The 125,002-nt window shown below is 41.9% G+C and overlaps 1 protein-coding gene and 3 long non-coding RNA genes across 4 annotated transcripts; 2 read left to right on the top strand and 2 right to left on the bottom strand.

Moving 5' to 3' along the window:
• Window positions 1-13,693: 13,693 nt before the first annotated feature.
• Window positions 13,694-52,785, bottom strand: tmem91 (transmembrane protein 91). The gene is made up of 3 exons (XM_060922858.1): window positions 51,824-52,785; window positions 41,178-41,324; window positions 13,694-14,907 (listed from the first exon to the last, which is right to left on the bottom strand). Exons 1-3 carry the CDS (start codon window positions 52,232-52,234, stop codon window positions 14,752-14,754), a joined length of 714 nt encoding a protein of 237 aa, XP_060778841.1. The 5' UTR covers window positions 52,235-52,785; the 3' UTR covers window positions 13,694-14,751.
• Window positions 29,365-31,040, top strand: LOC132887388 (uncharacterized). Its single transcript, XR_009654817.1, has 3 exons — window positions 29,365-29,448; window positions 29,949-30,129; window positions 30,760-31,040. It is a non-coding gene; the product is annotated as an uncharacterized LOC132887388 (long non-coding RNA).
• Window positions 52,786-53,035: 250 nt separating the features above from the next.
• Window positions 53,036-99,345, bottom strand: LOC132887386 (uncharacterized). The gene is made up of 3 exons (XR_009654816.1): window positions 99,111-99,345; window positions 98,972-99,008; window positions 53,036-53,154 (listed from the first exon to the last, which is right to left on the bottom strand). It is a non-coding gene; the product is annotated as an uncharacterized LOC132887386 (long non-coding RNA).
• Window positions 99,346-111,037: 11,692 nt separating this feature from the next.
• Window positions 111,038-113,685, top strand: LOC132887385 (uncharacterized). Its single transcript, XR_009654815.1, has 4 exons — window positions 111,038-111,175; window positions 111,267-111,362; window positions 111,444-111,524; window positions 111,619-113,685. It is a non-coding gene; the product is annotated as an uncharacterized LOC132887385 (long non-coding RNA).
• Window positions 113,686-125,002: the final 11,317 nt, after the last annotated feature.

Here is a 125,002-nt window from a genome sequence, read left to right as displayed (position 1 = left end):
ACACTAGTACATGTATATTTATTGGTTTTGACCCAGGATCGGTTACTGTGTAAATATTTATTTACAGGATATGGGAGTTTGACATAATGCACATCTCGGATGTCAAACCAAAACAGTACCAAAGCATGAAGCACCTTGACCTGTTTACTGGATCTTTGAATGTTAATATGTAGCTGTTTGCTTTCACCATGAACACAGCGGAGTCCGTGTTATTTCTCATCTCCAGTCTGAGGTTGGTCTGGTAGCTAGAGATGTAATTCACTGCTCCATACTGTGATTTGGCCCAGTTCCTGAACGCTCAGCAGGAACACGGGTCTGAATATATCTGCCGGGACAGGTTTGCATGGCCGCTGCTTTATGGCCTTAATCTCTCTCAACAGTTGACATTTTGCCCTTTGAGTCAGGAGATGATGTGTGTACCATGCCAATGGAGGAGAAATTATTTTGTACTTTGGTTTGCCTCATTTGCAAGTCGATTTTAAGTAGCAAATGAGTGTCTGATGTTGAGCACTTTATTCTGTCTTGAATATGTATTCCAAATGAATTTTGTAGTGTTACAATGTACCTAAACAAATGGACAGCTTTATAAAGACTAAGCTATCAAAAGAAGTCTTTGACAAAGTTCTGGAAAAGAAAGTTTGGTTATTTAAAAAATCCCAAACGCTTGAGCACTTTGATGATCATTAAATCAATTATTATAAATGGAAATAATGTGTAAATGTGTCAATTCATGACCTGTAGATGACTTGCAACCACGTGATCAAAATGTGCTACGTCATGAGCATCCACCATGCAAGCAACTAGGATGGCAGCCACTGAAAGCGTGTCTGTAAACAATGCTGAATTTTCTCAGTATTACTACGATTTGAACAGTTGAGCGAAGATTCGATACAAAGAGAAGATAGATTATGTGTGGTTTTGACCCATATTATTTAAAAAAGTCAGACTTTTCTGAGTGGTTAGTGCTGTCGCCTCACAGCAAGAAGGTCCGGGTTCGAGCCCCATGGCCGGCGAGGGCCTTTCTGTGCGGAGTTTGCATGTTCTCCCTGTGTCTGCGTGGGTTTCCTCCGGGTGCTCCGGTTTCCCCCACAGTCCAAAGACATGCAGGTTAGGTTAACTGGTGACTCTAAATTGACCGTAGGTGTGAATGAGAGTGTGAATGGTTGTCTGTGTCTATGTGTCGGCCCTGTGATGACCTGGCGACTTGTCCAGGGTGTACCCCGCCTTTCGCCCGTAGTCAGCTGGGATAGGCTCCAGCTTGCCTGCAACCCTGTCGAACAGGATAAAGCGGCTAGAGATAATGAGATGAGAATGAGACTTTTCTGAAGATAAGACGCTTCTACTGACCATCGAGTACCCAGATATTGCATTCTATCTGGTTTGGCTGCTGAAGAATGAAGTCCAACCTTGGACAAAACATAGCCCATTTTCTGAGTGGGTGCCCAGTCTGGATCGTTTCTATCGTATAATTTTGCTGGCGCTCCTGGAAGTGAAATAGTATTACACCAGTGGCGGCTGGTAGTCTTTCAAACAGGGGAGGCTGGTCGGTTACGATATTTCCAGATTTTAAAAGAAAAAACACATCAGTTTTGCCCATACTCTTGCCTCTGATCTGGCTGATTGTTGGCAGGGTCACAAACTGTGAAATAACAGGTTCTTTTGGCCCATTAGCCTACTGTCCAATATACATGATGGTGGTGTTGTGTGTGGGGGGGAAATTTTAACATTTTATATTTTAAAATTGTGGCATGTTGTTTAAAAATTGACCTCGGCTGTGTCTTTGTTTAAAAATCTTTTCCAAATTGTAGCTGTGTTTAATTCATATCCAGAAAAATATATATTCCAATATAATATACTCAGCATAAACATTTTAAATAGATTCTATATTTTTGGTCCATCCATGACATATTACTAAAGTAGCCTATTTACTGTTGTTGATGTGGGTCACTTGCTGTTAGCCAATTCACTTTCTCGTACCAGGAGAGCTGAAAGGAACGAGTATTATTCCCTACCTTTTCACCAAGTCAATTTGAAGCGTTGGTCTGCCCTGTTCTTTAATTTAAATTTTTTCCTCGAAAGGAAGACTGGCAAATGGCTTCGCCAAAATTAAATCAGCAATGCTTGGCATCCGTGCGCAGCTTTCTTGCTAGCTGACTAGCTCCCTCAAGTTCAAGTTCAGTCACTCAAATAAATGAAATTTCTGGAACTAAGATAGCAAACTTGACAACACTATATTTACACTTTATTTACAATGAAAATATATACAAACTAAAAAAGCTGGTAGAAACCGTATGTAATGAATTAAATCGAAATGTAAGCCGATCTCTTACAATACACCACAGCACTTGCGAATCCGCATGGGACTGAACTGATGTTGCCAGATACTGCTGATGTTATCCAGCCCAAAATATGTCCAAAACCCGCCAAAATGCACTTAAAACTGCCCAGTCTGGCAACACTGTACCGCTGCCTGTCTATAGTTGAAACGAGCTGTCAATCAAAGAAAATATCCGGCCGCTTTCACCAATCACCAGTCTCCTCGCGGAAACTGCCATGTCCCTCCCATGTGAGGCTCGGAGTCCGTGGGCGGGCATTTTCGCAGTATTTGTCCAATAACCGTCTTGCATTTTGAGATTGAAAAGCGCATAGCTCCCAAATGCCATTGAAGTCCACTGAGGCTGGGAGTCCATGAGACTCCGTGGGCGGGCATTTTCCCAGTATTTGTCCAATAATCGTCTTGCATTTTGAGATTGACAAGCACATAGCTCCCAATCCACTGAGGCTGGGCTGCATCGCGCTGTCACGAGGGGGAAAAACTCACGCACACGTTAGGCGAACTAGGGAAAGTTATAACGAAATGATTTTGCACTGTAGTTGGGTTGAGCACATATTTCTATGATTCTGGATCTGAAATAGCAATGTTATAAGGTCGGCTATAACATAAGCCTAGCGCAATTCATCCTATACGATGTTTGTAATTTTTAGAGGAGGCTGAGCCTCCCTCGTTGTCTTAGAGCAATCGCCTGTGTATTACACGTGTTAAAATTATAACAACGATCGAGTGAACCACGACAAGAGCACACTCATAACAAAATTCTAGCAACACGAAATAAAATTCTTCCATGATATTATCAAGAAAGCTTTTGAATCTCACCTGAGATAAAATGATTACTGCAAACATGAACTGTTTTGGTTTTAGCCTCTGTTAGATCAGCCCTGCTGATGTTGTTTAGCCGTACTCATCTCTTCTCCATACTAAGCCTCAGAGTTTCCTCGCCCTTTTTCCGAATCACAGACGGAATTCTAAAAAATTGGAACGTGCCACAGTCACGAGTAGTGTTGTGACCACAACCATATACAGCACAAAGATATGGCATAGCTAAAAGAATGCTTAAAGCAGTGGAAAAACAAAGAGTTTTGTGCACGCATGATGTTTTGTATGGAATGTTGCTTGACCCTGCATTTGTATATCCACCAACATGGCCAACATCCAGGTTTCTATTTTGCTTTGACGTCACTTGCAAGTCAAGGATATTATAATCCCAGATAAGCAGTGCAGCAGATTAGTGTAAGAATCGTTCACTTTGTGATACAAGCATGAAATTTGGCACAAATCTTCTTCTAGACCTACTTTACCCAAAAAGCCTGTTAGCCACGCAAAAAAAAAAAACAATATGGCCGCCATTTTCCAAGATTTGTCTCTATTATGATTGGATAACCCATTTTTAATGATCTTGGTGTCTAAAAATAGGTTTTTGAGTATGGGAAATTCAGTTCTGCATTTAGAAATTCTAAATTGTGGTATATTATGAAGATAAAAAACAAATGAATTGCATAAATAGTGTATTTTGGCACTGAATTTGACACGATATCGGGCTAGGTGGTAGAGTCTTGTCTTGGAATGGCAAATTGCATAGATTGCAACTAAAATGAATCATCACATTTGCAGGCACACAGCTGTGTACATCTAAGGCCAAAGCGGTAGCATTTGCACCTTCCAAAGCATTCAGTCTTGCACCTGCATTTTGTCAACTGTTGACAGCTCTGGGCTATTGGTGGGAATGTTGTCCAAACTATTTTCCAAATTTCACCTTCTTTTCGCCAACCCCAGTTGGCTGGGCTCTCTGTATGCATTTGACATAAAGTTGCTTGGGCCCAGATGCAAGTGGCACGCTTCGCATGCTGTACAAGGGATGCCCTTGTGGGTGTAATGGCATCATAAGACCATTGCTTCTGGGCAAACATGTCAAGTCTTGCATCATCAACCCCATCAGCAGTGATGTTCTTGTTGTACATAGTGATGACAAATTTCTCAAGCATGCTGAGATCTGCGTCATCTGTTACTGGTGGGTACTGGCTGAGTTTCTGAAAGATATGAGCCACTTCAGGGCATACCTCCCAGGTTTGCCATGCAGTCTTTTTACCTTTGCCATGAAAGGCTGACACAACATCACATCCTGTGAAAGCATGAAAGAAAAGGATTCTTCTCGATTTTTCAGGGCCTAGATTCTTCACCATGTCATGAACTGGTAACCACCTGATGGACTGACCTTGACCAAATTCAATCCACAACTCATCTAAGCCTGCTTCCTGTAAAGTCACAAAAACACTGATTGCAACAACAAGAATATCTGTGTCGCAGGCCTTAATCAACACATGCAAGGCATGCAGGAAGATTCTAGAATCTGCCTCTTCATGGTTGCAAGGACTCAAGCCTTCCAGATTGTTGGGTTGGTTGCAAAATACATGTTCTCCTATGGTCACCATTACTACGTTGTTCAGACAAAACGTCACAATTTTGTAACCTAGAAACCCAAAAAGCTCAGTCTTGTTCTCATTGTCCCTCCGGAAGCTTTTCCAGTTCGGTGGTATTTTGGTTTTGTCTGTCACTCTGTGTCTACTCCCTTTGCCTCTTTTTGATCGTGGTTCAGCTTTCAGACTAGAATTCCTGTAGACATCAAATACTATGTCTGTCCTGCTATATTTTGCTGAGTAAGCTTGTATCTTTGGAACAACATCTTGGACAGCATACTCTTCAAATGTCCTTGATGCCTTTGGAGACAATGAATAAACAAGAGAAGATCCATCAATTATTATAGCATCACATTTTGGTTCTTTTTCTGGGAGAGAAGTAACAGTCTCCAGAATGTTGACAAGCTGAGACTTCTGACCAACATGCAGTTTGAGATACACCACTCAGCAGATTGGAAGTGGACATTTTGTGTGGTGGTTTAGGCCAAGGGGCTATCCTTTTACCACCCAACCGTAAAAAAATGTGAAAATACCTAAGCACATTGAAGTATGGGATACAACTAGGTTCAAACATCAGTGCTCTACACCAAGCCCGATCGTTTATCCAGTGCCATTTAAGTCCCATGCGATCTGTACACCATCTGGGTAATTAAAGCCCCATCACCCTTGGCTCGGCTATCCCGCGATGGCACATCCTGTCAATTCAGGTGCGGCTATCTAACTACAATACTACAACTATCTAGACTAGGCCTACTAGTTGGTGTATATACAGGGCTGATTAGATAGCATTTGGGACACTAAACTATACTGTAACTACAGTGAGTCCTACAGTTAGTACACTACAACTAGTGAGTATAGCTGACACCGAACCCCATGCTGAGTCTCACAGCAATGATGTCACCAGTGTGCCCTGGTTGTGCTTTGACATCAATCTCTTATAAAAAGAACATCAATTGAGATTGATTACAATATTTTTACATGGATAAAGATCATTTGGACCTTGGACTGTTACTACTTTTTAAAATTGCATTTCTAATCAACTTATGATGGAAACTGAGAATTTGAATCTAAAATACCTGTTGTCTTGAATTTGCTTTGGCACTAATGAATGTGTCATGCCAAATTGTATATAATGTGATGCCCAGAACATCACAATATGTCCATACACTCAAGTTCTACACTGAAAACCTTTACTTTCCATTTAATATGCCAGCCAGCTTTAAAAATGGCCGCCATCTTGGATTTTCAGGCGGCTAATGGGCTTTTCTAAAAAAAGTGGGTCCTAATCATTGTTCATGCCAAATTTAGTGCTTGTATCACAAAGTGAACGATTCTTCAAGTTGTAACACTACAAAATGTAGAATGGTTCAAGAGGGGCAAATACTTATGCAAGGCACTGTATTTGACATTCAGAACTAGACCATTTTTTGGCCAAGATTAGAAAAGCTTAAAAGTTAATTGTTATGGAATGATTTGTGGATTCCTAGACGCCACCTCACATCCATGCCTGTGTACATGAAGCCCCACCTGCCCCGCCTTTCTCAGTTGTTAGCCTGTGCTCCCTGCTCTCGATAGCACTGGCTTGACTGCTTTATTAGCATTCGCTAACACTACTGATGAACACTACACCGGCTAGAGGGTGAATTCACTACTGTACTGACGACGCTGACTTGCAGTTAAGCTAGCGTTGGCCTTTGAGAAGACCTAGGGCAATAAATTTTTGGTCCCTCCCACTACAAATCAAAATCTGATTGGTTAATACATCTGTCACTTCCAACATAAACATACACTGCCATGGCCTTCTGTCCCGGCAATGAAGTCCTAACCAATGAGTGAGCCAGCTCAAAATTCTTCTCAGCCTAGAGACAACGAACAAAAAAAATCTCATTGGATAACTCGATTTTAATGTTTTCAGGACAGCAACCCTTTCATTTCTGAAGCAAATTTGATAGAAAATGAGGCCAAATTAAATTCGAAGAGAATAATTATAATCATGAAAGAATGAAAGAAATTATCTCATATTTGAAATGTTGGAATGTTTGGGCCTTCTCTGAAAGCCTAGAAGGCCCTGACGGTTCCCCTCTGGTATATCAGTGCTCCTCGACATTTTTTTGAGCATTGGTGCACTGCCACGAAAAAACCCACCATGTCCTGCATTAATGACGTTTTCCTGTTATGTCCTTATCAGGGATGCACCAGGAAGCATTAGCATTTACAAACCCGATTCCAAAAAAGTTGGGACAAAGTACAAATTGGAAATAAAAATGGAATGCACTAATTTACAAATCTCAAAAACTGATATTGTATTCACAATAGAACATAGACAACATATCAAATGTCGAAAGTGAGACATTTTGAAATTTCATGCCAAATATTGGCTCATTTGAAATTTTATGACAGTAACACATCTCAAAAAAGTTGGGACAGGGGCAATAAGAGGCTGGAAAAGATAAGGGTACAAAAAAGGAACAGCTGGAGGACCAAATTGCAATTCTCTCATTCTCTCTAGCCACTTTATCCTTCTACAGGGTCGCAGGCAAGCTGGAGCCTATCCCAGCTGACTACGGGCGAAAGGCGGGGTACACCCTGGACAAGTCGCCAGGTCATCACAGGGCTGACACATAGACACAGACAACCATTCACACCTAGGGTCAATTTAGAGTCACCAGTTAACCTAACCTGCATGTCTTTGGACTGTGGGGGAAACCGGAGCACCCGGAGGAAATCCGCGCGGACACGGGGAGAACATGCAAACTCCACACAGAAAGGCCCTCGCCAGCCACGGGGCTCGAACCCAGAACCTTCTTGCTGTGAGGCGACAGCGCTAACCACTACACCACCGTGCCGCCCCCAAATTGCAACTCATTAGGTCAATTGGCAATAGGTCATTAACATGACTGGGTATAAAAAGAGCATCTTGGAGTGGCAGCGGCTCTCAGAAGTAAAGATGGGAAGAGGATCACCAATCCCCCTAATTCTGCGCTGACAAATAGTGGAGCAATATCAGAAAGGAGTTCGACAGTGTAATATTGCAAAGAGTTTGAACATATCATCATCTGCAGTGCATAATATCATCAAAAGATTCAGAGAATCTGGAAGAATCTCTGTGCGTAAGGGTCAAGGCTGGAACACCATACTGGGTGCCCGTGATCTTCGGGCCCTTAGACGGCACTGCATCACATACAGGCATGCTTCTGTATTGGAAATAACAAAATGGGCTCAGGAATATTTCCAGAGAACATTATCTGTGAACACAATTCACCGTGCCATCCGCCGTTGCCAGCTAAAACTCTATAGTTCAAAGAAGAAGCCGTATCTAAACATGATCCAGAAGCGCAGACATCTTCTCTGGGCCAAGGCTCATTTAAAATGGCCTGTGGCAAAGTGGAAAACTGTTCTGTGGTCAGACGAATCAAAATTTGAAGTTCTTTATGGAAATCAGGGACGCCGTGTCATTCGGACTAAAGAGGAGAAGGACGACCCAAGTTGTTATCAGCGCTCAGTTCAGAAGCCTGCATCTCTGATGGTATGGGGTTGCATTAGTGCATGTGGCATGGGCAGCTTACACATCTGGAAAGACACCATCAATGCTGAAAGGTATATCCAGGTTCTAGAGCAACATATGCTCCCATCCAGACGACGTCTCTTTCAGGGAAGACCTTGCATTTTCCAACATGACAATGCCAAACCACATACTGCATCAATTACAGCATCATGGCTGCATAGAAGAAGGGTCCGGGTACTGAACTGGCCAGCCTGCAGTCCAGATCTTTCACCCATAGAAAACATTTGGCGCATCATAAAACAGAAGATACGACAAAAAAGACCTAAGACAGTTGAGCAAGTAGAATCCTACATTAGACAAGAATGGGTTAACATTCCTATCCCTAAACTTGAGCAACTTGTCTCCTCAGTCCCCAGACGTTTACAGACTGTTGTAAAGAGAAAAGGGGATGTCTCACAGTAGTAAACATGGCCTTGTCCCAACTTTTATGAGATGTGTTGTTGTCATGAAATTTAAAATCACCTAATTTTTCTCTTTAAATGATACATTTTCTCAGTTTAAACATTTGATATGTCATCTATGTTCTATTCTGAATAAAATATGAAATTTTGAAACTTCCACATCATTGCATTCCGTTTTTATTTACAATTTGTACTTTGTCCCAACTTTTTTGGAATCGGGGTTGTACACTACAAAATATATGTCGGCAAACGGGTAGAGCGAATGCATCAAGAATGCGTCTTTGGTGGTTGTTTAGACTTGTATTTATATTTAGTGCTGCCCACTTGTGATCTGATCACCCAAGATGCATTTTAAAACCAAGTCTAGACAGGGTCCAGCCCTGCGATAACCTGGCGACTTGTCCAGGGTGTACCCCGCCTCTCGCCCATAGTCAGCTGGGAAAGGCTCCAGTTTGCCTGCAACCCTGTAGAACAGGATAAGCAGCTACAGATAATGGATGGACAGATAGACAGGGTCTATGTTAGTTTGCTAGCTAGGGAGTGTTATTCTGTTTGGCCAGTAAACACACTCAGTACTGGTATGGCTTACTGGTAACCTGATTTGACAATGCAAGAACTAATCAGAATGCCGAAGAAAATAGTGAAGTTGGAAGTTTACCGTGGTGGTGTAGTGGTTAGTGCTGTCGCCTCACAGCAAGAAGGTCCTGGGTTCGAGTCCAGCAGCTGACGAGGGCCTTTCTTTGTGGAGTTTGCATGTTCTCACCGTGTCTGCATGGGTTTGCTCTGGTTTCCCCCAAAGACATGTAGGTTAGGCTAATTGGTGGCTCTAAATTGACCATAGATGTGAATGGTTGTTTGTATCTATGTGTCAACCCTGCAATGACCTGGTGACTTGTCCAATGTGTACCCTGCTTCTTGCCCACAGTCAGCTGGGATAGGCTCCAGCTTGCCTGCAACCCTGCATGGGATAAGTGGCTATGGATGGATGGAAGTTTACTGCTTGCTTATTTTAGACACCTGGACCAACGATCCAAGAACTTCCAGGAATCTGAGACTTCTCCGGTTTTGCCCCATGATGACCATGCTACAGCTCATCCTTATTGCCCCTTGTTGCCAGTTAAGACTACAAGTTAAGACACGCCAAATAACTGACTTGTTGCAACAGTCATTGATACAATATCTGACTGCTAGCTGATTAGCATGCAATTCCACCATGTTTGCATTGAGAAGTAAGGATGAGGGTGTGTCAATTACAAGAAGGATTTGAGAAGGGTTTACCAAAGTGTCTAACATGGACCTGTAATTTTTTTTAGCTGTTCTCAAGCCTACAGTTCACTTGCTTTTGACAATCACATTGTTTAAACAATAACTATATACTGACTAGTAGTGTTGTAGTACTTGAGACCAGTCTTGGTCTCAAGATCAGTCTCAAGACCACTTTTTGAAGGTTTCAGTCGTGGAATTGACTGCATTTTTACTCGGTCTTGTCTTGGTCTCGATACACTCAGGTCTTGGTTATGACTTGGTCTCAGTTTAGGTGGCCTTGACTACAATACTACTGACTAGTGTAGTGAGTGTTACAATGGTGCAGTATGTAGCATTGATGTCTCACAGCTCAAGGGTCCTCAGTTCAATTCTGAGCTCAGGTTACTGCTTATGCAGGGTTTTGCATGTTCACCCTGTGTCTCATGGGTATCTTTTGGGTTCCACCAAAAACAACAAGTAGATGGATTGGCTATGATAAATTGCCTCTAGGAGTAAATGAGTGCATGGATGGTGCCATGCGTTGGACTGGCATCCCATCCAGAGTGAATTCTTGTGCCTTGCATCCAGAATTCTCAGGCTCCGGATCCCCCACTACCCTGACCAGGATAAAGCGCTTTGATGAGTCATGCATGAAAGAATGATCAGTGCAGCTTTTCAATTGCAGTTTCTAATGTGTCTTGTTACTTTTAACTCCTTATTTATGCATATATAATTATATTACGTAATTAACAGTTATTCCACGAAATTGAGTCATATGTGAGCTGATAGCCGATGAGGCACGTTGTATCGAGTTGGCTGTAAGCCATGTACAATGAGATTGAGTGGAATAACTGTTTTATTCTATCCAAATTCACTGGGTTTTGAGAAACGGAGCATTTTTATTTTTCGCAAATTCAATAAATAAAACTTTATACAAAACTTCTGACAAAATAATTTTTCGGTCAGAATGTAAACAAACCGGCGAAATGACAGTAGCAATTTGTGAAAAATGCGATAATAATAATAATAATAATAATAATTCTTGAAAAATAAAAAAAGATAAGTTCTTACCATGAAATACTTTCATTCCATATTTTGTTGCTTTTTTTGTGTATTTTTGGGGGTTTTGTTTTTGAGTAGAGGTTTTATTTCGTCCTTGGTTGGTTCAGCAACATGGTCCGCCATTTTCTTCTTCTTCTTCTTCTTGAGGGTTTTTTTGGCAGTTGGCAAACCAACTTAAAGGTGCATTATTGCCACCGACTGGACTGGAGTGTCGAACGGGAGATACTGAGGGGGGAAAAAACTATATTCTTTTAGCTATTTCTGTTTGTTTTAAATACTTGATAAAGCCACCATTTTGTTTTTCACTACTCATGGTATATGAGCTGATATCCTATTAGTAGAGTAGCCAATCAGAGCATGCGATTGCTCATATCCAGTGAATTTGGATAGAATAATACCCAATTATTTGTATAGTGTTAGATTTGACACTTTGCTGTAAGCCTATTTATTATACTTTGTTTTTGGACATTTTATTTAATTTAATACTTTCATTTTATATTTTGTTGCTTTGTTTTTTTTTTTTGGAGTTTTGTTTTCGAGTAGAGTTTTTATTTCGTCCTCGGTCGGTTCAACAAGATGGTCCGCCATTTGCTTCTTCTTCTCCTTCTTGAGGGTTTTTTGGCAATTGCCAAACCAACTTAAACTTAAAAAAGGGTGGTACAGTGGTGTAGTGGTTAGCACTGTCACCTCACAGCAAGAAGGTTCTGGGTTCGAGCCCAGTGGCCGACAGGGGCCTTTCTGTGTGGAGTTTGCATGTTCTCCCTGTGTCTGTGTGGGTTTCCTCCGGGTGCTCCGGTTTCCCCCACAGTCCAAAGACATGCGATTAGGTTAACATGGGGTGGCCTTGGGCTGAAGTACCCTTGAGCAAGGAACCTAACCCCCAACTGCTCCCCGGGTGCTGTAGTATGGCTGCTCACTCCTCTGGGTGCGTGTGTTCACTGCTTCAGATGGGTTAAATGCAGAGGATGAATTTCACTGTGTGCTTGAATGTGCATGTGACAAATAAAGTCTTCTTCTTTTATTTCACATAAAGAAAGCGCACACAAAAAATTACCTGGACAGAAAGCAAGGGCACTGCATCATCACATCTTTCAAGCAGGAAAATTAGAGTGAAGTCTAGACAAGAGCAAAAAATGACTAATGTGAGATGGGAAGAAAGGGGCGGGGCTTCCACGGGTGTCAGTTATTATTGGAGTTTTCAAAACACCTGCACGATTGTCCATCATTCGAGATTCATATGCATTTTGGCTTTTTATTAATAGCTCATCCTAACATACTCTGATATTAAAAGACATGAATTCCTGCAAAGTGAATGCCATAATTGACCCTCGTATCAGCTAAATTCGACCCGTCTGTTATTTTCTAGCTTTAAATGATTAAAAGTAAATGTTTTAGTTGGGTTATAATAGTATGACTCAGGTGTACCGCCTTCCTGTATTAGTGAAATGCCTCTGATGTTTTATATACGGTGTATTTCATGACAGTGCAGAGAATTACACCTCCACAGATACGCTGGAAATAATAAGCCCTGGCTTCCTGGTAATTATATAACCAAACACATGAGGATGAATCATTGTTTCTATGAGGTGTAGAGAATTGTAGAACACAAACACATGACAAGCAAACAACTGAGCAATATGACAGTAGGGTGTGTTGCATAAAACTATAACGAACAATATGTTTGCACTCAGCGCTTCTTTTATTAGTGGCTTCACCCAAACCCCTTCTGCTTGGCTCACTTCAAGCAGGGCCATTTTCTGGAACCTGACAGAGCTTATTGAAGCGAAAGCAAACGCCCACACACGCCAAGGGTTTTTTTTTTTTTTAGAGGTACAGTTATATATATAAAATGGTCTCTGTGCACAATCAATCCTCATGCAGATACAGTAATTGTAGTTGTCTTAAGGTTGGAAGGACAAACTTGGTGTAAAGTCTCAGACCCAAAACTTTCACTTTCACACACGTTAAGTTCATAATCTCACTGCATGCCTGTAAATCAAATGGATGGAGCCTATCATTTTTTTTCCACCCAAGCAGGAAAAATACACTGTAATGTTATGGAGATCAGATGACAAGCAAAGAAACACTGATGATAAAGTGAGGAAAAAGTTCAGGTCTGTATTTGAACTGAGGCAGGACTTGCTCACGGGTTAGTTCAAATCCATCCGAGTCCTTGACCAACATCAATAACCTTCAACTAATCAGTAAGTCACAAGTTAGTGAAGTGGCACTAACTTCAGAAAATGGTCCTGTTGTTATTATTAGACAGCAACGTGGAGAGGCATCTCATAATGGCGTTGTGAAAGTGGGTCATATTTCTGTGGCGGTCTCGGAAAACCCATTGGGTGTCACTAGAAATGACAAAAAAAAAAGGGCTTTGTGTCAGTATAAATATATTTTGACCAAAATAATGTGGAAATGTTTTTATTTAGGCTATTTTCCAACCTTGTCTTGGCTTTCTGCCTGTAAAAAAAAAAAAAATTGGGGGGTAAGGAACCAGTTTAACAAACGCAGCATTAATGCAGTTAGTCTATCGAAAACCTTACTAGCTAAGTGTAAGCGTTGATCAGGTTGCTATGATACTGTCAAAATGTTGTCTTTTATTAAAAATGCTAGTGTTCTATTCAAAATGCATGAAAAAAAAGAAAATATATTTCAGTTCAGGAAAACATGCACTATTCAGGGGTATTTAGGAGAAAATTTGATCATGTGAAGTGTTTTCCCAGGCTGTTACATGAGCACCTTTATGCATCTGCTGCATAAAGTCTGGTTACTGGTTCGTTTGTTGTTCTTTTATAGTCCTTTTTAGGAGAAAAATGTTATTATTATTATTATTATTATTATTATTTGGCACACATTGAATCTGAGAAAGTATGGCATGGTGTTACAGTGGGTAGCATTGCTACCTCACAGCACCAGGGTCCCATGTTCGATCCTGAGCTTGGCTTACTGTCTGTGTGGAGTTTCCCATGTTCTCCATGTGACTGCATGATATTCTTCTCAGTACCTCCCAAAAACATTCCGGTAGATAGACTACTCTAAACGACCCCTCAGTGTGAGTATGTATGTGTGTACTGGCGTCTCATTCCTGCCTTTTGCTCAGGGTTCATGGGACAGGATCTGTTACAACCCTGACCAGGATAAAGCACTGACTAAAGATGAATGATTAAATGCATTTCAGACAGGAGACAATTATTGTCACAAATTGTGTGTGTGTGTGTGTATGTATGGTGTTGTTTTGAATAGCCATATCCCATAAATTGTATCCAGGTGTTACTGGATATATTAATTCAAAAACCAGTGCCTTTGTTCTCCATAAGCAGGAAGAAAACAACCTGCAGGAACTTCTGTTCTTTTAGTCCTTGTCAAGTCCTTCAAAAAAACCCTCAGGTTTCAAAAATCATTTGGGAGGAACCAGGTCTCTTATCTACGCAAGCTGTTTTTACTCCATGGCATTGGGCCATTGCTGCACTGCTGTAAGGGTTCCAACAAAATCGGGACGTGTTTCTTCTGTTAGATTTGTCCTGAGATCCATTTCCCATCTGTCATATTTGTGTCCATCCTTTTACAAGCCCAGATGGTTTCAATCCGGGCAGGTTAATTAGAATAAGATCCCATTGTTAATACATGGTACAGATTTGTGTGAGTGTATGCGCAGAATTTCATTGTCTTCAGGAGGCAGGGACAGCATTGTAAAAGGGGAGGGGCCTGACACAGAGTATGTTTTTAAGGCGGCTTCCCGGACAGGTAGGAGATGAGCGCAGCGACAGCACAGATGTAAGTGATGATGCCGAAGATGATGGAGATGATGGAGAGCCACAGAGTGTGACGAGACGCCTTGCTCGCTGTCTGGAAGTCACCCTGTGCCCATGCTTTGTTCGTCTGGCCATAGCAAAAAAGATAAGAACAAGATAAGGACAAACATTAGTGCAAGTGTTAGACATCTCAAAATATGGACAATATACAGTACAGTTGTGGTCAGAAGTTTACATACAGTGACATGAATGTCATCTTGGATATGAATGTCATGGCAATATTTGGACTTTCAATGATTTCTTCGAACTGTTCTTTTTCTGTGGCAGAATGATTGTACAGCATACATTGTTAATTTAAAAAAAACTAGAATTTGGTGCACAAGTTTTAATTTTGTTTGGGTTTTCTGAAATCAACACAGGGTCAAAATGATACATACAGGGTCAAACATTTGCATACGGTCACTTAGATTATTAATTCAGAGGTGCTGAAACTTCCAAAATGTCTCTTATCTTGCCAAGGCCGAGGTCTCTTAACGATTGACTACAACTGGTAGCTTCCCTGTGCCTTCATAAAAAGGGTTTGTTTACAGCACTCATTGGATTGACCAACACACAGTAAAATGGGAAAGTCCGAGGAGCTCAGTGCAAATCTGAGAAAGAGGATCGCCGATATACACAACTCAGGAATGTCTCTTGGAGCCATTTCTAAACAACTACAAATTCCAAGATCAGTTCAAACAATTGTATGCAAGTTATTGTGAGGTGTAGTCACTTTGCCAAGCCACTTTGCTTCAAGAAAACCCAAACTGTCACCCTCAGCTGAAAGGAAATTGGTTTGGATGGTCAGGAATAACCTGGGAACCACCATGGCACAGCCCTGCCATGAACTGGAAGCTGATGGATCACTGTCTACAGTTCAGATCACCATGGACTAAGAGGCTGCTATCCAATTAAATAACCCCCTGCTCCAAAATTGACACCTTCAAGCTTAACTAAAGTTTGAAGCTGACCACATGGACAAAGGAAAAGCCTTCTGGAGGATAGCTGTATGATCAGATGAAACAAAGATTGAGTTGTTTGGCCACAATGACCACCATGTACAGAGGGACACTGTACCAGCTGGTGGTGGTGGTAGGATCATCATGCTCTGGGGCTGTTTTGCTGCCAGTGGAACTGGTTCATTGCACAAAGTGGATGGAATAATGAAGGAGGAGGACTACCTCAGAATTCTTCAGCATAAACCATCAGAAACTTGAACACAACTTGGGACTTGGGAGTTACAACAGGACAATGAACCCAAACACGCATCAGAGCTGGTTGTGGAGGGTAAAGCAGGCTAATATTAAGCTTAAAACAAGTCCTGACTTCAACCCTATTGAAAATATATGGACCGCGCTTATAAGTTGAGTCCATGCCAAGAAAAAAAATTAATTGAACTCTACCAATTCTACCATGAAGAGTCGTGAAATATCCAACCAGAATTCTGCCAGAAGCTTGTTCATGGTAAACAAAAATGTTTAGTCAAGGTGAATCTTGCGAAGAGACATTTTACCCAAATATTAGGTGGGCTGTATGTATATTTTTGAGCCCAAATGTATACTTTTGACCCTGTGTTGATTTCAGAAAACCCAAAGAAAATTAAAACTTGTGCACCAAATTCAAGTGTTTTTTTTTATTAAAGATGTATGCTGTACAATCATTCTGCCACAGAAAAAGAACAGTTCAAAGAAATTAATGAAAGCCCAAATATTGCCATGATATTCATTTCCAAGACGACATTCACGTCACTGTATGTAAACTTCTGACCCCAACTGTACATATAGTATATATATAATCAAGTAAGATTTTGACACATTATCTATACTTTCATTTAAGTAAGGACAACTACCAATATCATAGCGGCCTTCATCACTTTAATAACTGCAAAATGTAACTAATAATTCCTGTTTGAAAGTGCTGCTGTGAGAAAAGCCTGTCTGCTGTAATTCTTTCAACTAATGATGTGTCTGAGATGGAAATAATGATTCTGTCTGAGATAATGGGTTTTGCATAAAGTGAAGAGAATTTTCAGGCATCGCACGCGTTCGTAGCACGCATACAAAAATGAGCGAAAAACTGTTGCAGCAGAAAAATAGGAAAAATCGGATCCGATACCAGTGCTAGCATTTCAAGGTCAGTGTTGGCTCAAGGCTTCAAAAACTGTGATGATGTACGTTTTGTAAGATCTGTATGTTTTTAAACTTGTAGGCTCATGTTTGTTTTGGTCATACCAAAGACCATCATAGAAATGGTACCTATAATCTCAGAAAACAAAGTACATTACTGTACCTATAGGGGTACAATGGCTTGTCACTGGGACAAGACCCTCTAAGGTACTTATTTGTACCATTTCTATACTTTTTGGGAACATATATGCACCTTTTTGATGCTAAAAAGGTACACATAGTTACGTTGAAGTCCAATCCTTGACTTACAAGTGATGTCAAAGCAAAATAGAAACCCAGATGTCGGCCATGTTGGTGGATATACAAATGCGGGGTCAAGCGACATTCCATACAAAACATAGTTACACGTGCGCAACTCTCTTTGTTTTTCCACTGCTTTAAGCGTTCTTTTAGCTATGCCATATCTTTGTGCTGTATATGGTTGGGGTCACAACAGTACTCGTGACCATGACACATTCTGATTTTTTAGAATTCCGTCCATGATTCGGAAAGAGGGCGAGGAAACTCTGAGGCTTAGTATGGAGAGGAGACAAGCACGGCTGAACAACATCAGTAGGGCTGATCTAACAGAGGCTAAAACCCAAACAGCTCGTGTTTGCAGTAATCATTTTATCTCAGGTGAGATTCAAAAGCTTTCTCAAGAATATCGTGGAAGAATTTTATTTCTTGTTGCTAGAATTTTGCTATAAAATGAGCATTCTCTTGTCGTGGTTCACTCGGTTGTTGTTATAATTTTAACACGTGTATTACCATTTCACTTCCAGGAGTGCCAGCAAAATTATATGATAGAAACAATCCAGACTGGGCACCCACTCAGAACATGTGCTACGTTTCGTCCAAGTTCAGACTTGATTCTTTGGCAGCCGAACCAGATAGAACGTGATATCTGGGTACTCGATGGTCAGTAGAAGCGTCTTATCTTCAGAAAAGTCTGACTTTTTAAACAATATGTTTCAAAACCACACATATCTATCTTCTCTTTGTATTGACTCTTCGCTTGACTGTTCAAATCGTGGTAATACTGAGAAAATTCAGCATTGTTTACAGACACGCTTTCAGCAGCTGCCATCCTAGTTGCTTTGTATATCCACCATCATGACGGATGCACATGACGTAGTGCGTTTTGATCACGTGGTTGCAAGTCATCTATAATGAGCCCTAAGGGGTACATTTGTGTAGATTGTATCTGGGGGGACAGAAATAGACTCCTAATGTACCCCTATTTCTGACAGTGCAGAGTGAAGCTTCTCCTTGATGGTCCAAATGTCAGAATTACAGCAATTACAAGTCGGCATATCAGGTGAAAATTCAAATTCAGCCCAAATTGCTTAAAACTGGTCTCACTGAATTCAGAACTGAATGCAGAACAACATACTTTTTACAGAATTAAAATATGTTTATCCATTCTTGAGATATTACAAATCAAATTTGAAAAATGGCTTAATTTTTAGAAAGCTGATGTAATATTATGTATGACGATCACATGGTCCAAAATGGGCCTCATTAACGCATGAGATCAAAAGTTTTTTCTTAATAACTTTTTTATTTTCCAAGATATATACATGGAAATTGGCAGGCACATGGATGGTTGTATACTGAACAAAGTTTAAAAAATTAGTAAAAACGAATTATGCAAATTAGCATTTCATTAGTATTAATTATGCTAATTAGGTTAACATGTTAACTCGGTACACTCTCTTCTTCAGAGTTTCACCAAATGGCTTTATTTGTGCAATATAAAGCTGATCTTAACTCTCTTTTATACATCACAAAGAAGAAGAAATCAATGTTAATTACAAATTACAAATACAATTATAAAATATGTGTAAATAAACACTGAATGCTATTCACATCTATCAAACTAAAAAAGTAATGAAAGATTATTTCTAATACCCTCTTTGTGCTCTGTAGGCATTTGTATTTCTAAGTAGGGCCTACTAGTGTTTATATAAAAGAACATAAATGATTATTTTGATTAATATTCACAGCTTTCAAGGCTAACCTGGAAAAAACTGTGAACCACATCCAATAAACAATTCCAATTAATTGAACTGAAATTGAGACTCACGTTTCTGACTTCCGGGTTTTTAAAAATACCATTCCAACCACTAAGATCTCAATATTTTTCATCAAAACAACTACAGTTATATTCTAAAATAGTTATTTTTTTACATGACTCATTTTTTTAAAGAAAAAAAGTAGGTAAAGCTATGAAAAGTCATTTCAAAGTCTGACGTGAAGCATAACATCAAAACTAGCAGATGGAAAATTTTGCTGAATACGTCATCAGAAAAAGTGAGAGGGAGAGAACATCCCTATAAAAGTTATCTGATTGATATTCACGAGTAATCCAGCCAGAAACCAATCAGAAGAGAGAGCCTGACCACTTTCCCGTGACTCCAAAATCACCGGCAGTTTTCCCAAGCGAGCAGTTTTTACTCTGTTGTACCAACTTCAACCAGCCGTTTCTCCCAAAGTACTGAACAGATCTTAACGAGATAAATTTCTTTGGAAAGTAGAGACTATAAGCTTTTTAATGATAGTATTCACAATAGAAAATATTAAGGAGTTCAGCAATGACATATTTGGAAACTTAGATGAGCGTCTGCATGCACAGTTTTCATAGCACGGCCAGCGAGCGTCTGATATGCCTATTACAAGTTTCAGAATAGTAAAAACTGTCTCATCTTTGTGAAACTTGTAATTACCAGTTAGTAATTTTAATAAAAAGATACCAGCTTCCATGGTTAATGACTATAAAGTACAGGATTTTTTTTTTTTTGTGATGACAATCAGCTATTGGTAACCATTCCAACTTCCAACTAAAGCTATAAAAATCAAGCACATCCGTTAGCAGTGATCCAAAATGAAAGTGCTGATACAGTGTCTTGCAAAAGTATTCATCCCGCTTGGTGTTTGTCCTGTTTTGTTGCATTACAAAATGGACTCAAAATGGATTTTTGGAGGGTTAGCACCATTTGATTTACACAACATGCCTACAGCTTTAAAGGTGCAAATTGTTGTTTTATTGTGACACAAACAATAATTAAGATGAAAAAACAGAAATCTGGAATGTGCATAGGTATTTACTCCCTTTCATATGAAACCCCTAAATAAGAGCTGGTTCAACCAATTCACTTCATAAGTCACATAATTAGTTGATTAAGATTCACCTGTGTGCAATCAAAACGTCACATGATCTGTCACATGATGTCTGTATAAATCAACCTGTTCTGGAAGGACCCTGACTCTGCAACACTACTAAGCAAGCAACATGAAAACCAAGGAGCCTCCAAACAGGTCAGAGACAAAGTTGTGGAGAAGTATAGATCAGGGTTGGGTTATAAAAAATATCCCAAACTTTGAATATCCAAGTTTGAATATCCACTATTAAATCCATTATAGCAAAATGGAAAGAATATGGCACCACTACAAACCTGACAAGAGAAGATCACCCACCAAAACTCACAGACCAGGCAAGGAGGGCATTAATCAGAGATGCAACAAAGACATCAGAGATAACACTGAAGGAGCTACAAAGATCCACAGCAGAGATGGGAATATCTGTCCATAGGACCACTTTAAGCCGTATACTCCACAGAGTGGGGCTTTATGGAAGAGTGGCCAGAAAAAAAGTAATTCCTAAAAAAAACCCCACATCTGAAGTTTGCCCAACAGCATGTGGTAGACTCCCCAAACACATGGAAGAAGATTCTCTGGCCAAATGAGACTAAAATTGATCTTTTTGGCCATAATGGGGAATACCATGTGTGGCGCAAACCCAACACCCTGAGAACACCATTCCTACAGTGAAGCATGGTGGTGGCAGCATCATGCTGTGGGAATATTTTTCATCTGCAGGGACAGGAAAGTTGGTCAGGATTGAAGAAAAAATGGATGTCACTATACACCGGGCAATTCTGGAGGAAAACCTGTTTGAGTCGGCCAGAGGTTTGAGACTGGGATGAAAGTTCACATTCCAGCAGGACAATGACCCTAAACATTTAAATGTCTTGGAATGGCCTAATCAAAGCCCAGACCTCAATCCCGTTGAGAATCTGTGGCATAACTTGAAGATTGCTGTACACCAACGCAACCCATCTAACTTGAAGGAGTTGGAGCAGTTTTGTCTTGAGGAACGGGCAAAAATCTCAGTGGCTAGATGTGCTAAGCTAATAGAGACATACCCCAAGAGACTTGCAGCTGTAATTGCAGCAAAAGGTGGCTCTACAAAGTATTGACTTTGGGGGGTGAATACCTTTGCACACTCCAGATTTTTTTTTTCAATCTTCACTATTGTTTGTGTCAAAATAAAAGAACAATTTTCACCTTTAAAGTTGTAGGCATGTTGTGTAAATCAAATTGTGCTAACCCCCCAAAAATCCATTTTAATGCCAGCTTGTAATGCAACAAAACAGGACAAACACTAAGGGGGATGAATACTTTTGCAAGACACTGTATCTTCCCAATTAGCCAACAAACTACAGGTAACATTGTTGAGATGTTATTTGTATGTTCACTGTGCCTATTGTGGCTGGATGTGCATGTGTGTGTGCTTTCTGGGAAGTAAACTATGTTACAGTGGTTTGTGCATTTCCACAGAAAAGGCTCATTTCCAAGTCTGATGAGATTAATGGCTTGGAGTAGAATCTCCGAGGTGTGATGTCGTAATTACTGTAATTCTGGCACGACGTGAATGCACTGATACTCGGGTAGTGTTTGTGTGCATGATTATTTCAAGACAGAACTTGTAGGAAAAGGAGGCAGAAGGCCCAAACACACCTTAGGCAAATTAAATGCAGATAAAAGATATAAAAGATATGAAAGATAAAAGCATTACCATCGTTGTTGTTAGATTCTGAGCCAGTTCTGATGTTGTTTTGAAGCAGGCTGTATATTCTCATTCCCTGTCAATCAGAATGATCCTAAGGTATCATGGCTGTCTGTGGGCGAATGTATGTGGAAGAGGGTAGATAGCGCTTTCCACTGTGATGCTGCATGATCAGCAGTTAGAAAAGATGTGGGTAGTTGGTTTTATGTGTCTCAGAGGAAGCAAGTGTTAGCCTTCGATCTTTTTGTGTGGTAGTTATTGTGTGATACGAGAGGCAAATTAGGGAGAAAATGTGGAAAAAATGTCCAAAAAACCCCAAATAGGATAGTTTTTACATTAGAACTCGCATAGGCTTCAATGATTCCATCTAGAAATGTTCATTTCATACCCTGTGATAATGAGTAGGCAAAAAAAAAGATTATGCTTTCCTTTTTCAGGCATTACCTCTCTCAGCAATCTCTTCTCAATTTTCCATGTGCTTTTATTATTGCATTGGTTTCATTTACTCCTTTGCTCTTATTTCATTGGGTTTCATTAGTTTGGTTTATTATCTATGTCACCTGAGTCTTGTTGTTAGTTAATGATACTGTGTACATGTATATATTTCCAGATTATGTTCCTGGTCTTGGCTTGTACTTGTTTCTGGCTTCTTGTTTCATGCTTTTTGTCCATCTACTTCTTATTTCTTTTCTCATTTCTGTATTTCTATTGTATTCTTTTATCAAACTCTTCTTGCACTCGTATCCTGGTATTTCGGGTATACAGTATTTCCTTGTTTCCTGACTATTTCTTTGTTTCTGAGATCCGTTTTCCAGCTTAATTATGTTCTGTCATCTCTAAGACTCTAACCACATTGTCTTTATTAATTAAAAACCCTTAGAGCTTTAAAGTATAAAAGGAAGTATGAAGTGTGAAAAGCTTGAGCTGGAATACATGCTTAACTGAACTTGATTTCAAGAATATCCAAATGTAGATGAACAGTTCCAACCTTGCAATAAAAATCAGGACAAACGTACATAGCTGTTAGAACGACCATAGTTTCTAATCCTCATTCTGTTCCTGTAAAGTCAAAGCCAGAAAATGTATTGCTTTCCAGATCGTGTAACACTGAGGGGCCTATAATATGCCCCCACTGACAACTCTTAGAATCCTTGACTTGCAAGGGGCGTCAAAGCAAAATAGAAACCCGGATGTCGGCCATGTTGGTGGATATACAAATACGGGGTCAAGTGACATTCCATACAAAACATAAGCATTCTTTTAGCTATACCATATCTTTCTGCTGTATATGGTTGTGGTCACAACAGTACTCATGACCATGGAACATTCCAATTTTTTAGAATTCCGTCCGTGATTCGGAAAGAGGGCGAGGAAACTCTGAGGCTTAGTATGGAGAGGAGACGAGCACGGCTGAACAACATCGGTAGGGCTGATCTAACAGAGGATAAAACCAAAACAGCTCATGTTTGCAGTCATCATTTTATCCCAGGTGAGATTCAAAAGCTTTCTCAATAATATAATGGAAGAATTTTATTTCGTGTTGCTAGAATTTTGCTATAAAATAAGCATTCTCTTGTTGTGGTTCACTTGGTCGTTGTTATAATTTTAACACGTGTATTACCATTTCGCTTCTAGGAGCAGCAGCAAAATTGTACTTGAAATAAATTGAAATGTGATTGTTGAGCCATAAAGATAGAGACTTGTGAAAATTTCACACTTCGTCTGTTGTTTACACATAGAATTAAACTAAAGAAGCCCTAACTTACCCTTGCAAGTACAATTGCTTTGTCATTGTTGACTGGTTTAATTAAAAAGGCATTTAGCCATCCAGAGACAAAGAAGTTATCAGTTTCCATGGACTTATAAGCCTTCATTTGAGATTAGTTGACCCATGAAGTCTGCCAAACCAGATAGAACGCAATATCTGGGTACTCGATGGTTGGTAGAAGCGTCTTATCCTCAGAAAAATAAGACTTTTTTTAAATAATATGGGTCAAAACCACACATATCTATCTTCTCTTTGTATCGAATCTTCGCTCAACTGTTTAAATCGTGGTAATACTGAGAAAATTAAGCATTGTTTGCAGACACACTTTCAGCAGCTGCCATCCTAGTTCCTTTGTATATCCACCATCATGGCGGATGCTCACGACGTAGCACATTTTGATCACGTGGTTGCAAGTCACCTATACTACGCTGGCTACAAACATGGCTGCTGAGGACTACAATAACCATCCATCACAAACTCTTTCATATGTTCACCATCATTCTGATTGCACACAGCTGGATTGAAATAGACAAGTATGTGACACTGAGCACATACTTGCAATGAGCTGTTGGAAAATGAACTCTTATATACTGTGTATATTGTCTATTCCAATGACTGTAAAAAACATGGACAGAGTAATGGCTCTAAAAAAGTGGGGAAGCCATGGCCTAATGGTTAGAGAAGCAGCTTTAGGACCAAAAGGTTGCTGGTTTGATTCTCTGGACCAGTAGGATTGGTGGAAGTGCCCAGTATGTCGCTCTGGATGAGAGTGTCTGCTAAATTTCATTAATGTAATGTAAAAAGTGAAGCAGCCACAGGTCTAGCGCCCCTGCTGGCTGGCTACAGTATAATGTGTAGTCCATCACCATGTATTTCAATGACAAAATAGCCTATTTTCCATATCACTTTTCTTGTCGAAACTGTCTTTCCAGCTACAGTGACTAATTCGAATGGTTATTCCCCCCCCCCCCCCCCCCCCCCCGAAATTAGTTTTTAAAACATTATTCTACTCTATCCTAAGAAGACATGGATACACTTGGGAATGAAGTGATTGCATTGGCTGGAAGAGATTGGCTCCAGCACCTGCAGTGCACTCTCTGTTCATAACATGGAGTAGCTGAGTTTGTAGTTGAATTTGTCAGGCATTCTAGTCTGCTATCATATTAATTAGGCATGTAAATATTCACACAATTCATGATTTGATTCGATTCATGATATTGGGTTCATGATTTGATGTTCTCACGATACATTAAAAAAAATTAAACGAAGAAAATTTTATTACCAAAAAAGGCAGCATTTATTTTCCTATTCTTTATCAACTTAAATATTCATCTCATCTCATCTCATTATCTGTAGCCGCTTTATCCTGTTCTACAGGGTCGCAGGCAAGCTGGAGCCTATCCCAGCTGACTACAGGCGAAAGGCGGGGTACACCCTGGACAAGTCGCCAGGTCATCACAGGGCTGACACATAGACACAGACAACCATTCACACTCACATTCACACCTACGGTCAATTTAGGCCAAGTTTACATTAGACCGTATCTGTCTCGTTTTCTTCACGGATGCACTGTCCGTTTACATTAAACCGCCTGGAAACGCCGGGAAACGGGAATCCGCCAGGGTCCACGTATTCAATCCAGATCGTGTCAGCTCCGGTGCTGTGTAAACATTGAGAATACGCGGATACGCTGTGCTGAGCTCTAGCTGGCGTCGTCCTTGGACAACGTCACTGTGACATCCACCTTCCTGATTCGCTGGCGTTGGTCATGTGACTGCTGAAAAACGGCGCGGACTTCCGCCTTGTATCACCTTTCATTAAAGAGTATAAAAGTATGAAAATACTGCAAATACTGATGCAAATACTGCCCATTGTGTAGTTATGATTGTCTTTAGGCTTGCCATCATTCCACTTGCAAGTGGTAAGTGATATGCGCTGGGATCACACACACAGCGGCTCAGTCCCGAATCACAGCTTGTGCACTTCACTCGCGTGCTCTGTGAGCTGCGCAAAGCCGGAGTGCGCACCCTCCAGAGGGCACTCGCTGTTCAGGGCGGAGTGATTTGGAGCGCAGGATGCCTGCGGAGCCAAGCGTATCCGTGTATTGGTGTTGCTGTGTGCACGCAAATCGTGTATTGGTGTTGCTGTGTGCACACTAATCGTTTTAAAAACGTTAATCTGATGATCCGCTGATACGATCTAATGTAAACATGGGCTTAGAGTCACCAGTTAACCTACTCTGCATGTCTTTGGACTGTGGGGGAAACCGGAGCACCCGGAGGAAACCCATGCCGACACGGGGAGAACATGCAAACTCCGCACAGAAAGGCCCTCGCCGGCCAAGGGGAGAACATGCAAACTCCGCACAGAAAGGCCCTCACCGGCCACGGGGCTCGAACCTGGACCTTCTTGCTGTGAGGTGACAGCGCTAACAACTACACCACCGCGCCGCCACACTTAAATATTCCTTTTGTTTATTTAAAAAAACATTAGGGGTCACCACAGCAGATCATCATGATCCACATATTTGATTTGGCATAGGTATAACACTGGATGCCCTTCTTGATGCAACCCTCCCCAATCTATTCGGGCTTGGGGCCAGCACTAAGTATGCACTGGCTTGTGCAACCCCTGTGACTGGGTATTTTTACCGACCGTAATCTGCATGTATTTGAACTATGGAAAGAAACCAGACCACCTGGTGGAAATCTCCACAGACACAGGGAGAACATGCAAACTCCACACAGAAAGGCCTCCGTCAGCCGTGAGGTTTGAACCCAAAACCTTCTTGCTGTGAGGCAACAGTGCTAACCACTGCACTACTATGCTGCCTGATTCAGTTCCTTAACAACCAGCAATAATTATTTATCCACATTTGTAAAAATTGGAGTAAAATATAATAGCCCTTTAATTAAAATATACCCTTTATTAAAAATGAAAAAGTAATAACAAACAGGCCTTTTCTTAATAAAGTTTTATAAACCTTCCCTAGTAACAGAGGACATAAAGGGAACGTTAGAATTTGGTTCTCTAAAGGTTAGGTTATAACCAAACCAAAAACTACCATTTAAAGAACGTTCCCTTTGGTTACAGCAAAAACCAGACAAAGGCTAACGTTCCTTGAACTTTTAGGGAACCACTCATATGAAACGTTAGCCAGTAGTTGCACTGCTACCACCACACAACGTTATGCTTGGCTGTTTTTTGGTTGTTCTGAGAACCAGTGCTGACAGTTTTTGTTTCCTTGATAGTTTACACTAGGCCAGCCTAGTGTGACATTATTCATTAATTTCTCCTGTTCATTTTTATGGTAGGTCTAAATTGGACCAAAGTGCAAATAGAGTAAAATACAAAAAGGTATGATATTTGTTTTAAATTCAGTGAAATGGAGACATACACAAAAGTAGGTCTAACTTACAAAGAGTGCAAAGAGTACCATACAAAGTGAATTATATTGCAAGTTGGCGGCACGGTGGTGTAGTGGTTAGCGCTGTCGCCTCACAGCAAGAAGGTCCTGGGTTCGAGCCCCGGGGCCGGCGAGGGCCTTTCTGTGTGGAGTTTGCATGTTCTCCCCGTGTCCGCGTGGGTTTCCTCCGGGTGCTCCGGTTTCCCCCACAGTCCAAAGACATGCAGGTTAGGTTAACTGGTGACTCTAAATTGACCGTAGGTGTGAATGTGAGTGTGAATGGTTGTCTGTGTCTATGTGTCAGCCCTGTGATGACCTGGCGACTTGTCCAGGGTGTACACCGCCTTTCGCCCATAGTCAGCTGGGATAGGCTCCAGCTTGCCTGCGACCCTGTAGAAGGATAAAGCGGCTAGAGATAATGAGATGAGATATTGCAAGTTGCATTCCAAACGGGGTTCCCCATTCATTGTGTGTGTGGTAGGCAAGAGCCTAATTACCTGATAATGCAAGCCATTGATAGGCTGCTATTAAGATTCCACATATTAAATGGCTGATTAGCTGGCCATTGCATTTTATCTTTTGCAAACTTGTTTAAAGACAACATTATTGGTGCTGGATTTGGTGGACCCCTTGCATTTGTGGCCTTAAGAAACAATATTTCAAATTATATCCCGCAGTACAACAGTTTTTTCCCCCTAATGATTTGGTATGTTCTCTCCTTTTTCTCTTGGCTATGAAAAACTGTGTGCATATCACTGTATTAGTGCAGCCTTCATTCATTGACTACGTTTACATGCACGTCCAAATCGAGCTGCTGTTGGTAATCGAGCAAAGGGTCCCAGCAGGGGTGCCAGAGAAATCCAATCCTACATGCACAAGTGAAATCGGGCTATTGTGCAAGGTGCATTGTGCACCCGAGCCACACGTGGCGCTACACGCCCCATCGTGTTGGTACACTTCCGGTTGTCGTCATGAAGAAGAGCTATAGTGTTGCCAGATACTGCTGACGTTTTCCAGCCCAAAACATGTTCAAATCCGCTAAAATGAACTTAAAACCCCCAATCTGGCAACACTAGCGTGTTCAAGCTGTTAGGCTTGCTCTAACAGACTATGGCTACAAACTGTCTGGCGCAGACCACTGTTTTGTAAGACAACTTATTTTGCACAATAATATTTTTCTAAAGTCCATTTTTTGCTTACAAAATTTTTTTTTTTTTTGCTTACAATTTAACTTATGTCTTAATAAACACAAAAAGTTCAATTGTTTTGTTTTTATTGACATTCTTCAGATGTTGGACATATATATATATATATATATATATATATATATATATATATATATATATATATATACACACACACACAAATACAATGAGTTGTTTATGTACACAATTCACAGCTATGCAACAGCTGTACAGATGTATTTGGTGATACAGTAAGTGAGCTAAATTTTAACAGTGCAAACAATGCCACAAAAAGAAAAGATTCATGCCGTTGTCATGATTCGTTGTCATGCCGACCGAGGCTGTTGTGTTTCCCGCTTGTGGTCTCGTCACTTCCGGAAGTAGCTCGACAACTAGCTCGATAGAGTATACATGCACAATGTAGCTCGGCAGAAATCGCATAAACTAGGTCGTGTAGCTCGATTCCGAGAAATCAAGTTCGGTTCAATTTCAGCCGAATTAAGGTGTATACATGGCATTTTGAACTTCGATTTCAGTCGAGCAACGGCAGAAATTCGATTCTCTCTATGTGCATGTAAACGTAGTGATTGTTTCTCCATTCATTGTTTTTAGAGCACATTAATTGAACCAAAGCTGAAATAGAAAGAGTAAAGTAGGCTACAATAAAATAAGTATATATGTCGCAAGTTGTATTAAGTCAAGCAGACTACAATAAAAAATAAAATGTAGATGTCTCAAGTATTCCAAACTGAGTTTTAAATTCACACAAAAAACTAGACCAAGAGCAATTAAGCTTAGCCTACTTGCTAATGACAGCCATTCAGAGGCACATGAAATGGCTGGGCTATTAAAGCCATTGTGTGTGCATTCTGGCTTTTGGAAATTGGTTCAACCAGTTTTTGTTTTTGTAACTGACAAAGCTGCTACAGCAACACTTTGCGAATTCAATAGATTGCCATATAACTCATGAGTTAACGTACACAACGGCATATTATTGTAGCAGTGGACTGAAATTATTAATCTACAAAATATGCAGTATGCCTTTAAGACTGCCTCGCGTGTGTGTGATGTCACGTCCTGTAATAGCTATGGTTAGAGAGCTCATTGGAAATGAGAGGACAACTGGATGTTTACGTTTTTGCAGAGGTTTTTTTTTTCCCCTGTACACTAAACGAAAAGTCTAATGGCACAGCAATTCAGCATGCATCTATTTGAAAACGTTTCACCTTACGCCTACAGCAAGATCAACTGAAGGTATGTCGATAGTACAGCCGTTTATTTAGCATGTTAGCTACCATGATGCCATCCTTTATGGAAAGAATCAAACTCTGCACTACAGTGAATTGTTATTACTAGAGTAATGCTGTAGTGCAGAACAGAATTACTGCAGTGTTAGTGCAGTAAATGCTATAGTTTGGATAAAAATAAACGGCATACTGCAACGGCTCTGTACTTTAATGCAGAGGGCAATTTCGTGGACAGGAAACACTGCCGTCCTGCCGCAAGAAAAAAATGTATTGTTTTCGCATAAGGGATATCTGCCTCTATATTTACTAGAATAAATGGTTGTTGTTGCAAACTTTATGCGGTAGGCTATATGGGTAGAAAATAGAAATGTATTTTTAGAATGTGGTAGTTTTATATCATGAGAGGGTTCTATGGAAGTCATTTGTTAACATTTTACTATCTAAACGTTTGTATCGCAACGACCGCCCTCAGTTTGAAATGAACATAGACTGCTGATTGGCCACCAGGTTGCCTGACGTGGTGGGGGTGTGGCTGTGAAGACATGGATAATTGGGTTGATCGCAATGAACAGAATCAATTGCTGCTATCTTCGGACGCAGAGAGCACCTTTTGCTTCAACAGCTTCTACTTTGACAACAAAGCTTTGGATTCTACTTGACTACACGACTGGGATTCACTCTTGAAAAGGTAAGATTCATTTTATTGTGGTTAAAGGCTAGTTTATATACACTGTCTCAGGCTGGAGCTTCACTGGATGTGGTGCGCTACGCTTAGTCAAGTTGAGTCAAAATACATGAAGTTGAAAAATAATGGGCTATTTTTAGAATGTTCTCTGTGCTGCCTTTTCTGGTGTAGCTAATTCCATTGATTATAGTTAAGACTTTAATATTATAGTAATAATACTATAATAGCTACTATAAAAGCTAATTCCATTGATTATAGTTAAGTCGTTGACTTAATGCATCCATTGTAGTCCCAGCCGCAGACACAAGTTGCCAACAAGTAATTGCAGAATATTATATATATATATATATATATATATATATATATATATATATATATATATATATATATATATATATATATAATATTCTGCAACAGACCATTCTTTTGTTACACATTTGTTTTGCTTTCCTGCTCAATTGAATGCAATGCTACTGTCATGTTTGTCTCACACATTCTTACCTCATCCCCAGTTTTAATCCTGTGTGTATTTTTGTCAAGTGCAAGTATGGTTGTAAACTGAAACACTGTGCTTAAATTTATGTTGTTGTTGTAATGTTGTATTTAAATTTTCCCCGCTTTTCATTGCAACAGGTACACATTGTTTGCATGGTATTGCATTGCAGCCAATGAGTTCAAAGAGGTTGGCCAGACAGATCTACACATAGGAATGGAAGAGGGCGCGGCGAGAGGTGTTGAATGTGCGAGCACTGGTGCGAGCACTGGTGCGTGCCCAGCTGGATGCAGGAGATGCAGCAAACAGGGCAGAGGAGTCTGCACGAGATGCAGCAAGCAGGGAAGAGCAGGCTGCGCGAGATGCAGCAAGGACAGGCCAGGCTCTGCAAGAAGCAGAGCAACAACATAATGGACCTCAACACATGCCAGAGATACAACTGGCGGAGATTGAAGAACAGCCTGAGTCCATGGCAGAGCCAACAAGTTCGGTCAGCAGCTCGGAGCAGGACAGCAGCAGTCCCTCAACCCGTGTCAGTCCAGCACCCAGCCGTCGGACATTGGAAGAGTCGTACATTGAGGAACAAACATCATCCGACCCAGTTGAGGGTACATTTGCTTTGAATTTTATATTTACTATCTGATTACAAGTTCTTAACCAAGAAAGCAAACACTAACAATTTTCTTTTCAAGAACTTCAGGAATGACCCATGGCGAAGAGGAGGGGGCTTCAGGCATGGCTGCCGTAATAAGGCATAAGTACTTCATACACACTTGTTGATGTTCACACAGGAAAAGTGTATTGGGTATAAAACTAAAATGAATTTCATCTCAATTCTACCTGTAGTCCTGGAGGAACGAAAGAGGCTCCTATTGAGGACGACGGATGACACAAAAAGAAGTAAGTACTATATACACACATTTTCACATATGACAAGTATATTATGTTCAAAAACTAAAATGAATTCTATCACAAATGTACCTAGCCATGGAAGAGCACATGGGGCGAATGACTAGGAGAATGGAGGCTATGGAGAAGAGGATGGAGGCTATGGAAAGGAGGATGGAGGGTATGGAGAGGAAGTCAGAGACATTGGAGGCTGCTGTGGTCTCGAACCCGCCTCAGCCTCCTCTGCAGGAAGATGTGCTGTTGGGCCTATGCAGCACGCTGGAGGAGCTAGACAGGAGTCTGGCTCAACCAGAAAGAAGGAACCAAATGGTAATTAATTGGACATAATTATATATGAAATAAATTGTCATTGGTAATGTATTGATTTGGCTAATGAAAGTAGACCACATAAGCTCTCCAAATTCATTTTCATTGTATACTTATGTTTTTCTTGTTTTTTTTTTTTTTTTTGTAGAAACATTTCCTTGAACGCCTGGGAGGGGCGAATCCGGGGGCAGCCATTCGTCGCATTCTACGCCAGGTGGCTACCAACAATGTCCTGGCGCAGTACAGCCTGAGGGGGAGGAGAGCAAAAAAGCCTTTCCAGAACTTAACCCTTTGCAAAATTATAACGGGTAAGTGTTCATACATTTTTCAAATCAGTGTTATGCCAAGTTTGACTGAGATTTAAATGTGTAACTTTTTTTTTTTTAAACTTCCCTGGCAAGAAGGTAGCTGATATTGAGGAGTGCATTGGGCATGCACTGAAGTTTGCACCACACAGACGGTAAATTAAACTTAAGTCTTTTATCAATCGCTGAATATTCACAATAATTAAATGAAACGTTGGCACTAAGTTGGTGTTAAACGTTTTGTTTCTTATTCTTTTTAGGTCAGCTGGTCCTCAAGATTGAAGACGTACACCAACTTCTATGCACACGCACCAGTTTTTGGCATTTCTAAAATTTTTCTTATTTTTTGCCTTTATTGTATTTTATTAAGAAATAGTTTTCATAATTGTCTATAGTTGTCAGATGTTTTATAATGTATAATAATGTTGCACTGTGTTGCTGATGTCCTTACCAATGTTGTATTCTTGATATTTTTTTCTATTAAACTTTCTAGTCCTGCAACATTTTCCTGGTCATTCATCACTGCTTATATGTTCTGAAGTAAGTAGTTGTCATGCAACCAAAACTTTTACAATGAATTACATACTACAGAAATATGACAACATTATGGTGAGGGAAAGAACATTGGGGGAACACTGAGGGAACCAAACATGTAACCAACGAGGTTACTAGAATGTTGTAGGGGAACCTTGTGGGAACCAACACATAATAAACAAGGTTGGGGGAACATCAGGAGCACGTCTAGGGAACCAAACATGTAACCAACAAGGTTATGGGAACGATATGGAAACGTTGAGGGAACAAACATGACATGAACAAGGATAAAGGAACGGTGTGAGAACAGTGAGGGAACCAAATGGGAACCACATGAGTAACGTTCTGGGAACCAAAATTAAACTTTCCTGCCAACCAAGTGACAACCTAAACAGAACCAAAAATGACTTTCAGGGAACGTAGCCGGAACCAAACTGGAACCAAAGGCTCGTGTTCCAGGAACGTTCTGGGAACCAAAAATTGTTAGTAGGGTTTCTACTCCCTCCATTTACTTCTTTTTTTCTTGAGCTTTCAGCAGACTGTAAAAAGAGAGCCTCGAGTTCTTGTTAAATCTATTTGGACAGTCAATCACACAACAGCTCTTTCAACTTTTACATTATTATTATTATTATTATTATTATTATTATTGTTGTTGGTGTTGATGTTGTCGTCTGTGTTTCTGTGGCATTCGAGCTGTGTTACTTCTACCTCTGGTGAAGTAATATGCATTCCCGCTATTTTCTGTTGCCCTGTGCTCTCTGCACAATGCAATTACAGCTAGGAAAAGCTAAGAGATTATGCAGCCTGATAAGAATCACAATTCATTTTTCTATTTCATTGATTCAAATTGTCATAAATTTGTATTCTGATTTAACATCACACGATATATCATTACATGCCTTTGTCTCTTGTTTAAGTATCACTGTATTCACATCACCTGATTTCAGCCTTTAATATGTTGACCTGGAACCCTGCTTCGCATTTTGGATTGACCTGCCATTGTAAAAATAAAGAAACTTGCAAATGTCACCACCTCCACTGGCTGACAGTTACAAGTAAACCATAAAACAGTTTGTTTGGTGGAGCATTAATCACCTTTCTAAAATGTTCAAGTCAGGAGAATTTTCTCTTTACCTGGTTTTAATTTAGAAAAAAAAACCTGTTCAGTAAGATAATGTTGAAACAACACCACCACCAACAATAACTGATTATTGTTATCATTATTGTTGTTCAAAATTCAAGCATGTCTGGACCAAATCTTTAACTACTACTACTGCTGCTCCTGCTGCTATTACTACTATTTCTACTACTACTACTACTACTACTATTGCTACTACTTCTACTACTACCACCATTATTATTACTACTACTGCTGCTGCTACTACTACTACCACTACTACTACTGCTACTACTACTATTACCATTAATACTATGACACTATGACTACTACTACTACTGCCACCATTATAATTACTACTGCTGCTACTACTACAACTATTGCTACAACTTCTACTACTACTGCTGCTGCTTCTGCTGCTTCTACTACTATTTCTACTACCATTACTACTACTACCACTACTACTACTATAATTACTACTACTACTACTACTACTATAATTACTACTACCACCACCACCACCATGACCATTATTATACTCCTACTACTACTATTACCATTACTAGTACTACTACTACTACTACTACTACTACTGTTACTACAACTACTTCTATTACTCCTACTACTACTTCTACTACTGCTGCTGCTACTACTACTACTACTATTGCTACTACTACGACTACTACTATTACCATTCATCTCATCTTTCATCTCATCTCATTATCTCTAGCCGCTTTATCCTGTTCTACAGGGTCGCAGGAAAGCTGGAGCCTATCCCAGCTGACTACGGGCGAAAGGCGGGGTACACCCTGGACAAGTCGCCAGGTCATCACAGGGCTGACACATACGGTAGACACAGACAACCATTCACACTCACATTCACACCTACAGTCAATTTAGAGTCACCAGTTAACCTAACCTGCATGTCTTTGGACTGTGGGGGAAACCGGAGCACCCGGAGGAAACCCACGCGGACACGGGGAGAACATGCAAACTCTGCACAGAAAGGCCCTCGCCGGCCACAGGGCTCGAACCCAAACCTTCTTGCTGTGAGATGACAGTGCTAACCACTACACCACCGTGCCACCCACTATTACCATTACTACTACTATTACCACCATTATTATTACTACTGCTGCTACTACTACTACTACTACTACTACTACTGCTACTACTACTATTACTACTAGTAGTATTACTGCTACTACTACTATCACTACTACTACTACAACTACTACTATTATTACTACTATTTCCACTACTACTACTGCTGCTGCTGCTACTACTACTACTACTACCACCACCACTATTATTATTACTACTGCTGCTGCTGCTACTACTACTACTACTACGACCATTACCATTACTACTGCGACTATTACTATTACCATTGCTAGTACTACTACTATTACTACAATTTCTCCTCCACCTACTACTACTACTATTGCTACTACTTCTACTACTACTACTACTACTACTATGACTACTACTACTGCTACTACTATTGCTACTACTTCTACTACTACTGCTGCTGCCACTACTACTACTGTTACTATTACTACTTCTATTAACACAATTTCTACTACATTTACTACTATGACTACTACTGCTGCTACTACTTCTACTACTATTGCTGCTGCTGTTGCTACTACAACTACTATTACTACCATTGCTACTGCTAATATTACCATTACTAGTACTACTACCACTATTGCTACTACTTCTATTACTACTACTACTGCTACTACTACTACTACTACTACTATTACCATTACTAGTACTTCTACTATTGCTACTACTTCTACTACGACTACTACTGCTGCTACTACTATTGCTACTACTACTACTACTACTACTACTACTACCATTACTAGTACTACTACCACTATTGTTACTACTTTTACTACTACTATTACTACTGCTACTATTACCATTACTAGTACTTCTACTAATGCTACTACTTCTACTACTACTACTACTGCTGCTGCTGCTACTACTACTACTACTACTACCATTACTACTGTTAATATTACCATTTCTAGTACTACTACCACTATTGCTACTACTTCTACTACTACTATTACTACTGCTACTATTACCATTACTAGTACTACTACCACTATTGCTACTACTTCTATTACTACTACTACTACTACCATTACTACTGCTACTATTACCATTACTAGTCTCATCTCATTATCTCTAGCTGCTTTATCCTTCTACAGGGTCGTAGGCAAGCTGGAGCCTATCCCAGCTGACTACGGGCGAAAGGCGGGCTACACCCTGGACAAGTCGCCAGGTCATCACAGGGCTGGCACATAGACACAGACAACCATTCACACTCACATTCACACCTACGGTCAATTTAGAGTCACCAGTTAACCTAACCTGCATGTCTTTGGACTGTGGGGGAAACCGGAGCACCCGGAGGAAACCCACGCGGACACGGGGAGAACATGCAAACTCCGCACAGAAAGGCCCTCGCCGGCCACGGGGCTCGAAACCGGACCTTCTTGCTGTGAGGCGACAGCGCTAACCACTACACCACCGTGCCGCCCCTTTTACGTAATCGGTTTCAATAAAATTTTTGAGCTCAGTGACCTTATCGGGTTTTGCAGTGTACTACTACTACTACTACTACTACTACTATTACTACTACTGCTAATATTACCATTACTAGTACTACTACCACTATTGCTACTATTTCTACTACTACTATTACTACTGCTACTACTACTACTACTACCATTACTACTGCTACTATTACCATTACTAGTACTACTACCACTATTGCTACTACTACTACTACTACTACTACTATTACTACTGCTACTACTACTACCATTACTACTGCTACTATTACCATTACTAGTACTTCTACTAATGGTACTACTTCTACTACTACTACTGCTGCTGCTGCTGCCACTACTACTACTGTTACTACTACTACCTACTACTACCTACTACTTCTATTAATACAATTTCTACTACTACTACTACTACTACTACTACTACCATGACTACTACTGCTACTACTATTGCTACTACTTCTACTACTACCATTACTACTGCTAATATTACCATTACTAGTACTACTACCACTATTGCTACTACTTCTACTGCTGCTGCTGCTACTACTACTACTGCTACTACTACTACTACCACCATTACTACTGCTAATATTACCATTACTAGTACTACTACCACTATTGCTACTACTTCTATTACTACTACTACCACCATTACTACTGCTAATATTACCATTACTAATACTACTACCACTATTGCTACTACTTCTACTGCTACTACTACTCCTACCATTACTACTGCTACTATTACCATTACTAGTACTTCTACTAATGCTACTACTTCTACTACTACTGCTGCTGCTGCTACTACTACTGTTGCTACTACTACTACTATTACTACAATTTCTACTGCTGCTATTACTACTACTATTACTATTACCATTACTACTACTACTACCACCATTATTATTACTACTGCTGCTACTACTTCTACTACTATTAATACTACTACTATTACTGCTACTACTACTAATAATAATAATAATAATGATGTGGGCACTAGGACCCCACGCAGTGAGGGAATAAAGGCAAGTCCAACAATTTCTGCATTTTTAGAGAGTTAATGTGTATAATGCTTATATATTTTAATTAATTTTTATATTTGTGGGTGTGTCATTAATTAAAAATGTCTCTAAAATGGAAACACACCAACCACTGTATCCCAGGCTTTCGGTTCTCTGATGGTAAAGCAGCTATAGTAAATGAACAGTAGGTGCTGTTTCTGTACTTTTATTTCCATAAAACTAAGTGGAGCATTAGACATTCATCATGCAACACAGCAAGACCACTGGTGTAATATTTGCCATCTCTAGTCATAAAATGCTGTATATCTAGCTGTAGTGCTACAGAAATAAAACTGTGACGTCTGTGCTTGGATCCAAAAGTTGCAAATCTCTGCCAAATGCCATGCTGCCTTTCTGACAGCACCATAATAAATCCTGTCTCAGGCACCCTAACTTCATTATTAGTGTGCCAGTAGAAAAGAGCAAATTTTAGATTTTCAATCATTCATTTTGAAGAAGTGTAAAAAGTTATAGCCGAGAATTTTGTGGCTGTCATTACAAGGAAAGTAAAACATTTAGAGAACTTTTCATATAAATAAACCATGGAGGATGTTCTGGGATTACTTGCAGTTTGATAAAGAACTGTCGAAAGTTCTCCAAGATTTTTGAAACTACCTGCTGATTTGCTAATAAAATTGTACTACAGTGAACCTGAGATAATCAATGCAGTTTCACAAGGAAATACAGTCTGGATTTATTTGTATATATTGATAGCTGCTATTCACAGTAACACTTTAAGATTCTGAAACTTTCAATTAGACAGTATTTCTTACCATGTGCAAAAAATTTGGCATACTAATGTATAGTTCCAAGAGTGCTTATATTTCCTATAAGCGCTCATGGATGTTTCACTGTGTATCACTCTGCTCGTGTGTTCGCCATGTAAAATTCCACTTCCTAGTTTGAAACATAACTGCGATGGTGTTAGTGACATCAGCGAACATGGCAAGCGATACTTTTCAGGAATATAACTTTTAACTTTAAATACAAAGGCTTGTCGGATGATGACGAAAACGAAGAAGGGATGTCAATTTTACCAGCAGCACCTGTACCAATTAATGTGAGCTAACTAGCTAGTTCGCCGGTATGCTATAAAGGGTGTGTGGTTTCTTTGGAACCTATTTCCACTAGCAGAGCAAAAATAAACAGAATATTTGTCCACATTGTGTCTGAAATGTCACTTATACTATATTTAATTTCTTGCTTGCAGAGCTGTTGTCTAAAAGCAATATTGTACTTTATTATTGAAATCACAAAACTTCATTTGTCGTGAAGGAAAATGAGAAAATGTACAAGGATAACTGGTGCCATATACCATGATTTATGACTCCTGTTCCATTTCTACCTCTTGTTGATTATTCAGCATTTCAATCTTATTTCTCATGTCTAGCATCTCCCAGTGTTTTATATTTCATTACAGAACAGAAATAGAAGCTTGGAGTTGACTTGTTACTGGAACATTTTACTTTGGGATTTAATATACTGTAATTGTAGCTTTCTTTTTGCAATAAACTCCGTCATTTGATTCTGACTTGAAATACTACTTCTTATTGTTTTTGGTTTTTTTTTACAACCACAAAGATAATCTGTCCTTTAAATGTGTTCCTATAGAAAGTGGAGTTAAATAGCTAGTTCAGTTCTTCAACATTAAGCATTGAATCTCATACTGATGTAATGACTGTTAAAGGAACAGTTCAACTTTATTCTTTTCAGAGCAATGTCTGGTTATTTAAATACATACAGTATATAGCACTGAAGGTGTGGACTCATTTCTATAAAAGCAGCTCTGGTAATAGTTTTAGCTGTAACTTTAAATAGGCTTAATTTGATAGGTTTAAAAACTTTAAATAATATCATTTATTTTTTTCGTGGTCCGGTTTCCATCAAATCCTGCGCTCTGATTGGCTGGCGAGCAGGTCCGTATCCTACGATACGGACCCCAGTTATGGACCCCGGTTATGGACCTCTGGCGACTCGCTCGTTCACAACAACAATAAACACAGAAGCATTTTTTTGTCAACATTTATCTTTTTTTTTATAAGATTTATTTATAAGATTATCAAAAATCTTATAAATTTGTGCCAGTATTTCTCAGTATAATAGCATTAATTTTACAGCATGGATAGCGATAATGACAGTCTTCACAGTGAAAGTGAGTTTTACTACCCTGAGGAAGAAGAAATAAAAGAAAACATTTTAGGAGAAAGCTAAAAACCTGTAACTGTTGCTAATGCTGAGCAAAAACATGGCTGAATCCTGAATGACTCAATTTTGTATAAATAGGGGACTACATTGGTGGCAAAATGCAGTTTTTTTTCCTGCCATGGAAGCGCACTTGTATACCGAGGAGGAAGCCATTTGCATTACAGCTGTAAATGAGGATTCAAAATGGCGGCTCGCCTCGGTTTTCCCTTTTGGGCGCTCTCGTTTGCTGTTAGAATTTGGTAAAGAAAAAAAAAATATATTATTTACCAGCTTAAGGTCGGTCCGTATGGTGAAATACTGTAACCTCGGCCTTGAATACTGACCTCGGGCCAGAGGGCCTCGGTCAGTACTTTCAAGACCTCGGTCACGGTATTTCACGATACGGACCTCCCAGCTGGTAAATAATACACACACACACACACACATATATATATATATATATATATATATATATATATATATATATATATATATATATATATATATATATATGAAATCGATTAATTGTTTGGATGAATTTGGTACTTTTTGTTTGTGAATGTGTCAATATAATAAAAAGAAAATCACGTTAGCTTGAAGATATGACATTTATCTTCTCGTGTTGAAAAACTCACATTTTTAGACGAAATACATCATGGATCGGCGTGACATTTAACAGTTATTCCACAAAATCGAGTTGTACATGAGCTGATAGCCAATGAGGTGCGTAGCACCGAGTCGTCTATAAGCCATGTACAACGAGATTGAGTGGAATAACTGTTTTATTCTATCCACATTCACTGGATTTTGAGAAACAGAGCATTTTTATTGTTATTTTTTGCAAATTTGATAAATAAAAACTTTATACAAAACATCAGACAAAATAATTTCTGCTTAGAATGTAAACAAACTGACAAAATGACAGTTGCAATTTGTGAAAAATGCTATAATAATAATAATAATTCTTGAAAAATAAAAAAGATATGTTCTTACTATCAAATACTTTTATTCCATATTTTGTTGCTTTTTAAAAATAGTTCTTGGGGTTTTGTTTTCGAGTAGAGTTTTCATTTCATCCTCAGTTGGTTCAGCAGCACGCTCCACCATTTTGTTTTTCTCTACTCACAGTATATGAGCTGATACCCTAGTAGTAGAGTAGCCAATCAGAGTGCATGATTGCTCATATCCAGTGAATGTGGAAAGAATAATTCCTGATATTTTACTCTGATGATGTCACTCCCAGCGTTTTCCCGCTGACTTGACATGCGTTGTCAAAATGACGAACCGGTTCAACGTTAAAATTCTTTTAATTAACTTGTGGGGTTTTTTTTTGTGGATGTGTCACTCCACTTGCATTTTTCCTATGAACTACATCCGGGACATGTATATTTCGCTTCACTCACTCATGAAATATACATTCACCACTCGAAGATAAACTTCATATCTTCGCGCCACCATGCAATATCTTCTATAGATTAGCAGCTTGTTCACATGGATCTTTATGTATCATAGTATTTTTCGAGTATTTACTTGGTAGAGGAATTTTTGTACCTTCTGAGACAGATAGAAGGCAGCAATGCCTAAAGGCCAGAAGCAGCAGAGCATGGAGAAGAAGGCCAGGCCGAGGTGATCCTGCGGGATCATAAGAGGGAAGTTGCTTTCACTTTCCGTGTCAGTGAAGTCATCACTGGAGGAATCCTGGGAAAGAGAGCAAGAGTTATGACTTGACATAGCGGAGATAATATCACAGCCAAGGATGTGCTTAGAACAATCAGGAAGAAAAGGGTGGAATAAAATATTAAAGATATGTTTAAAATGTTTTAATAAATCATAGTTTTATATTAATGTCCTTGTTCTAATATGTTATCGCGGACGAATTTATAAACGCAGATATTCATATAACTTAACAATAAACTGATTTTTTCAGAAGTTGTTATTTAAGAAATATGTACAGTATGCGTTTTATAATGATGCTTTCTCTAGGGAGAAAGTTTATTTTAACCTTTAATGGAGGAGACTAAATTGGGTCCTTTAGGTTTTCCACCATGAGAAAGTCTTCAGGACAGAGGAATTTGCGCTTTCTGATTTCTTGACAATGTGACAAGCTGCTATTTTTCTCTAATTAACTTAAAGAGAGAGAGAGAGCAAGAAAAACAGGCTGGTGAGGGAGCATTTCTTTATAATCGTTCTTTAATTCATTAAAAAAAAAACGAATTAAAGTCAGGCTTCGTCACACTGCCCTGCTGTTGGGTGTTTTATTTGATATGTAGCAAACGTAGATTAAGGGGAGTACTCGATTATCATCATAATTACATAATATCCAAACAGAAAATCTAAACTATTACATTTTTTTCCAATAAAACTATTTAGTTGTCAGTCACTTCCACTGGATATACCCAATACCTAACCTGACATATGGAAAGCCATGGCCTAATGGTTAGAGAAGCAGGTTTGGGACAAAAAGGTTGCTGGTTTGATTCCCTGGACCAACAGGAATAGCTGAAGTGCCCTTGAGCAAGGCACCTAACCACCAACTGCTCCCTAGGCTGCACTGGGTATGTTGTACGTTGCTCTGGATAAGAGTATCTGCTAAATGACATTAATGTAATGTAATATGGGTTTGTATAAGATGTACGTATTCACACAGCTTTTCCTCACTGATTCAATCTGGGCTAAAGAAATCATCATCACGATTGAGAAGTTCATATTCAGTAGTGGAGAATGCAGCGTTCAAAAGCACATCTATTGCTAGCTGAGAGCTATGTGAATGACATCATAACTAGCTAACAGCAGAATGGGAAAAGCCCTGCACTATCATACATGTCAACCTATACGGAATGTCCGTATTTTATACGGATTTGATTCAATAAACGTAGTATACGGGCGTATAAATAAAGTTATACGGATTCTTTAAAAAAACTTCAATATTTATTTAGAGCTATAATCAATTCCCATGATGATAAACGTACTGTACACCACAGACAGCCAGTAAAGAGTCTTATGAAATCGCGCGTTATTTTGTGGTAGCGAGACTTCGTTCCACTTTTGATCATGCGCACACCGCATTGCGAGAATCCCGCCAACCGTGAAGTCATAGACATATAAACATAGACGCCGCCTTCTGTGTAGAATCATACGTCATCCTCGCCGCCATATTGGATGGGGCAAAGTGGAGATTCTTCAGCCGTCTCTGGTATACAGTAGCCGAGAATAAAGATGCCTCATTCATGTGCTGCGTTTAACTGTACCAACAGGTTTACCGTCCAAACGAGATCACATGGGATTACCTTTCACAGGTGAGACTGGAAAAATACTTTGTATTCATTCTGAAGGTTTATTGTTATTAATATTGAATAAAAAGTAACTGGGATATATCATTGCTAATTATCATTCAAATTTTAGGTAAATTATTTTAATTTGCATCTTATACGGATTTTATAAGGGAAATACGGATTTTGGAGGTTGGTTATACAGGTTTGATTGACCAAAGGTTGACATGTATGCACTATAGACACGCCCCCAAGCTTAGCCATGGTTCATTCTGTTATATTCGAATGCACAGCTTTAGTATCATTAGGCTATAAGCTGCTAAGTGTATGAATGAATTACACAAACAGTGTCAATAATTATTTTGAATTGTACTTTCATAATGTTGAATGTATTGAGTTAATTGAACATTGAAAGCTAAGGCACATATTCAGGCAATTCATATTGCATTGAAAATGTATCATATTGACACATGGCTGAAATGTATTGAATTTTTACCTCTACCAACTTTGCTGGAAGAGGTTATGTTTTTGCCTCCCTTTGTTTGTTTGTTTGTTTCCAACATAACTCAAAAAGTAGTGAACAGATTTTGATGAAATTTGAGCCATGGAAGATCCATCATCTGTAGCCGCTTATCCTGTACAGGGTCGCAGGCAAGCTGGAGCCTATCCCAGCTGACTATGGGCAAGAGGCAGGGTACACCCTGGACAAGTCGCCAGGTCATCATAGGGCTGACACATAGAGACAAACAACCATTCACACTCACATTCAATTTAGAGCCACCAATTAGCCTAACCTGGACTGAGGGGGAAACTCACACAGACACAGGGAGAACATGCAAACTCCACACAGAAAGGCCCTCGTCAGCTGCTGGGCTCAAACCCAGGACCTTCTTGCTGTGAAGCAACAGTGCTAACCACTACACCATTGTGCCACCCGAGACAAGGAAGAATTGATTAGAATTTGATGCAAATCCAGATATGTATGTGGATCCAGGATTTTTTTTTTTAATCTGTTTCCATTGCAAGGGGAAGCCATGGCCAAATGGTTAGAGAAACAGTTTTGGGACCAAAAGGTTGCTGGTTTGATTCCCTGAACTAGCAGGATTGGCTAAAGTGCCCTTGAACAAGGCACCAACTGCTCCGGCAAGTGTGGTGGCATATATTGTGTCTGATTAGCCAAAGAAAAACTGATGATGCTATTTTCAGTTCAGGCAAGAACCTGGCCCAACGTAACTCAAAAAGTAGTGACTGGGTTTTGATGACATTTGGTGTACAGCTTTAGTATTATCCTAGGTTCAAGTGATTTAATTTTGATGTTGATATGTTTCTTGGCAGAGGTATGCGCTATACCGAGTGCCCTTCTATTGCCACTTTGCACCTGTCTTTGTCTCGTCATTTATGTTGTTTATTTTACTTAGATATCTAGATGTTCGGGTGGTGTAGTTGTTAGCACTGTTGCCTCACAGCATGAAGGTTCTGGGTTCAAGCCCATTGGCCAATGGAGGTCTTTCTGTGTGGAGTTTGGATGTTCTCCTCGTGTCTGCATGGGTTTCCTCTGGCTGCTCTGGTTTCTTCCACAGTCCAGACACATGCAGTTAGGTTAACTGGCTACTCTAAATTGCCCACAGGTGTGAATGCGTGTGAGTGCACAGAAAAGAACTGTCCATCCTACTGCTGCAGTTCTGGCCAAGTCAACCAAACATGGTTTGCCTTAAGCCTGGATTGGATTTGGCAGTGATGACAATCTAGATGTTTAGGCAAGCTAAATGTCTACTTAGATAGTTATTCCATCCATCCATTACCCGTAACCGCTTATCCTGGAGCCTATCCCAGCTGACTATGGGCAAGAGACAGGGTACACCCTGGACAAGTCACCAAATCATTAAAGGGCTGACCAATAGAGACAAACAACCATTCACACCTACAGTCAATTTAAAGCCACCAATTAACCTAACCTGCATGCCTTTGGACTGTGAGGGAAACCAGAGCACCTGGAGGAAACCCACAGGGAGAACATGCAAACTCCTCACAGAAAGACCCTCATCAGCCACTGGGCTCGAACCCAGAACCTTCTTGCTGTGAGGCAACAGTGCTAACCACTACACCACTGTGCCACCCTAGATAGTTATTGATATACCTTATTTTGTAAACTTTTATTTTCTCTATAAATGCACCCTGGGGAACCTGAAGGAAATGATATTTCATTGGATTGTATACTGTATATGGACATATTGACAATAAAGCTCTCTTGAATCTCTCTTCTAGTTATTTTGTGTATCATTACATCCCTAAATAGGGCATAGGTAAGTCCATAGAAGAGCCTTAACACCTCATGAATGTTGATTAAATAACTTGCAGCATAAGAACACAACATTCACAGTTATAACGGTCTCAAACCGTCCATTCGTCATAACTGTGTCCTCATGTCAAGTTTGAATTATCTTATGGGAAAATGCATGTGAATGAATGTGTTATGGAGGCCCAGTATAGATACCCTTCAGTATATCAAGTATTGCAATAATTTTAAAATCTTCATTCGACTCATTCCAAAGCATCATATTTTCTGCATACATTGTCGCTGCATCCTGTTTCGTAAGGCCTCGTCTGGAGCCTCTTAGCTAATGTGACTGAATGAGGTTATGCCAAAAACATGGCAGCAGAGCTTCCCTTCAGGCGAATAGTGACTTGTTCTTTTAAAAAATAGCTGCAATTTCCATCTCTCTACTCCTTTCTGACCTTGGCTGAATGTTCCTCCTGTCTCAGTGTCTCCAAAAACTTTATTTCCTCCAGACATACATCATGAATAATGTATCTCATACTAAGCCTAATAATGAAAAAAGTGCTGTTGTTTAACCAAAAATGGGAGAGACTTGTGTTTTTGTTTTGTTTTTTGTCTTAAAGTCAATTCAAGACAGAAAAAATAGAAGCTGGCAAAAGAACAGCCATTTATAGCTTTTACAATGTAAGTGATAAGGGTACTTGTTTAGTAGACATTCTACATCATTATCTGTAACTACATGGTTATAAAGCATAATGTCTTATTCTTTAATAAGTCAAAAAATATTGGTTAATTTAATTATTGTTAAATTATTGCTGTATATAAAAAATGAAGCAGTTCAGGATGTGCTGTTATAGGAAAATGATCAACTTTTGGGTGGTAACTGACATTCATCGACTGTCCATCGCTAGCGATGATGACTGCTTCATTAGGATGCACAGAAACGCAGATGGGCTGCGAGGCCCGCACCAAACGACAGAGTCATCCGCAGCGGTGGCATGAATGGCCTGGTTGAGCTGCTGTGGAATGTCTGGTTTCGTGAGCTCTCGCATACTATTCTCTTCTCCTAACGAAGCGCCTTGCACAGTAAGGTAAGAAAAATTACATCATGCCCTCATCGTGTTGTCTCTCTGGACCTCCAAACTGATGCCAAGTTATGCAAAAAAGTGCCACAGACCTGACGGGTATGGAAGTTGCCCCGCAGTGACAACTGACTTGCCGAGTGATGCCATCCATTGGCCATTTAAGTGGCTCTTCCGCATGCCATCTAGTGGTATGTCATTGACCCTGTTGGGTTCATCTGCCACATTGCACCAAAAAGCACCCTACTGCCAGTGCCTTATCAGTGATGTACTATTTAACCCATAGCTGGAACGCAGGCAGGTGCTACCACTCCGGGTCGGAGCGGTAATCAATGGTGATTAAAGGTCCTATGGCATGGTGGTTTGTTGATGCTTTAAACGGGCTCGTGGAGGTTTCCGGATGTTATATCTGCAGCCTTTCTCGAAATGAACCCTCGGCACGTAGATATAGCCTCCTGGGAGAAAGCCCCATTTCAGCGCTTTTCCCAGTGCGTCGTTTTGCTAATGAGAAGCAGGAGGCAGGGAAGGATAGAGGGTGGGGGCGGGTCTTATCATTAATATTCATTACATGTAAACGTGTTACCTCTGATTGGCTAACAGCACTGTGACGCTACCTCCAGTGGGTCAGAACAAGCAGATGTGGGTGTCTTACTATGGCGAGAGAGAAGGAACAAACCGCAAAGGGAAAAATACCGCGCGCTGACGTCATTAAGGTGCAACGCGAGGAAATAAAATAAATTCAACAAATGTTTGGGTTTTTACTGAACAAACAAACAAATAAAATGAACGAGTGACTTAAAAAAAGAATGTGGGTGTCTTTGTAAAAACTGTTTTGATTGGCTATTATAACAGAGCATGCTGCATGCTTTTTGTTTTTGTAGCGCAGAGTACCTGGCTAACTGCAGGAAGCGGTTAGCTGCACAGCTAATGTAGCCATTGCAAGGCTAACGTGGCACTGATTTTAAAACACGGCAAAACATAAGCTCATAAGTTACAGTCAATTTCCAGACTAAACTCAGTTTAACAGAGCATGCTGCATGCTTTTTGGTTTTGTAGCGCAGAGTACCTGGCTAACTGCAGGAAGCGGTTAGCTGCACAGCTAATGTAGCCATTGCAAGGCTAACATGGCACCGATTTTAAAACACGGCAAAACATAAGCTCATAAGTTACAGTCAATTTCCAGACTAAACTCAGTTTAACAGAGCATGCTGCATGCTTTTTGGTTTTGTAGCGCAGAGTACCTGGCTAACTGCAGGAAGCAGTTAGCTGCACAGCTAATGTAGCCATTGCAAGGCTAACATGGCACCGATTTTAAAACACGGCTAAACGACTTAACAGTTATACACTTACTTGTTCGGTGTTTGTGGCTGATGCGGCAGGGATGCTTGGTACGGACCCAGGCTTCAGTGACAGTTGATGTGCAAAACCTGCCCTGTACTGTCCCAAGTTGTGGAAACATTCATCAGGAAAATGCTTCCGACAAACATATACCGTCTTAGGTAGACTCGACGGCGTATTATTGGAGTAAATAAAATTAAGTCACTGCGTCTTCAGGGGCTCTCCCGTCGGCAGTAAAAACAGACTCTTTTCTGTGTTGTCACATCCATGTACAGCGCAACTTCCATGTTTGGTGGCAACTTTTGAGCTGGGCGGGCAATCCATACAGTGGGTGGGAATCCAGAGGGGGGGGCGTGGGGATCATCTCCCTTGCTGACGTAGGCAAGGGAAGAGTTTATCAACGCGCCGTTTTGACGCGCCATTCTCAAATGTTGGGCATAGTTTGGTTTACACATTATGAAATTTCTAGCCACTGGGGTGACTTAAGAAGGTCAGAGGAACTCATTTTAACGTTAAAAAACCTCAGAAAGTGAAAATTTAAAGGGTAACTCCTTTAAAGGGTAACTCCACTTTTCCCAATATTCAAGTCCTCCCGGACCTGAGACTCACTACCGGTTGCAGTTTAAAGTCATACCCAGGACTTAACTAGTAACTGACATTATACAATGCAATGGCCTATTGAAGGTGTACTGGCAAAAGTAAGGGATGTAAAAGTTTCAGGGATTGTTTTTGCAAAAACCTGCATAAAATATAGTTTAAAGGATTCATAAGCCTAGCCACCCTAGTTACTGGCTACATTTTGTGTAGCCATTGTTCAAGCCAAGTTTTGACAGACTGCAATTAGAACCATATTATATTGGACCTCTGGAGGCAAATCAGCACTGGCATGTGTAATGAACAGAGACAGCTAGAGCTGCCCGGCTTCAGAAGAAGCCAAGGACTTGGGTCTGGTCTTATGCCATTTTCTATATTAACCTGGACTTTGTTTTAGATCATTGCCATTTGATCCGAGGCAATCAAATTGGATCACTGGCTTGACCTCGAAAAAGATTTGATGTTTTTCAGTCTCGATCTTGACACAGCCTTGCTCTCATTTGGAAAAAGTCTTGACCTTCTCATAAGACTTTGTCTTGACTAGTTCTGGTATTGGCCTTGACAATGGAGTTAAACTATATGGCTAAAAGCATATGGACACTTGACCATCACACCCATATTTGGGCCTTCCTCAAACTCTTGTCACAAAATTGCAAGCACAGAATTATCTAGAATGTCTTTGTATGCTGTAGCATTAAGATTTTCCTTTACTGGAGACATGTTCCCCCCAGTGCACAGGCTCATAAAGACATGATTTGCCAAGGTTGGAGTGGAAGTACTCGAGTGTCCTGAGCCCTGACCTCAACCCCACTGAACACCTTTAGGATGAACTGGAAATGCCACCACAGTGCCTGACCTCAGTAATGCGCTTGTCACAGAATGAGCACAAATCCCCACAGCCATGCTCCAGAATCTAGTGGTAAGTCATCCTAGAAGAGTGGAGGTTATTATAACAGCAAACAGGGGACTAAAACTGGAATGGCATGTTCAAAAAGAACATGGGGGTGTGATGGTCAGGTGTCTCCAAACTTTTGGCCATATTGTGTAGCCATGATTACCATGACAAGGCTGGAGATGTTTATCTGCTGAATAAACTGTTTCACTTTGTACCACCACATTCTGACACATCAGGATTTTAAGCAGATAAACATCTCCAGCCTTGTCATGGTAATCATGGCTACACAATATGGCCAAAAGTTTGGAGACACCTGACCATCACACCCCCATGTTCTTTTTGAACATGCCATTCCAGGTTTAGTCCCCTGTTTGCTGTTATAATACAATATGATGTGTCAGATGTTGTCTGACACATCAAGATTGTCACATCTTCATGACAATTTTACCCCCATCTTCTAGCAAATTTGGTCTGGGTCAATTCCCATTCACCAGCCAGCTCTCCTGCTACCATCCAGGGAGGGTGAAATCTAAAACATGCTCCCTTCAAGACATGTGAAGCCAGCCAATTGCGACTTTTTAAACTGCTCCGTCACAGGGCAATATATCACACTCTGATGAAAGCGCTATCTACTGTCTTCTGCATACATGAGCTCATAGATAGCCATGATTGGCTAGTGTCTCTGTGATTGACAGGAGAGATAGTACACCATCTCTCCCACCCAGAGAGCATGGGCAATTTTACTCTCTTGGCTTCCAGCTACAGATTTGAAGATTTGAAATTTTTTTGATGATAGAGCGAATGCTTTTCTGTTGTGAATGATGAGAAGTTTTGTTGGTTTGTTTTCCTGTGAAATACTTATTTCTTGCTTGAGCTCCTATTTTTAACACATTTATCGATCACAAATTGTAATTTCTTGCACACTTAGATTTTATGTTTCCTTATTCAGTTGTTGATGCCATGGACACTGTTCATCACTGAGGCAGTGTATTGCTGTTTCCATAGTGACAGCACTGTGTGTTTTGGTTTTTAGTTCCTGTTTAGATTCTTTTCTCCTCCTACATTTCTTTTTTGGTTCATCACTTATTGCTTTCACCTGCATCTAGTTTGCCTTATTACATGGGTAAGAGCAAGTTCTCCAAGTGCGTCCTCCAATAATAAACAAAAAGAAAATATCCTGATATTTTACAATTCACGTATTTCCAAAATGCGATATTCCAAGCTGGTAAAAGCTGTTATATTCTACAACAAGACAAAATGACAAAATCAACAGAAAAGCGGTTTAAAGAGACATTTTGCTTTGACTCTATGATCGTCCAGACCTAATTTGCAGAAGGACATGCTTATGATGGGGCAGCACAGTGTAATCATCACACTACCCAGTTCACTCAGTAAGAGAAGTTGCCTGCGCTTATTGGTTAGTCTGAGCTTTAACTAGTTAGTGCGTCAAGAAATGAACTATTTAATTCATGTTAGCAAACAATAGTTAGCTAAATGGTGATGTTAAGCTAGCATCGACAAGCTGTTTAATCCACTTGGCCGGCCACCTGAGTGAGGGGCTGAACCTTCTCTGGCCATGGGTGACACAGCTGGAGCTTTCCCCTTCCCATCTGGAGGAGCTTCAGAAGATTCTGTCGGCCCCATCCACCTTCACTACCTCATCTCTCTCCCTGCCCTCCTTGCCATCCTCTGGCCCACGGCCTTTGACCAGCTCCAGTTCTAGTGCCAGCGAAGGCTTGCCTGCTTCAAGTCCTCTGCTGGATGTCATATCAGAGGGTGTTGGTGAATTGAGTCTGGTTATTGATACTGAAGTAGCTAAGAAGGCCTGCCAGGAGGTGCTGCAGAAGGTCAAGCTCCTCAAAGGTGATGGAGATACAGCTTTGAACACCACTGAGCCTCACCTGATGAATGGAACTGAACACATTGAGCCCTTGAACAGGGATGGTACTGGATCTGACTATATAACAGTAATAAGGTTCTGGGTTCGAACCTCGCAGCTAAATGGGGCTTTTCTTTGTGGAGTTTGCATGTCCTTCCTGTGCCTGTATGAGGATGCTCTAGTTTCCTCCCACAGTCCAAGGACATGAGGATTAGGTCAACTGACTACTCTAAATTGCCCATAAGTGTGAACGTAATAGATTGGCGACCTGCTCAGAGTGACCTCGCCTCTTGCTGTTTTATATCCTGAATTACAGTGTTTGGTGACAGCTAAGGCTGGGCAGTATAACCATATCCAGTCATAATATAGAAATTGTGATTTCATATCACATGTCACAATCAAATAGTTTGATATTTCAGATGATATGTATGAAATTTGTATGAATTTAATATCATTTTTATTTTACATTAACATCAATGTATCATCAAACTCTTTCTGTTTTTTTTTTAAATTGGTAGTATTGTTTTGATGGCAGTTTGTAAGAAAACCTATATCATCACACATTGTGTATTGTGATATGATATTTTTGTCATATTTTGTCATTTATAGTGGGAACATGGGGAAGGTTTTACTGCTTAGTCCATCTGCTCATTTTTAATTAAGAAAAAAATAATTATATACAATTTTAGATTTGAAAAATGATGCTGGAGTGCATTCCAATCTGCTGTTGCTTTCCCTGCTTATAGCCTTCAGATGGTGTTGGGTATAGTTGGGTATAGTAATGATCCCATTCATTAGAATAAAATGATAGAAACAGAGAGGTATATAAACACAAAGAGAGAATGATGCACTTAAATCTCACCTCAAAGTCAGGCAGCAGGTCATCTTCATCCTCCATGCTGTAGGACACGCTGTGGACGTCTCTGCTTACTGCCAACAACTTCCGCTCCAGAGGAGATCCAGGCCCGATGTCCATGAATGTGGTTTCCAGATACTCCTTGCTGTGGAGGCCCAGGGAGTCTGCAGGGCCCCATATAGGAGCAGAAGAAGTGTAGAAGGACTCGAGTGTGCTGGGGAGCGAACATGGATCCAGCAGCTGCTGCTGAGATATGTCTTTAGGACCAGAATAGCTCCTCCATGCTAGAGAAGGGGGTCTTTTTTCATCTTCGCATCTCACAAAAATGCCCTTGAAGAGGCTGCTGTTGCCCGTTCTGGATGAATGTGTAGGGCTGTCATCCAAAAGCGGGTGCTCCAATTCATCCAGACTCTCCATCCTGATTTGAGGGACGTGACTGTCGAGGAGATTTCAGACGGAGTTCAGTGCAGCTCTTGGGTTTATTTTACAGCCTAGAGCAAGTAATCCATCTTTATAAATATATATAATTTTTAATTGTTGCTTCATCCAGGCATGAATCATCTTGTGGGTGGGGAATAAAGACGTGTGTCTGAAGTCTTCTCTCCCCTCCTTTCCTCTCACAAGCTTGTGTCAGGTTCTATTATGCTTATAAGTTCATCAAGCTCCCTTACACGTTTTACTTTCTGCACATGTCAGAAGCTACCTGTTCCAGGCCACGAGGGCCAACATGTGGTCAATGTCACATTTTGCATTTCACATGATAGGGTGAGTCCCTGGATTATAAATATGCTAATGAGCTTTGCAGTACGTGGAAAGAAAGCTAGGAGTCAGTTTCAGTAACGGAATGCTTTGATTAGCATGGCATTGCAATTAGGGTGGGAAAGTGAAAAAGAGCTGCAATTCATAACGTTCCTGAAGGTTTGTGGGTTCTCACTGCTGATCTAATCTTACTACAAAATACTAATGAGGTCAGAGTACTTGTCTGATTTAAATGCAAAGGAGAGTAAAAATAGGTCCTAAAACTGGCAGACTATTAAAAAAAATATGAATACTACAAACATTTCTGCAGTCTGGACAGTGTTTCAGTGCTGCAGAAATAGGATCTGGTCAAGCCGGTCTTTTTGCTGCCCACTCGGTGTGTTTCTGGATGGAAAAGTGATGAAGAAATCACAGTTTGGGGGTATTGATTTAGTTCTGTGTGAGGGTGAGTGATGCCAGAGTCGTCCTTTGGGAAATGTATTTTTAATGCTGTCCTGGCCGGAGCTACAGTCAAAGCAGGAGGGAAGATATCCAAAGCCGTACCCGATGTACTTCGGCTCCTGTCTCAGCGCACCACTCTGCACCAACAAAAAGAGAACAAGGTCAGTGTTTATCCTGTCCTCATGCTCAATGCACAACAATCACTGATACTCAAGTACGCTGACATCTAAAGGCCAGGCATAGAGCTCGTACGCCTGGAGAAATGGCACCAGAGGTTCAACACTGAATCACACGACATTGGCCCTTGAGCAACAGTGTGTGTGTGTGTGTGTGTGTGTGTGTGTGTGTGGTCTATTCCAAGCACGTGGATCGCTCAAAGGAATGTAGTGGCAGAGAAAGGGCAGAGGGCGTCTTGTCGAGGCTCTTTAAAAGGGTTGGATGACTTCCAATGGTTGCTAAAGCACTGAAACATTAATCATTGCAACCCCATTCTGGGCTTTCAGCCTGACTTCAAGCACATGATGTGACTTCATGCTCTCAGCATACAAATCTCTAAAGCCAAAAGAGCTGAAACCTAGCCAAGTCAATATGACTGGCAAAGAGGAAGAAAGCAAGAGAGAAAATTCCCAGAATCCTTTAGCATCAAGCCTTCTATTTTTGACAAACAAATGCCAGCTGTCTGAAGGGAAAGTGATAGTGATAGTTTATATATCCACGTTTTTCTTCCAAGACCTTGATGTTAAGGACACTGGGTATTCTCTCAGTTGCTCTGCCATTCCACTGAGTTGGCAGGGCAGTAAAGCATCCAATCAATACTCTCACCCCCACAATCTGATGTCATCAGGAGTTGAATTCTTCTTGTCAAAGGCCCTGTAGATTCTGTATATGTTTACTCTGTGAGCTGGACACATTTGTCATTGGGACATGAGTGAAGTTGATGGATGCACCACTTTACAATATGGATGTAACCTAATTTGCACACATTATTCAGACTGAACAGATGATGTGTTCTACAGTGTCTTGCAAAAGTATTCATGCCCGTTGGTGTTTGTCCTGCTTTGTCGCATTACAAGCTGGAATTCAAATGGATTTTTTGGGGGGCAATTTGATTTACACAAGGTGCCTACCACTTTAAAGGTGCAATTTTTTTTTTTTTTAAATTGTGACACAAACAATAATTAAGATAAAAAAACAGATATCTGGAGTGTGTATAGGTATTCACCCCCTTTCGTATGAAATCCTTAAATAAGAGCTGGTCCAACCAATTCACTTCATAAGTCACATAATTAGTTGTTTAAGATCCACTTGTGTGCAGTCAAAGTGTCACATGATCTCTCACATGATGTCTGTATAAATCAACCTGTTCTGGAAGGACCCTGACTCTGCAACACTACTAAGCAAGCAACATGAAAACCAAGGAGCACTCCAAACAGGTCAGAGACAAAGTTATGGAGAAGTATAGATCAGGGTTGGGTTATAAAAAATATCCCAAACTTTGAATATCCCGCAGAGCACCATTAAATCCATTATAGCAAAATGGAAAAAATGTGGCCCCATTACAAACCTGACAAGAGAAGGCCACCCACCAAAACTCACAGACCAGGCAAGGAGGGCATTAATCAGAGATGTGACAAAGACATCAGAGATAACACTGAAGGAGCTGCAAAGATCCACAGCAGAGATGGGAGTATCTGTCCATAGGACCACTTTAAGCCGTACACTCCACAGAGTGGGGCTTTATGGAAGAGTGGCCAGAAAAAAGCCATTGCTTAAAGAAAAAAAAAAAAGAAAACATGTTTGGAGTTTGCCTAGCAGCATGTGGCAGACTCCCCAAACACATGGAAGAAGATTCTCTGGTCAAATGAGACTAAAATTGAACTTTTTGGCCATCATGGAAAAATGCCATATGTGGCAAAAACTCAACACCCTGAGAACACCATTCCTACAGTGAAGCATGGTGGTGGCAGCATCATGCTGGGGGGATGTTTTTCATCTGCAGGGACAGGAAAGCTGGTCAGGACTGAAGGAAAGATGGATGGCACTAAATACAGGGCAAATCTAGAAGAAAACCTGTTTGAGTCGGCCAGAGGTTTGAGACTGGGATGAAGGTTCACGTTCCAGCAGGACAATGACCCAAAACATACTGGTAAAGCTACACTGGAGTGGTTTACAGGGAAACATTTAAATATCTTGGAATGGCCTAATCAAAGCCCAGACCTCAATCCAATTGAGAATCTGTGGCATAACTTGAAGATTGCTGTACACAAACGCAACTCATCTAACTTGAAGGAGTTGGAGCAGTTTTCCCTTGAGGAATGGGCAAAAATCCCAGTGGCTAGATGTGCTAAGCTAATAGAGACATACCCCAAGAGACTTGCAGTTGTAATTGTAGCAAATGGTGGCTCTATAAAGTATTGACTTTGGGGCATGAATACCTATGCACACTCCAGATTTCTGTTTTTTTTCTTCTTAATTATTGTTCATATCACAAAAAGTTACACCTTTAAAGTGGTAGGCATGTTGTGTAAATCAAATGGTGCTAACCATCCAAAAATCCATTTTAATTCCAGCTTGTCATGCGACAAAACAGGACAAACACCAAGGGGGATGAATACTTTTGCAAGACACTGTAAATGGATACAAATACAGATATTAATAGGAAGGAGGTGCACTAATTTAACTATATGCACAGCAACAACAACAACAAAAAACAAAGCAGGAAGGTTTTATGCTCAGATATAAAGCTCGCAGGATAAACAAAGACCATTTTCATTAACAGAAATGTGTGGCATGATATGGCCAAAAGTTTGTGGACACCTGACCATCAGACCCTTATATGAGCTTTCCCTAAACTGTTGTGAAGCACACAATTGTATCCAATGTCTTTACTTGCTGCAGCGTTACGATTTCCGTTCACTGGAACTAAGAGGCCCGAACCTGTTCCAGCATGACAATGCCTCTGTGCACAACTCAAGCTTCATGAAGACATGGTTTGCCAAGATTGGAGTGGAAGAGTTCAAGTGGCCTGCACAGAACCCTGACCTCAATCCCACTGAACACCTTTGGGATGAACTGGAACGCTGACTGCACCCCAGGCCTCCTCACTTTACATCAGTGCCTGATCTCACTAATGCTCTTGTGGTAGAATGAACCAATCCCCACAGCCGAAATCTAGTGGAAAACCTTCCTGAGAAGAGTGGAGGTTATTATAATTGCAAAGCAGAAACTAAATCTGGAATGGCATGTTGAAAAAATGCATATGGTGTGATGACCAGGTGTCCACATACCGGTACTTTTGGCGATATAGTGTATTCAGTCATCACAGTTGTTTAAATTCGATTAGTAGTTTGGGAAACAGAACCAACTAAATTTGCTAGGAAATATTGCAGGCAAGAACAAACAAACAAATAAAAATAACAAAGCACATGTCTAGAGAGACTAATTAAGAACTTGAGTGATGTACAACCCCGATTCCAAAAAAGTTGGGACAAAGTACAAATTGTAAATAAAAACAGAATGCAATAATTTACAAATCTCTAAAACTGATATTGTATTCACAATAGAACATAGACAACATATCACATGTCGAAAGTGAGACATTTTGAAATTTCATGCCAAATATTGGCTCATTTGAAATTTCATGACAGCAACACATCTCAAAAAAGTTGGGACAGGGGCAATAAGAGGCTGGAAAAGTTAAAGGTACAAAAAAGGAACAGCTGGAGGACCAAATTGCAATTCATTAGGTCAATTGGCAATAGGTCATTAACATGACTGGGTATAAAAATAGCATCTTGGAGTGGCAGCGGCTCTCAGAAGTAAAGATGGGAAGAGGATCACCAATCCCCCTAATTCTGCACCGACAAATAGTGGAGCAATATCAGAAAGGAGTTCGACAGTGTAAAATTGCAAAGAGTTTGAACATATCATCTACAGTGCATAATATCATCAAAAGATTCAGAGAATCTGGAAGAATCTCTGTGCGTAAGGGTCAAGGTCGAAAAACCATACTGGGTGCCCGTGATCTTCGGGCCCTTAGACGGCACTGCATCACATACAGGCATGCTTCTGTATTGGAAATCACAAAATGGGCTCAGGAATATTTCCAGAGAGCATTATCTGTGAACACAATTCACCGTGCCATCTGCCGTTGCCAGCTAAAACTCTATAGTTCAAAGAAGAAGCCGTATCTAAACATGATCCAGAAGTGCAGACGTCTTCTCTGGGCCAAGGCTCATTTAAAATGGACTGTGGCAAAGTGGAAAACTGTTCTGTGGTCAGACGAATCAAAATTTGAAGTTCTTTATGGAAATCAGGGACGCCGTGTCATTCAGACTAAAGAGGAGAAGGACGACCCAAGTTGTTATCAGCGCTCAGTTCAGAAGCCTGCATCTCTGATGGTATGGGGTTGCATTAGTGCATGTGGCATGGGCAGCTTACACATCTGGAAAGACACCAACAATGCTGAAAGGTATATCCAGGTTCTAGAGCAACATATGCTCCCATCCAGATGACGTCTCTTTCAGGGAAGACCTTGCATTTTCCAACATGACAATGCCAAACCACATACTGCATCAATTACAGCATCATGGCTGCGTAGAAGAAGGGTCCGGGTACTGAACTGGCCAGCCTGCAGTCCAGATCTTTCACCCATAGAAAACATTTGGCGCATCATAAAACGGAAGATACGACAAAAAAGACCTAAGACAGTTGAGCAACTAGAATCCTACATTAGACAAGAATGGGTTAACATTCCTATCCCTAAACTTGAGCAACTTGTCTCCTCAGTCCCCAGACGTTTACAGACTGTTGTAAAGAGAAAAGGGGATGTCTCACAGTGGTAAACGTGGCCTTGTCCCAACTTTTTTGAGATGTGTTGTTGTCATGAAATTTAAAATCACCTAATTTTTCTCTTTAAATGATACATTTTCTCAGTTTAAACATTTGATATGTCATCTATGTTCTATTCTGAATAAAATATGGAATTTTGAAACTTCCACATCATTGCATTCCGTTTTTATTTACAATTTGTACTTTGTCCCAACTTTTTTGGAATCAGGGTTGTAGTGATGAGTGATTATAAACTTCCGTTCCATCTATCAAAGTTATTTTTTTTAATCACGTTTACAATGGTAAAAGTGAGCAGAAAAGAATGAGGGTTGCTTTTCAATTTACAGTATATTAATACCAGATGTTTTAACCTGTAAGCTTGTTCATAAGACATTCACGCAAAACTCTACAATGCCCCAGATGTGTCAGTGTTTCAGCATGCAGGAGTTTCAGTAGTTATGGCAGGAGGGTTCCTGTGAGGTCTATAGCATCTCAGAGAGGAGTTTTGTCCCTCCCTGTCATGCAGCACAGAAAAAAAAAAAAACCCCGAGATGACAGCACAGACTGCACAACATCTGCAGCGACATCTGTCTGTCATCCTTAACCTCCTCTTTTCCCCCTCAGCACGCTGCCTGTCTACCTGTCTAACTGCATCAGCACCAAACATCTGACTTCCTGTGATTAGTCAGGTAAACAAATTGTGGCAAGGCTCATCAGGGACTATTATGTCTGGACCAAAACAGATTAGTAATTCTGTAGCTATGAAGCACCATACATACAGTAGAGTACACAGTATATGTGTACATACTGTATATTAGTTACAACTATGTCATAGTCAAAGATATATGACTGTAGAGATAAATGGGTTTTAAATTAAAAAAAAAAGAAACATGAAATAGTCAAGGATAATGGCTAAATAATAATTATAGTACATAATTACACATAAGTGAGTAGGAGCTAACTTTTTCTATTAGTTTTTACTGTAGTTACTGATGAAGTAACAAGACAGGATGCACAGTAAATATATATTTAAACAATTATTCCACGAAATCGAGTTGCACATGAGCTGATAGCCGACGAGGCGCATAGCGCTGAGTTGGCTATAACCCATGTACCGTACAACAAGATTGAGTGGAATAACTGTTTTATTCTATCCAAATTTACTGGATTTTGAGAGACAGCATGTAGGTACACAGTCCGTCTAAGAACTACAACAGCCTGTCTCTTTAAGAAACTACATTTCCCATCAGCCCACTTCCGCGTTGACCTGCGTCACGCCGGGGCGGGATCACCAATGTCACATCCTCCATGAAAGCATAAGAGACCCGGAAACGCTCAGCTCGCTCTCTCTCGTGTCCGGATTCCAAGCCATCTGGACGCACAAAGAGATACGCTCCGCCAGGCAAACCAAATAAGACGTCTTTTTCTTCTCTTTCTTGCAAGATCCACGATTCAGCGCGATTTCTTTGTTTACCACTGGCCACGGTAAAAATCCAGAATCGCGCGATTTTAAACTCAGTGAGTTACAACCGGTTTCATTCATTAAGTACGTACGACTGCAGCTCAAAGCAGTTAATTTATAATTAGGAGCGACCAGAATTCCTCCTGATTGAAGCACTGTGCACATTGTTTAATCAGAGTTTTTCTTCCCACGAGCCACGAAGCGCCAGATCAAGAATTCTCTGCTTTCCACAGACATGCTCCACGGGCTTCTGTGAAACTCAGCCTCTCCGAGTAATTCCCTGTGCTTCACGGAGATCTTCACAACGGTGAAAAACTCCAAAAGTCTCGGGACATCTTCTCATAATCTCGCGTAGAAGCGGGATACGAAAGTAAGACTTGGCATTTTTGGGCATAATTAAAGCTAGTCTCAGGAATTTGCTTTTATTGAAATAGTGTGAATTTAAACCCAGGTTTATTTGTTACACTGTTAAACACGCAGCGTGTTGATTTATTTTGTTCTATGTTCTCTCAATTGTTTAATAGATAGGCTGTGCATGCTTCTCTTTACTCCTACTAACATATTTAGTTCTCTTATATTTAGTTCTTATATCTTATATTTAGTTCTCATCTTGACCGCATCAAGATTTCAGTGGCTTCAGTATTGTTATAAGCTAGTGAAATTAGCCTACGGCTAATTCTTTGGTCCCATTAGCCTCCAGGGCTAAGGGTATTGTCTCAAGGGAACACAAGGCCTCCACCACCTTTAGCTAGCAACCAGAGCTAAACCCTTTGTTCTCAAACCCCACATGGTGACACACCCTCCTTAGCTAGCATTCCTTTGTCTTAGCTTAGCCACACGAGGTTAATCTAAGCACACACAAACACGTGGTCACCAGGCCACGCACAAACTCACGTTAGCTAGTGTCCCTTTGTCTTAGCTTAGCCACACGAGGTTAATCTAGGCCTTCACCACGTGGCCAAACACACCTCAGTTAGCATTCCACGCTAGCTTCTTTCTTTTGCTAGGCCATAGGCCTAGCCACGTGGTCAACTCCTCCCCCACAAACACACGTGGAGTTAGCTACAAGAGCTAACCCTCTTGTAGGCCACACCCAAGGCCTCTCTCTCACACACACAAACATATCTTAGTTAGCTACACAAAGCTAATTCTTTTGTCTTAGCAACCAAAGCTAATTCTTTTGTGTAGGCCACACCCACACAAGGCCTCTCATACACACACACACTTCACTGTTTGTATATATTTCAATCTGCTATTATCCATTTTTATCTTTGTTATAATAAATTCATTTATTATTGAAACTGTGTGTTTTATTTGTGTTCCAATGTTTATGAAGTCACACAATCTCCCAAAGAATTCAAAAAGGTGCATATAATTTATGTAATAGGATAAGTGATCATAATTTGGAATATACCATAATTTAGCTGTTTGGTAATTTATTATTAAGCACCAAAATTAATGGTATTAATTAATGAGACTGATTCCATGAGTGATTTAATGATAATATGAGACTGATTCAATGAAAATGATTCACTGAAAACAATTCAAATGAGACTGATTCAATTTAATTATTAACCGTCAGATTTAATGAGATTGATCACTCAATTACCCAAAGGCACCTACAAGCACATTTTTAAAACTTTATACAAAACATCTGACAAAATCATTTCCGCTTCGGTGCCGAGGTTTAGAATAACTTTAGACATTTATTTAAAGCTAGACTGCCTTTCAGATTTTTCAAGTGTAGGTCATAAAAATAATTTTCCCTGACACCCAATTACTTTTGTTTAGTGGACCAAAAGCTACTGAATTCAAATCACAGACTTCCAATGTTATTAGTTGTTTTTTTTTTAAATAGAACAATGAATGAATTTAGAACCACGTGGCCCTAAATTCTTCGCTATTTTTTCCTGCTTCACCGTGACCCAATTCAAGATACTACATCAGGCATCACTTGGTGGGCTTTCCCCTTTTGCTCAAGACATTGTGGGATACAAATTTGAAACAGGAGAGAAAAATGGAGGACGTGAGTGTGCGAATGAAATGTGAAAGACTGACTACAGTAACGGAAAGCGAGAAGAAAAGATGTTATGTTGCGAAGGAAAGGAAACACAGGACCAAACTACAACCCCGATTCCAAAAAAGTTGGGACAAAGTACAAATTGTAAATAAAAACGGAATGCAATGATGTGGAAGTTTCAAAATTCCATATTTTATTCAGAATAGAACATAGATGACATATCAAATGTTTAAAATGAGAAAATGTATAATTTAAAGAGAAAAATTAGGTGATTTTAAATTTCATGACAACAACACATCTCAAAAAAAGTTGGGACAAGGCCATGTTTACCACTGTGAGACATCCCCTTTTCTCTTTACAACAGTCTGTAAACGTCTGGGGACTGAGGAGACAAGTTGCTCAAGTTTAGGGATAGGAATGTTAACCCATTCTTGTCTAATGTAGGATTCTAGTTGTTCAACTGTCTTAGGTCTTTTTTGTCATATCTTCCATTTTATGATGCGCCAAATGATGATGATGATGATACCCTTTATTGTCACTAGTCACGTTTTCTATGGGTGAAAGATCTGGACTGCAGGCTGGCCAGTTCAGTACCCGGACCCTTCTTCTACGCAGCCATGATGCTGTAATTGATGCAGTATGTGGTTTGGCATTGTCATGTTGGAAAATGCAAGGTCTTCCCTGAAAGAGACGTCGTCTGGATGGGAGCATATGTTGCTCTAGAACCTGGATATACCTTTCAGCATTGATGGTGTCTTTCCAGATGTGTAAGCTGCCCATGCCACACGCACTAATGCAACCCCATACCATCAGAGATGCAGGCTTCTGAACTGAGCGCTGATAACAACTTGGGTCGTCTTTCTCCTCTTTAGTCCGAATGACACGGCGTCCCTTATTTCCATAAAGAACTTCAAATTTTGATTCATCTGACCACAGAACAGTTTTCCACTTTGCCACAGTCCATTTTAAATGAGCCTTGGCCCAGAGAAGACGTCTGCGCTTCTGGATCATGTTTAGATACGGCTTCTTCTTTGAACTATAGAGTTTTAGCTGGCAACGGCAGATGGCACGGTGAATTGTGTTCACAGATAATGTTCTCTGGAAATATTCCTGAGCCCATTTTGTGATTTCCAATACAGAAGCATGCCTGTATGTGATGCAGTGCCATCTAAGGGCCCGAAGATCACGGGCACCCAGTATGGTTTTCTGGCCTTGACCCTTACGCACAGAGATTCTTCCAGATTCTCTGAATCTTTTGATGATATTATGCACTGTAGATGATGATATGTTCAAAGTCCTTTGCAATTTTACACTGTCGAATTCCTTTCTGATATTGCTCCACTATTTGTCGGCACAGAATTAGGGGGATTGTTGATCCTCTTCCCATCTTTACTTCTGAGAGCCGCTGCCACTCCAAGATGCTCTTTTATACCCAGTCATGTTAATGATCTATTGCCAATTGACCTAATGAATTGCAATTTGGTCCTTCAGCTGTTCCTTTTTTGTACCTTTAACTTTTCCAGCCTCTTATTGCCCCTGTCCCAACTTTTTTGAGATGTGTTGCTGTCATGAAATTTCAAATGAGCCAATATTTGGCATGAAATTTCAAAATGTCTCACTTTCGACATTTGATATGTTGTCTATGTTCTATTGTGAATACAATATCAGTTTTTGAGATTTGTAAATTATTGCATTCCGTTTTTATGTCCAATTTGTACTTTGTCCCAACTTTTTTGGAATCGGGGTTGTAATAAATATCGGCAGTCAGCGAGCACCTCGGTGTGATCAGCTGTTTGTTTAGTGACAGAATGATGTAACTGTCAGTGCACGGTCAAAGGTAAACCTGTAGATGGCAATAATGCAACACTGTGGATGCCAGCTGCTGTAAAACCCAAAAGAAAAAGAAGGTAAACCTGTGCATGTGCACATGGACTTCCTCTGTCTGCCTGACTGCATGAAGTGAACAAGTTCATGCATATTATTTGCTCGGGAAATAATCCCCTCAAATTAAATAACTTCTCAGCCACAGAATGGCCTGATATTTTGTGAGATATTACAGAAATAAACATACATCACAATGACCAAATTTCAGAGGGAACTAAATTTCACCAATTTTATGAACTCGAAAGGCGGTATAGCTTTAAATAAACAGACCTGTCAATTGGTCATATTTCTCAGAAATGGAAGACGTTTCATTTTCTTTCCTTATATGAAAGATCCGCTGTGGCGACCCCTAATCAGGAGCAGCCAAAAGAAGAAGAAGATTTCTTTCCTTATTTATTTTCCTTTACTGTAGCAGCAGTACAAATGTATTTGTTGATTTTTTTCCTACAATTTATCAGATAAAATATACCTCCAGTCATCTTAAATTGATGCATTCTTATATTTAAATCAATTAAGGAATAAAACACGACTGGGATGTGCTGTTATAGGAAAATACTCAACAACGGGGTGGTGTGATGTGCTTCGATACGAAGCAGAGTTACTGTTATCACCCTGAAGTGTTTTATATCTCATTCCTCTTATACTACAGCAATTTGTCATTTTATAAACTTCTTAAAGAATGACAGGTCATACTTTTTATCCGTTTATAGTCTCATTTAAAGTTCCTTTTATCAGTTACATCATAGCAGCTGTAAGGCCCTGGTCACACTGCAGCTCACGATGTTTTTGCGAATACTTGGCATTGAAAAATTGGTAGCATTGCAACCAATTGTATGATGCACGGCGAACATTCTCTGAGCTTCACAAGCTGTTTTTTGGTGTGTTGCTGCCTTGTGAGTGGCCAAAAACATCATGAAAAATTTCAATGCATGCATTGAAATTTGATGGCAATGTTTTCATCAGCAAACTAAGCAGCAAATACTCGCAGATGGGTATAGAAATACTTCTTGATGCTCGGGGAAGCATCACCACCAAACGCCTCATTTTCATCAATAACCCATCACAAAGCATCACAAGCCGTCATGTCATCGTCGCCTGGACAGTCATTCAATTTACCAAGCAAGTTTAATTTAAGAAGAAGAAGAAGCCTTTATTTGTCACATGTACACAAGCACAGAAAAATCCTCCTCTGCATTTAACCCATCTGAAGCAGTAAACACACACAAGTGAGTGATGAGCACACACACATACCCAGAGCAGTGGACAGAGATGCTACAGCACCCAGGGAGCAGTTGGGGGTTTGGTGCCTTGCTCAAGGGAACTTCAGCCATGATACAGCAGGAGCAGGAAGTGCTGTTCATTCACTCAACTCCCCTCACATTTATCCTGCCCATCTCAGGAATCAAACCAGCAACCCTTTGAGCCCAAAGCTGCTTTGCTAACCTTCAGGCTGTGACTTCCTCCAGTGAGTTAATATGACAAAAAAAAGTTACCATGTTACCAAGAACCACAAAGCATAAACTTCTCCAAAAAATTTTCCCAGTGCTAGCAAAACTTAAAGTTACAGTATTACCGATGACTATTACAAAGCACTGAAACTGAAGACTCCTTCCAAAAATGCTTAAAAAGAAGCATCTCCTCACAGAAAGCATCACCATATCTACAATTACATGGTTTTATTCCATATGTAGAGTGCCTGTGAATTATTATTTCTATAGAAATCATGATGTTCATCCGTCGGGGTTGAAGATGACCATGACTTCAATTTGATGGGTGGTGGTTGTGGGCCTGGAGGTGACCGATGAGGCCAATCTGGGCTTTGAAGGCACACTCACATGTCAACGTTCCACATGCCAAGGTTGAGTACCTTCATTATCTTTTTGCTGTATTTCGACCGTTGAGTGGGATCCCTGCCAGCCATGGTGTGCTGGCCAGGGTGAGGTGAAGCAGGCTATGTTTGGGGCACCTTTTCTAGCCCCTTCCTCCATGGAGGTGAGCAGAGTGAATCCTAAACAGGGCTGCTCAGACACCCAGGAGGAACCGAACTCCGCTGCTGCTTCGTTCCAGCAGAGAGCAACCCTATGCCCTGGGCCGCCTGTGTGCAGGTTCATAATTACAGATTCCAGTGTTTCCGCACCTGCTGCTTCGCCACTTGTCCATTGCCACAGGACTTGAATTTAAATTTGTGCATGACTTGGATTAGAGTGAGGGAGAGTTGCGCAGCCATCAGTCTCACTCTCTCGTCCTGACCTAACTGGGTCCAGGGACAAGACAGAATCAAGACAGGTGGAGCTAGGTCGAGATGCAGTGGATGGCCAACAGTGTTCTACGTGTTGCACTGTGCCCTGATCGCGCTCCACAAATGCTTTGCTGGGTCTGCCTCGAACCACCAGGTGGTGGGCTCCTCCATGCAGCCTGCTGAGTCCAGTCTTCAGTCGTAACCCTGACCAGGGGGAGCGAGGGGTTGCTAGTGCTTGCTCAAGGCACCACTCCAAGCTAGTGGAGGGAAGGAGATGCCTTACTACTCCATTGCATGGCAGTCAAGGATGGTACATGCCCACTGCCGTATGAGGCATATAGAAATCATAATATGCATCCATCCATCATCTGTAACCACTTATCCTGTGCAAGGTCATGGGCAAGCTGGAGTCTATCCCAGCTGACTGTGGGCAAGAGGTAGGGTACACCCTGGACAAGTTGCCAGGTCATCGCAGGGCTGACACATAGAGACAAACAACCCTTCACACTCACATCTACAGTCAATTTAGAGCCACCAATTAACCTAACCTGTATGTCTTTGGACTGTGGGGAAAACCGGAGCACCCAGAGGAAGCCCATGTAGACACAGGGAGAACATGCAAACTCCACACAGAAAGGCCCCTGTCAGCCACTGGGCTTGAACCCAGAACCTTCTTGCTGTGAGGCGACAGTGCTAACCACTACATCACCATACCGCCCTCATAATATGATTAAGGCTCAAACTGTGCTATAATAGAAAATTAATCAACACTTTCTGACCAATCAGAATAGAGAATTCTACAGGGATAATTTGTATTGATAAATGCTTAATTAGCTAGATAGTACAATAATTAGTTCATTAGTAATTACTAATAACAAAGAGCAAGATAACAAGTGACTGAATGTCAAAGTCTTTCTTTTATGTGTATTTCTGTAGATACTTAATACATAATCTCATGAGTAAATTTTAGTCATTTTGCACCTGTTTAGGTTTAAAATGAAATGATCTTACTATCTGTGTGATGTCCAGCATTCCTGTACAACTCCACTATCTATCTTCAAGAGGTGTGGCCTATATCAAATTGCACAAAAGAAGATTGGTTGTGGTTGTCTAATGCCCCTTTTCCACCAAAGCAGTTCCAGGGCCGGTTCAGGGCCAGTGCTTAGTTTGGAACTGGATTTTCTGTTTTCACTGACAAATAACTGGCTCTGGGGCCAGAAAAACTGGTTCCAGGCTAGCACCAACTCTCTGCTGGGCCAGAGGAAAGAACCGCTTACGTCAGCGGGGGGGCGGAGTTGTTAAGACCAACAACAATAACAAGACCGCGAAAGATCGCCATTTTTAAGCGGCGAGAAGCAGCAGCTGTACAAACGCGAAGTCAGCCATTATTATTATTATTATTGTTGTTGTTGTTGTTGCTGCTGCTTCTTCCGTGTTGTTTTTGCTTTGATATTCGTGCCAAGGTTTAAGCAAATGTAGTGACGTAACTGACGTATACAGCGACGTAATGACGTGGCACCGCGAGCTATGGAAAAGCAAACTGGTTCTCATCTGGCTCGCAAGTTGAACGAGTTGTGAACCAGCACCAGCACTGGCCCCGAACCAGCCCTGGAACTGATTTGGTGGAAAAGGGGTATAAGATGGCTCCCTGTAGCTTTGAAGCAAATTAGTGTGAAACACTAATGTTTCTCAACATGTCTTGAGTGGTGGAGATTTATGCTAAGGAGAAAACTGTATATTTCTTTAGTGTCCTTATACATCCTTAATGATTCTGGATTTGATTAATGTTCAGCTGAAGGATGTGGGATTGAGGAGTTGAGGAGACGTCAATGAGAGTAATAAACAAAAGCTCAAAATTATCATTCTTCAAGCTGTGCAGTAAGAGACGATCCATTCAGCAGATTAGATGTAGATAATAAAGCTCTCAGTGATGCTCCTGCTCCATGGAGCTGCCTGGATCAATGGTGATAGAGAGTCAAACGTCATGCAGAGTGGTTGATGGAAAGGTCGCTGACCTGCACATAATAGGAGGCTGTAGTCATACTAATGACGTCTTTTCATGAAAGAGTCAACTCCTTTAGATGAGCATTAAAAACCCACTCACTGTGAGGCATCTTTTCTTTTCCTTGTGGATGGAACCAGTGTCATTACTCGAGCTGTGTGACTTAATCGAAATGCTTCCATGGAAACCTCTTTTCAACATCTGAGCTGTTTGTTAGTATGAATGGTGAGCTGCACTGCTGCTTGAGGAACATGTACCGTATGTAGTCGAGTACATTACAGGAGGTGATCAGTTATCAGAACAACTGGAAATGACTCTTCATAATATAGCACAGAGACTCAGCAGGCACAATAATATTAATTCAGGATTGCGTACTTTATTTTTCAAGACACATTCACAGTATCTCACTGATTTAAGAAGAAGAAGCCTTTATTTGTCACATGCACACTCAAGCACACAGTGAAATTCATCCTCTGCATTTAACCCATCTGAAGCAGTGAATGCACACACCCAGAGCAGTGGGTAGCCATACTACAGCACCCAGGGAGCAGTTGGGGGTTAGGTACCTTGCTCAAGGGCACTTCAGCCCAAGGCCGCCCCATGTCTTTGAACTGTGGGGGAAACCAGAGCACCCAGAGGAAACCCAGGCAGAACATGCAAACTCCACACAGAAAGGCCCCCGTCGGCCACTGGGCTCAAACCCAGAACGTTCTTGCTGTGAGACAACAGTGCTAAACACTACACCACCGTGCCACTATTTAACAAGTAGAGTTTATAAAGTAGTCAATTTTATAAAATGCAATGTGAAATAATGTTAATTAGGCTATCCATATTCACTGGATATGAGCAATGGTGTGCTCTGATTGGCTACTCTACTACTAGGCTATCAGCTCATATACCATGAGTAGAGAAAAACAAATTGGTGGAGCGTTTTGCTGAACCAACCAAGGACAAATAAAAACTCTACTCGAAAACAAATCCCCCCAAAATATCCAGTATTTAAAAGAAACAGAAATAGCTAAAATAATATAGTCTCCCCTCAATAGTTCCTGATCCATACTCCAGCCCAGTTGGTGGCAGTAAATTTGCACTTTTAAGTTGGTTTGTCAACTGCCAAAAAAACTTAAAGAAGAAGAAACCCTCAAAAAATACAAAAAAAAAAACCAAAGCAAAATATGGAATAAAAGTATTTGATGGAAAGAGCTTATCTTTTTTATTTTTCAAGAATGATCATTATAGCATTTTTTACTAATTGCTACTCTCATTTCGCCGGTTTGTTTACATTCAAAGCAGAAATGATTTTGTCGGACATTTTGTATAAAGTTTTTATTTATCGAATTTGCAAAAAATTAAAATAAAAATGCTGTTTCTCAAAATCCAGTGAATGTGGATAGAATAAAACAGCTATTCCACTCAATCTTGCCGTACATGGCTTATAGCCAACTCGGTGCTACGTGCCTCATCAGTTATCAGCTCATGTACGACTCGATTTCATGGAATAACTGTTAAATAGATGGCAGGGTTTGAGATCATTACATGGTTTAGTTTATAGCTTGGCAAAGAGAAAAAAATCATGTCAAAATATCATAGACTTAATCCAGTTTAGAAAAAAAAGGCAATGAGTTGTATTGGAGTCCAAAGAGTTGACTCATTGGTGAGCTGAGTCAAATGATCTGATTCACTGAAAAGAGCTGGAATTCACATCGCAAGGTCACACTGGATGTTCATCATGGTGTGCCATATTTCTGGAATGGAAGATCCTTCTAGTTTAGTGAACAGCTAACCTTAACCAGCTAGTTCGTTTGTTGTTTGTGGGTGATGAGATATTGTGTTGACTCATTTCATTAAACGAGGGAGGGTTCATTAGTTAATTTGTAATCACTTATTAGCTTGATAACTAATACCTTAAAACAGTTATGTAGTATGTACTACTGCACAGAGAAAGCTCTTTTGTTTGAACAATACACTATCACTTTTTATAATGTTTGCAATGCTTATCATATACACAATGTTTACTTGTTTTAACATATTGCTACCTCAAAACATAGTCAAACCTTCTGTACATGGGTACTGGTTGGGACTGTACTGTCTGTTTGTGCTAGTTGTTTTTTTTTTTTTTTGCACTGTCCTTCTTGTTTGCACTTTACGTTGCAATACTTTACGTTTGGAAGCCATGGCCCAATGGTTAGAGAAGCAGCTTTGGGACCAAAAGATTGCCAATTCAATTCCCTGGACTATCAGGAATAGCTGAAGTGCCATTGAACAAGACCCCTAACTGTTCCCCAGGCTGCTCTGGGTATGTTGTATGCTGCTCTGGATAAGACCGTCTGCTAAATGTTGTTGATGTTTGCACTTTATGTTGGTGGTGTAGTCTGCAATGTTTGCACTCTTGCACTTTTTGTTGTTATTTGTAAATTTGTAGTCCTGTGACGTTTAATGTAGCACCACGGTCCTAGAGAAATGTTGTTTCGTTTTAACTGTGTACTGTACAAACTGTATATGGTTGAAATGACAATAAAAAAAGCCTTGACCTTGACCTCTTGGCCCCATGTCTCCATAACAGGTGGATTCACGGAGTTCAAGATAAATTGAGATCAAAGCAAAATCAAAAGAAGCAAATGCAAAATTAAAAATTATGGAAAACGAATCCCTTGGGTGTTATTGACTGAAACTATTCAGGTTAAGCAAGTCATTATGAATCAGAATGACTCTACAGTCTGGGCTAGAAAGAACTCAGCCCCAGCTTTTTGTGTAGCCTTCCTACAACCATTGGTGGTGCTGTTGCACTTGGTTACTCCACCGTGCAAAAATAATCCACCCTCAGACAACAGCAAATAAAACCTGGCGCTAAAAATGAAACCTTCCATTAAGGTGTTGTTGCATTTTGTATTTGAAAGACAGGGGGCTTTACCCTGCTACAGTATCTTAATTAAACCAACCACCTCTGCTTTCAGACATATGCATGTTATCAGACCCGTCATTTACTTTCATTAGCATATCACTCATAACACCACACACGCTTTCCCTCCACACTATTGTCCAGGACAAAAGCACTCAGCTTTATTGCCCCCCCAGTTCTTTGTAAAAGCCTGCTGTCAGCTGCATTACAGCACTACCTCTCTTTCTGATTACTGCCTCCTGAGAACATAAAACCCCCAGCTCAGAGGAGAGACGCCTGCAAGGACAGGGCGACAAATCACCACAGGCACTTTTGTAGTCACTCCTACACCCCCATCATGCACATTGAAGCCAGTATCTTTTCCTCTCAGTGCGTCCTCAACCCTCCTCTCCCTCAGCTCTGCTTGTCATCCCTTTTTATTATTCAAAATGCCATTTTCCAGTTTTAATTTAGCACAGAACACAAACATCTCACTGATATACATGTGGCATATTTCTCTAGAGAGTGTTAAAGGAACAGCCAAAACACATTTTCCCTTTGTCCCAAATGGAGTCTGTTACCCAAGGCATGTTTAGTGTCTGACGATTGCTTCTTTAGTGAGCCAAGGCTCACTTTGCTGACAAATAAGAGGTTATACAGTACAGCTACAAGTTTAGCACTGCTTTCGCAAACATGCCTAACTTATCTGTACATTTAACAGTTATTCCACGAAATCGAGTCGTACATGAGCTGATAGCTGACGAGGCACGTAGCACCGAGTTGGCTATAAGCCATGTACGACGATACTGAGTGGAATAACTGTTTTATTTTACCCACATTCACTGAATTGTGAGAAGCAGAGCATTTAAAACATTTTTTGCAAATTCAATAAATAAAAACTTTAGACAAAACATCCGACAAAATCATTTCCACTTAGAATGTAAACAAACCGGTGAAGTGACAGTCACAATTTGTGGAAAATGCGATAATAATTCTTGAAAAATAAAAAAGCTACATTCTTACAATCAAATACAGTGGTGCTTGAAAGTTTGTGAACCCTTTAGAATTTTCTATATTTCTGCATAAATAGGACCTAAAACATCATCAGATTTCCACACAAGTCCTAAAAGTAGATCAAGAGAACCCAGTTAAACAAATGAGACAAAAATATTATATTTGGTCATTTATTTATTGAGAAAAATGATCCAATATTACATATCTGTGAGTGGCAAAAGTATGTGAACCTTTGCTTTCAGTATCTGGTGTGACCCCCTTGTGCAGCAATAACTGCAACTAAACATTTCCGGTAACGGTTGATCAGTCCTGCACACTGGCTTGGAGGAATTTTAGCCCATTCTTCCATACAGAACAGCTTCAACTCTGGGATGTTGGTGGGTTTCCTCACATGAACTGCTCGCTTCAGGTCCTTCTACAACATTTCAATTGGATTAAGGTCAGGACTTTGACTTGGCCATTCCAAAACATTAACTTTATTCTTCTTTAACCATTCATTGATAGAATGACTTGTGTGCTTAGGGTCATTGTCTTGCTGCATGATCCACCTTCTCTTGATATTCAGTTCATGGACAGATGTCCTGATATTTTCCTTTAGAATTTGCTGGTATAATTCAGAATTCATTGTTCCATCAATGATGGCAAGCTGTCCTGGCCCAGATGCAGCAAAACATGTTTCACAGATGGGATAAGGTTCTTATGTTGGAATGCAGTGTTTTCCTTTCTCCAAACATAACGCTTCTCATTCAAACCAAAAAGGTCTATTTTGGTCTCATCCGTCCACAAAACATTTTTCCAATAGCCTTCTGGCTTGTTCACATGATCTTTAGCAAACTGCAGACGAGCAGCAATGTTCTTTTTGGAGAGCAGTGGCTTTCTCCTTGCAACCCTGCCATGCACACCATTGTTGTTCAGTGTTCTCCTGATGGTGGACTCATGAACATTAATATTAGCCAATGTGAGAGAGTTCTTCAGTTGCTTAGAAGTTACACTGGGGTCCTTTGTAACATCGCTGACTATTACACACCTTGCTCTTGGAGTGATCTTTGTTGGTGGACCACTCCTGGGGAGGGTAACAATGGTCTTGAATTTCCTCCATTTGTACACAATCTGTCTGACTATGGATTGATGGTTTTGTAACCTTTTCCAGCCTGATGAGCATCAACAACGCTTTTTCTGAGGTCCTCAGAAATCTCCTTTGTTCGTGCCATGATGCACTTCCACAAACATGTGTTGTGAAGATCAGACTTTGATAGATCCCTGTTCTTTAAATAAAACAGGGTGCCCACTCACACCTGATTGTCATCCCATTGATTGAAAACCCCTGACTCTAATTTCTCCTTCAAATTAACTGCTAATCCTAGAGGTTCACATACTTTTGCCACTCACAGATGTGCAATATTGGATCATTTTCCTCAATAAATAAATTACCAAGTTTAATACATTTGTTTCATTTGTTTAACTGGGTTCTCTTTATCTACTTATAGGACTTGTGCGAGAATCTGATGATGTTTTTGGTCATATTTATGCAGAAATATAGAAAACTCTAAAGGGTTCACAAACTTTCAAGCACCACTGTACTTTCATTCCATAGTTTGTTGCCTTTTTTGTGTGTTTTTTGAGATTTTGTTTTCGAGTAGAGTTTTTATTTCATCCTCGGTTGGTTCAGCAAAACACTCTGCCATTTGGTTTTTCTCTACTCACAGTATATGAGCTGATATCCTAGTAGTAGATTAGCCAATCAGAGCATGTGATTGCTAATATCCAGTGAATGTATATAGAATAATAACAGTTATATTCTGTAATTTAGCAAAATCTCCTTTGAATTGAATATACCCAAAATGCATCACTGTTAGAAATGTATTATATGACTGTGGCAGCGGGGGCGTGGTCAAGCGCCGGTCTGTGACAGGAGGGTGGAGATGGGGAAGGTAAGTGGCAGAATCGCTTCACCTGAGTGTGATTAACCTATGTTTTGTGTGTGTTCTCCCCAGTAAACCGCGCCCTATTTAAGGAGGGAGAGTGAGAGCAGAGGGGAGTGATTATCCAGAGGAGACGACAGTCTGTGTGCGCGCGCGAGTCAGCCTCTGAGAGATTGAATTATATGTTAAACTGAAAAGTTTGGCAATAAAAGCCAGTTGTTTTCATCCTGATCTCTGTCCTGCCGTCTTCTGTGCTCCACCCACGCATTGTACCCGCTACAGTGGTGCCGAAACCCAGGAAGGTGGAGCACCTGTCCTGCAGCCCCATGGAATCCTCCCCGTTCGCGGACCTGGTCCACGCCCTCGCCACGGCTCAGCAGAGCCAGCACCAGGCACTCGTCACGCTCCGGAAGGAGCAGGAGCGCCGCTTCGAAGCCCTGGTGCTGGCTCAACAGGAAGACCGAGAGGCGTTCCGGCGCCTCCTCGCGTCGGCGGGGTCCACCAGCGCCCCGGCCGCGGGCCCATCTCCCATCACCTTGACTAAGATGGGCCTGCAGGACGACCCCGAGGCGTTCATCGCGTTGTTCGAACAGGTCGCCAAAGCCTTGGGGTGGCCGATGGAGCAGCGCGCGGCGCGCCTCCTCCCCCTCCTGACGGGAGAGGCGCAGTTAGCCGCACTACAGCTCCCCGCCAACCACCGGCTGGCCTACGCCGACCTTCGCCGGGCTGTCCTCCAGCGCGTGGGGCGCACGCCGGAGCAGCAGCGCCAGCGCTTCCGCGCGCTGCGAATGGAGGAAGTCGGCAGCCCGTTCGCGTTCGGCCAGCAGCTCCAGGACACCTGCTGGTGGTGGCTGAGGGCCGAAGATCGCGACGCCGAGGGGATCATCGACCAGGTGGCGCTGGAACAGTTCATCGCCCGCCTACCCGCCGGAACCGCGGAGTGGGTCCAGTGCCACCGCCCGGCGTCGCTGGATCAGGCCGTAGGACTGGCGGAGGATCATCTGGCGGCTGTCCCGGCGGCAGGACAATGGATGACATCATCTTCTCTCTCCTCTTCTCTCTCTCTCTCTCTCTCTCTCTTCCCCCTCCTCCCGTGTCCCGTTCTCGCCCCATTCCCCCACCACGGAGGCTCCACCCCAGCCGGCCCGCCGCACCCATGGTGCCCTCCTGTTTCTCCCTTCTGTGTCTGTCTCTCCCCCCCCCCCCCAGGTGAGTGACCCTCAAACCACAGCTGCAGAGGGGAGGCCCGGGCCGGTTTGCTGGCGCTGCGGGGAAACGGGCCACCTGCAGCAACAGTGTGCCGCGATGGAGGTGGGGGCGGTGGTGCGGATCCAGAGGCTGCCCTCGATCAGGCCGGAGCGTATTGCATACCGGTAAGTGTACAAGGGGTGACATATCAGGCGTTGGTGGATTCGGGTTGCAACCAGACCTCGATCCGCCAAAGCCTGGTGCAAGATGAGGCATTGGGGGGAGCACAAGGGGTGAATGTGTTGTGTGTGCACGGGGATGTTCACTGCTACCCGTTGGTGTCGGTCCACATACATTTCAGAGGGGACAAATCCATAGTAAAGGCGGCGGTTAATCCTCGCCTTACCCACTCTTTGATCTTGGGGACTGATTGGCCAGGATTTCGGGGGTTGATGGCACACCTAGTAAAGAGTGGGTCCTGCTGGTTAGTGGGGGGGTCCCGGTGTCGTTTTGGCTGGAGCTGCGGTCGCAGAGCCATCTACGTCATCTCCGCGACAGAGTGAGGAGCCCCCGGCCCCTCCTCTTTCTATTGGGGAATCCCTCGCGGATTTCCCACTGGAACAATCGCGAGACGAAACTCTGCGACACGCGTTTGACCAAGTGAGAGTAATCGATGGTCAAACGCTCCAGCCGAACGCCACCCCGACCTTCCCCTATTTTTCCATTTTAAAGGATAGGTTATACCGAGTGACGCAGGACACTCAGACGAAGGAGCATGTCACCCAGTTGTTAATTCCAAAGAGCCGCCGGGAATTGGTATTCCAGGCGGCTCACTTTAATCCCATGGCGGGACACCTCGGGCAGGATAAAACACTCGCCCGGATAATGGCCCGATTCTATTGGCCGGGGATTCGCGGCGACGTCCGTAAGTGGTGTACGACGTGCCGCGAATGCCAGTTAGTAAATCCAGCGGCCATTCCAAAAGCGCCCTTGCGCCCCCTACCATTAATCGAGACCCCGTTTGAAAGAATTGGGATGGATCTCGTCGGGCCATTAGATCGGTCAACACGAGGGTACCGCTTTATATTGGTTCTGGTGGACTATGCAACGCGATACCCGGAAGCGGTGCCTCTTCGCAATATCTCCGCACGTAGTATTGCAGAGGCCCTCTTCCACGTCATCTCCCGGGTCGGAATCCCGAAAGAGATTCTGACTGACCAAGGCACCTCGTTTATGTCACGAACACTGGCCGAACTGTATGGGCTACTGGGTATTAAGCCGATCCGCACCAGCGTATATCACCCACAGATGGACGGTTTAGTCGAACGGTTCAACCGCACCCTCAAGAATATTATCAAAAAATTCGTAAGTGAGGACGCACGTAACTGGGATAAGTGGCTCGAACCCTTGTTGTTTGCAGTGCGAGAGGTCCCCCAAGCCTCCACGGGGTTCTCCCCGTTTGAATTATTGTATGGGCGTAAGCCGCGTGGCATCTTAGATGTACTGCGGGAAAATTGGGAGGAGGGACCTTCGCAGAGCAAAAATGAAATTCAATACGTTATGGATCTGCGCGCAAAACTCCACACGCTCACCCACTTAACTCAGGAGAATTTGCGGCAGGCCCAGGAACGGCAAACCCGCCTGTACAACAAGGGCACGCGCCTTAGAGAGTTCACTCCGGGGGATAAGGTACTCGTCCTGTTGCCCACGTCGAGCTCCAAATTAATCGCCAAGTGGCAAGAGCCCTTTGAGGTCACACGGCGAGTCGGGGACGTCGACTATGAGGTTAGGCGAATGGACAGGGAGGGGGCGCTACAGATCTACCACCTCAATCTGCTGAAGCTCTGGAACGAGGAGGTCCCCGTGGCATTGGTGTCAGTAGTTCCGGAGAAGGCGGAGCTGGGGCCGGAGGTCCAAAAAGGGTCATTGGCATCTCGCACCTCTCCGGTCCCCTGTGGAGACCACCTCTCCCCGACCCAACTCACGGAGGTCGCCCAGTTGCAGGCCAAGTTTTCGGATGTGTTCTCGCCCCTGCCCGGTCGCACCAACCTCATAGAACACCACATAGAGACGCCCCCGGGGGTGGTAGTGCGTAGCCGTCCTTATAGATTACCCGAACACAAAAAAAAGGTGGTTCGGGAAGATCTTCAGGCCATGCTCGAAATGGGCATCGTCGAGGAGTCCCACAGTGACTGGAGCAGCCCGGTGGTCTTGGTTCCCAAGGCCGACGGCTCGGTCCGGTTCTGTGTGGACTATAGAAAAGTCAACGCGGTGTCTAAATTCGACGCGTACCCAATGCCTCGTATTGATGAGCTGCTCGATCGACTAGGCACGGCTCGCTTTTACTCGACACTGGATTTGACGAAGGGATATTGGCAGATCCCCTTGACTCCATTATCCCAGGAAAAAATGGCCTTTTCCACACCGTTCGGCTTACACCAGTTCATCACACTTCCGTTTGGGCTGTTTGGGGCGCCCGCTACGTTTCAGCGGCTGATGGACCGGATCCTCCGGCCCCATGCCACCTATGCGGCCGCTTACTTAGATGACATCATCATTTATAGTAATGACTGGCAGCGGCACCTGCAACACCTGAGGGCCGTCCTTAGGTCGCTGAGGCGGGCGGGGCTCACTGCCAACCCAAAGAAGTGTCCGATTGGGCGGGTGGAAGTATGGTATCTGGGCTTCCACTTGGGTAACGGGCAGGTGCGTCCCCAAATTAATAAGACAGCAGCGATTGCGGCCTGCCCGAGGCCCAAGACCAAAAAGGGGGTGAGACAGTTCCTGGGGCTGGCTGGCTACTATCGTAGGTTTATACCTAATTATTCAGATGTCACCAGCCCGCTGACTGACCTCACTAAAAAGGGGGTGCCAGATCCGGTCCAGTGGACGGAGCAGTGCCAGCGGGCTTTCTCTGAGGTAAAGGCTGCACTGTGTGGGGGGCCACTTTTGCACTCCCCTGACTTCTCTCTCCCTTTTTTGTTACAGACGGATGCGTCGGACAGAGGGCTGGGGGCCGTTTTGTCCCAGCAGGTGGGGGGAGAGGATCACCCAGTATTATACATCAGCCGAAAGCTGTCGGTGCGTGAGGGGCGCTACAGCACCATCGAAAAAGAGTGTCTGGCGATCAAGTGGGCGGTCCTCGCCCTCCGTTACTACCTGCTGGGGAGCTCTTTCACCCTCTGTTCGGACCACGCGCCCCTCCAGTGGCTCCACCGCATGAAGGATGCCAACGCGCGGATCACCCGTTGGTATCTAGCGCTCCAACCTTTCAACTTCAAGGTGGTCCACAGGCTGGGGGCGCAGATGGTCGTGGCGGACTTCCTCTCCCGTCAAGGGGGGGCGGGAGTCGGCTGCGGGCCGGATGGGCGCCCGGCCTGAGTCGGGCGGTGGGGCTATGTGGCAGCGGGGGCATGGTCAAGCGCCGGTCTGTGACAGGAGGGCGGAGTTGGGGAAGGTAAGTGGCAGAATCGCTTCACCTGAGTGTGATTAACCTATGTTTTGTGTGTGTTCTCCCCAGTAAACCGCGCCCTATTTAAGGAGGGAGAGTGAGAGCAGAGGGGAGTGATTATCCAGAGGAGACGACAGTCTGTGTGTGCGCGCGCGAGTCAGCCTCTGAGAGATTGAATTATATGTTAAACTGAAAAGTTTGGCAATAAAAGCCAGTTGTTTTCATCCTGATCTCTGTCCTGCCGTCTTCTGTGCTCCACCCATGCATTGTACCCGCTACAACGACAGTGCTGTTGAATTCTCAAATCTGATTGGTCGGAAGGTGTTGACTAATTTCCTATAACAGCAGGTCTAAAAGTAGTTCCGTCTGCAAGATGGATATTAATGCAGTTGCTCTGTAATATGTTATCTATAGTAACAACTCATTCATATGGCAGAAGCTGTACATAAGCTAAGCCTAATAAGAAATGAATTAAAATCCTTGTTGACATTGGAAATGTACAAGGTAAGGAGATATTTATTTAACATTTTTGGAAGGAGTCTCCATTATCAGTGCTCTGTAATACTTAGAACTTAGGCTATAACTTTAAGTCTTAGACCATGGATAAGTCTTCATGATGGAGGACATGAAAAAAAAATATTTACTTCAAGAGAGAGAAAAAATAGAGGCTGGTGAGGGAATCTAAATACAAGCTATGTTAATAGGAACTTGTTCTTGATTCTAAGATCCCTGTTCTTGGCTGCAGGAGTGGAACCCAATGTGGTCTTCTGCTGTTGCATGCTGAGATGCTTTTCTGCTCACCACGGTTGTAAAGAGTTGCTATGAGTGACTATATCCTTCCTGGCAGCTCAAACCAATCTGGCCATTTTCCTCTGACCTCTCTTATCAATAAGACGTTTTCACTCACAGAACTGTCGCTCACTCAATGTTTTTTGTTTTTCACACCATTCTGTGTAAACTCTAGAGACTGTTGTGTGTGAAAACCCCAGGAAATCAGCAGTTTCTGAAATACTCAAACCAGTCCATCTGGCTCAAACCAACACCCATGCTACAGTGAAAGTCACACTTTGAGATCACAATTTTTCTCATTCTGATGTTTGAAGAGAACTTAAACTGAAACTCTTGATTTGTATCTGCGTGATTTGATGCATTGTGCTGCTGTCAAGGGATCGGCTGATTAGAGAACTGCATAAAACCGCAGGTAGACGGGTGTTCCTAATAAAGTGTCTGGTGATTGTTTAAAGGATATAAAGAATAAAACACCACAGGGTGTGGCAATATGTGAAATTAATCAACAACAGGGTGGTGTTCTATGACCCGATGTGAATAGGAATTGCTGTAACCACTGTGAAGTGGATTATTTTCCAAATAACTGCACATACTGAAGTGTTTTATTCCTGGTATACCACAGCAATTTGCCAGTAATTATAATGTTTTCATTTAATAATGAATGTGACATCATACTTTTTGACTAGTTAAAGTTCAATTTAATGTTAAATGTAGTAAAGGTAGTACAAGGAGATCACAAACTACTCAGTTGTCTATGCTTCCAAAGTTAACAAGATTTGGATCTAAATAACTTTATCAATTGAAAAGGACCACTATCAGACGCTAAATACTTTTCCACATTGCCATGTCTTTACTCCTTCAATGGAATTCAATGTAATCTCCTTCAATCTTCATTTTCAGTAAGCACTTTATCTTGATCAGGCTCATGGTGGCTCCAGAATCTATCCTAAGAACACAAGAGGCAAGGCAGGACTTGACACCAGTGTATCACAAGCATTCATTAACATATTTTTCACACTTAAGATAGGCATATCAGACACTCGCTGGCTGTGCTGTGAAAATTGTGCATGCAGACACTCATCAAAGTTTCCAAATCTGTCATTGCTTAACTCTTGAATCTTTTGTATCATGAACACTGTTATTAAAAAGCTCAAAACCTCTGCTTTCCAAATAAATTTATCACATTAAGATCTGTTCAGTACTTTAGGAGTAACGACAGGTTGAAATTGGTACAACAGAGTTAAAAACTCTGCTTGTGTGACGTCGTGAAACTGATGGTGATTTCTGAGTCACGGGAAAGTGGTCAGGCTCTCTCTCTTCTGATTGGTTTCTGACTGGATTACTCATGAATATCAGTCAGATAACTTTTACAGCGCTCAGCGTAAATGAGTACACCCCCTTTGAAAAGTAACATTTTAAACAATATCTCAATGAACACAAACAATTTCCAAAATGTTGAAAAGACAAAGTTTAATATAACATCTGTTTAACTTATAACGTGAAAGTAAGGTTAATAATATAAACTTAGATTACACATTTTTCAGTTTTACTCAAATTAGGGTGGTGCAAAAATGAGTACACCCCACAACAAAAACTACTCCATCTAGTACTTTGTATGGCCTCCATGATTTTTAATGACAGCACCAAGTCTTCTAGGCATGGAATGAACAAGTTGGCGACATTTTGCAACATCAATCTTTTTCCATTCTTCAACAATGACCTCTTTTAGTGACTGGATGCTGGATGGAGAGTGATGCTCAACTTGTCTCTTCAGAATTCCCCATAGGTGTTCGATTGGGTTCAGATCAGGAGACATACTTGGCCACTGAATCACTTTTACCCTGTTCTTCTTCAGAAATCCAACAGTGGCCTTAGATGTGTGTTTAGAATCATTGTCATGTTGGAAAAGTGCACGACGACCAAGGGCACGGAGTGATGGTAGCACCTTCTCTTTCAGTATAGAGCAATACGTACTAGATGTAGTAGTTTTTGTTGTGGGGTGTACTCATTTTTGCACCACCCTAATTTGAGTAAAACTGAAAAATGTGTAATCTAAGTTTATATTATTAACCTTACTTTCCCGTTATAAGTTAAACAGATTGTCAGTTGTCTTTTCAACATTTTGGAAATTGTTTGTGTTCATTGAGATATTGTTTAAAATGTTACTTTTCAAAGGGGGTGTACTCATTTATGCTGAGCACTGTATAGGGATGTTCTCTCGCTCTCACTGTTTCTGATGACGTATTTAGCAAAATTTTCCGTCTGCTAGTTTTGAGGTTATGATTCACAGGAGACTGTGTAGTGAGTTTTCATAGCTTTACTTACTTATTTTTTCAAATCAAACTGATTCCTGTAAATAAATAACTGTTTTAGAATATAACTGTTTTGATGAAAAATATTGAGATCTTAGTGGTCGGAATGATATTTAAAAAACCCAGAAGTCAGAAATGTGAGTGTCAATTTCAATTAAATTAATTGGAATTGTTTATTGGATGTGACTCACACAGTTTTTTCGAGGTTCGCCTTGAAAGCTGTGAATATTATTATTTATATTCTTTAACATAAACACTAGTACACCCTACTTTTGAGAAGTACAAAGGCCTATAGCGCACAAAGAGGGTATTAGAAATAGTCTTTTATTATTTGTTTATTGAGTGTACCAATTTAATGTTTTTACCAAATTAGCATAATTAATATTAATTAAGTACTAATTTGCATAACTTGTTTTTACTAATTTTTCAAACTGTGTATTCAGTATACAACTATCTACGTGCCTGCCAATTTTCACGTAAATATCTTAAAAAATAAAGTTATTAAGAAAAAACATTTGATCTCATCCGTGAATGAGGCCCATTTGGGACCATGTGATCCTCATACAGAATATCACATCAGCTTTCTAAAAATTAAGCCATTTTTTTCAATCTTTGATTTGTAACATTTCAAAAATGGATAAACATATTTTAATTCTGCAAAAAGTATGTTGTTCTGCATTCAATTCTGAATTCAATGAGAGCAGTTTCAAGCAATTTGGGCTGAATTTGAATTTTCACCTGATATGCCGACTTAATCTAAATTCCTCAATTTAGATTAGCCAATCCACTTCCTGGAAAGGTGGGAGGAAATTGGAATACATGGAGGAAACCCATGCGAACACTGGGAGAGCATGGAAGCCTTGTCAGTTTCTTGGGCTCCTAAAAGAATCAACTCAACTGGTTTATGTATATTTCTGAAGAATTGAACCAAAAGACTTGATTAGAAAAATGACCTCAGGGGAAGGCAGAAGTGGGATTTAAAAAAAGAAAAATCAATCTTGAACTCAGCACATGACACCACAGCGAACTGTGTGCTGCGGAAAAAATTGATTCCCGCTTCAGGATGGCTGCTATGGCTGTTTTAATTCAGAAACATCCTCTAATGATAAAAGTGGGTTTATTCTTCATTCAAAGCAAATGCCTCATCTATTCAGAGTTATTTGCCTCATCTATTATGTCATCTATTATGTCTCATCTATTCATGGTGCTAGTTAAAAGTGACTGCAACCATATATAGTCATGTTAGTTGCCTATGTGGACCTTTTATACCTAAACCTTCACAAATGTGAGGAGAATACCCCTGCTAATAAAGCATGCTGTAGCTGATATTTCACAGGTTATGTTGCAGTTTAATAATGAATCATCCAGGTCTTTTTACATCGTGTCCCTGGCACAATAAAGACCTGCAAATGGTACGCAAAATATGTGCACTGACATTAGTTGTGATTTCCAGCGTGTGTATACAGTATGTCCTGTTATTAATGGACCAGAACCTGATTTGCCACCTCTGCACTTCGAAGAACTTCTCCGCTTCGGTAATTCCACCACGCTAATGCCTCGAGCTCAGCAGTGTCACATTATGAGCAGAATGGAAGCTGTATAATTCTTCCCAAATGACATTATAATGAAAGAATGGATTCAGAGTGAGGGAATTTTTTTTAAAATCATGCTGCATGGCGTATGTGTTTGCAAATGAGCACATTAATCAGTCATCTCTCAACTTCGCTTATTATGCTCTTTCTCTTTCACCTCCCACATGCACACATTTCTCTTTTGAGTTAGCATAAGGCAGTCAATATTATAGAGTAGCCATTTGGGTAGAACGTAGTACAGTGATTTTCTTCCATCCTCAGGCATCTCTGAGAGATAAGAAGGAAGAGAGAGAGAGAGAGAGAGAGAGAGAGAGAGAGAGAGAGAGAGAGAGGATGGTGTGCAGAAATGCAACCCTGATTCCAAAGAAGTTGGGACGCTGTGTAAAACGCAAATAAAAACAGAATGCAATTATTTGCAAATCCTTTTTGACTTGTATTCAATTGAATTCAAAGACAAGATATATAATGTTCCAACTGATAAATGTTATTGTTTTTCGAAATATTCACTCATTCTGTACCTGTGCAACATGTTCCAAAAACAGTTGGGATGGGGCAACAAAAAAGTGTAAAAGTTGGGGAATGCTCCAAAAATACTCCACAGATGAACAGGTTAACTGGTACCAGGTGATAGTATGATGATTGAGTATGAAAGAAGCATCTTCCAAATGCTCAGTCATTCAACAAACAGTTTAGGAATAATGTTTCACAACATATAATTACAAGGAATTTAGGGATTTCACCATCGACAATACATAATGTCATCAAAAGATTCAAAGAATCTGGAGAAATCTCTGCATGTACCGTAAGGTTCAAGGTCGAAAACCAACATTGAACACCTTTGACCTTCAATCCCTCGAGGTGGCAATGCATTAAAAACTGACATGACTGTATAAAAGACATTGCTAGATGGTTTTGAGAACAGTTCAGAAAAGTGTTTTTAGTAAACACAGTTCATCATTGCATCTACAAATACAAGTTAAGACTCCAGCAACAACATCCAGAAACGCTCCTGAATTCTTTGGGTCTGAGCTCATCTGAGATGGACTGACACAAAGTAGAAAAGTGTGCTGTGGTCTGATGAGTCCACATTTTTATTGTTTTTGGAAATCATGGATGTTGTGCAGGGTGGCATGGTGGTGTCGCCTCACAGCAAAACGTTTCTGGGTTTGAGCACAGTGGCCGACAGGGGCCTTTCTGTGTGGAGTTTGCATGTTCTCCCCGTGTCTGCATGGGTTTCCTCCAGGTGCTCTGGTTTCCCCCACAGTCCAAAGACATGCAGGTTAGGCTAATTGGTGGCTCTAAATTGACCGTAGGTGTGAGTGTGAATGGTTGTTTGTCTCTATGTGTCAGCCCTGCGATGATCTAGTGATTTGTGCAGAGTGTACCCCGCCTCTCGCCCATAGTCAGCTGGAATAGGCTCCAGCTTGCCCGCAACCCTGCACAGGATAAGCGGGTTATGGATAATGGATGGATGTTGTGCACTCCGGGCTAAAAAGGAAAAGGAACATCCAGATTGTTACCAGCACAAAGTTCAAAAGTGTGACAGTATGAGTAAATTGCACATCTTTGAAATCAGCATTAATGCTGAAAGGTACATACAAGTTTTGAAGCAACATGTGCTGCTATCCAGATGATTTTTTTTTTCATAAGAAGGGACGTCCCTGCTTATTCCAGCAAGAAAATGCCAAACCACATTCTGCACATGTTACAACAGTGTGGCTTCATAGTAAAAGAAAAAAAGAGTGTAGGTGCTAAACTGGTCTGGCTACAGTCCAGACCTGTCTCCTTTTGAAAATGTGTGGTGCATTATGAAGCACAAAATACATCAACAGAGACCCTGAACTTAAGTCATGTATCAAGCAAGAATGGGAAAAAAAATTTCACTTTCAAAACTTCAACAATTAGTGTCCTCAGATCCCAAACACTTACTGAGTGTTGTTAAAAGTAAAAGTGGTGAAATGCAGTAGTAAACATGCCCCTGTCCTAACTTTTTTTTGGAATGTCTTGCAGACATCAAATTCAGAATGAGTATATATTTACAACAAACAATAAAGTTTATCAGTTTGAGCATTAAATATCTCATCTCTGCATTGCATTCAATTGAATAGTCGGTCAAAAAGGATTTGCAAATTATTGCATTCTGTTTTGATTTACCGTATGCTTTATACAGTGTCCCAACTTTTTTGGAATTGAGGTTGTATGCTGATGATAAAGCACAAGACTCACAAGACTGCAGTTCATATAGCAAATACATACAATATCTGACTGTTTATGTGTAAATAAACTACACTCACTGGCCACTTTATTAAACGCACAGCTTCTTAAACCACACTGTATGTCTACAGTTACAGATTACAGCTATTTTATTTTCTCTAGCCCCTTATCAGTGTCAGTTTCTAACCACAGGTATACAGTTTTGCTGGGCATTTTTGGTTCAGGTGTGCATAAATCATAAATTCATTAGCTAGCCTGCGAGTTAAACGAAAGCTCCACTGTGCTGTCCATTCTCATGTTATGCTTGTATGCTTGCCTGGAAGTCTTATTAGCTACCCTGGCAACTAAAAGTAATTAAAAATACAAAGCTCTAGTTATATTCCTTAATATAGACAATGGAGAATGAGGGTTTGAATTCTTGAGATGAATACTTTATGTAGCAAAAGTCTCTCATCATATTCATATCTGTGCTTCTTAGTTGTCCATAATAGTCTTCTATAATGTTTAATCTAATACATTCAAGCCAGAAAGTCTGCACACCCCTTTCACCTTCTCCATGTTTTATTACCTTACAGACTTATTCTACAATAGACTGAATTCACTTTTTTGTCACAAAATTCTACACAAAATAGCCCATAATGACAAAGTGAAAGCAGGTTTTTAGAAAATCTCATCTCATCTCATTATCTCTAGCTGCTTTATCCTGTTCTACAGGGTCACAGGCAAGCTGGAGCCTATCCCAGCTGACTACGGGCGAAAGGCAGGGTCCCCAAATTCTTTGCAATTTTACATTGAGGAACATTATTCTTAAATTGTTGCACTGTTTGCCCTCTCAGTCTTTCGTAAAGCGTTGAACCCATCCCCATCTTTACTTCTGAGAGACTCCACCTCGATGGGATGCTTTTTTTTTTATATCCAGTCATGTTACTGACCTGTTGCCAATTAACCAAATTAGATTTTTTTTTAGCATTACACAACTTTTTCAGTCTTTTGTTGCCCGTGTCCCAACTTTTCTGAAACGTGTTGCTGACATCAAATTCAAAATGATCATATATTTTTCAAAAAACAATAAAATTTCTCAGTTTCAACATTTGATATGTTGTCTTTGTCTCATCTCATTATCTGTAGCCACTTTATCCTGTTCTACAGGGTCGCAGGCAAGCTGGAGCCTATCCCAGCTGACTACGGGCGAAAGGCAGGGTACACCCTGGACAAGTCGCCAGGTCATCACAGGGCTGACATATAGACACAGACAACCATTCACACTCACATTCACACCTACGGTCAATTTAGAGTCACCAGTTAACCTAACCTGCATATCTTTGGACTGTGGGGGAAACCGGAGCACCCGGAGGAAACCCACGCAGACACGGGGAGAACATGCAAACTCTGCACAGAAAGGCCCTCGCCGGCCACGGGGCTCAAACCCGGACCTTCTTGCTGTGAGGCGACAGTGCTAACCAGTACACCACCGTGCCGCCCGCAATTTTATTTTACTGACAAAAATAGGTTATTTAGGGGTTACATATCTGTACACACCCTTAGCCTAATACTTGGTTGATGCACCTTTGGCAGCAATTACAGCTTCAAGGCATCTTGGGAAAGAAGCTACAAGCTTGGTACATTTGTTTCTGGACATTTTTGCCCATTCCTCTTGGCATATCCTTGCAAGCTCTGTCAGGTTGGATGGGGAGCATCGGTGCACAGCCATTTTCAGCTCCTTCCACAGATGTTCAATTGGATTCAGGTCTGGGCTCTGGCTGGGCCACTCAAGGACATTCACAGACTTTCTCCAAAGCCAATGCTTTGTTCTCTTGGCTGTGTGCTTTGGGTCGTTGTCATGTTGGAAGGTAAATCTTCGCCCCGGTCTGAGGTCCAGAGCGCTCTGGAGCAGGTTTTCTTCAATAATCTCGGTGTACTTAGCTGCATTCATCTTTCCCTCTATCAGGACTAGTTGCCCCATTCCTGCTGCTGAAAAAACATCCCCACATCATGATGCTGCCACCGCCATGCTTCATTGTCGGGATGGCATTAGCCAGGTGATGAGCGATGCCTGGTTTCCTCCAGACGTGATGCTTGGCATTCAGGCCAAAAAGTTCAATTTTGGTTTCATCAGACCAGACAATCTTGTTTATCATGGTTTGAGAGTCCTCTAGGTGCCTTTTGGCAAACTCCAAGTGGGCTGTCATGTGCCTTTTACTAAGGAGTGGCTTCCATTTGGCCACTCTACCATAAAAGCCTGATTTGTGGAGTGCTGCCTGGATGGTTGATCTTCTGAATAGTTCTCCCATCTCCAAAAGGATACGCTACAGCTCTGTCAGAGTGACCCTCAGGCTCCTGCTCACTTCCCTGGCCAAGGCCCATCTTCCCAGATCGCTCAGTTTGGCTGGGCGGCCAGGTCTAGGAAAATTCTTGATGGTTCCAAACGTCTTCCATTTACGAATGATGGTGGCCACTGTGCTCTTTGGGACCTATAAAGCTGCAGCAATTTTTCTGTACCCTTCTCCAGATCTATGCCTTGACACAATCCTGTTTCTGAGGTTTGCAGGTAATTCCTTTGATCCCATGGCTTGGAGTTTGCTCTGACATGCACTGTCAACTGTGGGCAGGTGTTGGCAATCCCCAATCATGTCCAATCAATTGAATTTACCACAAGTGGACTCCAATTAAGTTGTAGAAACATCTCAAGCAGTATCAGTGGAAACAAAATGCACCTCAGCTCACTTTTGGGTGTCATATCAAAGGGTGTGCACACTTGTGTACATAGGATATTTTACATTTTGATTTTTAATAAATTAGCACAAATGTCTAAAAACCTGCTTTCACTTTGTCATTATGGGCTATTTTGTGTAGAATTTTATGACAAAAAAATGAACTCAAGCTATTGTAGAATAAGTCTATCATGTAATAAAATGTGGAGAAGGTGAAAAGGGTGTGCAAACTTTCTGGCTTCACTGTATTAGTCATCTATTATTTGATCAGATTTACTTTAGACTATCAGGTTTCTTACAATCCAGAATCATTCGCTGAGTGCTGATGTGAGTCAAAATAGGGTCATTTAAACACCTATATGATTTTCCTTTATGACACCTATATGATATTCATTTAATAATGACAACAAAACCACACTGTATTAGTTAAATGGTAACCCCAGCATATGGTGCCCTATGCACAGTGTGTGTGGTGTGGGTGAGATATATGGAGGAGTGGCTCTTAAAAAAAAACAATCAGAAATGCATGCACACTACTGTTCACATTTTGGGCTAATTTTGAGTCTTGTACAGTTTCTGAGTCATAGATAACGTGCTTTAACTAAAATCTGGCAACCCTGCCTGCCAACTTCATACTTGGTATATATATATATATATATATATATATATATATATATATATATATATATATATATATCACAGGTGATTGCTCTAAGACAACGAGGGAGGCTCAGCCTCCTCTAAAAATGACAAACATCGTGTAGGATGAATTGCGCTAGGCTTATGTTATAGCCGACTTTATAACATTGCTATTTCAGATCCAGAATCATAGAAATAAGTGCTCAACCCAACTACAGTGCGAAATCATTTCGTTATAACTTTCCCCAGTTCACCTAACGTGTGCGTGAGTTTTTCCCCCTCGTGACAGCGCGATGCAGCCCAGCCTCAGTGGATTGGGAGCTATGTGCTTGTCAATCTCAAAATGCAAGACGATTATTGGACAAATACTGCGAAAATGCCCGCCCATGGAGTCTCATGGACTCCCAGCCTCAGTGGACTTCAATGGCATTTGGGAGCTATGCGCTTTTCAATCTCAAAATGCAAGACGGTTATTGGACAAATACTGCGAAAATGCCCGCCCACGGACTCCGAGCCTCACATGGGAGGGACATGGCAGTTTCCGCGAGGAGACTGGTGATTGGTGAAAGCGGCCGGATATTTTCTTTGATTGACAGCTCGTTTCAACTATACACAGGCAGCGGTAAAGTGTTGCCAGATTGGGCGGTTTTAAGTGCATTTTGGCGGGTTTTGAACATATTTTGGGCTGGATAACGTCAGCAGTTTCTGGCAACATCAGTTCAGTCCCATGCGGATTCGCAAGTGCTGTGGTGTATTGTAAGAGATCGGCTTACATTTCGATTTCATTCATTACATACAGTTTCTACCAGCTTTTTTAGTTTGTATATATTTTCATTGTAAATAAAGTGTAAATATAGTGTTGTCAAGTTTGCTATCTTAGTTCCAGAAATTTCGTTTATTTGAGTGACTGAACTTGAACTTGAGGGGGCTAGTCAGCTAGCAAGAAAGCTGCGCACGGATGCCAAGCATTGCTGATTTAATTTTGGCGAAGCCATTTGCCAGTCTTCCTTTCGAGGAAAAAATTAAAATTAAAGAGCAGGGTAGACCAACGCCTCAAATTGACTTGGTGAAAAGGTAGGGAATAATACTCGTTCCTTTCAGCTCTCCTGGTACGAGAAAGTGAATTGGCTAACAGCAAGTGACCCACATCAACAATAGTAAATAGGCTACTTTAGTAATATGTCATGGATGGACCAAAAATATAGAATCTATTTAAAATGTTTATGCTGAGTATATTATATTGGAACATATATTTTTCTGGATATGAATTAAACACAGCTACAATTTGGAAAACATTTTTAAACAAAAACACAGCCGAGGTCAATTTTTAAACAATATGCCACAATTTTAAAATATAAAATGTTAAAATATACCCGCCCCCCCACAACACCACCATCATGTATATTGGACAGTAGGCTAATGGGCCAAAAGAACCTGTTATTTCACAGTTTGTGACCCTGCCAACAATCAACCAGATCAGAGGCAAGAGTATGGGCAAAACTGATGTTTTTTCTTTTAAAATCTGGAAATATCGTAACCGACCAGCCTCCCCTGTTTGAAAGACTACCAGCCGCCACTGATTATATATATATATATATATATATATATATATATATATATATATTACAACACCAATTCCAAAAAAGTTGGGGCACTATGTAAAACATGAATAAAAAATGAATGTGAAGATTTGCAAATCATGGAAACCCTATATTTCATTGAAAATAGTACAAAGACAACATATCAAACGTTGAAACTGAGACACGTTATTGTTTTTTGAAAAATATATACTCATTTTGGGGGCGGCACGGTGGTGTACTGGTTAGCACTGTCGCCTCACAGCAAGAAGGTCCGGGTTTGAGCCCCGTGGCCGGCGAGGGCCTTTCTGTGTGGAGTTTGCATGTTCTCCCCATGTCCGCGTGGGTTTCCTCTGGGTGCTCCGGTTTCCCCCACAGTCCAAAGACATGCAGGTTAGGTTAACTGGTGACTCTAAATTGACCGTAGGTGTGAGTGTGAATGGTTGTCTGTGTCTATGTGTCAGCCCTGTGATGACCTGGCGACTTGTCCAGGGTGTACCCTGCCTTTCGCCCGTCGTCAGCTGGGATAGGCTCCAGCTTGCCTGCGACCCTGTAGGACAGGATAAAGCAGCTAGAGATAATGAGATGAGATACTCATTTTGAATTTGATATGAGCAACACATTTAAAAAATGTTGGGACAGGGGCGTGTTTACCACTGTATTGCATCACCTCTACTTTTATCAACACTCTGTAAACGTTTGGGAACTGAGGAGACCTATTGCTGTAGTTTTGAAAGAGAAATGTCATCCCATTCTTGCCTGATATAAAATTTCAGTTGCTCAACAGTTCGGGGTCTCCTTTGTCATATTTTCCACTTCATAATGCACCAAATGTTTTAAATAGGAGACAGGTCTGGACTGCAGGCAGGCCAGTTTAGCACTTGGACTCTTATACTACGGAGCCATGCAGTTTTAATATGTGCAGAAAGCGGTTTGGCATTGTCTTGCTGAAAGAAAGAAGGCCTTCCCTGAAAAAGATTTTGTCTGGATGGCAGCATATTGCTCTGAAATGTGTATATATCATTCAGCATTAATGATGCCTTCCTAGATGTACAAGCTACCCATATGACGTGCACTAATGCACCCTCATACCATCACAGATGCTGGCTTTTGAACTGTGCAGTGATAACAAGTCGGATGGTCCCTCTCCTATTCAGCCTGGAGGACGTGGTGTCCATGATTTCTAAATAGAATTTTTACTTTTGATTCATCAGACCTCGGGACAATTTTCCACTTTGCCTCAGCCCATCTTAAAAGAGCTCGGACCCAGAGAAGGTGGCGGTGTTTCTGGATATTGTTTATATCTGGTTTTAACTTGCATTTGTGGATGCAGTAATGAACTGTTTTCACAGACGATGGTTTTCTGAAGTGTTCCTGAGCCCATACAGTGATTTCCACTACAGACACATGTCTGCTTTTAATGTAGTGTCACCTGAGGGCCTGAAGATCACAGGCATCCAATGTCAGTTTTCAGCCTTGTCTCTTGCATACAGAGATTTCTCCAGATTCTCTGAATCTTTTAATGATATTATGGACCATAGATGATGTGGTCCCCAAATTCTTTGCAATTTTACATTGAGGAACATTATTCTTAAATTGTTGCACTGTTTGCCCTCTCAGTCTTTCGTAAAGCGTTGAACCCATCCCCATCTTTACTTCTGAGAGACTCCACCTCTCTGGGATGCTTTTTTTTATATCCAGTCATGTTACTGACCTGTTGCCAATTAACCAAATTAGATTTTTTTTAGCATTACACAACTTTTTCAGTCTTTTGTTGCCCGTGTCCCAACTTTTCTGAAACGTGTTGCTGACATCAAATTCAAAATGATCATATATTTTTCAAAAAACAATAAAATTTCTCAGTTTCAACATTTGATATGTTGTCTTTGTCTCATCTCATTATCTGTAGCCGCTTTATCCTGTTCTACAGGGTCGCAGGCAAGCTGGAGCCTATCCCAGCTGACTATGGGCGAAATGCGGGGTACACCCTGGACAAGTCGCCAGGTCATCACAGGGCTGACACATAGACACAGACAACCATTCACACTCACGGTCAATTTAGAGTCATCAGTTAACCTAACCTGCATGTCTTTGGGGGAAACTAGAGCACCCAGAGGAAACCCACGCGGATAACATGCAAACTCCACACAGAAAGGCCCTCGCCGGCCACGGGGCTTGAACCTGGACCTTCTTGCTGTGAGGCAACAGCGCTAACCACTACACCACCATGCCGCCCTGTTGTCTTTGTACTATTTTCAATTAAATATAGGGCTTCCATGATTTGCAAATCTTTGCATTCTGTTTTTATTTATGTTTTACACAGTGTCCCAAGGGCGGCACGGTGGTGTAGTGGTTAGCGCTGTCGCCTCACAGCAAGAAGGTCCTGGGTTCAAACCCCGGGGCCGGCGAGGGCCTTTCTGTGTGGAGTTTGCATGTTCTCCCCGTGTCCGCGTGGGTTTCCTCCGGGTGCTCCGGTTTCCCCCACAGTCCAAAGATATGCAGGTTAGGTTAACTGGTGACTCTAAATTGACCGTAGGTGTGAGTGTGAATGGTTGTCTGTGTCTATATGTCAGCCCTGTGATGACCTGGCGACTTGTCCAGGGTGTACCCTGCCTTTCGCCTGTAGTCAGCTGGGATTGGCTCCAGCTTGCCTGCGACCCTGTAGAAGGATAAAGCGGCTAGAGATAATGAGATGAGATGAGACAGTGTCCCAACCTGTTTGAAATTGTGGTTGTAGTCTCAACACAAGCCTTTCTGGGAATCTTTCTAAAGAAAAGGGAAAAAATAGTGCACTTCCTGTTCAGCACATCATCTGTTCAATCCAAATATCAGTGTATCGATACCAGTTATTTCAGATCAAGGACATGTTTTTTGGTAATCATTGATCCTGATACTGAAAGAAATAAGTAATATACTTAGCATTAAGCAATCTAGGATGTCATGGAACATTTTATTTAGCCCTGTTGGTTGCTGCCATGCGCTGATAATAATGAATTCCAAGCAATCTGCAGACTGTAGCTCATTGCCCATTGCTTTATAGCTAAAGGGCTGTCCAAATATAAAGCAATTCGCTAATGTATGCTCACAAGGGAATGCCAATGATTTCAGAAATGCAGAGCCAGCTATCACGTTTTCGGTTTTTGCCCTTATATGACTTGTGAGTGCAGTTGTATAACTCAGAATTGTTGGAAACAACAATGATGAGCTATTCTTCCATTTTGACATGGTTGAAGTGGTAGGAACTAAAGTCGTGGACGTTGTCTCTTTGTTTTAAACGTTTGGGGAACTCATTGTTGTGTCATCTGTCAGCCAATGGCATCCTTGACTCCTGCAGGTAGTCATCTCAATTGTGTCACCTCAAAGTTGGGATTGGTTTAACGACTGGTTAAAATATTTAAATGCCATGACCCGTTACTTGTATTTTGGGAAGATGCTGTAGTTCCTCCTTTTGATATTTTCAAAGCGCACGGTTTGCAGTCTGTTTTGTTTTGATCATTGATCGTGTTACAAGTTCAGATCGCTGTAATTTCATGTCGTTCATGAGTATGAGTAAATGAGCATAGTATTGAACCAATGCCCAATATCAGTACTGGTAATGATGCATCCGTAGTAAATATGACCTGAAGAAAGTGGCATATAAGAGATAAATCAGACTATTCTGTATGTGAGAAAAGAAAAACCTAACCTCATGAATCCGTAAAAAGATAATGACATGAGAATGACATAAAAGGATAATGACAATGACGTTTCTCTGCACTCAGGAACAGGATTCAGTCTCATGTCATCCACAAGCATTTTTCTGGATAAGTGTCTGTGAAAGCAGAGGTGGAGTTGAGCATTGGACTGTGAATGGAGAGTGAAGCCGTGGAAGGTGAGTGACTAAAGAGTTACACCTGTGAGACGAATGAAGGCTAATTTGTGTGTTCTGTGTTACAGTGAGTAGGCAAAGGCATAAAAGAGCTGTGTGTGCCCTTGTGTGTGTGTGTGTGTGTTATCAATGTGCGAAACCTGTGAATAAAAAGTGAACCCATGCTGAAAAGCGAAACCCCACCTGTCTACACATCTGAAGTGTTACACTGTCCTTTAGCTAGTAATGCTCCTCTTCAACTGGACTTGTGAATAAATGGAGTAAATAACACATACAGTGTTGTATATGCATTAAATTTTAATGTACATATTTCTTGTATGCTATTTGTGTTGACGCAGGAAAGTGATGACTGAGACGAGCATAAGCAGTTTCCCTTTTTAGCTGACATGAGGATTGTGCAGTCAACGTTAAGACCTCAAGTCTGCATCAGAGAGATGAGTGAACAAGAACTCAGTGGTACTCAGCACTATGTACTGATAATAGAATATATCATGCACCTTTATATAGAAACAATACGATATCATGATACACAATATGTATCACAATATTTAATTAGCTTGCTAAGTCCTGACAAACCTGCAGACCACGTTATGAACCACAGATTTTATTCATTCACCATTAACAGAAAAAAAAGATTTTTTTCAGTGTTCAGTGTTTTAATAATGCATGTTATCACAATATACAGTAATTCATTATATTGCCTAAATCTTGCAGAAAAGTTTCATTCATAAGTAGTCCAGTTTTCTTGAATGAGTCACTTAGGTGAACAACTCCGTATCGAGTCATTCTTTTTGTTCAGTTACTGGTTCACAATTGCACTTATCAAACCCAAGACTAACTGAATCTAGCATCAGGAAATACCCTATATATGATTATGAATCAGATTTTATGATGATTTATATTATCTATTTATCACTCATTGTTTTTTAAACATGCACTCATGTTTGGTGGGTCATTGTATGAGTCAGTGAATTTTTTGGTCATGAATGACCGAGATTCTGTCCTCTCTCGTTCAGTATGTCAGGGTTTAAGTCACTGATTCGTTTGGTCATGACCGAGATTCTCTCCTCTCTCATTCAGCAGGGCAGTGTTTGAGTCAGTGAGTCTTTTAGTCAAGACCAAGATTCTCTCCTCTCTCATTCAGCAGGTCAGTGTTTGAGTCAGTGACTCGTTCAGTCATGACCAAGATTCTCTCCTCTCTCATTCAGCAGGTCAGTGTTTCAGTCACTAACTTGTACAGTCATGACCGAGAATCTCTCCTCTCTCATTCAGCAGGTCAGTGTTTCAGTCAGTGAGTCTTTTGTCATGACAGATATTCTCTCTTTTCTCGTTCAGCTTATCAGGGTTTAAGTCACTAACTCATTCGGTCATGACCGAGATTCTCTCCTCTCTCATTCAGCAGGTCAGTGTTTCAGTCAGTGAATCTTTTGGTCATGACCGAGATTCTCTCCTCTCTCATTCAACAGGTCAGGGTTTAAGTCGCTGACTCGTTCGGTTATGACCAAGATTGTCTCCTCTCTCATTCAGCAGGTCCATGTTTCAGTCAGTGAATCTTTTGGTCATGACAGAGAATCTCTCCTCTCTCAATCAGTGTTTTAGGATTGAACTCACTGATCCATTCCTCTCTGTTTCAGTCACTGAGTCTTTTGGTCATGACCAACATTCTGTCCTCTCTCCTTCAATAAACCAGTGTTCGAGTCAGTGAATCATTTGCTCATGACTGAGATTCTCTCCTCTCTCAATCAGTGTGTCAGGGTTTAAGTCACTGACCTATTCAGTCCTGATCAAGATTTTTTCCTCTCATTCCAAGGGCCACTGTTTGAGTCAGTGAGTCTTTTCCTTATGACCAACATTCTGTCCTCTCTCACTCAGCAGGTCAGTGGTTAAGTCAGTAATTCATTCAGTCATGACCAAAATATTGCCTTGTCTTGTTCACTGGGTCATTGTTTGAATGAGTGAATTATTTGCTCATGCCTGAGATTCTCTCCTCTATCATTCAATTGAGCCAGAGATTTCAGTGAGTTCCGTTTTAGGTCCAAGGTGGAAATTTGCAGCATTTCAGTAAATATAATTTTGAGCACGATGTGAATGATTAGCTGTTTTTAGATTGCTTACACTAACTTAAATGGTACTAGGATGTGGGTAAGCCATGCAACTTAATTAATCTGTGAACAGATCTAAATGAATCATTTAACTTAACCAACGTAAATGGCTTAAGACTGAAATAGTTTGCCCTATATCCTTCTTACTATTCCACTGAAGAGACCTTGTGATGTAATGCATTGCACGAACCTAGTAGTTTCATTGACTAGTGATTTATAGATATTAGATTTAATCCCTTCCATCTAATTTCATAAACAGCCTTCACTGGTTAATCTCCTATACACTTACTCCCAAACACTTGCATTAATCACGGTGAATGAGCACATGCTGAGATATATGAGGCTGAATTCCTGTCTGGATGAATGAATGTTACTGAATTATCATTATCATTGCAATCAGTGTAGGACATAAGTAGCTGTTAATTGTTTGTCACCTACGCTAGGATCTTGCACCCAGGGAGCTGCAAAATACAACCGCGCACAGCATGGGACAAAGTGATAGAGCTATACACACACTCTCACTAACACAGTGCCCTTCCTCAGTGCACTTCATTCCAGTTAAGTGTTATTCTGCTTTCGCTGAAAGGAAGAAAATGAGATTTGACTGCTGTTAAACCCAGTGATTCACGCATACCATATGCAATCTCATAATCCCCTTTTCATTATAATCTGTAATATGGTTTTATCAGGGAGATTGTGCTCAAAGGTGTGTGTGTGTGTGTGTGTGTGTGTATGAGAGATAGTGTGAAAGAGTGTAGAATAACAGACCACTAAAACTGAGTGGGGAAGTAGGGCTATAATATAAAAAAAAATTCTAGAAAATATTTCTAAGGTTGTGAATAGAGTGAGAACGCAAATGCAGATCCTGTTTTTATTTTTCTGCATGCACATAAACTGAAACAGTGGACAGAGTGCAGTGTTTCAGCAGCGTCCTTGCCAACACCAGCCACTGCAGAGCATCAATAACCCAACCCTAATGCAGCGTGTGCAATCAGCGTGAACCTTGCATCCTCGTTACATCAACCTGGCACTGCATTAAAGCTAAAAATAAAAATCAAATCACCACAAACACATTGATAAGACTGCCTTTGCTGTTGGGCGGGAAAAAAATGGACCAACACACCATTAACTTGTATGCAAATCAGAATCAGAGTTCTGGACATCATCGATTGGTGGAAAAACAAATGAGGGGCAGATTGACCTACATGAGCACTTTCTGCATCACTGATGATGAGTGTTCACACATGAGAAGCCAGGATGTGGTGCTTTTCGGTTGCTAGAGAAGTTTTATGATTAGAAGCTTTCACTAAACCACTACAGTTAATATTATGTCAAGAGTGCACAGATGTGATAGAAAGTCATGGTAATAAAAAAGGCACTAAATTTGGGTTTTGATGCACAACCCCTTGTCAGTCAGGTGGTAACTTTAAGGATATGTCTTGTACTTAAAAAAAAAAAAAGAAAAAAGGTATGAAACTAAGGTCTAACGTTCTAATATCTTACTTATGGCTATCGGTGGTAGCTTTTTGCACCTTTAATGAAAGGAATATAATTGTAGTTGAACAGTATTATTAACATGTACATTAGATATTTAACAATTATTCCACGAAATCGAGCCGTACATGAGCTGATAGCTGACGAGGCGCGTAGCCATGTACAACGAGATTGAGTGGAATAACTGCTTTATCCTATCCATATTCACTGGATTTTAAGAAACAGAACAGTTTTATTTTTATTTTTTTGCAAATTCAATAAATAAAAACTTTATACAAAACATCTGACAAAATCATTTCTGCTTAGAATGTAAACAAACCGGCGAAATGACAGGAACACTTTGTGAAAAATGCGATAATAATAATTCTTGAAAAATAAAACAGATATATTCTTACTATCAAATACTTTTATTCCATATTTTGTTGCTTTTTTGTATTTTGGGGGTTTTATTTTCAAGCAGAGTTTTTATTTCGTCCTCAGCTGATTCAGCAACACGCTCCACCATTTTGTTTTTTTCTACCCATGGTATATGAGTTGATATCCTAGTAGTAGAGTAGCCGATCAGAGCGCATGATTGCTCATATCCAGTGAACGTGGCATGATTTTGTTGTGGCCTACAAATTTCCAGCATCAGGCCTGAATATGACCATCAGGAATGATGACCAGACCTTGTAGTGTGGCATAATCTAAGAACAGTGATGTAGCATCTGCGACACCCCATGACACCCAACGAAAAGTCTATCATGTCAGAATTTTTTTTTTTTTTGCCTAGTTTTTCCTACTCTGTGTTCCTTGATAGCCATGATTGGCATTTTCTTGACCCTCCTCCCTGACAACACACGAGGACTTGAACCATGATTAGTCGGGGTCAAATTTGTAGCGTTGCCAGTCTCCCAACCAAAACATGGCAAGAATTTATGACACTATGGTTGCCTAATGTGAAATTCTCACCATTGTGAAAAGACAAATATATCATTTAGTCTGATCCTGGCATTAAGGACCTGGCCTGAGTTTCCCAAAAGCATCGCAGCACAAAGATTATCGTTAAATGGTAGTGCGAGCAGCACAATGAATGCTCTCTCTCCTAGTTAAGATACTCTTAGTGTTAAGAAGCTTTTGGGAAACCCACCTCTGTTTTGTACCTTTGAGATTACCATCATGTTTAACATGGTCTAAAAATACTGGAATGTAATGTGATCCCAGAAAAATGGTTCAAAACCCTAGTTTAGTTGCCACTGAGGTGGGGCCTTTAAGGGTACTGTCTTCTACATTTATTAAGAGGAATATAATTAAAAAGAATATTATAAAGCTCCATGATTTCACTTTGGGGCCATGTTTATGTTTAACATTATCAGAAGATATGATACCATCTTAGAAAACTAGAGTCCAAAGCTCCAAATCCTTGTCTGTGGGGTGGTACATTTATTTAGAAGAATATAATTCCAGTTGAATATTACTAATGTGTATAATTAGACTGAAAGACCTGCTTAGTACCTACTTAGGAAAAAACAATATACTTAGCCACCTTTTGAGGGCTTTTCCACTGGCCTGGTAGCCTTTAGGGTACAAATTAAATCATTAAACAGGAACATCATTAAGGCACAGTGGTACATAGCGGAGCTTTGCGTGTACATTTACATTGTTTCCAGCCTATTTCTAGCATAGTAGTGCATATATGAAATAGAATATAAAATATGTCTAACACACTTCATTCAAAATAAGAGGTTTTTAATAATATAATGGATAAATAACAGATAAGATCATACCTATGTCCTGTGATGGTGGTCTTGCTTGTCTGAGGATCTGTGATATATGTGTGTGAGAGAAAAGGTTGGAGTTATTTCAGATGAGAATGGTTTTGTGTGTGTGTGTGTGTGTGTGTGTTAGGTGATGATCTCCAGCTACCTGAGTTCACAGCTATGATCCCACCAGCCTCCTGTCATGCGGTGTTGGCGCTTGCATGGTTTCTCTTCTCCATAGCACAGTCTCTGTGACTTTCTAAGGGAAGGAACTGCTTTAATCCAGTTAAAAGCAGGTATTTATATCACCGTTGCCTTTTTAAGTCTCTCCGCAAAGACTTTCAAACTCCAGCGCAGCTCAGCAGTTCTCTGTCCCTCAGCTCTCACAGCACTCTCCTCTTCAGTCATGTCTCTCTCTCTCTCTCTCTCTCTCTCCCCGTGACTCTACCCCCGACTCTTATCTCTGTCCTCAGCTATATTCCACAATAACAGTGCAGCCCAGGGTCTTAGTGCCTACTGGTCTCGATCCGTGGCATGACCAAAATCAGGGGTGCACTTATTGGCTACAAACTGGCTACAACAGCCCTATCTGGATTGGATTAGTTTACCAGTAGGACATCAGTAATATTTTTTACACATCTCCTCAATGATAAAACTCGTATCCGGACAATAGTAAAATGACCACAGGAGGAATGAGTTGTTTGCGTCACATGATCATGCTCAATGACTAAAAAACATGGACAACATATCATCTCTAAAAAGTGTAGCAATAACAGGTCTAGCGTCTCCACTGGCTGGCTGCAGTATAATGTGTAGCACCTCCCATCCCCATGTGTTTCCTTGGATACCTTGGATCATCTTCGAACTTGATCACTCAGGCCAAGCATATCACATATCTCCACCGCTGATTCCCAGGGTAGCAGCTATTAACATTTGCTACCGACCCACTCCAACAATGAGTTCCTATTCACTCCAAGGTACCCGGGTGTAGGTGTAGTGTCAGGGAATCTGAGCCACTTATCAAGTTCTGTCTTGAACCTTGTCAGGGTAGAGATTGACTTGATGTTTACTGGCACCACAGTGGAGAGAGCTGGTGCGACCAGTGAAAAGGAGTTGAATATCATCGTGTTGACACTGCTGTACCTTGTACAATTGGGTACAAGATTGTTCTGGATCTTCCAGATCAAGATGATGGCTCACGGCACCTTTGTAAGGAATAGAGGTTGAGAGCCTTAAGTCTGTTCCAATCGTTCATAGTTTGAAGACTGTTGATTTTTGTTGTGAAGGATCTTTGTATGTGCTCAGTCTTGATGATATCACACTGAAGATATGGTGATCAGAGTGGACAGCAATAATCTACAATGGACCTTACATATGACTTGTATAAGAGCATCATTGTGTCCTTGTCCCGACATGAGAAGGTTCTCAAGACCCAAATGACTTTTTTGCTGGCTTCAGCTACCTTAATATTGATATGGGCTCTCCAGCTGAGACTTTGATTGATGTAGACTCCAAGATCTTTAACACACTCTTCACCTGACAGGACCTCTCCAGATGGTAAAATATAAGTGAGTTTAAGATCTTCATTCATGCCATGATGGAGAAGTTGGAACTTGGATGTATTTAGCTCCATGTTATTATCTAGAAACCACTTCACAATGGCTTCAATATCTTCTTGGAGAAGGATGCGGTCAAGAAAGCTTCAAATTAATCTGTGGAGTTTGGAATCATTAGTGAAGATTCCAATGACAAAATAGTCTATTTTACATGTCACTATCCTCATCTAAGTGACCACAAGTTGGCCTAGTGGTTAGCGTGTCCACCTCTCACCCGGGAGATTGTGAGTTCTACTTGCAGTGGGGTCATACCAAAGACCATCATAAAAATGGTACCTACTACCATCTGGCAAGGCATGCTGCAATACAGATGTGAGTGGGGAAATCAAACTCTCATGGTTACCAGAGGACTAGTCCCCCACTGTAACCATAGCTCGAGAGGATGAGGGCTATCAAAACGGAGATCGGCACTGCACCCATACGCCTTAAAGAGTTGGTTAATACTGGGACAGGAGACTGCCTGGGAAGACCAGATCCTGGTGTGAGAGGGACTTTGACTTTTGATTCTCATCTAAACTGTCTTTCAATCTACAGTGTCTAATTCAAACAGTTAGTAGATTAGACATGGATACACCCAGGGCGGTCCTGGGGGCGGTCCGACCGGGCAGCCGCCCGGGGCGGCATCACGGGGGGGCGGCACGAGCGCGGGCGCGAAAAAAAAAAAACGGTCCCGAAACAAAAAAACGGTCCCAAAAAAAAAAAAGGTCCCCAAAAAAAACCCCCGAAAAAAAACAAGACGGGCAGGGGGGATGGGTGAACATTTTGGATGGGGAAGCCCAATACCAAAGTTGCGCAGGTGACGTCATCATAACAAGAGGCGTCAATCCCTGAAGTTGGTCAGTTCTTGTAGCTCAATTGTAATTAAGGGTTTGCAGCAGTGTTACACACACACACACAAGTGTAACATGCAGCAAAAGCCATCATGCGTCACGTTTGCTGTGGGCACAAAACCCCGTATAATTTAAATAACAAACCAAAATATGGTGCCGCAATGCATAGGACACAAACTCAAGACACCTCTCAAATGTGCAGACCACATTACATTACATTGAGCAAACGCTTTTGTGTGTGCATGTGCGCGCGAGAAAGAGGAGAGAACAGAAAAGCAGAACAATCCAAACAACTTCAAAACGGCTGTACGTTTGATTGTGTGTATGAACTCCCAAGATTATTGTGGTCGTGGTGGTCAATTGGTCAAGTTGAAATGGTTCAGTCTCACCTCTCGTGTTAGGTGATCACCACTACACACTGACGGTGAGCTTGTGTTGGGGGAAGGGGGAATCATTCAGGAGGAGGTCAAATGACAAATTAACGGAGTCGTACTCGGAGATAGATCTAATGGATAGGAAAAGGTCAAAGCCATCAGGTGCCCAATTCCGGAAGAAAAGGAAAGAAGAGGAGGAGAAACGAGCAAAAGAAAAAGGTATGCTTTATGAATCAATTATGAATTAGTGTCCTAATTAGCCTTATATTATTGATGCTTGCTAAGTCGGATGACCTGGCCTGGCCTGCCCCCCAACACGAAATTAATTTCAGCATAACGATTAGGCTTTGCAACAAAACATTTAAAGTTATTGCTGTCATTGCCTTGGGTTAACGTTGGGCTCTGTATTAGCCAACAGAATGTTAACAGCTTTACATGGTCGTTTAAACATTTCTCGTCGTGTGTTGTACGTCGCGGACACGGCCCGTTATAAATTTGCTGTTACCAGAATGGCAATGATCAAGTCGTAATGTATTACTTAAGACTCTGTGTAATGTCATAGTAGTGTAGTACTATGGTAGTAAAGTCTTTTTGATGACTAGTACAACGTTCCGCTGGCGGGATTGTGCATATTATGGGGCTACGACAAGTTAGGCGCACACACACACACACACACAAACACTAATGCCTATATCCCAATGTTTATTTCAAATTAAGCAGTTGTGCTTTCTTAAATAGCTGTGGATAGCTGTAATGCGAAGTCATTGAGTCTTTTTGTTTATTGTTTATCTTTTATTGTTTATCTTTGTATTTTTTATTGCACTAGTCATTAAAACTGGAAATTTGTTCTTGAAAATAGCTGTTGTGAGTTTGTGTATGGGGTCGTATGTGTTCTGGATGAAGTTAGTGTTTTCTTAGGTGGTGGGTGGGAGGTGGTTGTCGGGTTGGGCCGGGGGGGGCGCCAGCAGGGGGTTTCGCCCGGGGAGTAAATCACTCTAGGATCGCCACTGGATACACCTGAGAATTAAGTGATTGACACCCTTGGTACGCATTGGACTTTGGGGGTGGGCCTACCAAATGAGTAGGTGCACATTGCTTTGACTCTCATCTCTACTGAGCAGATTCTTGATCCAAATAGCAGCAGAAAGTCCCCACAGAACAAACTCTGGCTCCAAATTTGATGACATGGCAGAGGAATTTTGGCTTCATTTCTATAGAATGGAAGGGCATGGAGCCATGCCGTCCATGTTTTTTTTTTGTTTTTGTTTTTTTACAGTCATTGATCATGCTCCATTCATACATGACATCCAAGTGATTGAAGAGGCACTAGAGCAGAGAAGAGACCCTGGCTTTTATTTCAGTTTAATCACAATAATCACAAAGTATCTGAAAAACATCCATTTCACCAGAGGGGGGGAGGGGAGGTCACTGATATGAGAATACGAGAATAAATACAGTAGTAGCCACAGTCAAACATCTTTTTTTGTCCAATACACGGCGACATCCGCATAGAAAATCATGGAATGGATTAAAATGATCAGATGACCACTGAGAAAAACAGAAGGTAATCTCATCATCTCTAGCCACTTTATCCTATTCTACAGGGTCGCAGGCAAGCTCGAGCCTATCCCAGCTGACTATGGGCTAAAGGCGGGGTACACCCTGGACAAGTCACCAGGTTATCACAGGGCTGACACATAGACACAGACAACCATTCACACTCATGGTCAATTTAGAGTCACCAGTTAACCTAACCTGCATGTCTTTGGACTGTGGGGGAAACCAGAGCACCCGGAAGAAACCCACAGAGAGAACATGCAAACTCCGCACAGAAAGACCCTCGCCGGCCACAGGGCTCGAACCCGGACCTTCTTGCTGTTAGACTACAGTGCTAACCACTACATCACCGTGCCACCCACAGATGGTAATTTGGCCTGTAATTTTCTCAAAGCAGGATGGAGAAATACACTAACATGACCAATCCAGATAGTAATAAAGTCACAGAAGATCACCTATAAAATAGGGAATTACCCCAGGACCCCATGTAAATTTTCACAGCTAATGTGCTTATCCAGTGCCATATGTTGGTTGCCCAGAAAGCTGATAGATTATGCTGAAATGTCATAGCTAACATAACATAATAATAGATGGCAAACTGGGTAGCTAGTTAATGCTGAATGTCCACAACACTATTTTAGCCCAAGTTTCCTTGTCGTAGATTAATTTTAGGGGATCTGCAACAACCTTACCAGCTAAGTGACAAACTGTTGCCTCTGTTGTAACCACTTGCATATTGTGAGCATTTCAACGATGCAATGTTCTCAGTTTGTTGACTCTAGTATTTTTAAGCAAGTTTGATATTTTCAGGAATAAGCGCCTCTATGACTAGTCACAAGAATAACACTGAGAAACAGCCAGTTTGACGGGAAATCCTGAATTAATAGACTGCTGTCATATTAATATACTGCTTCTATAAGTAGGCATAAAAGACACTTGCTGGCCGTGCTGTGAAAATTGTCCATGTAGACGCTCATTTACATTTCCAAATCTGTCATTGCTTAACTCTTGAATCTTTTCTATAATGAACACGGTTATTAAAAAGCTTTTAAACTCTGCTTTCTAAAGAAATTTATCTCGTTAAGATCTGTTCAGTACTTTGGGAGTAATGGCAGGTTGAAGTTGGTACAATAGAGTAAAAACTCTGCTTGCGTGACATTAGGAAACTACCAGTGAATTCTGAGTCACGGGAAAGCGCTCAAGCTATCTCTTTTCTGATCGGTTTCCAACTGGATTACTCATGAATATCAATCAGATAACTTTTATAGGGATGTTCTCTAGCTCTCACTGTTTCTGATTCAGCAAAAGGTTCTGTCTGCTAGTTTTGATGTTTTGCTTCACGGGAGACTTTGAAGTGAGTTTTCATAGCTTTACCTACTTATTTTTTCAAATCAAACTGATTCATGTAAATAAATAACTATTTTAGAATATAACCGTAGTTGTTTTGATGACAAATATTGAGATCTTAGTGGTCGGGATGATATTTAAAAAAATCGGAAGTCAGAAACACGAGTGTCAATTTCAATGCCATTAATTGGAATTGTTTACTGGATGTGGATCACACAGTTTTTTCGAGGTTAGCCTTGAAAGCTGGGAATATTAATCAAAATAATAATTTATATTCTTTCATATAAACACTAGTAGGCCCTACTTTTGAGAAATACAAAGGCCTACAAAGCACAAAGAGGGTATTAGAAATAATCTTTTATTACTTTTTTTTTATTTTGATAGAGAATGGTAGATGTGAATGATAATTAATGTGTATTTATGCATATTTTGTGTATTTGTAATTTGTAATTGTAATTAACATTGATTTCTCCTTCTTTGTGATGTATAAATGAGTTAAGATCAGCTTTATATCGCACAAATAAAGCCATTTGGTGAAACTTTGAAGAAGAGAGTGTACCAATTTAACGATTTTACCTAATTAGCATCATTAATAATAATAATTCAATACTAATTTGCATAATTTGTTTTTACTCATTTTTTAACTTTGTATTCAGTATACAACCATCTACGTGCCTACCAATTTCCATGTAAATATCTTGCAAAATACAAAAGTTATTCAGAAAAAAAAAACCATTTGATCTCATGCATTAATGAGGCCCATTTTGGACCATGTTATCCTAATACATAATAATTACATCAGCTTTCTAAAAATTAAGCCGTTTTTTCAATCTTTGATTTGTAATATCTCAAATGGATAAACATATTTTAATTCTGTAAAACCTGTGTTGTTTTGCATTCAGATATGAATTCAATGAGATCAGTTTCAAGCAATTTGGACTGAATTTGAATTTTCACCTGATATGCCTACGATAAGAAATTCTTTATCATGTCATAAATAAATAGTGGTTAGGAACAGCAGAAATGAAAACAAATATCACAGCATAATTCTTGGCTATGCACAGTATATGAATAACTAAGCTTCTTTGCACTATACCTCCAGTTCTCTTTGCAGAACAGACGATCCTTGCTGCTTGCATCTCCCCAACCAGTCCTTCCTTGACATTTTTCTTCTCTGTCAACCAGCTGCTCAACTGTTTGAGCTATTTTCATGAACAAACCTCATTGGAGCAAGGAGCTCTCCAGTTGAAAGATTGTGTAGTGTGTGATCCTCATCTGTGAGGATGAGGTTCATGTAGTTTGTACACCTCTATATCTACAAAACAGCAGCTCACAAGAGATTTTGAAAGTTGTGTAGCATCCGTTTGGCATAAATACATTGCGTATTACAGATTTAGGGAAATAACTGAGTATATGGGCGGCCCGGTGGTGTAGTGGTTAGCGCTGTCGCCTCACAGCAAGAAGGTCCTGGGATCGAGCCCCGGGGCCAGCGAGGGCCTTTCTGTGCGGAGTTTGCATGTTCTCCCCGTGTCCGCGTGGGTTTCCTCCGGGTGCTCCGGTTTCCCCCACAGTCCAAAGACATGCAGGTTAGGTTAACTGGTGACTCTAAGGCCCAATCCCAATTCTAATTTCTACCCCTCCCCCTACCCCTTTGAAACTGAGCTACAAGGGATAGGGCTTGAAATTCAACCCCTACGTATTGGGATAGCCCTTCAACGATCGCATACGTCATCGCGTACCTCCGTCAGCGTTTACGTTAGCAAAACGCGACCAAATGCATCATTGGCTGCGACCAGCCACTACAGTCAGAGCCAGAACCAGAAATCTCTGCTGGCAGGGTGTGATTTGTTAACTAACACCACTGAATGGGATATCTTTGGCGCTTTGTGCACCACATCCGACAGAATGAGGTGTCAGAACACTCATGTAAACAATAAAAGCGAGAATAACAGAACAAAACGTACGTAGTCAAGCAACCGAAAACAATACTCACTCCCAAAGCTTTTTAGCAGCAGCTTGGATTTCAGAAATCGCTGCTCATTCTCAGCTCGAAAGCGAATCAAGCGGCGTGTTTCCTCTGGATAACAACTTAAAACACGTAAATAATGGAGAAAATACATTTATGACAATCTTTCGCCGCGGGAACCGCCATCTTTCTGAAATCCGCATGAAATCTCGTTGAAATCCGCATGGCATTGTGGGAAATCACTCAAACCCCTTCGTTCGGAGTCAGCTCCAGGAAAATCTCCGTTTGGAGGGGTACAGAAGCCCTACCCCTTCCCCTACCCCTCCGCATTAACTGGGATTGGGATACCCCTACCCCTTCACGTGAACGCGCAAAATGGAGGGGAAGGGCCAAGGGGTTTCCCCCAAAGACATGCAGGTTAGGCTAATTGGTGTCTCTAAATTGATTGTAGGTGTGAATGGTTTTGTCTCTATGTGTCAGCTCTGCGATGACCTGGCGACTTGTCCAGAGTGTACCCCGCCTCTCGCCAATAGTCAGCTGGGATAGGCTCCAGCTTGCCTGCGACCCTGCACAGGATAAGTGGCTACAGATAATGGATGGATGGATGAATGGAACTATATGACAAATAAAATAAGGAGTAAGACTATTATGTTCCATTTCTGGCTGTGTAATTTACTTCTCTGCTGGAAAACTATGAAAAAAGAAAAATAGCCCAAACGTGAAATTTGTCATACTGGGCACCCTTGCTACTGATGTACTTCAGTATATCAGAATGTAAAAAGACATACATTCTTGAAAACCCCTGCAAGATGATTTATTGATAAGACCTGCAGATGGACAGGATATTCAAGATTTGGCGCTATTTCTAGGTATTTAAATGTAAGCAAATGTGTGATACTGACCATGTTAACTGCTTTGTACAAAAGGTTCGATTTTTCTCATGCCTAGTCTCTTCTATTTATGCATGTGTTCAGATGACACTCTGAGAGATTTGATCTAAAATGGATCATAAGGTTATTGCATAAACTTCTGGAGTCCATGCCAGCTCAAGTGCACACTGTCATTAAAGCAAAAAAGGGGACATATACGGAGCAAATCTGAAATTCATGTAAATATTCCAAAGATTCTAGTTTTCACTCAGGTTGATGGTAATAGTATCATTTGTAATGAAAATTGTTGGATAAAATTAGAAAAGATTTCAAAATAGAAGCATTTCCATGAGCATTCTCAAAATCTTTGGCATATTCAAAAAGATTTTAAGCGGCATGATGTATTAAATCTTACCTTTTCACATTTGTAGAATCTGATCTCAATCAAATTTCTGGACATATGACCCATGTTTGTGCTTTTTGGAGACAAAACCTAAAACACAGGCTGTGTCCCAAACCACAGTAACCAATGGTATGTAAATTAGGACACCACCAGTGGTGTCATTACTACAACCCCAAAGCAGAAGAAGTTGGGATGGTATGTTGAAATTGAAATTAAAACTAAAAACAATGATTTGTAAATAAGCTTTTACCTGTATTGCACTCAAAACAATACAACAGGATATTTCTTGATGTTTTATCTAATGAATTTAATTTTTTTTAAATAAAAACTTATTTCAATTTTAATTCTTGCAACACATTTCAAAAAAAGTTGGGACAGTAAAGCATTTACCACTTTATAATGTTGCCATTCCTTCGCACAAGACATAAATTGTATTTAGGGACTGAAGAGACCAGGTAATGAGATGTTTCAGGTGTTATTTTGTTCCATTCTTCCTGCAAACAGGTCTTAAGGTGTGCAACACTACGGAGTCATTATTGTCACATTTTTCCTTTTAAAATTCACCACACATTCTCAATTGGGGACAAAAGGGACAGGCACCCTCTTCTTCCTCAGCCATGCCTTTGTAATGTGTGCAGAATGTAATTTTGCATTGTCATATTGAGATATCCCTGAAGAAGATGTCATCTTGAAGGCAGCATATGTTGCTCCAAAATCTCAATGTACTTTTCTGCAATAATGCTGCCATCACAGAAGTGTAAGTTACCTTTGCCAAGGGCACTGACACGACCCCATACCATGACAGACCCTGGCTTTTGGACTTTTTGCTGGTAACAGTCTGGATGGTCCTTTTAATCTTTGGTCCAGAGCACATGGCACCCATTTCTTCCAAAAAAGACATGGAATACTGATTCATCTGACCACAATACACATTTCCACTGTGTGATGGTCCATCCCAGATGCTTCCGAGCCCAGAGAAACTTCTGGACACAGTTAACATAAAGCTTCCTTTTTGCACAGTAAAGTTTTAATTGGTATATGTGGATGTAACTCCATCTTTCTGTGTTTGACAAAGGTTTGCCAAAGTAATCCCAAGTGCATGATTTGTACCAAATCATGATTATAATCACCTGTTGACGTCATCTGTTTCAAATCACATCATTATTTAATTGTTTTACCTCATTACTAGCCCTAAATTGCCCCATCTCAATTTTTTTTGAATGTGTTGCAGGCCTAAAATGCAAGAATGGATATACATTAACAAATTAAATGAAGTTGACCTGAAAAAATATGGTTCTGTCAGGATTTGGGAATTTTTCATATGTTGTAATACCTTTCTTCCATCACTAGATGTACCTATTTTGCCCATTTGTGTCTATTTTGCTAATTGCTTACACCTGTGTCTTGTTAGCATGGAGGTATATATTGTGTGCCTAGCCTTGTGCACCTGACAGAAGAACTCTGCAATCATGGACCCAGCAGAGAGCCCAAGTCTTCCTGGGCCCTTGAGCCTAGTGACTTGCCTTGTGTCTGCTGTAAACAGCCAGGGGGAAACTGTGCAGTATCATGAACAAGTTTTGAGCACTCAACAGGTGGAGATGAATCAGCATGGGGCAATGTTGAGGGAAATTCTCCAGCAAATTCAAGCTCTTCCTACAACTCCAGCTCCTCAAGTCCCCTGCTCCCTCTAACTTCAAGTCCTGCCTGGGGGTGCATCAGAGTCTTGTCTGCCTAACCCATAGAGATTCAGTGGAGACCCAGATGAGTGCCGTGGGTTCCTGACAGTGTCGTTTGACGTTCACTCGACAACCCAACACCTTCCCCACTGAGTCTTCCTGAGTTGCCTATGTCCTCACCCTTCTGACTGGCAGAGCTCTGGCCAGGGCAATGGCTTTGCATGACCGGCAAGATCCCATCTGTTCTTCCTTTGACCGCTTCTCTGAGGAGATGCGTAGGGTCTTCAATCCAACAGCCAGTGGCTGGGATGCAGCTAACCAGCTGCTTAAGCTGTGCCAGGGGAGTCAGTGGCCTGCAGACTACACCATTCACTTCCTGACCCTTGCAGCTGAAAGTTGCTGGGGCCAAGAGACCCTTCTGGCCACCTCTTGCCATGGACTGTCTGACCAGATTAAAGATGAGCTAGTTTCTTGGGAAGAGATATGGGATTTGGAGACTTTGATAGACCGGGTCATTCATCTGGACACTCATCTTCAGGAGAAGCCCCTAGCTAAGGGCTTCAAAAGAACTAGTCCTCAGGTCCTCCTAGATCTGGCTGCCTTTGTGGTGGAGAATGGTCCTGAGCAGATGCAAGTGGGGGGCACACAACTTTCTCAGACTGAACATGACAGACGGATGAGGGAACATTGCTGCCTCTACTGCCAAGCCTTGTGCTCCTTGCTGAGTTCAACAGTCTGCGGTGCTCCTGAGCACGTAAGCTTTGAGTCTGAGACCTTTTGACTGTTTTGATACTGTACCTAAGTTTCTTAGTGCTCCCTGTTTGGACTTCCTTTTGTGAATTTTTCTGCTACTGAGACTTTGTATGGGACCTATTTGGTGCTAAACCTGCACTATTTGGAATTTACCTGATCTAAAGTAAAGGCCTGCAGCTACCTTCTTGTGATTGTGTGTCTCTCTGCAAGTGGGCCAGTTCATCCATTGTGGTGGCACAGGGATTCTTCCACTGTCTCTCAATCTGGAGACCTGGGTTCAAACCCAAGTCTGTCTGACAGGTTCATACTGTCTACAATTAAATATAAATTTAGAAATCAGTTATCTTTTTTCATTTGCATTTTCAATATCATAGTTTGAAGTTTGGGACACAGCTATGGATGAAAAACCAGCAAAAAAAAAAATGCAAGTTGGGGCAGGATCTCTTCTTTACAGCAGCAACAAGCACAGCACATGTCATCCTCTTCAGTTTTTGTGGCTGTTGTGTGTTTGGTGCTGAATATCTTCTTAGAACTTGCTCTTACAAAAAAATTAACATCTAGCAAAGTTAGTTAACAAATGTGCCATTACTATAGCGATTGTAGTGGTGCTCCTGCGCCTTTAAGTGCTGCCGTCACAGCATATCGCGTCATGTTGACATCATTACGTGCGCCGGTAGCCTTAGTACGGCTGGGAACCCTTTAAAAGCGTACAGCTACCGCTACCAGTGAGTAAGCTTTGTTGGTTGTACTTGTACCAGCATTTGATTCGCGCTGTGTTCGGTCTGGGAGCTGTTTCAGCTGTGTAGGCAGCGTGTGGTGGGCTCATGCTCTCAACGGAAGGTATGTGGACCGACATTTCCTTGGTTAAGAGATGAGACCTAATGTTGCATGAATTTTTTTGCTAATGCGAGCATCTCACATTTTGTTTTAGCGTCTTTATTGGGAGGCTAACTACCGTAGCCTGCTTGTCCGTACACTCGTATCAGCATCTGGTATGCTGTTGTGCCCATCCTGGGAGCTGCTTCTGGTATGTAGCTCTCGCTAACATGGGGTTCAAGCTTTGTTTTTTTGCATTGTCTCGTGGCTAACGCTTTCTCCTTCTACGCAGGGTAACCGTTTGTGGTGTGTGTCTCTGAGCATTTGGCTCACTCGGTTTCTGCGTATATTGGTATTTATCATCGGGCTTCGGGTAAGTAATGTTATTTACTAAGACTGATGTGTATTGCGACTAGTAACATTTAATAACTAGCTTAGCTAATCTGGCAACTATTGTTTGCCTTTAGGCTGCCGGGCGCTGCGCTGCGATTGGGCCTGCTCTACGGATCTTCGTATCCACCTCTTCTGTTTTCGGCTGCTGTTCTGCTCTTGATTCATTGGGCTACGGCCCTCACGCTGTAGTATAGGAACGTTGTTGTGCGGCCGCACTCAATTGAGGGGCCACACCTCATGGTAGTAGCCGCCGCGAGTGAGTGAGGGCTCATTGTAATGAGTGTGTGTGGTTTAGTGTTGCCACCTGTCCCGGTTTTTCCTTATTGTCCCGGATTTTCATGGTCTGTCCCGGAAAAAAAAAAATCCGGGACACTGAATGTCCCGGTTTTTTGTACATAATGGGCAAAATGTGTATTTCAACTTGCGAGCCAGCTGAGAACCAGTTTGCTTTCCCGAGCTCGCCGTGCTAAGCGGAGCCACGTCATTACGTCGCTGAATACGTCATTACGTCACTGTATACGTCAGTTACGTCGCTACGTTTGCATAAACCTTGGCGCGAATATCAAAGCAAAAACAACACGGAAGAAGCAGCAACAACAACAATAATAATAATGGATGACTTGGCGTTTGTACAGCTGCTGCTTCTCATCGCCTAAAAATGGTGATCTTTCGCGGTCTTTTTATTGTTGTTGGTCTTAACAACTCCGCCCCCCCGCTGACGTAAGCGGTTCTTTCCTCTGGCCCAGCAGAGAGTTGGTGCTATCCTGGAACCGGTTTTTCTGGCCCCAGAGCCAGTTCTTTGTCAGTGGAAACAGAAAACCCGGTTCCAAACTAAGCACTGGCCCCGAACCAGCCCTGGAACTGCTTTGGTGGAAAAGGGGCAATGGAGGATGCTTGGACTGATAAAAGAAACAGACTCTCTGTTGCAATGGTGAAGGCTGAGCTTCAAGTCAGGCTAAACTTTCAGTTGTCCTGTACTGAGTTCAAGACATTCATTAAAAATCAGCCAGGACTCATAGCAGCAGCAAAGAAAAACACCAAATATAAATGGAAGATTAGGTAAGGTTTTGGTGAATTAAATGAAAGTGTAGTGTAGTACATACTCCTGTATGTGCCCAGTTATATCAGTTACATGTCCTCCTATGTATTTGTTTAGCCAAGAGCAGCAGAGACACAGGTAAGCACAAGCAAAGCACACACCACACTCTAAGCAATCAGGTAAGCTGTTTAACACTACACCTTACATTGTTACATTCAGGTATTCTTAGATACAATGAAAAGTTAGATTATTTATTTTTATTCCACATAAGCAAACAAACAGAACTTAATTACAGTATGTACGTATTCCCCTTTTACCTGTGCCCACTACTGCCCCAGGTGTCCACAACCAAAAACTGTTGGAAATAAACCAAAATAATGAAGACCTGCTATATTATGTAAAGCAATTAACTAAACAAATAACTAGCAAAAGCGTCATTTTTACTAATTAAAGCAATACAATTTCAGCATAGAAGGGCGATTTTTGTCTTGGGTTAGATGTGCGAAGGGCGCCGTTGCTTACAAGCAAAAAGGTCGGTTGGATGGTCGAAATGTCCAGGATTTTTGTCAGACACAGGTGGCAACCCTAGTGTGGTTGTATGTTTATGTGGAGGTGAGTGAGTGTGAGTTGGGTGTGAAGCGGGTGTTAGCTGCCCGCTAGTAGGTACAGTGTTTGTGTTTGTTTTGGTTTTTGTATTTATTTTGGTTTGTTTTGTGTATTTTGTTTGTATTTCTTTTGTACTTATCTCGTGGCGCATTGGTTGTGCTACAGGGTTTGGGTGGGCTTCACGTTTGTCCTCACGAATGCTGTACTGGTTAAGGTGTTTTGCTGTGCCCTTTTTTGGGGGGGGATGTAATATTTGCTGTGCCCTTGGGGATTTGATATTTGCTGTGATTTGGTGTATAGCGTGCTCTGTGTGTGTGCTATCACTTGAGTCGTGAATTGCCGATTATCGGCTCTGTGGGCTTGGCCGGCACCACGAATCTGTGTACACATATTTTTTTATTTTTTTTAATTTTATTGTTGTACTGTACCATTGGTGGGCCAATTAACCCTCACCCCCACCCTGGTGGGTGCATGTGTGTGTGGACTGTGCACTACCGACTGTTTAAAGATTTTATTAATGAGAATATTTGAAGGAAAATAAACATTTGTATGATTTGAAATAGAACCTTGTCTCTGTTTGCTTTGCATGAACCTGAGCGTCTTTGGCGGGTAAATTGTGAATCTACTTTAGTTCCAGGGGGGATTTGTCTTCCCCTGGTGGCGTAGTCAAAAATATTCTCTCGATACTGCTGCTGCCACGCTACACAAGCAACATGGATATAACAACAATGTAGTACATTTAACAGATAAATCAGATTTGCCTTGTCCCTTCGCAGAGAACCTGAGATTCTCTACTTCAAGGGAAAAAAATATAGACCAACAAACAAATTGTACAACTTGTCCCAGTCATTACTAATGAATCCTTTGAACCAGATGCACTACTGATGATGCTTGTGAATGATGAATGTTTCTCTTGGCATATTTTGTCTGTTTGCTTCTCTTAGTTTCCTTTTACTAAATATATAGCCTAACGGTTCGAGAAACAGCTTTGGGTCTGATGGTTAGATTCCCAAGATCAGCAGGAATGGCTGAAGGGTGCTTGAACAAGGCACCTAACCCCAATTGCTCCCCAGGCTGCTCTGGATAAGAGCAGCCTGGGGACCATGTAAATGTAATATACAGTGGTGTTTCTCAATCTATGGGCCGTGGACCGGTACTGGTCCGTGAGATTACCGTCGGTCCGCAAGCCTGCCTCTGCACTAGTAGTCAGTATTATAATTTCAAACTACTGGTCACTGTCAATCAGATTATGTAGAAGAGCAATTGGCTGGCTTTGCTCTCAGTGCTTTTGTCACTGTGTGCCACGTAGTGTAAGTCCCACCCCCCATTCTAGAATGTTAAGTGTTCCCACCCGCGTGAGGTTGCACACTTGCACTTGTTCATTCATTCTGTCCCAAGTCCAGTCATTCGCACGCACATGCTTTATGAGAGCAATATCATGGCATGTTCAAAGCAAGCTACTCTTGACACTTTCTTTGGAAAGCACCCATCTGACACTGCAGATACACATGAGCCAGAGGCAAAAAAAATATTGCCCATTCACTCTCAATTATGACCCTTCACACATACAGTTCGACTTTATTTCAAGTGATCGTTGTCCCCTGAAACCAATCTGTTATCTGCCAAACCATGCTAAGCAATGATGCTATGAAGCCATCCAAATTATGCCAGCATTTGGAAACTAAATATTTGCATCTCAAGGATAAATCAGAGGATTTTTTTCAGAAGAAAACGTGATGAATTGGCCACCCAAACTAAAGTGTTGAAAAGTAATTTGACCGAGAATGAAAAGCTAACAAAGGCATGATACATGATTTCACACCACATTTCCAAATGTCAGGCACCCTTCACAATTGGGGAGAAGCTAATTATGCCTTCGATTGTTACTGCTTGTAGTAAGGTGTTGGGTCCGGCTGCTGCAGCCAAAGTAAGAGATTCCTTTGTCAAATGACACGGTCTGTCGTCGAATTGACGATATGGCGGCAGACATCGAAATGCAAATTTTAGAAAGGGCGAAGTCATCTGACTGGTTTGCCATTCAATTGGATGAGACCACGGATCTCTCTAACTTGGCTATACTTCTGGTCTACATCAGATATGCTCATGAGGGCCGGTTTCATGAGGATTTTTTGTTTTGTAAGGTGCTTCCAGGGACCACAACCGCTGGAGAAATATTCCATATGCTTGATGGGTACATCTCTGGGTATGGGTTGATATGGGGGTGTTGCGTCGGTGTATACACAGATGGGGCAGCAGCTATGACTGGCAGGCACAGAGTTGTTGCTTCGGTAAAAGCCGTTTCACCATCAGTGCAGGCAATGCACTGTTATTCATCCAGAGGTACTTGCCTCTAAATGCCTGTCCACAGAACTTCATGAAGTTTTAAATCAAGTGGTCAAAATGGTGAACTTCATTTAGGCCAATCCGACAAATTCCTGTCTATTTACAGCTCTGTGTGATGAGATGGGTGCAGAACATGTTCATCTGCTCTTGCACGCTGAGATTTGTTGGCTGTCACGGGGTAAAGTGGTGAACAGAGTGTAGGAGTTGAGGCATTCTTGACAAACAGTCCAATTTTGCTGATCACCTGCGAGATCAGTCTTGGCTTATAAAGGTAGGTTATCTTTCTGACATCCTGGACCATTTCAGTATGCTAAACCTGTCGATCCAAGGCAAAGCGTGTGACATTTTTCAAGCCTATGATAAAATCATGGTTTTCAAAAAGAAGCTCTCAGTCTGGACCAACAGAGTTAATAGAGGTGTGTTTGACATGTTCGGCTGTCTGTCGTCTCTGGCTGATAAAGGTGTGGATTTGGGGCAGGTGCCGGCAGTAATCGCGCAACACCTTACTGAAACACTGCATCATTTTGATTCATATTTCCCCTCAAAATCTCATCTCACGGAAAAGTAATGGGTAAGAGATCCTTTCACTAACCCAGAAACGAGTGCTCTACCACCTGTGGTGCAGGATAAACTTCTGGAGCTTTTGTGCGATGCTGGTCTGCAGTCGAGATTTGGTCGACTTTCTCTGTCTGAGTTCTGGCTGTCATGCTGCGATGAATATCCCCAGCTGAGCGAGATGGCAGTGAAAACACTGATGCCTTTTCATTCAACATACCTCTGCGAGACCGCATTTTCACATTTGACAGCCACAAAGACAAAATACCGAAACAGGCTCAACTCAGAAAACACGCTCCGAGTGGCCTTGTCACCCTGTCTTCCTTGTTTCGACCTGTTAGTGGTGAGAAAGCAGCCACAGACCTTTGCATTAGAATGCTGACTTTTCTTTTACGAAATCTCTGTGGGTGACTGGGCTGGTCATTTGAGGTTAAGTCAGCACGTAGCCTATGTTCAGTTCTCCCTTCATACTGGGACTGTGTAATCAGTCAGTATTAGGGCTACAGTGGGTCTTTAGGTTTCTCGGTTTGAGGTCCCATGTTTCTGGTAGACCTTTTTGTGTGTGTATGTTGAGACACTTTTTGGCAGCGCTTCAAGTTCAAAGGTGTTGTTTAAAAAAAATAAAATCTAAAACACAAAAGTAAAAAAAAAAACTTGGTTTAATGTTTCTTATGCAAATGGTAAGTTATTAATAATAATAATAATAATAATAAGTCAAATTATTGGGCCTACATATCAGTATATTGATGTAATTTGGCAATAATCTCAAAGCCAAAGCACTTCTGTTAGTTTCCCTTGTTTAATAGTTTAGGCCTAAGCAATAATAATAATAATAATAGACATAATAATATTAATAATTTATTATTATTATAATGGCATATCTTTGGACAGTTACTGGTCATTTGGCAATTTTCTACAATTCTGCCAATGCGCTCCTGTTAGGTCTTATTTAGCCAAAATATTGTTACGCTGGTATAAGCCTGCTACTTGTAACAAATACTACTAACAATAATAATAATAATAATAATAAACTATGTATCTATCTATCTAATGGAGGTGCACACGATGTGTGTGGGGGGGGTTTCAGGGGGGCGCACAGAGGCGTAGGCCTATGCAGGGTCTTGCAGCACCAAGGCCTAACATTACTGGGCCCCAGAGCAAAGAAGTTTGAGAAACCCTGATATACAGTATGAATAGGTCTTTGCTAATGCATGTTCATAGATTTTCTGAGACAGACACAGGGTAATAAAAATTATTCTATCCACATTCACTGGATATGAGCAATTGCATGCTCTGATTGGCTACTCTACTACTAGGCTACCATGAGTAGAAAAAACAAAATGGCGGCACTTGTTGCTGAACCAACCAAGGATGAAATAAAAACTCTACTTGTAAACAAAACCTCCAAAAATACAAAAGAAAGCAGCAAAATATCGAATAAAAGTATTTGATGGAAAGAACGTATCTTTTTTATTTTTCAAGAATTATAGCATTTTTCACGAATTGCTGTCATTTTGCCTTTTTAACATTCTAAGCAGAAAGGATTTTGTCAGATGTTTTGTATAAAGTTTTTATTTATCGAATTTGAAAAAAAAAAGCTCCATTTCTCAAAATCCAGTGACTGTGGATAGAGTAAAACAATTATTCCATTCAATCTCATCATACATGGTTTATAGCCGAATCAGCGCTATGCACCTCATGAGCTATCAGCTCATGGATGGCTCGATGTTGTATTATTTCGCAAATAAACCCCAAGCATCTCTAAATGCATACCAATAATTTCCTCACTTTATTTTTCACCAATCTTATTACTAATATTTTAAACAAAGAATGGAAATTGCTTTGTTCTGTCCTGGATTTCCCAGGGGTAAACTCTACTGGGAATAAAACAGAAAGCATGACACGGACACTAATAATCAATAAATGTCCTCTGGGATTATACAGACTATTTCATAGCATCCCCACACACACTCCTCACTATACTCTGTCTCATGCACTGTCTCTCCTTTTTTCTGCTTCATACACATACTCTCCATCGCTGTTGAATTGTGTCGTGTAGCGTAGCGAGAGTCTGTTTGACGTGTCATTTGTCTAGTTCTGTTGTTGTGGCAGCTGTCTGGCGCAGCATGGATTAATAGCCTTTCCAGCTTTGCATCATGTCCACATTTACACAACAGCCAGATAAACACGAAGATAGAAGGAGAACTAGACTAGTTCAGACAGCATTAGTTTAACGTGGGGTGATTTCATCCTTTAGAAGTGCTTCACTGTGATTTCATTTTCACCTAGATGGGCGATAGTAATGTTTATGAGCAATATCAGGTCTCTTTCCCAGTTAAAAATGGAGCTAAATAGACTGTTGTGCTGGAACTTTTGGTTCAAAGAGTGTTCATGAAGAGTTTCAAGTGTTCTGAGAAGTTTTCCAAGTAATATGTCTGTGAAGGTTCTCAGTCATCCAGGTCATCATAAACCGTAGATGCTAAAGAAGGCAATTGGACTTGCTTGAAATTCTTGAAGATGTTTCACCTTTCATCCGAAAGGCTTCTTCAGTTCTGTCTGACGAGTGGGGAGGTCCAGGTATTTATCCTCAGGCCAGGACTCTGCAGTCTATCTTCATCTCAATAACAAAGGACACTGGTTTCAGGACTGCAATGTACACATTCCAGCCAGAGAAGACCAGTGGTTTGAAAGAGGAGTAAAAGAAGGCATCTTCGTCAACCTGAAATGACCATCACTGAACAGAGGAGGTGGTCTGAGACACCACTTATCAGCCACATACAATGCAGTCCTTGGCACACTTCCCAGAAAACTGAATACCGAGCCACATCAAGACTCAGCTGACTTCAATGACTTACATGATGGCAGAGAGAGCCAATGACCCACAGATCACCCTAACGACCCTCTAGGCTGCTAACACCGTTCCCACCCAGCCTCCAGTGACCCTAACACCTACAGGATGACTGAGAGGGTCAACGAGCCATGTGACCTCAATGACTCCCCTTAGCGTTGCTTTTGGTCCACTAGAGGATAAATACCTGGAACTCCCCACTAATCAGACAGAACTGAAGAAGCCTTTCGGATGAGAGGTGAAGCATTTTCAAGAATTTCAAGCAAGTCCAGTTGCCTTTTTTAGCTCCTACGGTTTTCCAAGTAATGTTTCCTACGTTTCTTCAAAATTTGTATGAGATTGCTCAGAGTGTAGGGATGCTAACACTATTCATCCATTTATTCATATTCAGTAACCACTTAATCCTGGTCAGGACCACAGATCTAGAGTCAATCCCAGGAACACTGGGCATGAGGCAGGAATACGCCCTGGATGCGACATCAGTTCATCACAGGACAATACACCCACATATTCACATTTAGGGGTAATTTAGAATAGCCAGTCACCTTCCAGCATGTTTTTGGGAGGTGGGAGGAAACCAAAGAACTCAGAGAAAACTCGGTGTGGCAGCGGGGGCGTGGTCAAGCGCTGGTCTGTGACAGGGGGCGGAGTCAGGGAAGGTAAGTGGCAGAATCACTACACCTGAGAGCAATTAACCTGTGTTTGTGTGTCTTCCCAGTGACCTCGCTCTACTTAAGGAGGGAGAGCGAGAGCAGAGGGAGCTCTTCCCCGAACCAGACGCCGAGTGTGTGTGTGTGTGTCTGTAAATTCCCTAATTGTTAGACTGAAAAGTGTAGCAATAAAACGCTATCAACCTGTACTCTGTCCTGCCGTCGTCTGTGCTCCACCCTTGTACTAGAACCGCCACAGTGGTGCTGAAACCCGGGATCTGGAGCGCAGACACCGAACCGCCCCATGGAGTCTTCCCCATTCGCCGACCTGGTCCACGCCCTCGCCACGGCCCAGCAAAGCCAGCACCAGGCGCTAGTCACGCTCCATAAGGAGCAGGAGCAGCATTTCGAGGCCCTGGTGTTGGCCCAGCAAGAGGATCGACAGGCGTTCCGGCACCACCTCGCGTCAGCGGGGTCTACTGGCGCTCCCACCGCGGGCCCGTCCCCCCTCACCCTGACAAAGATGGGCCCGCAGGATGACCCCGAGGCTTTCAACACGCTCTTTGAGCAAGTCGCGAAGACCTCGGGGTGGCCGATGGATCAGCGCGCGGCGCGCCTCCTCCCCCTGCTAACGGGAGAGGCGCAGCTGGCCACGCTACAGCTCCCCGCCGACCGCCGGCTGGCCTACGCGGACCTTCGCCGGGCCGTCCTCCAGCGTGTGGGGCGCACCCCCGAACAGCAGCACCAGCGCTTCCGTGCTTTGCGCTTATAGGAAGTCGGCCGGCCGTTCGCGTTTGGCCAGCAACTCCGGGACGCCTGCTGGCGGTGGCTGAGGGCCGATAACTGCAACGCCGAGGGGATCATTGACCAGGTGGTGCTGTAGCAGTTCATCACACGCTTGCCAACAGGAACCACGGAGTGGGTCCAGTGCCACCGCCCGGCGTTGCTGGATTAGGCCATCGAGCTGGCAGAGGACCATTTGGCGGCTGTTCCGGCGGCAGGACAGCAGACAGCCTCTTCTCTTCTCTCCTCTTCTCTCTCTCTCTCTCCCCCTCCTCCTGTGTCCCGTCCTCGCCCCATTCCCCCACCGTGGAGGTGGGGGCCGGCACCACCCCAGCCGGCCCGCCGCACCCGCGGTGCCCTCCCGTTTCTCCCTTCTGTGTCTGTCTCTCCCCCCCCCCCTCAGGTGAGTGAGCCCCAGAACACCGGTGCAGAGAGGAAGCCCGGGCCAGTTTGCTGGCGCTGCGGGGAGCCGGGCCACCTCCAACAGCAGTGCACGGCAATGGAGGTGGGCACAATGGTTCAGATCCCCGACGCACCAGAAGCCGCCCTCGATTGGGCCGGAGCGTATCGCATACCAGTGAGTATTCAAAGGGATACATATCAGGCGTTGGTGGATTCTGGGTGTAATCAAACCTCAATTCACCAAAGCCTGGTGCAAAACAAGGCATTGGGGGGAGCACAAGGGGTGAAGGTGTTGTGTGTGCACGGGGATGTTCACAGCTACCCTTTGGTGTCGGTCCACATTTTTTTCCGAGGGAAAAAATTCATAGTAAAGGCGGCGGTTAATCCTCGCCTCACCCACTCGATAATTTTGGGGACTGATTGGCCAGGATTCGAGGAGTTGATGAGCCGTTTAGTGGCGAGTGGGTCCTGCTGTACTTCAGCAGGGGGAGGTCCCGGTGTCGCCTTGGCGGGAGCAGCTGTCACAGAGCTGTCTACATCACCTCCGTGTCAGAGTGAGGAGCCACAGGCTCCTCCTCTCTCTCTCAGGGAATCCCTAGCGGATTTCCCGTTAAAACAGTTGCGAGATGAGACTCTGCGGCATGCGTTTGACCAAGTGAGAGTAATCGATGGTCAAACGTTCCCGCCGAACGCCACCCCGTCCTTCCCCTATTTTTCTATTATGAAGGATAGATTATACCGAGTGACGCAAGACACTCAGACGAAAGAGCAAGTCATGCAGCTTTTAATTCCAAAGAGCCGCCGGGAATTGGTATTCCAGGCAGCTCACTTTAATCCCATGGCTGGACACTTAGGGCAGGATAAGACACTAGCCCGAATAATGGCCCGATTCTATTGGCCGGGGATTCGCGGCGACGTTCGTAGGTGGTGTACAGTGTGCCGCGAATGCCAGTTAGTAAATCCAGTTGCCATTCCAAAAGCGCCTTTGCGCCCCCTACCATTAATCGAGACCCCGTTTGAAAGAGTTGGGATGGATTTCGTCAGGCCATTAGATCGGTCGACACGAGGGTACCGCTTTATATTAGTTCTGGTGGACTATGCAACGCGATACCCGGAAGCAGTGCCTCTGCGCAATATCTCAGCACGCAGTATTGCGGAGGCGCTCTTCCGCGTTATCTCCCGAGTTGGAATCCCGAAAGAGATTCTGACTGATCAAGGCACCACGTTTATGTCACGGACACTGCGAACTGTATGGGTTATTGGGGATTAAGCCGATCCGCACCAGCATGTATCACCCACAAACGAACGGTTTAGTTGAACGGTTCAACCGCACCCTCAAGAATATAATTAAAGAGTTCGTAAGTGAGGACACACGTAATTGGGATAAGTGGCTCGAGCCCTTGCTGTTTTCAGTGCAAGAGGTCCCCCAAGCCTCCACGGGGTTCTCCCCGTTCGAATTATTATATGGGCGTAAGCCGCGCAGCATTCTAGATGTGCTGCGGGAAAATTGGGAGGAGGGACCTTCACAAAGCAAAAATGAAATTCAATACATTATGGACCTGCGTGCAAAACTCCTCACCCACCTAACCCAGGAGAATTTGCGGCAGGCCCAAGAACGGCAAACCTGCCTGTACAACAAGGGTATGCACCTTAGAGAGTTCGCACCGGGAGATAAAGTACTCATACTGTTGCCCACGTCGAGCTCCAAATTGATCGCCAAGTGGCAAGGACCCTTTGAGGTCACATGGCGAGTCGGGGACATCGACTACGAGGTGAGGCGAACGGACAGGGGTGGAGCGCTACAGATTTACCACCTCAACCTGCTTAAACTCTGGAATGAGGAGGTCCCCATGGCGTTGGTGTCAGTGGTTCCGGAGAAGGCGGAGCTGGGGCCGGAGGTTCAAAAAGGGGCATTAGCATCATGTATCCCTCCGGTCCCCTGTGGAGACCACCTCTCCCCGACCCAACTCGCGGAGGTTGCCCAGTTGCAGACCGAGTTTTCAGATGTGTTCTCGCCCCTGCCCGGTCGCACTGACCTCATAGAGCACCACATAGAGATGCCCCCGGGGGTGGTAGTGCGTAGCCGCCATTACAGGCTACCCAAACACAAAAAAAAGGTGGTTCGGGAAGAACTCGAGGCCATGCTCGAAATGGGCATCGTCGAGGAGTCCCACAGTGACTGGAGCAGCCCGGTGATCTTGGTACCCAAGGCCGATGGGTCAGTCCGGTTCTGTGTGGACTATAGAAAAGTCAACACGGTGTCTAAATTTGACGCGTACCCAATGCCTCGTATTGATGAGTTGCTCGATCGACTAGGCATGGCTTGCTTTTATTCGACACTGGATTTGACAAAGGGATATTGGCAGATCCCCTTGACTCCACTTTCCCAAGAAAAAATGGCCTTTTCCACACTGTTCGGATTACACCATTTCGTCACACTTCCTTTTGGGCTGTTTGGGGCGCCCGCTACGTTTCAGCGGCTGATGGACAGGGTCCTCCACCCCCACGCCACTTATGCGGCCGCTTACCTCGATGACATCATCTATAGTAATGACTGGCCGAGGCACCTCGAACATCTGAGGGCCGTCCTTAGGTCGCTGAGGTGAGCGGGGCTCACAGCCAACAAAAGAAGTGTGCGATTGGGTGGGTGGAAGTACAGTATCTGGGCTTCCACTTGGGCAACGGGCAGGTGCGTCCCCAAATTAATAAGACGGCAGCAATTGCAGCCTGCCCGAGGCCCAAGACCAAAAAGGGGGTGAGACAGTTCCTGGGGCTGGCTGGCTATTACCGTAGGTTTATACCTAATTATTCGGACGTCACCAGCCCGCTGACTGATCTGACTAAAAAGGGGGCACCAGATCCGGTCCAGTGGATGGAGCAATGCCAGCGGGCCTTCTCTGAGGTAAAGGCTGCATTGTGTGGGGGGCCACTTTTACACTCCCCTGACTTCTCTCTCCCCTTTATGTTGCAGACAGATGCGTTGGACAGAGGGCTGGGGGCTGTTTTGTCCCAGGAGGTGGAGGGGGAGGACCGCCCAGTCTTGTACATCAGCAGGAAGCTATCGGTGAGTGAGGGGCGCGACAGCACCATAGAGAAAGAGTGCTTGGCGATCAAGTGGGTGGTCCTCGCCCTCCGTTACTACCTGCTGGGACGCCCTTTCACCCTCTGTTCGGACCACACGCCCCTCCAGTGGCTCCACAGCATGAAGGATGCCAACGCGTGGATCACCCATTGGTATCCTGGACTCCAACCCTTTAATTTCAAGGTGGTCCACAGGCCGGGGGCGCAGATGGTCGTGGCGGACTTCCTCTCCCGTCAAGGGGGGGGGAGTCGGCTGCAGGCCGGACAGCCGCCCGGCCTGAGTCGGGCGGTGGGGGTATTTGGCAGCGGGGGTGTGGTCAAGCACTGGTCTGTGACAGGGGGGCGGAGTCAGGGAAGGTAAGTGGCAGAATCACTACACCTGAGAGCAATTAACCTGTGTTTGTGTGTCTTCCCAGTGACCGCGCCCTACTTAAGAAGGGAGAGCGAGAGCAGAGGGAGCTCTTCCCCGAACCAGACGCTGAGTGTGTGTGTAAATTCCCTAATTGTTAGACTGAAAAGTGTAGCAATAAAACGCTATATACCAACCTGTACTCTGTCCTGCTGTCTTCTGTGCTCCACCCTTGTACTAGAACCGCCACACTCGGACACAGGGAAAACTCCACACATGATTTCTGAAATGTTATGGGTCTACAAACTTTTAGTGTGATGTTTCCTGAGTTATTTGAGAATCTCTGTGATTTTGCATAACACAAAGATTCCTACAAAGTTGCTACAACAATTTTGAATAGAGGAAACATAACTGAACGTTACTGAACCTAGTGAGAATGTCATTTGAATAGTATTCGAATAACATTGTCAAGCAATCCATTATCTCATCTCATCTCTAGCCACTTTATCCTGTTCTACAGGGTCGCAGGCAAGCTGGAGTCTATCCCAGCTGACTACGGGCGAAAGGCGGGGTACACCCTGGACAAGTTGCCAGGTCATCACAGGGCTGACACATAGACACAGACAACCATTCACACTCACATTCACACCTACGGTCAATTTAGAGTCACCAGTTAACCTAACCTGCATGTCTTTGGACTGTGAGGGAAACCGGAGCACCCGGAGGAAACCCACGCGGACACGGGGAGAACATGCAAACTCCGCACAGAAAGGCCCTTGCCGGCCACGGGGCTCAAACCTGG

The sequence above is a fragment of the Neoarius graeffei genome, chromosome 6 (assembly GCF_027579695.1).
Source record: "Neoarius graeffei isolate fNeoGra1 chromosome 6, fNeoGra1.pri, whole genome shotgun sequence".
NCBI classification, from domain to species: Eukaryota; Metazoa; Chordata; class Actinopteri; order Siluriformes; family Ariidae; genus Neoarius; species Neoarius graeffei.
This window is presented reverse-complemented; position numbering and strand designations above follow the sequence as displayed.

What these genes read in the sequence shown, in the direction of transcription:
- tmem91 (XM_060922858.1), bottom strand. Translation starts at nt 52,234, where the DNA reads ATGGAGAGTCTGGATGAATTGGAGCACCCGCTTTTGGATGACAGCCCT. An exon ending in ACCTGCTGCCTGACTTTGAG is followed by an intron (nt 41,325 to 51,823) that starts GTGAGATTTAAG and finishes TCTCTTTCCCAG; the next exon opens with GATTCCTCCAGTGATGACTT. An exon ending in CCTTCTATCTGTCTCAGAAG is followed by an intron (nt 14,908 to 41,177) that starts GTACAAAAATTC and finishes TGCTATGGCCAG; the next exon opens with ACGAACAAAGCATGGGCACA.